The 144179-nt window shown below is 39.9% G+C and overlaps 1 protein-coding gene across 5 annotated transcripts; it reads left to right on the plus strand.

Annotated features, from left to right (window-relative positions):
* Positions 1-12883: 12883 nt before the first annotated feature.
* IGF1 (insulin-like growth factor 1 (somatomedin C)) lies at positions 12884-84578 on the plus strand. 5 transcript variants are annotated; one of them, XM_005880712.2, is made up of 5 exons: positions 12918-13267; positions 17578-17734; positions 64352-64533; positions 65903-65954; positions 78310-84578. In XM_005880712.2, the coding sequence occupies exons 1-5, from the start codon at positions 13205-13207 to the stop codon at positions 78333-78335; spliced, it is 480 nt and encodes a 159-aa protein (XP_005880774.1). In that variant the 5' UTR covers positions 12918-13204; the 3' UTR covers positions 78336-84578. The 5 variants fall into 5 exon arrangements, with proteins under 5 accessions (XP_005880772.1, XP_005880774.1, XP_005880775.1 ...); XM_005880710.2 differs by lacking the exon at positions 78310-84578 and having other exon boundaries at positions 12884-13267; positions 65903-66314; XM_005880713.2 differs by lacking the exon at positions 65903-65954 and having other exon boundaries at positions 12928-13267.
* The last annotated feature ends 59601 nt before the right edge of the window (positions 84579-144179 follow it).

Genomic DNA, 144179 nt, shown 5'->3' on the forward strand with positions numbered 1-144179 from the left:
TAGAAACCGTCTTGGCAATTTACCAGTTGAGCTTTGTCTACTTCACTTGCTGATTTAGCATGATTTTTCTCAAATCAGTATCTATATATCTAACATAATTTTAGTATGGTTCTATGTGATAGATTAAATTATTCCTTGCCAATAGACCAAAATTATTATAGTTATAATTCAACTACATAAGTAGCAGTACCTTATTTGCCAATGATTTGTGTCCCAAAGAATCTACTCCAAGAAATCAGAGTTGCGCAAAGAAATTGAGGCCTGGGGATATTAACACACTTGCTAGACTATTGGCTATGAAGTCACACTACAGTACACCAGTCCTTACTTTTATCCCCCCCCCTTTTTTAATTTTTAAGAGGTCCTTTTTTTCCCCCTGTTGGAATCAGACATTTAGAAATCCTTAGCAGTGATTTCCCCTGCTCCCCATAAAAATAATATTTTTTAAAATTAAAACAAAACAATGCTTATAACAAAAAGAAGAAGTGAGGTAGCAGCTCCATGGTGAAGTAGAATGAAGATGGAAGGAGGGCCAGCTTACTTATGTGCTAATGAGACTGATGCAGGAGAGCTAACTGAGAATACAGGAGAAAGGAAAAGAATTTCTGGAGCGAGATCCTTGAAAAGGCAAGGGGGGATGCAATTGGCCTCAACTAGATTGATCTCAACTAGGAGCACAAACCTTTATGTCTACTAATATGAAAGAAAAACATATATGTGGTGACAAAAACATAGTAGGAAGGTGAGTGCTGTAGGAGGAGCTTGCAGAGAGTCTCTTATGGCTGCTACTATCTCTTTGATGAAATAGGAAGTAAGGTCTTCAACTAAGAATGGAGATGGTGGTATAGATGGTAGAGAACTTGAGAGAGAAGAGAAAATATGAAACAGCCATCGATGAGAAAAGGCGAATGAATAGACAAGGGAAATAAAGTATGATTGCCAGGCAAGGTCAAGGGCCCATTCTTCCCTCTCTGGCCACCACAGCAATAAACACATAACAATAATCAAACAATTTAGAAACGGATCATGTGCTCAATTTTGTACTTGACAGTTATAGCTTCTCTCTATTTTTGTGTGTTTACTGTCTCTTAAACAAGATAGCAAGCTCCTCAAGGTCGCAAATCATGTATTGTATTTCTTTGTGTCCCTACAGTGCCTACCAAAGGAACTGGGAAGACAGCAGAGTTTCATGAATACTCACTACATTCAATTAGAACCATGATTCTCTAGAATCAGAAACTGACCTGGTATGGCAGAGCTCACAAGCTTGACACAGAAAGAGGATGTGGGTCAGGGTGGTTGATTTAGAGCTTCCTGGACTTTTTAGCTTGAAGATTTTGGCTTGGGAGTCATGGTTAGAAGGGAACAAACTAAGATACAAATATCTATACTGGAGAGTGGTCTGTTCTGTGCAGACTTTAGACTATAGAGGTCACTTTAGAAGACTTAGTTGTGCTCATTATAATGTCTCCAGGCAGGCGTGATGAAACCTTATCTGGCCCATGGCAAGTAGAGTAAAATTTTTATCTGTAGCATTTAGATGAGTTAACTGGGATTTATTCTTAATCCATTTGCTTGCTCATTTTTCAAGAACATTTGGATATTTGTTTCCCACCTCTATGTTTTCAATTTATAGAAACTTCAATTTCAAATGAGAACATTTGATTCAGCTTTTAGTACTAAGCTTCCTTTGCCAGCTAAGAGGTTGGAGGCAACTTGAGATTTTAGTGTTTTATTATTGTTTCTTTAAACCATGATGACTATAACAGGTCATTTTTACAAGTTCAATTTTTTAAGAACTACTTCTAGATTCTTATATTTCTAATCTTATTTCAACTTTAAAGTATCTACCATCCTTCAAGTCTAGCCTACTCTCTACCTACATTAAACATTTTTTTTTACTTTGGGCCCATGTTGTTTAGTTAAAGTCCATAGTTGGTGTCCACAGCACATTTTCTCTTTGTGTTTCTAGGCCTCTTTTCAAAGTGGGTCAGTGCCACAATCAAGTCATCCCAATGCTGGGTATAAGAATACACGTAGAAAAATATAGGTTGTATTTCCAGTTCTTAGCATGTTGTCTATGACTATTAGCATGTTCAATGACTATTTTATGGATTAAGGAATCAATAAATACATGAATATATGTCTACATATGCACATAAGTGTGTGCACACAAGGGGAGAAGGCACAAACAAGGCAATAGGAGAGATCACAAGGAAAAGTCATCTCTTCTAGCTGGTGCATTGAGAGGGGCTCAGAAGAGATGGCAGAAGGTTTGAGGAATTGGAAAATGTGCTGAAATTTTCTGCCAAAAGGGCTGGGATTGAGGTGGTGAAGATACATTAGCAAAAGCTAAAGGTATAAACAGGGCAAAGCATGTCGGTAGTCCAATTTGAACAGAGAGACAGTTGAATTTATGTAAGATGAGGTACATTTCTTTGCAAAGATCAGTTCAGGCTGAATTGTAAAGGGCCCAGGATTGATTGATTCCATAATAACATCAACAAAGTTGGTGTGATTCAATACAGTACCCTCCAGGATAAAGAACATTGTGAAGCAGTTATCTACAGTCTAAATGTCTAAGTACTTTTAAAAAGTCTAATACCTTCCAGTGAGAAGACTCATTAGAGGTTGCTTTGAACTAAGTCCTTTTGGAGGATATTTTAAAATATAAGCAACACACAAGTAAAAGCATTTTTTCTGATTGTGGAGAACATTGAACCGTCTGATTTTCCAAAGGTCAGTTACTCAGTGATACAGTTGATCTGATCTACATCTGCATTTACTTTTCATGCCCATAGACCTTTCCAGTGAAGGCTTAGTTTGACAGTACAAATGAGGCTGAACTGGGAGAGACCTCAGTTCAAGGTCCTAAAAGATTGCCTTTGCTTGTTCTTTCTTTCCTTTTGCTCTTTCTTTCTTCCCCATGTGTTGTTTTTTTACATTGTTTTGTTTTGCACACATACACTTACTTCATTGGAAACATGGGATTTAGCATTATAATTCCAAACATATCGGATTTCCAGTGTGTCTGTCTCAAGGACTAAAATCAGACTTCCTGGGCAAGGAGAAAGCCTCCCCTCTGCTCCCAGTGTGTGATTGGTACATAATGAACATCTGGAATGTATACTCGGCTTCTTTACATGGTGACTGATAGACCCAATCCCGTTGCATTCTTCCAAGACTATAAAAACGTGTTAACACGGTTACATCACACATTTTAGCTGGTTAGCATAAGGCATGATTTTGCCACATGATATTTATTTAAGAAAGTAAATAACAGTCCCATTCAAAGTGATGCTGTACCTCAGGGCACCCATGTCAGTCCAGCCCTGGCATTTCCTGCCCATTTTCTGGACTTAACCTAATTGCTTGACACTGAGCTGTGTAAACTTATTTTCCAGGCAGCATAGTTCAATCCTCCCAAGAGAAGAATGTTTTCTCTAGTTTGGGATGACCCCAGCTTCATTGTGGATGGTTGCACTGCCCCAGTGGATGAGATGCACCTTCCAGTCATGTGTTTCAGAAGTGGCTTTCCAGTCACAAAGGATATTTCTCTTATGTCGAATCAGACAGCCCTGAGTTTGGTGTACTTGGGACATGGTTGCCACTGAAATTTTTCAATGGGCTCAATGAAAATTCTGTGGAACTGTTTTATTTATAAACTGCAGAAATGCAAATTTATCCCCACCAGTGCTAAATGCTAACAGTTGCTACTGCCTGGTTATTCCTGACTACACATAGCATCTGTTCTTGGTTCCTCTCTCCCACTGAAAAGATCTCATTCCCCAGGAGCTTTGGGTTTTATCTTTTGTCTGTTTCATGTTTGGGTCCGAGGAGTTGGTTGGGTTTGGATCACAAGAGTCCTTTGCCCCACTGAGGCTGTCCACAGAGGCAACACATGGCAAATTGTCTGTGGTTTGATGACACTTGCTTTATCTGCAAAAGCCACAAAAATGAGTGGGTTGGAAAAGTCCAGATGTTGGAAGGCATGACCTAGATAGCCTCCTGGGAAAAACAGATGCCCTCACTCAGCAGCCCCAGCCTCTCTCCAAACTTTGCAAATGCTACAATTGCCTCTGGAGGTCTCTTGCTTTCCAAAGCGATGGAGTCAGTTTAACAACCTTGGCACCTGGCAGAGCCACTAGCCAGTCCAGGATGTGGGATTGCTACCTTGATGGGAACCCAACTGGGAAGGAGCCTGCCAGTTGGATTGGCAGTGCTCTAGCCCCAGCAAGATCCAAATCTTAAGTCACCATTTTCCTTGTGAAGAATCAGGGATGTAAAGCCAGAGAGCAGTTGATTAAAGGGAATGAGTTCAGCTAGTATTCTTTAGCCAGGGAAAGAGGGGAAAGAAAGGGGGGTAAAAAAGAACACAAAGACTAACTGGGAACAAAAGCCAGAATACTAGCCACTGAGCCCATAATCTGGTCAAACCGTCCTACCTTGAATTTCAGAAAGTTCAGCAAGCCTTTAGGAACTGTCACTAATCCATCATGAGCCATTTGGAAATGGCCAGATAAGAAAAACAATAGCTTTCTGAGAAGCCATAAGTATCCTGTTGACAGGGATTTCCTAAGTTATCCATCTCACAACAACTTATAGATGCTTTCTTAACCTTAGGAAGTATAGATGCCAGAGATTGAGTTTGCCCCAGCCTCTAGGACTCCAAGAAGTAGAGCATAAATTGTCATTAAGTGGGACATGTTTAGGCCCTTATGTCTCATCAGAACAAAATTTGTTCAAATCAGAGTGGGATTCTGTAGATCGATGTTTGGCAGTGTACCTTGCTCTACTTCAGAGACCCACATCTAAACCTCCAGGAAGACTACACCCCAGGGAACCTGACCTCTGATCTTACTGTAACTAGATGAGTCCAAGTGGCTTCCTGTTTGAGGCAGGCTTTGCCTGAGCTTCTGGCTGGGACTCTTGTACCTCCAGCTTCTGGAGAGTAATTATCTATTGCTACAGCTTTGGTGGTTTGTTTTGTTTTATTAGAGGCAACCTAGTACAGTGAAAAATCTGTAGGCACTTGTTTTCTTCTCTATGTATTCTGAGAGTATCTCGGGCTGGAAGTGGTAGGGATGAGGACCAGTAAGCATAATCTTTCACTGCTAGTTTCCCCTAAGATGCTCCAACATGGCTATAACCAGACTATATCCTAAGAGTTCATCTCTGAACTTTTCAGACAGCCTATTTTGGAAATGACTATTACAATTATTCTAAACTCATATTTAGAATTAATTACTCCTTGATTGAGCACCAATTAAAGTACAGCATCATACTGTGCAGCGGGGGGGGGGGGGCAGCTTATACCACAAAATAATGAAAGAGAGCATCCATCTACTAAGAATGTGTAAATCTTGGAGTGTTGTGTATCAAGACCAACCTGAATTTAAATCCTGGCTCTGTCATTTACTACCTGTGGAACATTAGACAAATCATTTAACTTTTTTTTAGCTCAATTTTCTCTTCGTTCATTTTGCAAATATTTTTGAGAATCTGGTATATTCTAAGAACTGAATGGGGCGTTTTGAAATGAAAGTGGAAGAAGAATATTTCATTGAGGCAGGTGAGAATTAAGCAAGATAATGAAAATAATATGAAATAAAAGATTAAATATAATTGATACTCAACAATGCTATTGGTTATTATCATTATTAATTAACAAATATTAATTGAAAACCTATTAGAAATGAAGCACTATGCTGGACTAAGGAAATACTGAACAATAACAAGTTATGAAGAAGCCAGTATGAGCATCAGAAAGAGAGGAGGCCTCTGAGGAAGGGGATGTTTTGAATGGCAAGAGAAACTAAGCACAGATGTTTATGTGTATGATTGTGTGAATGTGTTTGAGTCATATGAGTGTGAGTGTGTGTGTGTGTTATGCACACTTATTCCCCTTGGTGGTAGGAAAATATAAAACACTTGATTTTCTTGTCATCAATGAGCAGCTTCTTGTAAATTATTAATGGTATAATCAAGGCAAGTGCCCTGTGACTTTTTTTGGCAAAGATTCGAGAATAGTAAGTGCAAGAGCCAAAAGTTTAAGAAAAATGTATGGAAGGAAAAATTTGGGAATGTAACCTATTAACTTGAGTTTTCTTTTCTGTAACTGGGTAAAAACTATTATTATTGTACAGTTTTAGTGAGGGAAGACCAGTGAGTGCCCTTTATTAGAACCACTGGTGTGATGGTTAATTATATGTGTCAACCTGGTCAGGCCATACTACCCAAATATTTGATCAAACATTCTAGATGTTTCTGTGAGAGTATTTTTTAGAAAAAAATTAACATTTAAGTCAGTAGACCTTGAGTAAAGCAGATTACTCTCCGGATGGGCTTCATCCAATCAGTTGAAGGCTTTAATAGAAAAAGACTGGCCTCCCCAGAAGAAAAGGAAGTTTTGTCAGCAGATGATTGTTGGACTCAAATTGTAACTTTTCCCTGAGTCTTCAGCCTGCCCTTCAGATTTTGAACTTGCCAAGTCTCCATAATCACATAAGTCAATTCCTTAAAATAAATGGATAAATGATCGATCTGATAGATAGATAATAGATGATGATAGATAGATAGACAGACATACAGATAGATGATAGATAGAGTATTGACCCAGTTGGTTCTGTTTCTCTGGAGAACCCTGACTAATCCAACTGGGTTTAAATACTTGTTTTGAGCCTTGAAAGAAGCTGAGGCCTTCACCCTAGTGTGAAAAGGAGCAAAGTGTGTTGTAGGCCCATCTGAATGCCTGCAACGTATGCATGGCACACCTTTAGTCCATGCTCAAGGGTCTGTGCTGGGTGGAGGATGAGGTACAGTCTCCATGGGTGTATGCTTACCAGATGGATCATTAACAAAGGCTTCCCTAGATTCTGTATCTTCTCTTCAACTGATTACTCAAACTTCTGTTTATGCAGGGAACCCTACCAAGAAGTCTGAAATGTTCCCAACAGCTACTTTTAAGTAAAGAATTGAAACTGCCTGGTCAGCATGGCTCAGTGGTTGAGTGTTGACCTATGAACTGGGAGGTCACAGTTCGATTCCCAGTCAGGGCACATGCCTGGGTTGTGGGCTGGATCTCCAGTGTGGGACATGCAGGAGACAGCTGATCAATGATTCTCTTTCATCATTGAAGTTTCTCTCTCTCTCTCCCTTTCTCTCTGAGATCAATAAAAATAAAAACATCATCCAGATGTTCAGCTTGATTGAAGCTGACAATGGGTAAATCCAGTACTTGCTGTTTACCCATTTAAAAAAAAAAGAATTGAAGCTCGAGTTTCTGTGCCCCACTTTCAAAGAGCACAGGGAAAGCTCCCTAAGTGACCCACATGAAGAGTAAAGTGTCTAATGAACCAGGTTTTCTAGGAAGTTCAGAGTTCCCCAGAAACAAGAGCTTTTTGCCTCAACCCTCACAGTGGAAAAATCCTTATCAAGAGTTATCATTTTTTCCCATTAAAACCTACTTACCAAGGCATAAAGACTATAATTAAATCTTTCAAAAATGGAACCTCTGGCAAGAGAACTGGGTGATCAATCTACACCGCAGTTCTTCTTACCCAGGACTGCTCAGATTGACCTAGGTTATAATGTGACTGAGTCTCTTGTTGCATATTTACCTTGAGGCACTATGCCATTCCCAGAGTTAATCGCAGATTTAGTTACATACGAAGCTTTGTACACAGGGAATCATGAGGGAGTTAAGACTGGCTTCCAGCCTTGCAGCTATGTAAACTCTACTGATGGGAAGAGGAGGATAAAGGGCTTCCACAGTGCAGGGGTCTGAGGAGCGTGAATACAGCCTCAGCTCCCAGATCACCCCAACACTGAGCACCTTCTTATTCCTAAATAACTTTGTCCATGCTGTTCCCTCTGCCTGGAATAGCCTTTACTATTCTTGTCTATCTTGGAAGTGAGCTCATGCCTCTAGACTTAACTCAAATGTTATTCACTCTACCAAGCCTTTTTCAACATCTCCCAACTCTGAAAGGTTGGTATGGAAAATGTGTGAGCCTACAGGGTCTCTGAATTATCAAGAAATACAATTAATTTGTTTATGTGGTGGCATTTTTTTATGTCCAGGGTCTTTGTTCCCTGATTTTTCACTGTGGTATTTTGTCCCCTAATGCATGACATGTTATGCTGCAGTAATCCCAAACACCAGACATTCAAACACCTATTGTACACATTTCATCGTAACTGTCTGCCACTTGTAATATTATTTATTTACTTTAAAGTATTTTTCTTAAATTTTTAAGAATTGAATACATATATTTTCAAAACTTTAAAGTGTCTATTTCAAAACAGCATCACTTGCCCTAAGTAAAATGTATTCTTAAAACAAAAAACAGTACTGTTAAAATCTGCATAAAACTACTGTCTGTTAAGCCTTTGGGCTTAAGGTGTCTTTGGTTGGTTGGCTAATTGGTTTGCTGTTGTTCAAAAAGGAAGATAAGCAAGTGTTAGGCACGGAACCTAGGCTACTACCAAACTGAGAATTCCTTCTTGGTAAATTCAGGATAGAAAGATCATTAAAAATGGAACCACTTCCACACATATGTGGTTCTTAGATGGCGTGTCTTTGACTATTAAAGTTTTAGCGCACATGTTGAATACTGATGTGGTAGAACATGCTGAACAGACAGGGAGACTGGATTTAGGATCCATCCGTGAGCACCTACATTTGTTTCATTTTAAATAAGTCCCTTTTCTGTCTACCCTTGCTGCCCACTCCCTCACTTTTCTTATTTTTCTTTGTTCCTTTTTAGGAATTGGTCGTTTCACGCTCAGAGAGTTTCTTCTTTATGTTAAACATTTTACCTTTATCATCATCAATTTTCCAGACTCTCGTTCAATCAACACAGTATTTTGAGCCCATACCAGGAGTTAAACGTGGGGAATCCTGCTGTGAAGAATACATCTGTGTCCTCACAAAGTTGATGATCTTTCTTTCTCCCCTTCGCACTTTTCCCCTCTTTAAAACATAGATTATTTTATTTTAAAAGGATTCATAAAACTAAAGATCAGTGCAATTTAAAATATATTTTAATCCAGAGCTTTTCAAAACGCCCACTCTCTCCAAAAGGCCATGTCAATGGTTAAGATTAGGGTGGCAGTTTCCCCTCAGCCCACTAGAGGGCGTACACCTTTTTTTTTTTTTTTTTTTTTATTCCAAAAGAAAGCGTTTGGTGGGTACAGCCCTTAAAGTTCGGAGGTGATGTGTCCTTTCCTCATTTTCTATTCAACTTGGGACAATTGTGGTGAATCCTCTGATTCTCTCACTCCACCAAGCCATCCTCGCCCCATGCAGTGACTCCTCGTCTGCCTTTACGAAGAATTCTTTTGCTGCCCCCAAACCACAGCAGTTTTGCTTCTGACTGCTTTCAGCATTTGTCCTTTTGACATTTTAGAAGAAATAAGATCCAAGTTTGATGTTGAAAAGAACACACTGATTTCTTTAGTGAGAGTATTTCTTCTCCCTGTTACGGTTTTCCCTAGCTGTGGGGGTAATGCTCCTGTAAGGGTTTAAAGCGACTCCTTTGAGCTACATAAGATCTTTCTGAGCAATAACAGAGCCCCTTCTGAGCAGATCTTTGGAGCTGAGATTAGTCCCCTTGTTCGGCAGCATGTTATATTTTTGAGATCTGGCCTTTTCCTCTGAGTTTTACATTCTGAATTGACAAGCTCTTGATCTCAAACTTTGGAGAATACACTCCCAGACCAACCCTCCCCACAAACCATGATCCAGGACACATGTCCAATAGTTTCCCCAAGTTCTTTGCCTGGTGGGTGGCCCTAGAACCTTAGACCTCACCCTTTATTTGGTTCCAAAGTCCTCCTACCTCCAAATATCCATTCTGAGCTTTTCTTGGGAGTCAGCAAAAACATTAATAAAATAAATTGTAAATATGCCCTATTGCACATGGGTATGAAATTACCTTTTGGATCAGCTCCTCTGCAGTTGGCATGGGGAAGGCTGGCAACATGGCTCGAGCAGTAAGAGTGGGGACTGGGCCTTGCTCACCCCTTTTCTGTGACTCTCACTCAGCCTGTGCTTTAAGGAGATGAACAACTTTATATTTTTAAAGGAAGGCATCAGAAATCTTCTGAGGCAGCAGCTTACTGCAAATATGCTACTCAAGGAGTAGGCTTTAGGGTAGAGCATATATACCCACTAGGCATTATACACCCAAAAGGTGAAACTGTGAATCTGAATTTTCAGGAGTGTATGTTCTCATGATGAGCACATTTGTGCAGTTAGCTATTTTGTTGGCACACAATTCCCATAGCTGCCAGGTTGTCCCAGGCAGGAGACTACACAGTCCTTCAGTCATTTTAGAATGAGCCCATATGTTCTCTCCAGTAAGACTCCATGACCTGAACTTGTCCTGGAGATTAGATTTACTACCACCTCAGACTCTCTAGTAATAGGTGCATTCATTTGCTCAGTCCTTAAAAAGTAATCATGTGGCATATTTATTGCCCTTTCATTTTCATGTTGACTCTGGAATTAGCAGAGAATATGGCCATTTCTCTAGGAAATTACTGCCCTGTTCTTTGGTTGGCTCATCCTACCCAGACATATAGACCATTCCCCACATTGAAATATGCAATAATCACTTCAGGAAATTGCTTTCCCTATTGGAAACTGGGAGCTCACATTGGAGTGTTTCCACAGCACAGCTGATGATAATTACGACTCACTGAAATTTCAGTTTTCTTTGTGACATAAAAACTGGGACATAAATTAAAACTCAATTATCCTTTAAGGGTAATTGGGGTTATGAAACCAAGACACTGTGAGTCAGTATGTTGATATCACAGGAGCGCAGAGTCTGATGGAATGGCATGTGTCCTGTCTCCTGAAGCAGCCTTTCACAGGCCATGGTTGCCCAGGGCACACCAGAGGGTATACCAGACCGGGTTCCAGCTTTGGAAAGATGCAGTGAGCCCCTAGGACATCCTGGGACAATTAAAATAAGCTAAAGTTGCAATGGGAAAGTCCTGGCCTTCACCTGGTGATGGAGCAAGGCGTTCAGAGACAAGACTCCAGCCAGTACCTGACACTGTGCAGGTGGAATGGCAGTTCTTTCTACCTGGAAGATAGGTGCAGCTCTTTGGTTATACGATTTCATCATCAGAGTCTATGAGAGGAGGACAGACTTTGTTTTTCCCAAAGGGGGTGATCTGCAAAAGCTGCAGAAAAAAAAGAGACTTTGGGTACATCAAGTCATAAATTAAATGCATGAAGAGGATATCATTAAAGGAAGCCTTGAATTTTTCTTAAAGTACAGGAATTGCCCACGCACCTGGCCATCTCTTGATGATGCTTATTTGTATTCTCTTCTGGTCAAATCGTATCCACTAAAACTTCCCAACCTTGTACCCAAAGCCTCTCATGATCCATCCTTCTCCCCATTCTGGATTTTCAACCGGGTTTCACTTCCCTGTCTTTCCAGAGAATCTGTTCCTCCCCCACCATGTGCACTGTTCATATTTTTAAAAGAGAAGATACCCACCACATGACAGTGATGATTTCCTCTTTGTCCCTGCCACTCAGCTGAGAGCCCTATGGTGCCATGACCATGGTGCATGTAGTTGGGCACATAGTAGGCACTCACTATATGAGGCTGACTTTGTGCACCATTCAGATGGCATTAAATTCTAATAATTTCACTGAACCCCCTTCTGAAACCAGCCAGGTTTGCCATTGAAGGCAATGACGCCTGCAATCAACTTTCTATCCACAGGACAACATAAAGTTCCAGACTACGGCTTCCAGCAGACCTCTGTTTTCAGTGGACGCATCAGTATCATCGTGGCCCCTGACAGTCATGAGAGGGGAATGCAGGGTCCAGGTTATTCCCACCGTCCCTGGGCAGCCATGCCTGGCTAGACATGCAGGGAAACTGGTATGTCTTATCTGGACTTTTGCAACCTTGTTACATAATCCACTTTCTTATCTACAACCTCACAAAACCAAAGAGAAATCAGTACAAACTATATTGACGAGCAATCAGAACTTGATTCTCAATGGCAAAGGCAAGGGTTCATTATAAATAGCAAAACAGCTGGCTTGGGCCATGTTGCCAGCCACTCATCCAGTGGAGGGATCTGAATGACATCATAACCCTTGAGAGGGCATTGCTAGCCAGCTGGTGTTATTTAGAACACACAAACACTGGAGAAAGAAAACACACACACACACACACACACACACGCACACACACACATACACACAGAGAGACACACACACACACAGTTGCAAGTTATGCAGAAAAATATGAACAATGGGAAAATAGCTTGTCCTTTCCCCTGACGGGGGTGGGAGGGAGGGTGATAGGCAGCCTAGTAGAAGAAGGAAGAAAAAAAGATTTTATTTTTTCAGTTGGCTTTACAGCTCAGCAAAGTCTTTGCCCTGTCTCAGGCAAAAAGCATGAACCGGTGTCTTCCTAAAGGGAGCCAATTGCGACGCTGCCTGCCCCTTTTCTAGGTTCTGGGAAATGAGATCATTTTTCTGGCTTGGCAAGTAGGACAAGGGGTCACCCCAGTGCTGTCTTCCAACCGAGTCTACCTTAGTCACTTCAGGGTTAAAATCGTAGGTTTGCTTGGGGTGTCTTTGCTTCACTCTTTTATTTTGCATTTGCTAGAATGTGAAATTGCTTGCCCACCCGCCACATACCCTCCTTTAATACTGATAAGGTGTATTAACAGATGTGTGTCTTCATGCCCAGGAGAAAGTTAATCAGAGAACAGATCCTCACCTCCTATAGTAGCATCAATATTTTTAATATCTGCTCACCCTGTCACTAACACACCTTTTAAGAGAAAAAAAAATGCTTCTGTGCTCTAGTTTTAAAATGCAAAGGTATGATGTTATTTGTCATCATGCCCAAAAAAGTCCTTACGCGATAACTTTGCCAGAAGAGGGAGAGAGAGAGAAGGCAAATGTTCCCCCAGCTGTTTCCTGTCTACAGTGTCTGTGTTTTGTAGATAAATGTGAGGATTTTCTCTAAATCCCTCTTCTGTTTGCTAAACCTCACTGTCACTGCTAAATTCAGAGCAGATAGAGCCTGCGCAATGGAATAAAGTCCTCAAAATTGAAATGTGACATTGCTCTCAACATCTCCCATCTCTCTGGATTTCTTCTTGCCTCATTATTCCTGCTAACCAATTCATTTCCAGACTTTGCACTTCACAAGCAATGGGAAAAGTCAGCAGTCTTCCAACCCAATTATTTAAGTGCTGCTTTTGTGATTCCTTGAAGGTAAATATTTCTTACTCTTTGAAATCATTGGGGGATTTGCTTTTATTTGTGTACTGCTTGCTTCTTCCTAGAAATGTTATTCACTTTAGAATTTTCATTGTTTCGGAACTGGGAGTTATTTATAAATTGCTGAATGTGCAATTCTGTGGGATTTGAAAAGATAGCTCCGGGAGATAGATGCCTTTACACAGAGATATGTATGAGTAGAAACGATTGCAAGGTACTTATGCTAAATCCTCCATTTCACCGGGGTTCAGTGGTGTCTTTAGAGAAGAGTCCTTTAAATCCTGTCTATGGTTAAGGGCTATCAAGAGTGGATATGAACTTGGGAGTTTTTTTTTTTTTTTGCGTGCAGATGTTTAATTTTAAGAAATTGTTCTTACGTATGTATGTGAGTGTGTGTGTGTGTGTGTGTGTGTGTGTGTGTGTGTGTAACTTGTCAGGATTTTTATTATAAGGCATGCCACATACTGAGAATTACATTTTAGATGATATTAAATCTTTTAAATATGATCTTTGGAGCTAAGGTCCCGGAACTCTCTGCACTTCTGCCCAGAAAGTCCAAGTTAGAGAGGAGTTTAATTTGCTCTTGAAAAAGAACTTGACAACTCTTGCTGAACTTGCATATTCATATAATTTAAACAAATGCATACTGTATATGAGAAGCAGAAACTTTCTAGTAACTGTTTGTCCAAGTTTTCTGGTTTAAAGAGGACTTTCTTGGGCGAAGTTTGGGCTTGGGGGGTTGTGTTGTAAAACTCGGACTTTACACTAGGTGCTGCAAAGTCTCTTTAGGTCAATTTGGGTGCCACCGTCCGTGCCGCGACTTCTCGTTTCCAATCACTGGCCCCAGTTCAAATTTCCATTCTCAGCAAAATTATATCCTTCAAGGCATGTGTTTTTCCAATTTGCAAGCACTTTTAAGCTGCTGTCACTGGTTCCCGATGAAATTGCCTGAGGTCTCAATTCATAAAATGTCCCAGCTCCTGGGTACTGCATTCATTTGCTGCTTTCAAATACTCCACTGCCGGGACTTTTCTGAGTAAGTGGCTTAGGAGTTAAGGATCCATCCTTGTCCGGGCACCTGATTCTGCTGCCCTTGAGATGCCAAGACACAGGCTGGCTACTTTGCTTTTAAAAGAAATCAAGTCAACATACATATATGCTATGTGGTCTGACAGGTGGGGGATTTGTCTCCCTACAAGAGGCCCTTGAGTGTTATGTCTGCCTTAATTACAAGTTTGGAAAACTGTCTCCAAATGAACTTTCCATGCTGTGTATGCTGAACTTTTCAAAAGCAGAGCTAGCAATAAGGTGTTCCTTTTTCCTGCATTTGGGGCAGGACGTGGTTTGAGGGAGGTGAGTTGTCTTTCAGATGTCATTCAGGGAGTAAAGATGTCCTGTCTGGAGGCAGAACTCACAAGGTGATGGATTGTACTCTGAGTCTCAAGACATTTTCCAAGTGTTTGAGTCAGAGGGGAGATGGTAAGGGAGAGGGCTGGAGCCTGGGTCACTGTCTGGGGTACAATGGAAATTGGTATCTTGATTGAAGGGAAAAGATTGACTCAAATCCAAGCTGTATAATTTGTTCATTGTTTGAATGGACAAAAGGCAGTTTACCCAGACTCATAGCATACCTGCTTGGGTGTCCAAATGTAACTAGATGCTTTCACAAACCCCACCCACAAAGCAGCACATGTTTTTAAGTCCTCAGTTTTCTATTCACATCAGCCTCATAATACTCAACCTGACCTGCTGTAAAAGATCTGGAACAAACAAAAATGGTTACACCTACAGTGAGTATTTTCTTATGACTATTGCCCTCAAATTCTGCTAGGCATTTTCATTGTAGCCCAGACATCTGGAATCAATTGATATTCCATTGATTTAAGATAAAAAGAAAAGTCTTTTAAATTTTGGATTTGTGGGGGATTTTTGAGAAAGAGTGTTCTGATATTTTTTCTTCTTCTTTTTTCTCTTCTCTTTCTGGTTCGTCCTTTCTTTCTATCATATTTTTCCTTTCTCTCTCTTCATTTCTTTTGTGTTTGGCAAAACAAAAGGCCAAGGGAATGATGAACATATGGGGCCACTTGTTTCAAACTTTTAACTCCTAAACAAGTTCATTATTGTTTTCTGTTTGGGGGCACATAATGTGATAAATTCTTTGGTTCTTTGTGGGTGTACTGAACTGTTTTGTGAACTAAAGGAACATGCATTAAAGGTTCTATCTTGTCCTAGAACTGTAAGTGCTGACATTTATCTGACAATATAATTAAGCAAAAGAGAAAAAGCTGTAAAAAAAAATCTTAAATTCTTAAATGCTAGAGATTTATATGTATTGCTGGGCTTAAATGTGTTATACCAGAAATAACTATTTAAAATATAGTTTTGACATCTACTGATGTTATCAGTTCACTAAGGCTGTAAGTTGAGTACCTTTTCCCCTGGATTACATGACAACTGAAGAACTCAAAGGCATCTATAATTGCAAGTGCTTGACTTTGAGCATTACTATGGAGAAATAAGGTTGATAGCATAAGGATACATCCTAGAACTGACCCATTGCCAGAGTGTGGGTATATTCTGTAAGATCAATTACAAGTAGCTTTATTGAAAGGGCAATGAAGTACAGTTGAGTTGGTTTTGTTGAGGTTTCCACTGGAAATATTGAAGGGGAAAAGCCCCACTAATTATTTTATAACTGAGGAAAATGAGGATTGGTTGATGATTTGTTTCTAGCAGTCTCAGTGGTTTGGGCTTCATGTGTGTGGAGGGTTTCCATAAGACTCCAGTAGAGTCCTATTGAGAAAATGGAAGAAATGTTCAATTGTGCTTTTACCTCCTCTTCTATTTTATGCCCATTACTTATGATGATTTGCAAATAGAAGGTGTTTTTTGTAGTCAACTGTTTAACAAGAGTCCAAGGTTCTCCCCACCCCCAATTTCTGAGCTGAAGGTCTGGCTACCAACATGGAAATCTTAATTAAAAGGATGGGACACACTTTGCCACTGATGTAGAAGCATTAAGTGGAGAGTGCATGGAGAGCAAGGAGCATGGCAGAAAATCAATGACTTGAGTCTGTTGCTCCAAAAGTGATGGGGTTGAATGGACCTGCCACTACTAGGAGGTTCCAAAGAGGCTCTTTTTATCCTAATAGCTTCCAGTCTAACTCCATGACCTTTAATAGGGTCCTTCACTTAACCTATTCTGATGACTCTTCCAATGCTGTTGAAAGTAGATGCATCTAAGAACAGGGAAGCTGCTCGCTTTGGGAGCCTTCCTGGAAGAAACCACAGCTTTGTGCCACAAGTAGCAATATGGAAACACTTAATGATCACCTTAGCCTTGTTTCTTCTACTGAGAGTGAGGATGGAGCTGTGAGCCACAGGAATTCTGCCTCTGGCAGGGCTGCCACTTGGCTGTCTGTCACTGCGAAGTGAAGCCAACCAGGGGTCCCTCAGTATATTTTGCTATAAAATTTATTCAGTGTCACATAAGTCCCTCCAAGAGGTGAAGTCAGAATTCCTGGGACTTAAAAAAAAAGCTTTTGTAGGTTTTGAGCCTGGTGCCCTGTTCATGGAAAGCATTCTCTACACACGTGTTGATGTGATATTGAGCTTGACACAAAGGGCTTTAGAATGCAGAAAGAGTAGGGTCTACTTAGCAAGAGCCAATTTCATTCCTAAATCCTCATATTTTTTCTTGTTTCTGTTTTTTATATTCCCACTTGTGGTTGTGTTAACTTCCGTAGGTAAGATATCCCCCAGGTAAGAAATCTCTCTCTCTCTCTTTCTCTCTCTCTCTCAAAAAAAAAAAACACAACAAACTCTATAATGATATATAGTATTTTTATAAGCCACAGTAAGTTCTTTTTAATCAGTAGCTAGGGAAGGATGTCTGGTTAATTTAATATTCTGGTCAATAATGAATGCATATGCTATCTGTGGATGGCCTGTCTTTAGAGAATGTAAATTAATAAAACATATTTGGCACCAAATCTGGACTGAGCACAATTTAACTTTTGATAATTTAAAAGGTTTAGAAACCCATAAAGAAGGGGTCCATGGAGGACTTCTCCAAGGTTTCCTAGTAGCAAGGGGATTACACACAGGTCATTTGGTGTCCAGATGTGCTCAGCTCAGGCCACCCCGCGGTTTCTCGTGCACGCTGTTGCCCTTCTGTGCAGGGTGGTTCTGATTCATGACAGTGATGGAATGTGTGTGGGGGGCTCAGTGCACCCGTGACCCACCCCGAATCCTCTTGCAAGGACCCAGGAGGAAACATGACCCTCCTTCTGTTTCCTCGGCAGGTAAAGGTACACATCATGTCGTCCTCCCATCTCTTCTACCTGGCCCTGTGCTTGCTCACCTTCACCAGCTCCGTCACAGCTGGACCGGAGACACTCTGCGGGGCTGAGCTGGTGGACGCTCTTCAGTTCGTGTGTGGAGACAGGGGCTTTTATTTCAGTAAGTAGCCCTCCCTCTTACAGCTCTGTGGATTTACAACCACAGAGAGTGTGTGAAGAACTGAATGACTGCCCGTGGCTGGCAGCCACCCTCAGCCTGCGATTCCTCATCTTAAAGTAAGCCTAGTGTTTCAGTGGGGCTGTGGCAGGTTTTGTAGATTTCAGATGGAATTTTCCTCCTTAGCAGTTTGTCTTTTAACTATTTCCTGATGGGCACTCAGGCAACTCTTATGCTTTTCCCTCACCATTCCCATTCCCTTCAGTGAAGGGAGGGGACAGAATGACCCTCTGGGATTGAGGTTTTTGTTCTCTAAACCTTTGTGTGCACATATAAGCATATGGAAACATGTAGATCTATTTGAAGTGCCAAGTAATTTGGAGTAAAATAATAAGGTGGACTTGGAAAAAAAATTAAGAGGGCACATCCCATGTCTCCATGCTACATGAAATCACCAGGAACAGACAGAAGTTGAACTTCCCTGAAAGGGATGTTTGCAAATACACAGGCTCTTATCAATGCAAACAGAAATGCCAGGTTCATTTGCCCTCTACACAAATTGACCTTGAGTTTTTGTTTATTGCCTTCCTTTGGCACAGCCTTTTTCTGAGGCTCTCCAGTGATATCACCATCTGGAAAGGGGTTTCTGACAAGTGTGGGGTTACTTATTCCACACGGAGGTCTCAGGTGATTAAAAAGTCGACAGTCAATAAAAAGTAGACGGCCAAGTCAACGCTTGCAAATAATAAGCACAAACAAAAGTCGGTGCTGCCTGAGGGAACTCATCACTTAAAGAATCTATGCCAGAAGCTTGTACATTACAGTACAGTGAAATCTAATGCCAGATGTTCATTCTGTATAATTTTTTTTTGGAATTTTGGAGAGTTCCAGAAAACTGACGCTCAGGTCCTCGGTGAGCATGAATCATTCTTAGAGCTTCATATCGCTCAAGTGTAGACAGCTTACCTCAGTCACCCACTAAGTTTTGAATAGCTCCCGGGTTGACTCACACATTTCAAGTCTTTCTCATCTTCTTCCCAGGGAAGGTTGTGGATATGGGGAAGGGGCATAGGAGGGGCGCTGGGACAGGGGTCCACGTATAGGTTTCTGGGGTGGGTGGGTGGAGGGATGGGAAGGAAGAGGCTGAAAGGAGGACTGATGATCTGTACACATTGTGGATTTGGCAACAAATAGAATTTAAACAACTAGTGACAGAGAATGAGATGTGCTTTCTACTATTTGAATGGGCAAAAGCCCACTCTGTTTCCAGCCAATACTTTAATTGAGCTAATTCATCTATTTCTCTGGCAATAACGTGATTCTATCCAGCTCTTGGTTGCAGTGCAGATGAATGAGTTCACCAGGTGGGTTCTTATCAAGCAGCAGACTTGTTTTACAAAAGGCAAATGTGTCCCATCAACTTCCCTCAGCAAAGGGTTGTCATTAATCTTTACGGTGCTGCTACTGGTCCACATTAAAAATGAATAAGTAGTCCTCACTTATTATGCCCAAGAGGATTTCTCTTGCCTTGATAATCCATTTGTGTAGTTTCCTTTGATCCAGTTCACCAGGTGATTACCAAGCCCACAAGTGTTTTCTGTTATGTGCCAGGGTGAAGTGTCCTGATCAACGTGATATGCTCCAGGATTTCCATGCACAGTGCATGGAAACTGGATCCTCCAATGACGATGATGGTAAAATGAGAATGGAAAGAATGATTTCATCCCAAGTAACCCCATGGTACATATATATGTTCACACTGACACTTAAGAGTATTGGACAGCTATGATGGAAACCAACTTCAAGGCACTGAAAGGATTCTTTTATTATTACTACAATAATCCAATTTAAGCAAATGCTTTGAAATTGAAAAGGGCACATTATTCTATGGCAACTCTTGATGTTTAGAGTATGACTTTGAAAAGGAAGGTGTTTTATAAATTGTGTATTATTATCGTCGGCGTTGTCATTGAGAGTCTATGTTTCATAAGTTCTGTTTTATACAATTCTGTGGCTTATTTAAATCCTTTCCCTGATGTCGACCCTCATGCACAAAAGTATTCTTATTAACTTTCTACTCAACTGGATAATCCTGTTTGCCCAAGAGAAGTTAGCCCATTTAAATCCTTTAACTCAAAACATTGATGGAACATCTGCTCTGTGTAAGACCCTATACCAGTCATCAATGAGACCTAGAAACAAATGCGAGAGATTGACTTTGCCTTCAAAGAATTCACAGTCTAGTCACTAGTTGGGAGGTTAAAAAATGCACATAAGTATTATCAAGTGTCATAAGAGAAAAATAACAATGGGAGATTAGATTAGAATCATTTATACTTTTCCTGAATATGTTGTCCCATTTTTGAAATCACCTAACCAGGATTTACCCTCTCAATGGGCTCCTTGATGTGAAATGCTATATTTATTTACCATTAAATCCCACTACCTCACTCAATGCCTGACTACTATAGTAGTGGCTCATATTTGTTGAACTGACAGGATTGAATTGAGTTGAATTGAATCCAGTTGAATAAAATGGAATTACTTGTTTGAGATCTTAGTCTTCAACACCATCAAGAATTAGGTTTATCAAGTTCTTTGGACAATTCTCACCTCACATTTATGCAGCTATTTGATAAAACTGTTACTTTTTTAAAAAATGAATACAATATATACTAACAAACTTATGGCTGCATCCTAGTTATCCCCCAAGCTACAATGATGGTCTATTTTGTGTCTGAGCCAATTATTCTTACAGGCATTAACTGTTGTCAACAAATTTTACTTAGTTTCCTGTTTGTCCCCTGAGATTTACTGTGTGTGAAGAAGTCAGCTCTAAGCATTTACAGTCTTTGAAATCTTATTAGAACAAAGCAGTCTTTTCCACCTCCATCCCCTGTAAATTGACTCTTACTATTTTTTTACCCTTATTTTCAAAGTTTTATTGTGGCTGCACCTTGTACCTTAAGCTGCTTGAAGACCCATTTTGAAAGTATAAATTTTTTTTAGTAGTGGAAGGCAGTTTTTTATCTTAGTTTGAAATTCAAACATCTGAAAGAAAACTGCCTCCATATCTATCTTTTTTGTTGGGCCAGAATGTTTAACAAGGAAAGATTTTTTAAAAAACCTTATTAGATACACAACTGAATAAAATTTTCTGTCATGCTAATTTTGTATAGATTGACCCAGTGTTGTGAATGAGCTCATATTTCTCTACAAGCCCCAGTCCCACTAGAGCACTGTGGAAAACAACTATCTAGATTATCTTTTTTGTAAGCATCTTCCCAGCTAAATGAAACACTTCCTCTATAATTAATGCAGCTTCCCCAGACATTTTCTGAAATGAAAGTTCCAATGAAGAGCTAATTACTGATTCTTCCCTATGCATCAGAGTAAGAGAGTGTATCAGCCAGTCTTGTGTGCTCATAGTCCTATGAGAAAAATGGTGGCTTAATAGAGGTGGCACATTGAAAAACAACTAGCTGTTATCTTACCAGATTGATGGAGCTTTCACAGAGAGTGGTTTGTTATAACCTCATTTTGTGTGGAACTGCAAGAGGAAAAGAGCTTCCAGTGAAAGAGGAAACATTAAGTTTACTATAGACATAATTTTTGAGAGCCATTAACCATTTTAACATGTTCTTCAAGGGCTTGTGGAATTTCTCTCCTTGGAGAGAATTAAAAAATATTGATGGACAACCAACCATCTTGGATGGTTTCAATTAACAGCAGCTAAAAGAAAGTGAGTTTCTGGGGTCCTTTTTAGTTTTAGTAGTCTATAAACAATCCCTTAAATAAATTATATATGCTTTACCTCGGCAGTCTGGAAAAAAACAGAGAAGTAAATCAATTAGAAAAGAAAGTTGGTTACCCTTTCAGATCTTCCAGATTTATAGCTTTTATAAAACGTACTTCCAATGCATAGTTATTAAGAACAGATCTGAATAAACAAATGGCATTCTTTGTGTGTTAAAACATACTGTTTATATAGAGTCCACATGAAACTTTGCCATGAATTTCATTGTTATTGATTGAAACAACCTTCCTCCATCTAGGTTATTATTATTAACTCAAGTTTCTTTCATTTGAAATATTGTGCTCAGAAAACTGCTCCCAGACCTGTCACTCATTAGTTGTAAGACTTTGGCAAACACTTAAACTTCTTGGGTTGAAATGTCCTTGTCTATAAAACAAGGAGATTTTGTTAAAGTAAATGACCTCTTCCAACTTTAACAGACTCATAGTCTAGGTTGTAATTAACAAAGATTTGGCACTACTGAAGAAAGGTGGACCTTGGGTTTAAGTAGTGACCAAAGAATCTTTCATTTCCTTTATCTTCTTTAGATTCTGTCTGTTCCCTAAGAGAAGATTATGCCCACTTAAAGAAAGAAGAACCACATTCTTTTTTGTTTGTTTAAGTTGGTTTTCAACCCCTCAGAGAATATACACAGCTCATCTGGTCAAAGGAGCACATACCTCATGAAAGTAGATTGCCATTTTCCTTTGCTGGGAAAGACCAACAGACAGGTCTCATCTACATTTTTCTCACTCTCTTGGACATGATGGGGACAAGTGAGGTCAGATTTTAGCTGCCCTTTATTAAATTAGAAGGAGAAAATAAGAATCTGTAGCCTTCTAAACCTTGACCAAAAGTTTTCCCCTAGCCTATTGATGCTGCCTTCCAATTAAAGCAGAGATGGTACAATTTGGGTCATTCAAAGATATAGTCACCCAATTTACTTAGCATTGCTTGAGTAGGGCTGGATTTATGCTGCACCTTGGCATTTTTTGGCTTGGTACCTCGCAGACCACCAGCCATGCATTTGTATGGCAGCTGGTCAAAGTTAATCCAGTCATTGGCTATAAAAAAACTCTTCTCTTTGAAACTGATTGGCATATGTAGGGTTTGATCTTAATGCCCTGACCTCATCATTAGTGCTACTAAGCTAATAAGCCACAGATATTCTTAAGGAAAAACAATGTTTTTTATATTGACCCTAAGTAGTTTCTACTACTCTTTAAATATGTCTAGTGACATATTTAAGGACCAAGGAACCACTATGAAAGTGATGGTTTCTATGCAAAATTAGAAAATAATTTCCATTTTTATGACATTTCAATGCTCTCAAGACCATCTCATCCCTGATGGAAAATTGTAAGAAGCAAAAGAGTGAAGGGTCCAACACCAAGAATATGGTCTCTATTGCCAAGAATCCAGGGTTTGAATACCACCTCTGTAGCTTACTTGGGGATGACCCTGAACAAATTACTTAACCTCTTTGTTCCTCAACTTCCTCATCTGTAACATGGGACCTGTTTCATGGAACTGATGTAAGGGTTTAAAAAGTTAATACATTAGAACATATTAACTTAGAATTTTTCCTGGCACATGGTAAGCACCATACACATGATACTTATTTGTTCTGTTCTGGGATTAGTTGCAGAGTCTGTTGCAAAGGTTGAGGTATCTGAACAGCCAATTTATTATGCACTCATTTTCTCTCCTTAGGCGCAGCTTATATAATCTGCTATTAGCAGAAACAGTTATATAGTAGGGTCACTAACAAGAAAAATGTCTTATGCTTGACTAGTATAGTTACTTTTTCAAAATTCAGTAGTATCAGCTCTTTCAACTTATCTATACCTCAGTCTTGGAAGGCAAGCATTGTTGCTTCATTGGACAAATGTGAAATGCGAGACACTGAGATTTTGTCATTTACCTCACTGGATGGATCCAGAACCAAAGCTAAGGTCTCTTGTCTCCAAAAAGCATGTTCATCTGGCCATTCATAATGTATAGAGGCCCAAAGTGTTGGAGCAAAGGGAGACACTTCCAAAATCCCAGTCCTCTTTTGAGAAATAAGGAACAAGAATCCCTGGGTGACTAGTTGACTTTGAACACTTCTTTGAAAGGAGGCATGAGGGAGATACCCATGTAATTTCACCTTCTATAAAATTTTAGGAAATAACATAATTTCCTCAAGGTGCACAAGAAAAGTCTTCTTTGATGAAAGGCTGCTGCTGTTCAAGAGCCTTCCCAGACTGGATTCTTGGACTCCACTCAGACTGAACACTATAGTTCACCTATAGGTACCAGATTATGCAATATGATCTGGGGGAGTCCCTCCTCAGGCCAACTTCAAGTTTTCCTCTTCCTCTTCCAGCAAACCTCAACTTTCAATTTTTTGCAATTATTAGTTCTTTCGGTTCTTCTCAAATACCTACTGGAGAAGAGCTAATTATTTGGACCAAGGACCTTTCTCAGGGTGCCATGAGAGAGGGGGTAAGGGAGAGGTGGTCACAAGGCACTATCATCTTGATAGTGTTCCAGGCAGAAAGAGACTTCCCCAACTTAACCATGAAATGAGTAGTGGGAGCAGCCAAGTTGGATACCTGTGCAGGTATCACGCAACCAGTTGTTTGGGGACCATGGATATTGGAATGTCTTGTATCTTCAGTGGCTGGTAGGTTAGACATTTTGGATCCAAAAGAGAGTTTGGGTGTTCTTCGAATTCTCTGGGTCTTTGTAGACCTTGTCCAGACATCATACAACATGCCAGCATTCCTCGAGGCCTCGGTGAAGAGCCGATCTCATCCCTCTAGCAGCCTTCTTTCTGATTTCACAGCCCATACAAAGAATCAGACACACTAAAAACAGGCACAAGATCTCCCAAGGAGATTTCTCATTGTTCTCAACAACAATGGACTACAAGGCCTTTGTTCTTTTATGCAGCCAGGCACCTTTAACAACCAGGGTGGCAAAAAATCGGTTTGCACTGAGCTGCTGCCCTGGCAAAGTTCCATCCTACACCTCTGGGTGAGACATCAGCAGGCTCTGACATCATAAAGCATTACTTTTTGTTGCCTGGAAAGTTCAAATCCTCAGGCCTTATTAGCTGTTAGATGAAGGCGATGACAACCCAGCATTTTGTTTGTCTTTATCTATATGCGAGATCATGTTTAAAACATAGCAAAGAGCTGTTATTTGACATGCAATTCCTTAACTGCAGTAAGCTGTATGCCTATTTAATGCATTGTTTAGTCTCACATTGGCTAAAGCTACTTAAAGAAGCACTTGGCAAGCTCTGGCTTTTCATTCTTGGCATAGCTGCCCCTCTTACTTTTTCACTGAACCCTGAATACCGAGAAAAACCCTTCACTTACTTTGCATCTGGCATATTGCTTTATGTAATTGGCCAGAACTTTTGCACATGGCCCTCTGCATTTGTCCTAGGGTAATTGATGGCTTTGCAATATTTGATCAGCAGCCGCATGGACACGAAGAGAAATTGTGCAATCAGAGGAAGCCACACAGTCTTTTAAATGAAAACATTTTACGTTAAACATTCAGCCATTCTGCAGGGATAAGAGTTTATATGCCCCCCAAAAAAGTGCATGGTGAAGACCCTGGAAGACACCCAAGAACCTGATCATTAAGTATCCATCTCTGTACTATCTCCCTCATAAAACTACCTCATTGCTCAAAGGAAGTAACCTGGAAAACTGCTACAAGCCCTTGAAACATAATCTAGTCAAACACCAAGAATGAAACAGAGAGAAGTGACAGATCCAAGGTCGCACTGCTAACTAGTGGCAGAGGCAGAAGGAGATATTGTCAATTCTGTTTTCTGATTCCAATGCAGTGTTCTGCCTTTAGTAGCAATGAAGCCTGCCTATGTCAAAGTCACCTGATATGGTAAAATGATCAGGAGGGTCCGCCAATCAAGCTCATCCAAATGAATGTAGGTCTTGGTGGCTCTCTCATTCCAATAAACTCACCTGAGACTTCAGTTAACACTTTTGTTCTGTGCTGTAGAAATTCGTACAAACTGAAGTGACTCCCTACCTGTTACCTATACTGTGCTCAAAGCCCTCAGATGTGCTTCAGGCCTTCCAAGTCCACTTCAGGTCATAACTTGGAGTGTTATTATATCTTATACTACTCTGACTCTGGTCACTCTCTCCAATGTCAACTTGGGTAAAACTGCTTTGGAATGACTTAGCAAAGCTGTGCTCCCGGAAAATCTGAAACAATCTGACCAGTTGTTGGATCAGCTTTTTTTTTTTTTCTGGAGATTTCTCTGACAGCCCCAAGCCAAAAAAAAAAATTTACACCTGATTTTCTTTTTTTTTTTGCAGTCTTCCAAGCAAATACTCTATGAATCTCTTCGGACTTTCTTCTTTCATCTGTGGTCTTTATGAGGCAGTAGAGAGGCTGTCGGAGGGGTCTTTTGAAACTTTGCAAATGTGTTAGTCACAGAGTCCGATCTGTGAATATTGCTGGGAAGATGGTACCACCTCTGTGCCATTTACCCTGATGAAATGGGTCTTTCATCAGAGGGAAGTGATTAAGAAAGTCTGCCCTGAGCCAATCCACACGCAGCCAATTCCTGATTATCTTTGAAACTGGGGAAAGGAGCACAGAGAGTTAGAACTCTCGATTTAAAAGATTTGGGGACACTACCAATTTCAGCCCCCTCGCTTCTCTCAAGAGGGAGTGATTAAGAAAGTCTGCCCTGAGCCAACAATCCACACGCAGCCAATTCCTGATTATCTTTGAAACTGGGGAAAGGAGCACAGAGAGTTAGAACTCTCGATTTAAAAGATTTGGGGACACTACCAATTTCAGCCCCCTCGCTTCTCCTTCCTCCCGGTCCCCAGCCTCAGCTTCAGCCTCTTTGTGAGACCAAATAGCAGGCTTTTAAATCCTACTTCATTTTGCAACTCCCCCACTTGCCTCTCTCAGCACTGCCGTTGACAACACAGTTTCTCAATCTCAATACTATTGACATTTGAAGGCAGATCATTTCTGTTGGGGGAGGGAGGCTGTCCTGTGCTTTTTGGAAATTTAGCACCATACTTGGCTTCTACCCTCTAGATGCCAGTAGTCCCCTCCTCCCAGTAGAGACAATAAAAAAAAAGCCTTCAGACATTGCCACATGTACCTGGGTTTGGAGGGAGGGAAAATCACCCCTCACTGAGAACTACTGGACTAGAGAGGTCTCTGGAAGAGAAGTGACTAGGGATATGGAAAGCCATGAGTGAAACAAGCAACACAAATGAATGATCTATCACTGGTTCATCTGGAGTTTGTGGGCACTGCCCAGAGTAAGCAATGAGAAGAGTGATTGTAGTTTTGAAAGCTTTTCTCTGAAAAAATAAAAATCTCTTCCTATAAGCTAAATAAAAGGTGTTTACAGGCCCTTCCTTTCGCCTTATGGCCATGAAACTCATTTATGTTGGTAACAGGAGTAAAGGGAGACAGAAATGGTACAGAGCAGAGCTGTGTGCTTAGAACTTTGCGACCATCTGGAACAAATTAAAGAGAAGCTGGTTATCTTTGTGACCTCAGCGTTTGTGGCCATTCTCTTCTTGGTCATATAATAAATCAACTCTCAATTCCTCACAAGTGAAGAAGCCTGGTTGAGAGACAGTGGCCACAATTTTTCTCCTTCGTTCTTGTGTTTTTCCTATCTCAGTATCGCCACAGTCATTTTATTGCCCATAAGCAGTCCCAACAGAAAGCAGAAAGAGAAGATCAAAGTATTAATTTGGAAATCATAAGTTCTATGTTTGGGCCTCACCCAGCTTCCCTACTTAACAGCTTTATGACCTTGGGGCAGTCACTTAATATCCTTGGGCCTTATATTCCTCGTTACTAAAATGGGTGTAAAAACATTGCACCTCGGGCTGAACTATAGAAGAGCTTTGGAAACTGAAAGGGCCATCCATATGTGTCACTATTGATGGACTGAATCAAATAGTTTGCCCTGTCCCTCTAATCACCATCCATAAATTAATTCGGTGGTTTGGCTTCAACCATTAATGACATTGACCCATTAGCTCAATGGTTCTGCAATAATTGCAATCTAGAAAAGTTAATTTGGCAGTGTATCTTCTCAACTTTATTAATGAAAAAGAAAAGCATGTTGGTATTCTCCTATTCATGTATCTCTTTGCATTTAGATGACCCAAGCATTAATTAGCGGATCTTCAGAATGCTCACTCAGTATTACTGCTTATGTCCTCATTGGAAGGAGAAAAAGAGATGGGGCCTATCACTTTACCACACTGAGTGAGCTTGCTTAAAAAGTTTGTCTCCGTGAGGTGGTTAGGTAGTCACTGAAGCATCATACAAATAGGCAAAAGATTTCTATTCTCCCAAGTAAGCTCTTGGTGATTTCTGCTTAACCTCAAAAAGCAGTGTTCAGCAGAAGAAATGTACTCACTAATCAGAAAAGTATCTTTGCACTCTCAGGTTGCCCATCTAAACTGCTTCCTTATCACAGCCTGACTTAGGGGAATTGAATTTTTTTGTTTAAGCATGGTTTTGATGAAATCAATATTGTGAGTTTTATCAGCATGTGGATCAATGACTATTTGACTCTATCCCTGAGGCTTCGCATCTAATGGTTCCCAGAGACACAACATCTGGCACAGCTAAGACACTTCTGAACCACACAATCAAATACCAGTTACTGCTGGTGGGAATTTTCATCCTTTCTATTTTGAGCTCTTTCATAAAAAGAAAGTAAGTTTTAAAAATTGTTTCTGACCTCCCTAGCATCCAGTGGTGAGCACTGAATAAAATTCCTTGACTTGATGTTGGAAAAGTTATTCCAAAAGCTATTTTCATCTACCAGAATATACCCCATGACTTTCCATTTGCTACTGCCACCACTGTGGATCTGATACTGAAGGTATAGATTTTAAGTCTATTTGATTTGAGTGTCAGCTCTTGAAACCCATTCATGGTTGCCCCAATGAAACTTCTAGATCAACAATAAGCTAATTCTAGTCAACAGGGAGTTTTTAAGGGCTACCATAGGAGGCCTCACAAATGGGTTCCACCAATGAAAATGGTTATGAAAACAGAACCTCCACTCAATTCCTTTATCTTATTTCATCTGGGGCATTCATACTAAAAGAAATAGGGGTAGTCAAGGGAAGGTACTCAACAAATGGTACTACATCCCTGGCAAATAAGCCCCAAGGCAGGTATAACAGATAGAGCACCAGCCCTCAGAGAACACTATGAGAATTGCTCTATTTGCCAAAGCATAATTGAATTGGAGAGCTAGAAAGAACCATATAGAGCAATCTGGTCCAGTGGTCTCACTTCCCAGATGAAGAAAGCAACATCCAGAAAAAAACATGATGTGCATGAGGTCACAAAGCATGCTGCTGGAAAAGCCAGGGCCACAATTCAGTCACCTCATTCTCAGTGGGACTGAATGCACAGTGGGACACTTTAAACTTAACCTTGAAACTCACATGAAGGTAGTACTAGCAACCACAGTCCATAAACACAGAGTGAACTGCTATATCGTAGTCTCTGGTGTAATCCATCAGGGTAGACTTTGAAAGCTCAAGCTCTTAACCATTCCTAAAAGCCTTTTTTCCAATTTCTACCAATTGAATAACATCATCAAGTCCAAATCTGATCAACCTGACTATAGGACTATGGATTTTCATAGACCTTAGTAGTTTGATGTATTGGAAGCTTTAAAAAAAACTAATGAGCTAATTATTTTTAGAGGTAATTTTAATTTGAAGTAATATTAGCTGGTTGACATGTTTATGCATTTTGTATTGTGTGTTAAGTCAAATGCTGCACAAAACAAAAGAAACTGTTGATGCATTATTTCTGTCTCCACATATTCCTGACTTGCTAGTCTTCCATTAAGGTCTTCCATGAAGAAGCTTAAATTTTCCTACGTATTTTGAGTTTTATGTTTCTTTCCATTAAAGTTTCCAGCAGTTCATAGACATATTTAGTTTGGCAGAAGGTAGTGGTGACTCATAGAAAGAAGAAATTTGAAAGCAAAGCTACTGAAAATGGATCTAATTTCTTTTTTGGGTAATTTGGGAGCAAGAGATTGATAATTTGTCTAATTTTTCCTGGTTTCATCAGCTACCATACTGCCAAATATTTGTTCCATATGGATGCTTTGTTATTCCTGAAACATATAACACATTTCAGCTGCAACTATATATAATATGGTCAAAGGGTAAGACTAGTGTTGGCTCATTTTCTCATTGTTTTTGGCTGGACACCCTCAATCAATGCATATTGAGTGAAAATACAGGATCATATTGAAACCATTTTCAGCACGTTCCTTCCTATGGATCCAGTTCTTTCATTGTGAGTTTGTCAAGCACAGCAAATGTTCCCCGTTACAGGGATGGTTATGTTTTTGGCATAGTCTTGACTGCTAGCTAATTGCATTAATCTTATAACTCCATTCTCAGCTTGATGTAGTGATGTTTTTAGCTCTCCATAGATATTTGAGGAGCCCGGGTCTGGGGAATCACAGGAAACAACAGATACCTGTTGATTGGTGACTCCACCCATTAAGAGAGAGAACACAAAATAGTCAGGGTTGAACTTTCACTGAAGATTTGGAAAATGTTGCTGGGGCCACACGTGCTTGTGGTCATTCACAGTATACATGCTGACTCAACTGCATCAAGTCCCAATTCTCTCAAGTTGGTGGAGCCTGTCCTCAGAAGAAATATAGAATTGCTCCAAGGATAACCCCGTGGCCTGACCTACTGTGAACCTAAAATTGGAACTCCTAATTGCTGTGGCTGCAATTTCCAAACCCATCACTGGGGCCAGAAACTGTGATCCAGTCTTAAGATCTTGCCAGTTTCTTTTTCAATCGTTACTTTTTTTTATTTTTTAAGAATAGCCAAGCAATAGTCCTTAAAATTATTTTTCTAATTGTACCAAGTGGACAAATGTGTGTTTTATTCATGTCAAATTGTTTCCCTTGTCAAGTTCAGCCAGGTTCTAATATTATTTCTTATGGCTCTGAGTTGGTTAGTTTCATTAGCGTTGCTATTGGGATTTAAAAGAAATGGTTTTAAGCTAAGCGAAGGAGGTGTCTGTCACCTATTGGAAGGTGAAGGTTAAATTTGAAACTGTTTTTCAAAGAGACAGCTGACTCCCTAGGTGACAGCTTGCACTAGACCTGTTCTGGAACTCAGCACACTCCCCAGCCTGAGCCTGTTAATGAAGGTCAAGTTACCTAAAGGACATGGCTTCAGAAAGACATTCTCCCACAGCAGGACAGGTAAGAGGAACAGAGGTCTAGTTGTGATTTCTATTCCTTAAATGACATTTTAAAAAAAGGGGGGGAGGACTTTGAACTTGGGAATTAAGGAATCCTGAGTTTACTCAGTGCTTTACTACTACATAAACTTGATAAATTTGGTGATTGGTCCCATAGGTCTCAAAACCTGTGTCCATTGGAACAATTATATTAAGGTAAAGTAAGACATTCCACTTGTTTTTATAATTTTCCAGGGGGAAAGTAATACATCACAGGTATAGTTTTTACTTTTTTCCACATATGTTTTCTTAAACTTAAGTACATGCCACTTCTTGATGGTATTCAACTCTAGGATAAGGTGATGTTGGACTTAGCTTGCAATTGCATATTTAATTTGTTTGAATTTAATCCACAGCATTTTAATACAACAATATCCCTGACTCCTTAGCACTCTACCCATTGAAAGAATGTTGACAAGATAAGACCGTTTTTAGAACTAACGTTTACTGTTGTTGCATAGAAATCTCTAAAATCCTTTAAGAAATACAACTGGATATGTAGCTTATGGTATGTTTCTTTATTAGCGTTCTTTCATTACCTTTGCTCAGTGCTTTAGTACCATGTATGAAAGTAAAATTATAGCACTAACCAATTTAATTATAGCATCACTGGCTGGGTACCTGCTCTGTGCTAAGCAATGCAAGGGAGGATGAAGCCACGTCTTCACAGAGGTTTCATGACAGCATGTGGAAACCCATTAAACATCAATCATACAGCCCCAAGCTTGGGTCAGACAGGAATACTTCTCCCCTATGACATTCTAGTCCATGCCATTCACTGAGTACCTCCAGTGAAAAGAATAAGTAAAGCATAACCCTATCCTCTTGGTGTTAATACTCCAGAACAGATGTCACAAAATGAGGTCAGGCCCTACTCCCAACCCACCTGAATCTAGCCTACAAACATGTTCTGTTTGGTCCACTCAGTATATTTTTTAATTTTTGGAATTATAAAAAATCAAGAGATTTTGAATAAAAACAATATTAACAGCTTCTCTTTAAAAATTGGGTGACCTAGCATTGCTGGCGAGTGGCAGGATATGTGCTCCTCAAGCTCACCACAGTGAGCTTTATTCATCTATATACCCATCAGGTCTAAGCATAGATTAACTCATGCTACCCCTGCCCCAGATATGCGTGATCTCGCTGGATATTAACCATAGACCTTTCTCTTTTATTCAGTTCAACCCTCATGTATTGCTTTTGTATATCATGCAGGCAGTAGACTAGCCACTACTGTTTCATATGAACAAGACGCAAAACTTATCTTTAAGGAATTTCATAGCTCTCCTCAAACATAACAAGTGTACAGCTCAGATAGAATTTCAAAGACAATCAAGTCCTCACAGGGAGTGAAGAACCCAACTCTGGAAAACCAAATATTCAATAATTTAGAGATGATCCAAAAGCTTATTTCTTCAAGAGCAAGTGGAGTTTTTGGCCAATGACCTTGTAAAGCAGGAAAGGTCAGGTTCCCAGCCAATGCAATTGGACAAGTTACACAATCACTCGGGGTGGTTAAGACACTAGAGACCATCAGACCCCACTTTTCAAACACAGCAAGTTGTAGCACTGTAGTTTGTCTTGCACCAAGATACAGAACAGCTGTAACAAGTTCACTAGAAGATTACACGTGTCCCTTCCATTCCCATCATAATTAGGTCCTCCTCATTACTCACTAAAACTATTTTGCAACAGCCTCCTCAATGATTGCTCTGTGTCCAATACTGCTTGACACCGGCCATCCCTCCCAAGAGATTAATCTTTCTAAAGCACAGTTCTAATCACTTATCCCTTTTCTAAACAATTTCCAGTGGCCATCCACAGCTAAGTAAATTGAATCCAAATTCCCAAATTTGATGTTAAGGCATTTTATATAAGTCTTCTATCTAACTTTCCAATTGTATTTCTTCATGTTTCCCTTTAGCAAAATTCACCAACTGGCAGTCTGTAAGTCGTATCCAATCTTCAGAAGTATTTTGTTTGGCAAATATAGTGTTTTTCTAAAACTTTGAATTACCTACCAATATTTACTAAAGTATTCTCCCCTCTAGATTGACACATGCTTTCTGCTTTACTGAAATCTCCACCACTCTCTATTAACTTACTCTGGCCCACTTGACTCCTTTATATGATTTGCTTGGTTCTGATAGGCATTTGAGTTTACAAATGCCCCTTACATATTCCAACAGCCAGCCTAGATGACTTACTACTACATGTTTTATTTTCCTGAACTTTCCTTCTGTACTTCTTTCAAATGTCACCTTCTCTGTAAAATCTCCTACTAGGTGTCAACTTTCTTTCCTCTGAGTAGCAATTTCACAACACTTATCACCTATTCTATATTGATTTTTGTGAGTGTTCATTCTCTATATCATCTGGTTGACTCTAAGCTCCTCAAAGATGAGGACTGCTTTATTCATCTCTGTACTATCCCACAAATTCCCCGTACACAGTACGGTCAGTGTGTACATGGAATTAATTGTTATCCATTTTCTCGGGCTGTCCAGGCCTAGATTAGTTCTGTGTATCCACAAGAAGGCAAGAACTCATTTGAAATGCAGACATGGCTGAGTCAGAAGGCCCCTGTGGACTTTTAGGCATTTCAAGTAGGGAGTGAGAAATGCCCTTTCTCAAGGAAACTACTGAGGGAATTTAGGTAAACAGAACATGATCCTTTTCCTTGGAAGCTGGCTGTGATCTTCCGATTAATTTACTATTGCATGTCTCACGAGGAACATCGGCAAACCCTTCCATATATCAACAAGTGTCAGAATAACAGGAGTCAGTTCATTCCTGGGGGCCCTGCTGAAATAGTGAGCTGAACCAGGTGGAGCTCCAGTGCCCTGGAAAGAGTGAAACAGAAAGAGCTCTGCACACTGCTTTCAAAAGTGTCCATTTCTAAAGGTACCAAATGCTCAGAAAAGAGTTCTCACTCCTGTGTGCCCTGGAAGAAGCACTGCCAACAACTTACAAGGCTATTGAGTTAAAACTCAGTGGTTCCAGAATTGGATGCAACTAAATGGATTTCGATAAAAACGACCAGTTGTTAAATATGGGCTAAAATGAATAAAGTCACTCTTCTAAAATGTAATTAAATTTGGGAGCATTTTATGAACTACTGTGTATCCAGGATATGAAGTGAGGAGACCTGAACACCCTAAGGAGACTTAGCTTTTTGGGTTATAATCTGGGTGCCTTTGAGCAAATTTCTTGCTTGTAAAATGGGCACAATCAGCCCTGCCCTGCACCCTTCATAGGTGTTAGCTATTCTATTCCCTTGGGGTTTCCCGGCTGGAAGGCGCTTAAACAGAACCTGCCAGGGAAGGTCTTAGAGATAAAAAGGATCCCATTGAGTATCAGGTGAGATAATACCTATGGAGTCATCACCAAATTCTCAGGGAATCAAGATCAGCTACAGGTTTCTAGAGATAACTTGAGGTTGTTCTAATTGAAGGGCACTAGGGCAGGGTACATTCTGAAGTTGCAAGTAGGTTAGCCAAGATGGTATTCATGCATCTTCCTGCAGATTCCTAGTAGGACTTTGATTCCTTTTGGGGTCAGGTATGTTTCCTGTGGAAGCAAAATTAGGAGTCGCTGTACATTGGGCAGTGCTTCCCTAGTCAACCATCCTCAAGGAGGGATAAGAGGTTAATTAAATACATCTCTCGGGCAACAGAAATGATCAAGGCTGTCCCTGAAATACAGTTGCTTCAAAAAGTAGGCGTTTGTTTCAGGGAAAATCTCCCACAGAGAAACATGGAACACCAAAGAGAACTAAAAATAGGACTATCATTTATGTCAATTATAAATAGATTTGTTCCCTCTTGATTAGATTAATGCTAGCTGAAAGTCTGTAGTTGAACAGAAATGAGAGAAAAACTCCTGACAAAATATTATTACCTGTTAACAGTTAGAATTGACACCTTTTCCTCCCTGAGGTGTTTTCTCTGATTTTCCCTAAATGAAGATATTTGAGTTTAGAATTCAGTTTTTAGTCTTTGACGTACATTTGTTCATACTTCATCAGTTCCTCAGGATTGCTCCTTACCTTCTTCTTTTTTTAAAAAAATATATTTTTTTTATTGATTTCAGAAAGGAAGGGAGAGACAGAGAGAGATAGAAACATCAATGATGAGAGAGAATCATTGATTGGCTGCTTCCTGCATGCCACCTACTAGGGATCAAGCCCACAACCCAGGCACGTGCCCTTGACCGGAATCAAACCAGGACCTTTCAGTCCACAGGCTGATGCTCTATCCACTGAGCCAAAGCAGCCAGGGCTACTCCTTACTTTCTAGATTAGAAAATACACACACACCTTTCTTTATATGGAAAAATTGACTGTCAGTGTTAAGAATTCAAAAGGGGCAAAACTTTCTCCTCAGATGCTCCCAAGATGGTCACCATATGCTATTACAAAAGTCCTTTTCTATATTTTAAATTAAACTTATGGCTGAGTAGTATTCCATTGTATGTATCTACCTTCTTTATCCAATCATCTAGGGAAGGACACTTTGGTTGTTTCCATGTATTAAAAAAGGGGGGGAGAGATATCAAGGTAAAAAAAAAAAGTTCTTTTCATGAAGGAGATTCTTTACCAAATTACCATGTAATTGTGGATTCTTAGCAAACACCTATTAGCAGTGAGCATAATGATGGACAGGAAAGATTAAGTAGAGGAAGGGCCACATCCCAGAGCTGCTGCTACTGAGCACTTGTCAGATATGCAGCCATTTTCCTTTCATTCTGGAGGGAACATTACCTTGAGGGATCCCAGTTCTTCAGGTCTGATAAGCCAAATCCTTGTTCTTGTGTGCATGACTCAAGTCTTCCCAGGGCCAGGAAGAGAAATGTCAGCTCCCCATCCAAGCTGTCTAGGTCTATCCTGGGAGGAGGATTTAGGGATGAAGCAGCAGGGTGCTCCCATCCTTTACGATGGAATGCACTGGAATGTATGTCTCCCACCTGTGGGAATGAGAGACAAAAAACCTTACCGGAGTCTCCCTACCTTGCCTCATGGATGCTCTTGATTTCAGGCACCACGGACTCGGCATTAAGAAAGAGGCTGGGGAAGGAGTGATTGGGAAGAAGGGACAGATACAATAAGCAGGGGCCCTACTGGGAAATTATTCCCCCATGTTAAATGCCCTATTTTGGTCTCACTATGGGCTATTTAAAAGGAGCTTAGCTTGCCCTTGCAGGTGTAGCTCAGTGGTAGAGCATCAGCCCACATATGGAAGGATTGAGGGTTCGATTTCCAGTCAAGGGAATGTACCTGGGTTGCAGGTTCATTCCTGGCCCCTGGTCTGGGCATGTGTGGGAGGCAGACAGTTGATGTGTCTCTCTCACAATGATCTTTCTTTCTTTCTTCCTTTCTTTCTTTCTTTCTTTCTTTCTTTCTTTCTTTCTTTCTTTCTTTCTTTCTTTCTTCCTTCCTTCCTTCCTTCCTTCCTTCCTTCCTTCCTTCCTTCCTTTCTCTCTCTCTCTCTCTCTCTCTCTCTCTCTCTCTCTCTCTCTCTCTCTCCCTTCCTCCCTTTCTTCTACTCTCTAAAAATCAATGGCAAGAATATCCTTGAGTGAGGGTTAACACCAACAAAAAAAGTTTAAAATGAGCTTATCTGTCAACTGGAAAGTCACTGCCTGACCCAAAATTCGGGGAAATTTCTGGAAAAATATCAAATTAATCAGGGATTTGGAAAGCCTAGGTCCCAACACATAAAGAAATATATTGAACCGTTTTAAAGATATAAAATTCTTAGAACTGTTGGCCAGGTTTCTGTGCATGACCTCTCTCTTCCAAATGGCATTGCTCAACATCCAGCTCCCATCCGAAGGCTGACCTCATGCTGTTGTGCAACTCAGCCATCGAATGTCACTTTGCCACAGCACTGGCTGTGCATTCGACTACCAAGAAGCTGAGCAGCTTTAGGTTTTGAGTCAGAAGTTCTGAGCAGGATCATTCCAGTGAAACCTGAGCCCTTGGTACTTCTAAAAAAGTCAAGATACATTTGGATCTTGCAAATCGAGAATGTCAGAGCCAATATTTCCTCCTTTAATTAAAACTCAGGAATGACACTGTGGGTCCTCCCTTCCTTTTCTGCCCTTCCCCCACGTTCCCAGCTCAGATTCTCCAGGTTTGAGAGCTGAGTGGGAAAGAAGTCTGTTTAGTCCCAAACTTTTCTGCCAAGTACTGCATCAATGGTGGACCCTGACACAGTGAGATGTGGAAACATGAGCCTGAGATCCCCAATTTGTTCCCAGACTGATAGGTAAACACAGACTAGGAAAGGCTTCTTCCCACTCATCCTCCAGTTCCCAATCAAATATTTGAGGTTCTAGCCAACAGCCCAACTCTACATCCAATGTTGGCTACTGACTCGGTTGACCCCTTGGTGGGAAATCTTCCATCCACATTGGATCACTCCTCTGGCTCAATCTATAAAACGATTTTCAAAACAGCCTGTCCCAGAATATTCTTGGGACCTTCATGAAGAGGTCTGAGTCCTGGCATATCACAAAGATGGCAATGGCCATTAGATCTGGTTAAGTGAAACACTAGCACACACAGTCAGCCAGCTTTATCTTGCTCCTTCTGTGTTGCTGTCATATTTCAGTGAAATCTAGAAATAACAGAAGGATGACTCTTCTCTGCCCCCACCCCGGGTGCATGCACTCCCCTCCAGGGAGAAGGAAGGGAAACTGTGACATTCCTCAGACCTCATGAATCACCCCAGAGGTTGGTAGTAGCCTTGGTTAATGGCAAGGTTCAGAAAGGCAGCTTCCAAAAATTTGCCATGATGCCTATTAAGTGTAATAAGGTTATTCACATTTGTTGGGAAGTCATCTGGTGTTTAAGGTAAGCTTTGAATAGATAGGATTTTGATAGATGGAGAGATTTTGGGTAGTGAAAAAAATGGAAAAGCACATGGGCAACAGAGAATAGGACACGTGGACATGTGCATGAGCCAGCCAGCCAGGTGTTTGGGTGCAATGCTAGTGACAGTAATACAAGATAAACCCAGAGACAGAGGTTAGAACAACGTTTGCATTAAAGTATAATAATAGCAGGCACTTTCTGAGCTCTTATTACAGGCATGGTATGTATTAACTCTTAATCCTCATGACAAACCTTTAAAGTGGGTGCAATCATTATCCTCACTTTATAAGTGAAGCCACACAGAAGTACATAATATGCATAAAGGCACATAGCTTCTAAGTGAGACAAACAAGAGTTTTAACTCAAGCTGCTGAGTCCAGTGCCCATGCTCCCTGACCACCTATTCAGCACATTGCCCATAGCAAGCCTTTATTTTGCCATCCCCTCTTCTCTAGCTGTGGAAATACTGGGTAATATCTAAGACCAAGCTATATATTCCTTCTTTAATGAGATTTCATCCATCTCCATCAGTAAGAATTTATCTTTCCCTAATACAGACTTTTCTTTATTTGTACCTATAGCAGTGTTTCCAATCTTGTATTAGACTTAAGTATGTGCTCATTTGCAAACTTCTTCAGTCCATAATGGACATCACATTCCCTTTTACATCCTCAGATATTGGAACTGTACTTTGCATGTAGTAAGTGTTCAATTAGCATTGCCTCAATTGTATTGAATAACAGAATCCACTGGTTGAAGCCTGAGGAAATATCCCCTAAACCCACCACACCCCTTTAAGACCCTCTTTCCTAAATTAAAACAAACAAAAAAAAACCCTAAGAAATCTTGAGCCTCACGGGGAATTCTCCCACTCTCTAAAACCTGCAACCCATAAAAAAGTTTATAAAAGCCCAGTGTAGATAATCCCAGGCCATAGACCAAGAACACCATTTCAGGTTTAGCCCTGCTTGCCTGCAAAAGAATGCTAATGGTAACAGTGCTTCTAAAGGCAAAGACATAGCCACACAGGGGTGAAGTACAGCACCAGGCATAGTGGGGTTCCAGGGTTTCTAAAAAGGCTTCCTTTATTCTGATAAAGTTCTCAGCTTCTCAACCCTCAAATACCACCTTCCTGTGGGAGACACAGAAACACTCAGTTTAATTAAAGCCTTTCTCTTTCACATTGAAGTCACAAGTTTTCACAGGGTGCAACGTGTTGCTAACCCAGCAGTTTCCAGACTAGGCTGCTCAGCAAGGCAGGTGCTGTTCTCTCTTTAGGGCCCATGTCCTCAAGTTGCTTTGCTGTTTAAATATCTCTTAGAAAATCTCTAAGAAAGATATGCTTTTAGAAAATCTGCTCTGGTGGATTCCAGCCCAAGCTCTCTCTATTTTACCCAACTCCTTTTGGCCTGGAAGATTCTTTTGTCCCATAGGTGAGGTTAGCCAGTAGGAAGAGAATGCCTTATCTTTTTTTAAGTATACTTTTAATGTTTGACATTACTTATCTCCAAGCTCAGAAAGTCAATAACAACAATAAGCACAGGACTATACCTTGCAGAAGGATGTCAAATACTTGTAATATCTGAAGTGGCCTACAATTATCTAATCAGCAAGACCAGTAATTAGACAGATTGACCATTATAGAACCACAAAGTTGAATTCTAAAATGTGATGAGTGAATGCACAGCTATTTACTGAGCATTTATTACATGACAGGCTCTGTACCTTGTGCTGGCAATATTGAGTTGACCCAGACTGACAGGGCTCCTGCCTGAGGTGCTTAGATTTAGCCAGAAAGGTACAGATGGCTAAGAGAGAACAAGGAATGGTAAGACCTCGTGCCCTGGATCATCTGGGAGAACTAAACAGTACATCCCCCAAGCTTTCTTTCCTATTCAACTATTGGTATATCTTTCTCTTCTATCTCCCATCTTCTTTTATCTTCTTCTTATTTTCCTCTAAAGCATGCATTGTTGCACAGCACTGATATAGCCGCTGGTTTTAGATTCTTTGTGGCAAGGAAGCCTCACTGTTAGGTTCATTTGGGGCTCTTGGTCTTTCCTCTTCTATCACAATCAACCAAGGGAGGCAACTTAAATTGTGTGACATGTTGGTTTCCATCTGAAGTCAGACTTATTGTACCTCTCTGTTTTCCTATACATATTGAGACTTCCCAGGTACATTGGAGTCTCTTGTCCTGGGTAAGGCCCACAATTCCTGAGGTGTTAAGGAAAGGAAACCATTCAATGTCCATTGGCCTATATCTTGATTCCTTGATCTCAAGGTGCTGGCTTCCTGAAAATGTATTACCCACTCTGTGTAAAAAAACAAAACAGAGAATGGTAGACTACATTAGATAGTTCTCAAATTACTTGTTCGATACATTCTCAAGTGTTCTTTGGAACAGAGAGCAATTGTTCTCTAATCCTTGAAGATGAAGACCATAAGGAAATCACAGATATTTATACAACTCCATCAATTAACTCAATTTCTATCAAGGAGTCAATTGGTATACCTAAAAGAGTTCTGGAAATGTACAAGTTACATTAGGTATGGGAACAGAACTATTGATCTAGTTCCAGAGACAGTGACTCAGTTGATATGACATTAGAATGTATATTTTGACATTTGCCAAAATCCTTTTCCTTGCTCTCTTCTGAAACTATCAAACTAACCTTCTATGAGAAGATAATCTGCAGCCTCTTTCAAGGCTGAACTTCTGTGATTCTCTATTCTTAGATCCCAAATCCTGCAAATAACAGAAGTTTAGGAGAAATGACCCAAGACCCTTCTTCTGAAAATCTACCCAAGGAAATTACTAGAATCTTATTGGAATTGGAAAGAATTAATCAAAGCTATATGCATAGATAGAAGAATAGAATATTGACAAACAGCATGTAGAGCTTGAAAAAAAAAACAAAATAAAAAATAGCAGAAAACTTGTTTGAGTACACCAAATGAGTTTGAAAGGGGAAAAAAAGCAACTGTGTCCTTTATCTACATTTGCCAACATAGAGTAATAACCATAATCTCCAAATTAGATGGTGCATAGCCTTGGCCTCCAAACCCGGGGTGAAAGAAATTGAGAAATCCAGAAAAGCAGTGTTTTATCAGGTCTAATTTAGTCCTAGAGCTATCAGGAGTCCATTTGCCTCCAAGTGGAGCATTGCCTGGTGGCTGTGTTTCCATTCATGGCAGAAAACTGCTAGGGCCATCAGAGCAGGAGAGAGTTCACAAAGAAAGTCAGAAAGCAGTGCCAAAAGGCAAATACAGTTCCTGTCACAGCCAAAATAGTTCACTTAGCTCTTTGTGTTACTCCCTTATTCTTTGTAATGGAGCAATTTCTATGCAAGTTGTGTAAAAATAAGATTTTTAGCTTTGAGCAGTAAATGAGTGAACTGGGCAAGAAAAGCATAAAATTTAGTAAGAAAAAGAAAGAGTGATAAAGGGACAATATAAAAGCCCTGGAAAAGAGTGCTTCTCCTTTAAAGAATCTACCATGTAAAAATCCACACCTGAAAGTCAGATCTACTCTGGATGGATTTTCTCAGTTCAGAAGAGTCCATCACTTTACTAAAATACTTTTAAGTATTCATCAGGGGACTTCACATTCGACATGGTTGAGCACTTCCTTTTGGACACTCTCTTTGTCTCATCTTCATGGTAGAGATGAAAAGGAGAATCCATGAGGTAGGAGGATATTGGAGGTCTCTGTGCCTACCCATGTTTGTGCTTCATTTCTGCCAAGTGGTTATAATATGACAAGATTTAGGAAGTCCAGAGGGTAAGAGTTTCTGTCAAGAATAAAGGTAGAACTATGGAATTACAGAGTTGGAAAAGACCTTCAAACTCACAAAATCTCTCTACTGAGAAGTAATGCCTAATCAAAGGCCTATGCTAAAATCCCCCCAGTGGTAGAACAACTCTACTGCCTCCCCTGTCCTGCAAACAGAAAACCATAGCAATGGTGTTGGAGCAATCCATGAAATGGTCACCTCATTACTGAGTGGAGAAAGCCCCTCAGTGACTCAGCAGGGTTCCTTCTCTGAACCTTCACTGTAGCTTGTACCTGCTAAGGCACTTAAACTCATTCTGCTTTGTATGATGGTTATTCATAGGTTATCTCACACCCCTGCTGAGTGATAAACCCCTTGAAAGCCAGGGCTTTGCCTATCCAACAATTTTAACATCCTCCACAACACTTACGATAGTGCCTTAAATAGGTCAGGTAACCAATAGTGTGTTTGTTTTGCTTTTTAAAATAACTTGTTTTAAAATTTATTTGCATTTAATTCTGCAGGAAGAATAGAATAAAAATGACTTTGTTATCATAGATTTAAATGTCCTTAGGTTTAATCCATAGAAAGTATGCCTGACAATAGTAGATAGTCAATAAGATTGTTGAGTGAATTTATAAGTGAATAAATCAGTGAATGGCTGGTCAGAGAGGGTGCTCCCCTTTTCCCCTATAAAGCTGAGGCAGTGTTGAGAGAATTTTGTATTCATATGACCCCAACTCTCCTGTTTCAGTCTAGTACTGCTGATTCAAAGGTATCATCATCACCATTAATTCAATACTGATGTAACCTGAACTTTTGCTCTGTGTAATCACAGATCTGGGTGAATTTCCTAGAAAAGAATAGCCCATGAACTGAACTGTTAAGTAGACAAAATGTAAATTGGGCCTCTTCCATATTGTTAAGAGCAAGGATGGCCTTAACTCTGCTCTGCCCCTTCCATTTTGGCCCCTATGCCCTGTAGCAGCACCTACAGAGACCAGACACAGAATTATAGACACCTCAAACTTGCCTATTTTGTGCCTCCTCCTACCCCATTCATTCACCTTGGGTGATCTGTCTGTTACCTTCCTTCCTAGTAGTTCTGTATAAATATATCTTAACCCAATGGAACAAAACTGTAATGGGGACATTTGAGGTACTAGTAGCCAGCCAGTAATGTTCAATTAACTTTGTTCATTCAGTAAGTGGTTATAATTAAGATATTTTGCAAGTAACAGAGTTCCAGGATTATTTTGGCTTAACCAATATGGAAGTTTATTATTTCATGTAGAAGTCTCAAGATACATAGTTTAGGGTGGCTGAACTATCTGGTGAACAGAAACTTTGTTCCACAAAATCCTCAGGGATCCTCAGGGTTCCTTCTAGCTTTCTACTTTACTATCCTAACATCATGGCCATCATCTATATGGCCCAAGATAGCTGGTGGAGCATCTTAGCACGAACATTACAGCCAGCAGGAAGATAGAAAACAAGCAAAGAATGCATTACAATTGTATTTAAGGGAGAATTCCAGAAGTTATCATATGGCACCTTCACTTATATTCTATTAGCTAGAATTTGAGTAAATGGCCACATGTAGCTGCAAGGGATGCTAGGAAATAAAGTCAACTGAAAATTAGTGTTTCCATTATTATGGAAAGAGAAAGAATGGATTCGGGGCAATGAGTAGGAATCCCTGCCAGAAGGACCATGCCAGAACTCTTTAAGTCATATTACCTAGGAGCTCACCTATGCACTACAAAATCAAAGGTTGATACAGTGTCAGCCAGATCCTGATGCCAATTCTAGCAGCATCACTTGATGAGATGCATGATCCCTAAACTATTTCCCATGCTATTAAAATCTGGAATAAAACCTCCCCCTTAGGTTCCTGGAAGATGATGTAAGATGACCAGTAATGCTTAGCATAGTGCTTGGTGCATGGATGTTCAGACAACATTTATTGTTATTATTATCATTCTGCCTGCATAGAAGCCTGGCTCTGCTCCAGGCTTTAGACAAACTTGGGCATAAAAACATGAACAATGCTCCTGGTGGCTGTGTTTCTTGAGCAATTTTATACCCTATCCATTAGCCAGATGTGTTAGCATAATGAGTAGCTGCTCAAGAGAATGGCTTTATCCTTAGTTGCCCTTTCCTTTCTGTCTTTTTTGGATGGTGTTGAACAAGACAAAAGCAACTAATAAACTTCTCATCACTGTAAGAAATGACAAATAATATCAGCAAAGCTCAAAGAAGAACCTAAAACAATGGAGGGGGGCATAGTGGGCTTTTTAGAATGCAAGTAGCATTCATTTTCACGTCGTTGTTTATCAGGCCAAGCATACTAATATGGAAAGTCACTCTGGAAAAGGGTAAAGAAAAATATACCTCTTTGGTATTGTCTGTTATGTCATATCAGTAAATAAGTTAAGAGATGTACTGGGCTTTATTTTTTATTGTCTCATACTAAATTTCTCTGAGAAGATGCTTTAAGATACACTAAATTCAGTCCATTGGTTTTTGTCTAGGCAGTAATTTTCTTCTCAAATTGAGAAGCACTGAAGTAGAATGACTTAGTGCTTGGACACAGTTGAGTTTGAAACTTGGCTTGGCCACTTAATAGGTGGGTGATCTTGAGAGAAATTAATAAACTTTTATAAGACTTAGTATTTTCAAATTTAAGATTAGAATAATAATGATACCCATCTCATAGGATTGTTGTAAGAATTGAATGAGATAGTGTATGTATAAACCAAATGTCCCCAGGTTTTCCAATCTCCTTGCATCACATAAAATGGCTTTTGAACCCTTTTAATATTCCTTGGGAAGACCATGCCTTTCCCCAAAGCTCTGAAAATCTGGAGCACCACAATTCTCCCAGTCCGTTCACTCCACAATTTGCTTGCCAACTATTTCCCACTCCTAGTTTATTACTCTTAATCCATGAACCTGACATCCTCTATCACCTGTTCCCTTCCCAATAGCCACTCTAAAAGATGAATCAAGGGTAGGAGGCAGGAGAGTCATGAGTACCTGGGATTTTGCAGGAGCAGTAGGAGACCGGAGAAGTCTTAAAGGGACTGAGCATCATCCAGTTACATCACAAATGATCTGCACAAGAACTCATGCCTTTAGCCCAGCAACTGAGTTTCTAGTCATCATTATTTTTGTAGCCAAAATTTTGAATCACAGAATCATAACATATTGCAGTTGGAATAAGCCTTAAATAATGTTCCTGGTTCAAAAGGCTCACTTACATGTGGGGAAATTGACCTGCTCAAAAGTATGGGTGACCCAACCTTGCTCACTCAGATTGAATAATGCTGCCAGGTATCCCATAACCTATTAATAGAATTTCTATTCTTCTTTGCTCATTTTTTCACCTGCTGTTCAGCTAATGAAGATATGTTTTTAGATATTCTACCTGCATTAAAAGTGTTTCTTCCAACTGGAGTACAAACATGGGTAGTGAGGACATAGTGTAAAAGGCCTGGATTTCAGTCCTAGGTGGAAAGAACTGGCTGCATGACCTGGAAAGACTCGTTCAATCCTTCAAGATCTCAGGTTCCTCATTTAGCAGCAGGGGGATCGGTCTGAATGAGCTCTGAAGTGCCTCGTAGCTCAGATGTTCCTTGCTTCTTGGCGGTGTCAATGTTCTCCAACTGGATCCACATCTTCTGATCCCACACAAGATGGAGAGGAGACCATCCCAGTATTTGGAGAAGCCCATCAGGACAAAAGTTGGCCTCTCTCTGTGGGGGCTGGAGAAGGGAAGCAGCTGAAGCAACACTATCCATTTCCTTCCCATTCAGAAGAGAACAATCCAGCTCCTCCCAGGGGACGCCATCAGGATTTTGACAGTGTGGGGTCTGTCTTATGATGGGAATGGAGGATTATTGTAGAATGGGGGTGCTTAGCACAGAATCAAAGATGGAAGGAAAGCCAAGAGGCCCGTAGGTCCAGTCCCCTGCCTCTAACTAAGCCTTCCAAGGCAGATGGTTGTCATCCTACATTTAAAAATCTCCAGGGCAGCTTCCCACCGTGCCCTGGGGTCTGCACGTTTCCCCCTAATAATCAAGAAATTCTTCCTGATGTTTTAGTGGAAACACATTCAAAGTAGCAGGAGTCTGTTTACCCTTGTCGAGTCCTGGAGATGAGGTGGAATACTCTGTAATAATAGCCCTGATTATACCTGGCAGTGGTGATTAAGTCATCTCCTAGCCTTTTCTTGTGAGGGATAAATCTTAATTTTCCATCCAGTTAGTCTTTTTTTTACTCCTATATGGATCCTTTCCAGCTTCCCAAATGAGTCTTAAAATAGGAGGGTGAAATCTGAGTTCCCACTCTAATTAAAACCTCAGTGATGCCAAGACTTGTGGAAGGATTACTCTAGGCTTTCATTTCATAATTCCCAACATTCACCTGCCTCATGTTACAATTTTGTTGTAGTACTTTCTTGCTCACTCAGGGCCCACAGCTATTTAGCTATAGTGCTTCTCTCTGTCAGTTGGAGCCCATTTTTGTCCATTTTAAACATCCTCCTCTTTTTAATGACCTCCCCATATCTAAATTGTACAAGGTCATTTTAAATTCTAATCCTACCTCCTAATGTTTGAAGATCTTTTTCTGCATTAGTGCAATCTGAAAAACATTCTAGTCTGTTATTTCAGTTATTGAGGAAGAAACCTCAACGTATATCAGTCCTAGAAGGGCCTGAATATCATTCATTTCTTCCAAGACCCAAAGCACAGTTGGAACATGAAAAGCAATGCAGACCCCCCTCTCCATTCATTTATTCAACAAACATCTTTTCCAGCACAAATGATATAGACACTGGGGCTATGAACAAATCAGTTTCTCTACCCATTCAGTGTAATGTGCACACTATGTATGCAAAATGTCTTCAGTAAGCACTTACTCTCTGCAGAGCTGTGGTGGGTGTTGGATGTAGAGCAGTGAGGAGGACATCCTTTCATGGATCTCACATTCCAAAAGGGGTGGAGGAGGAGAGAGACAAAGTACAAGTCAACCAATAAATAAACATGATAAATAAACAATGTCAAATCCTGATACATGTTTTAAAGAAATAATGGAATGATAGACCTCAGGGTGGTGGAGGAGAAGCAGGAGACAGGAGAGACCTCTCCAAAGAGGGGGCTCTAAAGACCTTACAGCTTAGCAGGCAGAGTTCCGTTTTTCTGAACCAATCCCTTTTAGCAAACCAACTTTCCTCTTGTCTCTCCTCTCAGACTTAACTTTTGCTGGGATGCTAATGGGTGATAATGTGCTGCTTCTTAAATTATTTACATTTCTGAAGGACTCTATCAATTCTTTAATCAAAAGATGTGATAAACAAGAGGAATTTCAGGAATACAGTTCCTTTAGTTCCCCAGAAAGTTAAGACATTCCTGGAAAACAGGGATCCAAGGCCATTAATTGGGGAGAGTGGACTCACTGGCATCAAATAGATTTCTTCACTTAAATAGGCTGGTGAACTTTAAGACTTGCCAGCATGATAAGGTTTGCAGCTGATTCCTAAGCTTTTCAGATGGAACCTCTTAAAGAACATGCTTGGTGAATGCCAGGCTGCAGAGATACCTTGGGTGCTTTGAAGTCTTTTGATGTTGGACTTGGCATTTGGAATATGATTCTAATCACAGCAGCCAGTGTGCAGCCAGCCTGGGTGCTTCTGAAAGGGACAGACTAGCTTCTCTGGGAGTCTGGACCTGTATTTCACTAGTTTCCTCAAATCATGGACCCTTTTGAGAATCTTTTATTTTTTTCAATTAAATTTATTGGGGTGACAGTGGTTAGTAAGATGACATAGGTTTCACATATACAATTAATTTTATAAGCCATCTCTGTATTGCATTGTATGCCCAGCACCCAAAGTCAAATCTTCCGTCACCATATATTTAACCCCCCTTTACCCTTTACTACCCCCCTAAACCTATCCCCTCTGGTAAGCATCATACAGTTGTCTGTGTCTATGAGTTTTTGTTTACTTGTTTGTCTTGTTTGTTCACTTGTTTCTTTCAGTTTTATATCCCACGGATGAGTGAAATCATATGGGTCTTTTTTATTGAATTTATTGGAGTGACATTGATTAATATAATTATACAGGTTAACTTTTTCTGACTCATTTTGTTTAGCATGATGTTCTCAAGATCCATCCATGTTGTCAGAAATGGCAGTATTTCCTCTTGAGAATCTTTTGAGTGTCCAAATTTCCTCTTTCCAGGAAAATCCACAAACATATATAACTGCACATGGTGCAGAAGGTTCACGGGCCTCCTAACCAAACTCATCCATGGACTGGAGGGCTCCTAAGGACCTGCTGGTGCTAAAGTCTAAGAAGTTTTTGCGCTCAGATCACGTTAACCTTTTGGTCCACATTTCTTATTAGCCTATGGGTATCTTGGGACCAGACGAAGTGTTCTACCTCCCCCCAAGCTTCCCGGAGCCTTGGTAGAGTGCCCAGTACACAAGGGGGGCTGATAAGTGTCCCTGTGCCTGTTGCCACCTCATGGTGATTGCTGCCTGAGAAATAGCCAGGGAGGGTGGGGAGACCCTTCAACACAGAAGTACCCGCCAACACTGGGGATGCCCACTTGGCTTCCCAATTAGCAAATGAGGTCATTGTCCCTCTGCTCTTTTCCAGAAATAGGTCTGTGAAGAAGGCGTGTGCTGAAATGACCTAGCAAAGCAACTGGAAGGAAGTGACTAGAAAGGGAATCATTAAAAACCCAACTCCTTCTTTCAAGGGAAATGGAAACAGGGACCTAGAGGAAAGTTATAACTGCCAAGCCAGCAGTGGCCCTGCTTCCCTCCCCTTGCTCCCAATGTGGATTTCCTGCCTGCGGGGCACCATTTGATTTCAAGCCATGGGAGCCTCACACAGTCTCAGGAGAAGGGCTCAGAAAAGAAACAGAGCAGCCTTTGCCCTCTTCCTGCCACTCCTGTATGGAAGCAGTTGGCTTCATTAACTCTGCTTCCTCTGCAGCATTGATTCTGCCACATGCTGGGGAAATTTTGGTGATTGTGTGTAGCCTGGGTGACAAATTAAGATTTTTTTTTCTTTTTGCAAAATTGAATGTCCTTGGTTTATGTAACCACCTCGGTTCTATAGGCAATCGTCAGTGCTGTATTTCCCTTCTGTCTCCTTTGCCATGAGTTTTGAATGGTTCGTGAAAGGATGTTTTGATGATGTGTTCCTGAGGGTGTGCCAAAAACCCACTCCACCTGTTCCACTCCACCTGGGAGGTTACATAAAAGGTGAAAGCAAGAAAAGGTAGATTTGGGTTCTCAAAGAGTCTGTCTTCTGAACTAAGTTTGACAATTGTGTACACTGGCTCAAATACCCACCTGACAATTTTGAAAGCCTAAAAATAAAGTGAACCTGGTACTTAGTAAAGGCAGCTTTCAGTATCATAGGACATCCCTGTGTTCCTAGCTCTGCATTTGGCCAGAGAATTTGCTAAAGCTTTGACTCCCTTCCCTGTGACCTAGCTTGTTGTCTTCAGGTGCTAGCTGGCAGTCAGGATGACACAGACTTGTGCCAGTAAAAAATGCAGGAAAGGGAAAAAGGTCAACATGTGTTTTTCATTTCAGTTTAGTTTCTTTGGAGAGTTCTGACTTTTATTTTCCTTCTTGCAGTAAAACTGTTTCTGCTACTAGACGAACATATGGATACCTTTATCAGGCAATTATCAAAGGAGATATGAAGCCTTTCTGGAGATTTTTTTAAGTGTAAGAGGTCTTTCCCAGGACTGCAGTCCTCATTGGCCTGTTCCTCCTCCATAGTACTCTGCTACTTAATCATACATTATACACACATGTTGGAAGTCCACATCCCAGAGGCATCGGGGTCATCTGGGAACTTGTGAAAATGCAGATTCTCAGGCACCGCTCACACCCATTGATACAGATACTCCGAGGGTGGGGCCCAGTGATGATGTTTTAACCAGCCCTGTAGAGGGTACTGAGGCAGGCTCATGAGAAGCACTGGCTACTTCAAGAGCCCCCAAAGATCAATGAATCTGAAATTCGTCCTTTCTTGGGGGTCAGGAGGCAAGTATGTGGGTGGAGAAATTTTACCATTTGGAATCAAAGGAACTTCCAGATTTGTAAGTCACTTAAACTCTGTTTTCCCATCTATAAAATGGAAATAAATCCATCTACCTCCTAAATGGGTTGTTGAAATGACTGAAGGGCAGAATATATATGAAAGTAACTTGTGAACTGCCGGGCACTCTCGAAGTTAGCTCTGGGGAGGTGGGGGGAGAAGCGCTTTGTCCTCATCTGTATTCTGAACCCTGAGTTCAGGCACCTAATGGCTATTCACTCACTGACTCTTTGCTGAGTAACTATAACTAATATTTGGTAAGTGTTTACTCATGCATTCATCACAAGTACTCTGTGAGGTGGGTTTGCATTCCCTTTTCAGATGAGAACTCTTAGGTTAAGTAACTTACCCACAGCCACATAATTAGAAATGGTGGAGCCAGCGTCTATCTAACCTCAGGCAAATGCTCCAGAGCCTGCGCTCTAACCACTTCATCACACAGCCTCATGATTAACTATTAAGGGTCTGAGTGCTTGCTCTGTGGCCCTAGTGGTTCTCGGCTCTTATGTGCCTTAACACAGCACAACCCGGTAGATATATGATAGTATTATCATCCCCGTTTAATGAGAAAGGAAACAGACACAGAGACTGGCTGATGTTGGTGTTTTTCTTTCCACTGTAAACATTTCTTTACATTGTGTTTCTCTGTGTACTGTTTGTGTTCTTGACTTTTCAATCCACTAACCAGTGAGCATTTATGAAGTGCCTGCTAAGTAGCCAGTGCTGTGCTTCTAGACACAGAAATATGAGACACAGTTTCTACCCGAAGATGCTTCAAATCAAATTGAGCAATTGGGCCAGTCATCATGAAACAGAAAATAAAGGCTAATAGATAGTTTAGAGCCAGTTTATGATGCACAAAGAAATCATTTTACACCTCCAGAGAAGTGAGTGGGAATGAGGTCCTCAGACAAGAATTCCCACGGGGACCTAAAGGCAACTTCTCTTGATAAACTCAGACTTAATTGCTCTGGGCAGTTGTCATTGACTTCAGCAACCCTGCACTATGGTTTCCTTTATGGTTATCACAGACATCAGGGTATAAAGGGGACAATGACATGTTATCTCAATTTTTGTCTGTTTTGTTCATTTCAGATCCTCAGTATTAAGAGCCGTTTCTAGAACATTGTAGGTGCTCAATAAACAGTGGGGATTGCATGACTTCTCAGCAGGAGAGAAATATGGCTGAAGGAGGACAGATATAGTGGGGCCAATTTTGAGTTGGGTGCAGAGGCAGATTGTCAGGGTATTACTTTTTGAAAGAAGGTTGAGACACAGCAAATTGGGCAGAAGCCTGGTGATCCAGAGAGGGTTCAGTAGGTGCATAGATGCAGAGTGATTGATATTTTAATAGATTTCCCACTCCCTACATGGGGTGTGGTGCTGTCTTGGCTCCTTGGGCTCCCCCTCTTCCCACTCTAGAGAAGAAAACCCACAAGTACTTGGTGATTTTGAAATTTGGGAATCAGGGTCTCTTGTCATCAATTTCATTTCCCTTGGTTTTTCTTCTACTTGGCAAACCTTTGGATGCCAAGCCCAAGTTCTGGTTACACCCATGTTTCTTTCAGAGGAAACTGCACTAGTAATTGAAAACAGAGATTGGTTCTTTTATTCTCATTCATGGGATGCAGGTGAGATTCCTGTTTGTGTTCCACCTTGGCTGTCTCTTTTCTAGTCCTGGAGGAAAATCTGGATATAATTCTCGGCTTCGGGCCTTTGGTCTTCCCTTCTGGTCCTTCTGCAAAACTGTGAGCTTTCATCAAAAATATTAAATGTATTTACCTTCAGGAAAAGAAATAGGATTGTCTGGTAATATCCTTTGACTCAGTAACTCTACTCCTGGGATTTAATTCTTACAAATGATCTCAAAGAGGCAGAAAGTTATGTGCACAGAGACAATGCCATGTCAGTTAAAATCCTGATAAAACTGGACATAGCCTAAATGTCTAATAATGGGAAAGTGGTTAAAGAAATAAATGATGGCAGATCTACTCAATAAGATATTCTGTAGCTTTAAAATTGTAATTATGAAGATTATGTAGCAATATGAAAAATGCTTGCAATATACTGTTAAGTGAAAGAAACAATACTACATTAAATTTAGGCTAGGACTATAGCTATGTCAAAATGTGTGCATCTGGATGAGAACAAAAAAATTAGAAAAATGAAGATAATCTGATTTGTTGGGATGCCAAGATTATGGGTCAAGTGTCTACATTTCAATTTCTGATAAAGTTTTTATAACTTAGTGCAATTCAAGAAGATCAGAAACAAGCTGTTCTGGCTGCATGATGGAGCCACTTGTCCCTTCTGAAACTGCAAAGAGTCACAGTGTACTGGGTGAAAAGTGAGCATCCAATACCCAGTGTTGCCCTCAATGGCAGGATTACACAGACTTCTCTCTCTGGCAAAAAGCCATGCATGACATTCTTTCTGGCACTTTCTGGAGCATTTAGAAGAAAACTCTTGTCTACTGCACATGCTCAAACCCTGGGCTTTGTGGGCTGACTCAGATGACCTCACTCTTATCTTCAGGGATGTTAGCATTATGTACCTCTGAGAATCCCAGTAACAGTGTCAACTTCAGACTTTTCCTTACCTTGGAAGTTCCCCACTTTCAAGATGTCCCCAACTTAAGATGAACTGGCTCTGCAACTTACTAGATATATGGTTTGGGTTAAGTTATTAACCTTGCTAAACCTCAGTTTCCTCCTATGTAAGATGACTATAATAATAATGCCTACTCCATGTAGTTGTTGTAGGATGGAAAGGAGATAAGATATGAAAAGTAATATTTGCTATAATAGCTTAATAGAAAGTACTCAACAAAGGGAAGCTATTGGTAGTATATTATTGCAAGGCCCCCTGTTGTTCTAAATGTCAAATAAATAAGTTTAAATATAAAATGGACAGAAGAATGAAATGTCCCATTTCAATCTCAGAAGAAACTTGTGTTTAATGGAAAAGTTTCCAATCTCATTTGATTTTATCTTTGGGTCTTTCTGGCACTCTCTGGAGCACCTAGGATAAAACTCTGTCTTATAGTTTTATAGTTTCTTCTCTTTCATTAGCTCATCAGTATCCTCTAGATTTGTGTCTTCTCAAGTGTTCTTACTGCAAGGAGTGTCACCCTACTAAGTTAAAGTCCTGTTAGGGAGCTTAATTATGCTCAAACCAGGTAGTAAAGTCTGTATAGAAACTCTGATATTTGAAGAAATACATAATTTCAGATAGAAAGCTAGGAGAAAGAGACATTCTTGGCGAGGCCACAGATGACCAACCCAGACAGGGGGGAGAAGGCTGGGAAGGCAAAAGCCACAGACAAGGACAAGAGGAGAATTTTTGGCTGAAAGGAGAGTATTGAGACATCAACAGCCTGAAAAGATAAGTTCAGGGTGATTTATGGCCTGTTGAGTACCAGAAAAAAAAAAATGTGGCGAAAGAAGGCACAGATGTTCTGAAAAAATTTGAGGAATTTATGATAGTTCATAGTCTGACTATAGGAAATGCCTGCCGAGGGCAGATATCAGGGGATGGTGGGAGTACTGGTTGGATGAGAAGATACTAGAAGGCTAAGACTTCACAAGTGACCTTTACCAAAGTCTCATCTTGAACCAGAAGCAAAGGAAGAAGAAGAGGAGGAGGACTAGAAGTTGCTTAAAAAGAAAAAAATTCAATAAGTTAGCAAATCTTAGAAGTAGATTAAAATGTTGCTAAGCCAATGGTCCCCTTTTTCTAATTATTCTTTCCTTTACAAGTCATTGCCAATTATTCCAATGCACAGTTCAGGAATGAGGATGTGTGTAGCTCTCTCTACACTCTCTTATCATAACCTACTATACAGTCAAAATCTTCACTTCTCTCTGCCCATCCCTATTATATGGGAGCTGCTACAAGACCTTGACCGGTCATTTTTTCTCATCAACTTAGCAGTTTATATATGCAGTTTTTATACAAATTTGCATCTAATTGACATCATGGTAATTATGGAGACCATACCCATCTGAAGGCCCATGGATTTGATATTCTCCTTTCTCACAGGTGTGAGAGGCTTAGACTGGGGTTACAAGGAAGCAGGCACAGAAGGTCCTCGACTTACTATGGCTCAACTTAATGATTTCTCAAATTTATGATGGTAAACTGTACTTTGAATTATGAATTTTGGTCTTTTCCTGGGTTAGTGATATGCAGTAAGATTCTCTCTCATGATGCTGGACAGCAGAGCCAGCCACAGCTCCTAGCTAGCCACATAACTACAAGGGTAAACAATTGATACTCTTCAGTGTAGTATTAGATGCACTTTTGACTTAAGATATTTTCAACTTATGATCGATTTATAGAAATGTAACCCCATCATAAGTCAAGGAGCATCTGTACTTACTGGGAGTCTGAGAAGAGAGGAGGCTGCCCTGATAAAAGACTGTCCATTAGAAGAGAGCACTTCGCCCCTGAACTTGGGCCTTCACTTCCAGCTGGTTAGGACAGAGCTAATTATGCCTATATATTAGCATAAGCAGTCCCTCCATACAGACTTCCCAACACAGATCTGAGCCAAAGAGAACAGACAGGAGGCAAGTATTAAGGGAAATAAGATGTCCCACAAGTAGTATTCCTGGCCCAAAGGATCCTCTCAGCTCTATGACACATTAGGCCTTGCATTGCTTGTTCCTAATGAAGTTAACTCATTCTACAACCATGCATAGGTTTTGTGATAAATTGAAAATGACTGCTGGGGCAACTGTCCCCAGTTCTCAGAAAGGAAATTCACAGAAGTGAGTGATTGGCTAGAAGGCCAAGTGACCATTGCCTCAGAGTGGGGCTGCAGAGCAATGTGATCATTCACAGCGTGATTGAATAGTAAGAAAAAATTAGTTTGATTTTTTCAGCCAATATCACAAACTAAAAATATTTTTCTTTGTTGAATTTAGTAAAATAAATAAGAGAATCAGAGAATTTTATTGATTGATAAGAATATTTGCTGAAAAGCACTTAGTGAGGTTTGGAGATGTAAGCACTATATTGGTCCCAGATGAAATAGAGAACAGGATTTAACTTGGAGACAAGCTCCAACTTAACCAAAGCCTCTCTTTCTTCTTATTCATAGTCACCTCTTTAGTTCAGAAAAATAATACTTTTGGGGGTGGAGTGCAGGAGGGTAGCTAAAAGCTAACAGGCTCCGTGATTGCCAGGTTACTAAGAAGCCTCTTAAACAGACTTTGAGTTTCCTCTCATGTCCAAAGCACTTAAAGTCTCTTGGTCATGTTTAAGCAATAAAATATTAAGGGAAAAGTTATATCCTGAAATAATATAGTCTCTTTCTAAGTAAACCATTCAGCCTTAGTCTGCATACTTGCTTGATATTTTGATGAATAATACTAAAACTTGCTTGAGAACTCCTTGTACAGATTTTAAAATTTTGATAACCTTACCATTAGTTTATTTTACAAAAAAGGGGTAGCATTTGAAAAGCCATGTTTATAATGGTCATCTTCTAATTTTGTCCTCTGGGCAGGAGTTGGGTACTGATGGCAGAGATGATTACCTGCCTGGAAGCCCATTCACTTCATTGGAGATGAGATAACATGTAGTCATAGCTGGGATTTTCAAGAGAAAATATGCATCTGTCCCCCTGGGAGGAACTGAATGTTGCACAGAAGATTCATATACCATTGACAGGCACCAAGGAAAGCAGTGAAATAAAATGTTGGCCTCACTGAGCTCTAGGAAGTTCAACATTCTGGTCAACAATATTAATGCCCCTCCTAGAGTTTGTCACTTACTCATCTTTGAAGGTGCAGCTTTGGAAAGTGTGATGGTCAAAGGCCAGGCCCAGGGATTTCCAGAGTCTTCTCACACTCATTCTCATTTCCAAACACCCATGCAAGTGAGGGCCATCGCTTTTCCTTATTCCTCAAAGCCTTTAGGACCCTGATTTTCAAAATGTAGTTTGATTCTTTCTACTGTTTTAAGAGCTTCCTCCAATGAGAAGCTTCTTCTCCTCCTCCTAATTGCACGTGTATCCTGTCTTGAGCGGGTTTGTGCAATCCCCATAGATGGTCTTATCCCTTCCCCTTACTCCAGCTCACCTCCCATATTGGACATTTTCCCCCCACCAAATTCAACACTGATCCTCGATTTCTTTAAATTCAGCCCATGAATCTTGTTTCTATCTAAAATTAAACCCGACAAAGAGGAAACTCCTGGTTCTCTCATGGAACCTCTGTTCTCTATGTATCACCCTCATTTTAGGGAGAAACACTGAGATCTCGTATATACCTTATTGATTAAAAAGTGGGTAGCATAGCCCAACTGGTGTTGCTCAGTAGTTGATCATCAACCCATGAACCAAGAGGTCCCAGGTTCAATTTCTGGTTAGGGCACATGCCCAGATTTCAGGCTCAAACCCTGGTGGAGGGCATGCAGGAGGCAGCCAATCGACGTGTCTCTCTCATCGATGTTTCTATCTCTCTATCCCTCTCACTTCCTCTCTCTCTAAAATCAATAAAATATATTTAGTGGTATAATATAAAATAAAATATATAAAGTGGTATAAGTGGTATAATACATACATATATATAGTAGCATAACCATCCAGATAATCCTTGGAGTCGGATTGTTGGAAGAAGTGCTTGATCTTATTATCTAGTTCTAGTACTTTGGCTGTCTACGTGAGAAGACTGCATCTCAGAGAGTTAGGGTGACTTGTGAGTTCACATGAAGGATCTGGGGCAAGAATCCATTGTTGCTATCAATATACCATACTGCCTTCTTTTCATTCTCTCTCTGCATATTGCTCTGTTCTAGGTCCTCTAGAAACACTCCCCATGCCGACACACCGGCATGAAAGGGACATCACACACAACCCAGCTGGCACTGAAGTGCACCGCACGCAGTTATTTATATCATGCAATGCCTTACCCACCCTTTCTTCCCTCCCTCTGCCTTCTCTCAAAGTGTCCCTGACTCGGGCTGTTCTGCTCTGCCATAGTGCCAAGGACTGTTTCTGCCACTGTGGAAGCTGCCTTCCTACAGCTTCCCCCCACCCCCACCCCGACACAGACCCGGATGCCTCTCCTCAGGGGCCTCCACCTCCTGAATCTCTCCCTTCAGACACACCAGACTGCCCTGGCAGACGTTACCCCCTAACCTGCCATCCTGATCTTGTCACACCCACCCCTGGGAAAATCTCCAGATGTGCCCTAAGCAAAACACAGAGGCCCAAGTGAGGAGACTGACAGGGAACAGGGCCCCAGAGAACACAGGGCAGGTGCCAAGTTGCAAAGAAAAGAGAAATGATAGACTTTAGAGTGAAACTAAAAATAAAGAGAATGTGGTTTAATACCCCTTTGGCTGATTCATCTTTCTGTGGTACCAGAAAGAGGGGTGTTCCCCTCTATTCATGAGGGCCTTCTGTTTTGCCTACAAGGCATCTCTTCCCACATCTGAAAGAGTAAACTAACAATAACAGTGTAAGTAGAGCAGATAATGCTGGTGGCTTGGCTACAATATCCAGGTTGGAGCCAGACTCATCTTACAATTTCCGTCACAGTCTGAAAAAAAAAATGAGATAACCAAGGTCCACGTATGTGATTCCTCAACATCCTTTCTTATTCTTTCTCTTATGATATCTTTTTAACCCATTCTGGCGTGGGTCCAAGATGGAGTAGTGATTACGAGGGCCTGGTGACATTGTATACTTGGGAGCTGCTTATCCCCAAAGCATGGTTGGCAGGAGACAGAGCCTTAGTCCTTAGTCATTCCAGGGAGGAAACTAAACTCGAGTTCCTAGTCTACCATGAGCTGCCTAGTCACATAGCATGAGCTTTTGCCCAAGAGTTTATCTGTGAATAAAAAGAATGGTCAATGGTTACCAACAGCAGGAGACTGGAAGATACAGATGAAGGAAAGAAAAGAAAGAGGTGTGGCATGAAATGGAGAGAGGGCAGAGAAACACATAAGCTGGTTGAAAGTGATTGGGAAATCCCTCTGACCATGCATTTTGTCCATCCCATGGGTCATAGCATTTTTTTAAATAAACAAATGGATGCTAATCCTGGAAACCCAATTATTTTAGACAGTGGATTATTGGAAGAAATAAAAGGTAACAATAGGTCAAGAGAAGCCCATGTGACTTTGCTTTGTTTGCCTTGATTGGAGGATCCATTCCAATAAAGTGTCTATTTCAGATTAAACTATTCAGGGCAGTCTAAAGGGGGTGGGCAAAAGTTTTCCAGTTGTGAGTACATGAAACACAGAGATCATTCATTCTTGCATTATTAATTATTGATTATTCTATTATTTATTTTGTATTACAACTGCAAAACCACTTTTGCTCATCCCTATATATAACATAAAGCTTGGATATCCTTTCAAAAGAAGTTATTCATTCATTTCCATGGAGAACAGAACTCCTCTACCTAGAAAGGCCATCTTTTTCAACCAAATTTTGGAAAGGGTGTATTTTTTGGAATAAGAGAGGAAAAAGATACCTGCCCAGCTAGCTGTGTTAGCCAACTCAACTCCATAATAATAATAATAGCTACATTTATTTAGAGTTACTATATACCAGACATTGTGAAAAATAATTCAAATACATTCTCATATAATCTTCACAATAGCTTTGGGAGTTACTTTTATTATGTCTATTTTACATAAAAGGACCTGTGTTTTAGAAGATTTGGTGCCTTGTCCAAGGTGAACAGTGAACATGTGGCAGAATCCAAGTCTGTCTGACTCCCAAACCTGTGCTTTTAGTCACTCCACATATTGCCTCCTGCACTGGTATGACAGATGTCACAGGGAGGTCATACTCAAATCTTATAATATGTTCTAAATAATTGAAGACATATAACCAGAAAGTGGTAGCTAGCATATAGACCAGACCCAACTGAAACAATTCGAACATAACAATGATCTCTTGACACTTGATTATCTTTTACCTTCGATGTGGATAAACCAAACCATTCCCTTAGGAAAATATTTCTGCCCAGCAAAGTATTTCTCTTGCCAAAGTGTAATTTTTTGTTGGCTATGTCTATCTCCTCTAAGCTCTGGAAACAGACCTAAGCTAGTAAATTGTGCTGACTTGGCAAAACAATCATCCCCCAGGGCTTTATATCAGACTAAAGTAATATATACTGTTGCTTCCTACTCTGTCGGCCCATTTCTCCAAAGAGTCCTAAAACAGTCATGTTTCTCCTCTGAATCTCTAGTTCTATTGTTCCTAGGCCTTGTGCTGAAGCACCTGGCCTTGGAGACAGAGGCAGACTGAATAGCACTCTTTTCACACCTGCCCTTGGAGTTGGAGCTTCCAAAAGAAAGGAGGATTTGAAGAAAAGGGCAATGTCCTGGAGCTCTGCTTCGTTCCTTTTAGACCCAAAGATATACAAACATTGATTGATTGGGCAACAGGAAGACTTTGGTCTTTTGGGTTATGAGGATTTAGTAACTGCGAAACAGCTGCTGGGGGTGGTGGCAGATTGAACAGGGTCGTGATTCCTAGAAAAGATGTCCTTGTCCAGTTGAGTAGTGGGACCCGCAAACACTGGCAATTAAAAATTAACAAGGGCCAAAGTGAAATCGATGCCTACATTTGATAGATTTTCGAGAAAAGCTTATGGCATGCAGTTCATAGAAGAGAGAACATTTTCTGTGCTCACTTTTACAGATGCCAAAGGTCAGTCTTACTTGGAAAAATCTTTCTGCAGAAAAGCAGAAATGTACAGAGTTCTCTAGCACCGTATAAGGCAGGCATTAAGTATATACTTTAGAAAAACTTCTCCAAAACCAATTCTGATTTTACAGTGTTTGGCAATAGCTTTGATACTAATGGTAAGTCACCTGATTCTTGATATACATTTGAATATGTGTGTATACATACCCATGTTAATCTAAGTGCATAATGATGCAGCTAGTTATGGTAGCAAAAGCTTCTTTTCTTATCCTTACTAAGCACATGTTTTAACTCAAGTGTGATTTCCATAAAATTTTTAAAAGGTAAAGTATTGATTTATCAAAGGGCTTTAAGTAAAATGTAAATCCTATTTATTCAGAAAATAATAACCATTTAAGGTAGTATTACATTTTGGGTCTGGATAATAGTCATATCACAATTTTATTTCTATTAGGAATTCATGAAAGGAGTCCTGTTTTCCATAGAAAGCCACAAAATGTGTAAGAAATATTGAGAAGTGAGTCTTATTTTACCAGAAATGAAAATAGCAATTGAAATGCTAAGATGGAGACAATTTTAAAATTACTCACATTTTACCCAACTTTCCTACTACTATCCCATGCAAAATTATGTCTACTGAGCACATTTTTATTAGATAAGGTAGTCCATGGAGCAATGCTGAGCTAGAAACTAACAATACACAGTTATTCCAAGTTGTCATCATGTCTGGAAGTTATGGATAAATAGTTGGTGCAGGACACCTAACTTTCTGCCTTCTAAAGATTTTAACAGTAATATTTGGTTATGTAATCAAGCTCTGTTAATCAAAGTTAAATGCAAATTAGTTTTTTATAAAAATCCCATTGTGTTTTCTGTAAGAAACATAACTGTGAATTTTTTAGAAATAGCCCTTGAAATCCAACCTGAATTGTCTTACTTCTTTTTTCCTGCTTTCAAAATATGATCAAATTTAGAACCTCCTTTTGTTAGCAATTTCTAGAGAATAGTTTTATTCCTCAGAACCCAAAGATTAAGTATATATCTTCAGAACTGCATATTTACCTATTTGGAAAATGTTTCCATTTCCCTTATATAAATACTGATTCTTCAATTAGTGGCAAAATTAAAATAATTGAAGCGTTCTCAATAAACAAGTGGGGAAGTTTCTAACTGCCTTCCCAGAAACCTGGAAGAAATGCAACCACATGTAGAACCAGTAGAGGTAGCACCATTTTTACCAGTGATGAATGACTAGAGCTCTCTGCTCAAGAAGTGATGACCCCCAGGAACTGTCAGCATTACACCTTCTCTTTCAGGGATGGAGGGAAGTGAGGAGCTTGCAACCCAGACAAAATGTGAGACTCAGCTAATTGGTGTGGTTTTGATGATGCCACAATTCTGCCCCAAATCCTTGTAACTAGCAAGTTTGCCCTGAAGATTATTGAATTACTCCACTGATCATGCATTATTTAAAGGGAAATGCTATTATTATAGAAGCCATCTGTTTAACCATTGGAATTCTGTCTGTTGGCCAACTTTCAAGATACAGTAGTGCACTGTGACTACACAAGCGATAAGACAAGTCAAGGCCTACATTAAATGGCCAACTTTTATAAGTGCCTGTTCACTCTAATGACCAAGTGAGTGTATAGATACTTCATGATGCCAGTAGGACAGAACTCTGAGACTGTACCTAACTAAAAAAGGAATTATCCAAGTCACCTGTCTTTTGTTTTAGCATCAAGTGCAGGAGTGGGGAACCTTTTTTTCTGCCAAGGGCAGAAATATATGATGATATTTATAACATCATATGTGGGCCTTACAAAATTATCAACTTAAAAATGAGCCTACTATATTTGGTCAAGCATTAAATTTATTCACACCTAATGCCATGGCAGGGCTAGACCAAATGATTTTGAGGGCCTCATATGGCCCCCAGGCTAGACCTTCCCCACCCCTGAAGTAAAGAAAAATGTTTTGAGCATCTTGGGGAAGCTCAAATGATAAATGGAAAATAAATTTTCATCTTCTGAGTTAGAAAGTATTCTAACCTCTTTCCTGAAGACAACATAAATGGCTTCCAACCATATTGAACATTTGGCCCGGATGGGTTTTCTTCTGCATTTCTTTACTTGTTACAGATTCTTTGGAATAGAAAGAACCATAGCACCATGTACTGTGTTCAAAACAGGAATATTATCCTTGCATCTCTCACAGGTGTTCATACCACCTTTACTTAACTACTTCCAGCAATGGGAAATTCATTACTTTTAAAAGAAGTTTGTCCCATTTTTAAAACTTTTGAGTCCAAATTGTTAGAAAAATTTTCTCTTATATTAAGCCAATATTTGTTTCCCGTTCACCTACCAAGGTCTGATTCCACCCACTGGAGCAGAATTGCATAGTGCCTAATGGGAAGTTTTTAAAGGAAAGAATAAAACAATTCACTCTATCACATTTAAAAATTAGTCATAATGACCAGAGCTGCAATTTAGAGGTCATTAAAAATCCCTTTTTTTCCCCAAACTTGATACTGGAGCAAATTATGTTACTGCCTTTCTAGTAAGCCACACTGTATTGGGTTTCTAGTGTTAGCCCATAGCAATAAGTATCTTTATTTTGTTTCTGGAAAAAGAAGTAACGTGAGGCATTTGAAGATAAAGGGCAAAACTTGGACCCTCAACTGTGGCCTCTCAGTTGGCAAGAAATTATTTTTTATTAAATATCTTGATATAGAACCAGAAACCAAGCCTATAGGACACTTCAAAGGACTAATTAAACTTTAAAAGGCAATAGATAAATACTGTTATATTCATATATCGCCCAATGAAGTACAATCAGTCCATTGTAGACACTATGAATAGACAAAGAAAAACATCTTTCTAGGATTGTGGTAGGATAACTGATAGCTGCATTTATAGCCAAATCCAAGTCTTTATACCACTATTTCAACATTTTTAAAAATATGGACATAAGGTACTTTCTTTACAAAACATTTTTTAAAGAGTCCTAAATTTCTCTTTCCCTAAATTCTTGATCTGTGGACTAAAAGAGCACAGCTATTTTATAGACTGAGTCTTCTATACCAGCTGATCTTCCATGGCAAGTGGAAACCCTGCTGAGGCACCAGTGGGGGCCAGCTGCCTGGTTCCCCCAAACCCCTCAATCACAAGGAGCCCATAGGGTTTGCCTTCAGCTAAAGCAGCAAATCCCACCCAGAGAGACCACAAACTGAACCCTCACTGAGCTACTACCCTCTGCTGCCCTAAGAATGATAATACACCTGCCTTCTGTGAAGAAGCATCCCCAGGCTCCTGTGCTAAACACCGGGAAAACGATTTGTGTTCTCAGAGGATGCCACCAACAGTTGGCACTTTGGGCCACAAGGCTGCCAGACTAAGCTGGTGGTGGGCCATTACCCTGGGAGTTCAAAATATACATTGCGGATTCTGACTTTCAAAACTCCATCCTAAAGAACAGTGTCATTATTATGCAAATGTAGACTTTTTAAATGTAAAATATAGTGCTGTCTCCTGTGTCAGGAGTTAAGATCGGATATATGTCAGATTGATTAATTGGATTCTTCTAGATCAATGGTTTACACATTTTCCACCATGAAATCTGAATGTCAGTGGAGAAAACCAGCCCTCCCTCCCCACTCCCCCTCCTACCTCCCAAGGGAGTTAAGGGACAGGAGAGAAAGCTGAGACAGGGCCCCCCTGCCCTTGCCTGAGTCAGGGCACTCTTACTTCTGTCTGTTTTATATATTGGTGTATAAGCAAGATTCGTTTTAACAAGAGTTCTGCTACGACAAAAAGCTTACAAAGGATCCAGGTATATTTTAAGGTCCATGTAAGCTTGTTTTGCCCTTTCTTTTCATTCTAGAGCCAGGAAAAGTGTATTCAAATCAAAACAAAATGAAACCAGACCAAAACCTACTTGCCAAGTAAAGAGGTCTAATTGATTTGCAAATATCAAGAGAAATTTGACTCATCGTGTTCCCTATGGGCAATCCAGGTCACAGGAAAGGTGGACGTTTAGTTCATTCTGTCTTGGTCTAATAGTTATTCTATAAGAAGACAGAATTGATTGTTCTGGTCTCTCTGGGGTGATAGGAGAGAGAGCCCTATCACATCGGTATTGTCATCAGTTCCAAGTTCCAAGGTTTCTAGATGCAGTCAACAGTAACACTGCTTCTTCACAAACCATGTAAGTTCCTGGGAAGGGGTGCTCAGAGAAAGCAACCCAATATTTATTTAGAACCTACTATGTGTCTAGTGGTACTCTAAGTACTTTCCATATATTATCTCATGTAATCCTCAAACAACCCTCACAAGAAAGATATCATTAACCCCACTTTACAAATGAGTAAACTGAGGCTCAGGAAGCTTCAATGACTTGTCCAGAGTTGTGCAACAGGTCTTCCAGGCTATGTGAGGCACTTGGGCTTGGCAGAGAGAAGATCTGGGTTAAACTCTTGGTTCTACCATTTACTGAAGAATGACCTATAGCAAGTCCTTCCCAAGCCAGAGTTTCAGCCTCCACACCAGGAAAGTAGGAGTCTTTCCTAGATTTAAAATCTCACTGATGTTCATACAGTGGAAGCAACTAAGCAAAAGAGCAAATATTTGAGCCATCCTGCATATAAAAACGATGCAAATTTTCTAAAAAGGTAAAGGAAACTGAATGCATGGTCCTCTTTTATTAATAACCCTAGCAGCCTCTCAAGCCAATATATAAAGAAAGGGTAGGATTGGGCCATACAGTTTTTTGGCTGAAGGTTGCTGAGAACATCAGGAGAACTAACACAAAGTATGTTGTCAATGAGTGTAAACGAGTGTGATACAGGTTCCTGGAGACATACTAGAATCCAGAAGGATCTATAGGAACAGGAATTGTTGGAGAAGCTTCAAAGAGAGGTTCACATACAAATGTGTGGGATGACTAGGCATGGGGAGAGGAGAGTCTTCAGAGTCTAGGTGGAACCATGAATTTGGAATATTCCACTCTAAAGCCAGGCCACTCTGCATTTCATTTGTACAGACAAGCCCACAGGGTATGGCTCCAACAGTCGGAGGGCAATTCAGACAGGCATTGTGGACGAGTGCTGCTTCCGAAGCTGTGATCTGAGGAGACTGGAGATGTACTGCGCCCCGCTCAAGCCTGCCAAGTCAGCCCGCTCTGTCCGTGCCCAGCGCCACACTGACGTCCCCAAGGCTCAGAAGGTAAGCCAGCTGGAGTGGGATCCCACCATCCTCAAGAGATCTGTGTCTTATATGTGTGGGTGGGCCAAACAGTAATTTAGTCCCCAAGGTCTCCTGTCTTAGAGGTCAAAATAGCTCCATTCTCACGCTAGATGTCCATCCCTTTGGTCACTCCGCATTGCAAATTCTCTTTTGCACTGCTCTGGACAATCAGATAACCAGAAGGTGGTGAAGAATGGTAATAGCTACCTCATCAGGTCGCTCGGAGAATTAACTTACTGCACATACAGTGCTTTCCATGTGTCTGCACAACACAGCTGTTGGGCAAGTGTTAACATCTGTCATAATTGTAATTAAGAACAAAACCTGGAAACTTTCAGGTCCTGGTATTCTGCAAAGGTGTAAAAAAACACAACTCTAAAATGGGAACTATTTGAAATTCACATCCAGTGGCAAACATAGTTAAAGAAAAAGATTAAAAATAGAAATTTCTGTTTGGCTCAAAGAATACCTAGAAATTTCTAATGACCAAAATTTGCAGGTGTCTTTTTTAAAAGCTAGAATTTAAACAAACCTTAGAGGTACTATCTCTGCCATCAAGAGCATGTAAGTCATCTGATGCACGTTTGTCACCTGATAAACTTTTGTTGAATGAATGAATGAGTGAATGAGTAAACAAGTGAATATAAGTGATTAACATTTTAGTCATGAGGTAGAAAGAATGAGAACTAAAGAGAAGGTGAAGAATGAAGAAGAAAGAGAGGAAGGTTGAGTAAGGAAAGTGTTTCCATGGGGATTCTGTTGACAAAAGGAAAAATCAAACAAAACAAAAAAATACCACCTGTGGTTTTAATCTTTGGAGCCAAGACTAGCATAGTGCAGAATGCCCAAGACGAGAAACCAAGATGTTTACAATGACACCTTTGCTGCTTCCTGGTCGTAAACTGCAGCCGAGACTGGAGGAGGACCATGGGGGTTGAGCAAAGATGTGACTCCAGGGAGCTACCTTGAGGGGTGGAAAGAGACGGGGCACAACCTGGTGTCCAGAGAACATAGCAGCCAATGATCAGGGAGCAAGCACCACAGAAGTTACTTTTAGGTGAATGAGACTGGAAAGTTGTGCTGGGGATGGTGAAAGCAGGTTAATTCTCATTCTTCCCAGGTGACCCAGTTCCTCTCAATTTCTAGGTGGTTAGAGGGTGGGGGTCCAAGATGAGCCCCAAAGTTCTGGAATGTTGGGTCTGGTGACTGAGGTGTAGACCTGTCCAACACCAGTGCTGTCTCCCGCATCCCATGGTGCCCAGGCATTCTGGGCTAACTCTAAGGCTGTCTTCCGGGACACCAAGGGGACCACCTGTTCTCAATGCCATTATTTTTGTGATGTTTACAGTATCAGCCCCCAACTACCAACAAGAAAAAGAAGTCTCAGAGGAGAAGGAAAGGTGGGCCAAAGAAACACCCAGGAGGGAAACAGAAGGAGGGGACGGAAGCAAGTCAGCAGATGAAAGGAAAGAAGAAAGAGCAGAGGAGGGAGACTGGAGCTAGAAACTGAACACAGAAGCAAAAAAGAAAATGGAGGAGAAGAGCAGAGAGGGTCAAAGACGATGAGAGAGAAGCAGACAGCGATACAGAAAAGTGGGCAATGCTAGAGGAAATGAAGAACAGTAGCCTAGTGGAGCTAGCTAATACCCGTGATGGAAGGATTGAAGGAGTCTGTTATAGAATGTGGCTATTAAACATGGAGAAAATGGAAATGAAGCACGTAATCCCCAAGAAAGCCCAAAGAAAGGCAGTGGCAAGAATGAAAAAAGAACAAATATTATAAAAGAGTCAAATTTCCTGCTCCCAAAAAACAATTAAATAAAAAAATTAAGATTACAAAATCAAGGCTTTTGTATGCATTTAAAAATCGCTCATGTCAATATATGTCCAGAGTTAAATATTAGCCCCAAATTCTCCACAAGACTGAATTGTGTCATAGAAATTCCCAGATTTCCTTTCCTGCAATGAACTTGGAGGCTGCATGTCTTGGTTTGGGCCAAAGGGCATCCAATATTTGCCTAAAGGCCTGTGAGGCCTGTGAGGTAACCTATGAGAGAAGGTCATTGAAACTTTTTTTTTTCACTTTGGAATCAGACATAAAAGATGTATTAGTTTGATAGGGATGCCATAACAAATACCACAGACTAGGTAGCTTAAACAGCAGAAAGTTATTTTCATATACTTCTGGAGCCTAGAAGTCTAAGATCAAGATGTTGGCTGGGTTGGTTCCTTCTGAGAAATATTAGAGAAGAATCTGTTCCAGGACTTTCTCCATGGCTTGTAATTGCCCTTCTTCTCCCTGTGTCTTCACATCATCTTCCTTCTATGCATATCTTTGTGCCCAAATTTATCCCTCTTATAGGACAATGGTCATATTGGAATAGGACCCACCATAATGACCTCATTTTAATTTAATTACCTGTATGTTGACTCCCCATCTCCAAATACAGTCACATTTTGAGGTACTGGAGGTTGGGATTTCAACATGTAAATTTTGGGGTAAGTGACACAATCCAGCCCATAACAGGAGACTTCTGATATATGACTACTGCCTTCTGATTGCTAGAATACTCTCTGTTGCTCTGTTTCTCTCTCTTACTTTCTCTCCCAAACACACACATAGAATCCTAGATTTTTAGATCTGAAATCTTAGGCATTTCAGCTCCATGGAAATTCTAGGACCATGTTATGAGCTGCAAAAGGCCTCAGAAATCATTTGGTTCAATCACTTCATTTTAAAGATAAGAATACTGAGATCCAGAAATGGGTAAAGATGTGCTTGGGTTCTAAGATGCCCTCCTTCTGGCCAGCAGAGAATAGCACATAATCAATATGGACTAATAAGAATTCCAAAAGAAAAAGATGGGGTAGAAGTCTCCTACTAATTTCATATTTTCCCACCAGAAGGAAGGGAGTAAATGAGAGCAGGGTTGATGGATTTCCCTGAGGGAAAAGAAAAGCTCTGTAGAATCATAGAATGTAGGTCTTAGAGATCTTCTCCTCCACTTTCCTTGATTTAAACAGTATGGTTAGGGTCTTCACAGATAATAAAGCAAAAAGTCTCAATATCATCCAAATTGTTGATTATAAGAGTTGAGAGAAGTAAGTGTACAGCCAAGCAAATGATGACCCTTGGGAAAAGAAGATGACTAAACCAAGAACCAAGAAGCAAAGCATTTCATCAAGCACCCTACTTTGATGATGTCATGGTATAAAGAACCCTCCTTTCTGCCTGGTCCTTCCATGCCTTCTACTTCAGGGCCATTCTTCCTTCATGGTTCACTGAAAATCTAGGCTATATAATATATGAATATGCCCAAGGCTCAATCTAGGAGAAAACGATCCAATCAGAAGCATAGCAAAGCCACAGATGGAAGACAAGCCACTGCTGTGGTGGTTGCAAAGTGGATCCTGGGTTATTAGATCAATGAAAGCCAACTAGTACCTGAGCCCATATGGCCAGCCACTTTATCCAGGAGATGCCGAGTACTCTTGCTAAGACATCATGCTCTAGGACCAGCCTCAGACACAGGCCTACTGTGACTACCATCTGAGAGTAGCCAGCAAACACAGATGGCTCTTCAAGGGACCACAGTGAGCAGAAGAATTAACAGTTAATGTCCTATGAAAAGGTTCCTTAGAGAATTGTCTGTTCCTTCTTTCATTGATGAGTGAATAAATGTCAACTATAAATCAAGACTTTGGATAAAGTATAATTACACCCAATGATGAACTTCATCCAAAAAGAAGACAAGGACATCAAAAGAAAAAAAAAGCAATAGAACTTTCTAGCTAAAGAATGTTTAAATCCTAGATTATGGATTAAAACCCACTTCTTTTTGTAATGGGTTTTTATCAACTCTAAAGCAATTATCTTGAATGGCTAGATGTGACTTCAGAATAATATGAACTAAGTAAATAGGAAGAATCTACTATTGTCTTTCCATCTCCCCCTTTCTAGAATCAATACTAAGCACCTAGCGATACATGGTATATAATGTTGGGTAGATAGAAGGATGGATGGATGAATGAATGATGGGTGGATTGGATGGATGGATGGATGGATGGATGGATGAACAGAAAAATGGGTGTTCTAGGTAGATGAATAGAGGTAGAAAGGCAGCTATAAAAATACATAGCACTGCTGAGATGACATGATTCCTCTCATCCTTGCACAGAGGGTGAGGCAAGTTCAGAGTAAAGAAAGAAAGAACAAAGGAGTTGTGCTTACATAAGTGTTGCAGGTTTACAATTCTCTAGCCTCAACTGAAATCATTCAAGGACCTATTGCCAAAAGTACAATTGCCAAAGGTGGCATCTGCCACCTTTAAAATCAAATGTACTTTATAGCAAATGTTATGTAACTATTAGTCCCCTCAATACTTTCTTGAAGTAGGCAGAGTAGTAGCCATCATTTAAAATTCTATTTCAACTGCTTCTCTTAGGGAAAATTGATGATTATGTAAAACTTATGGGGTATGTAAAGATTCAGGATCCTAAAATAAAATTGCTGAAAAAAAATTTTTTATTGAGCACCTACAATGTGCAAACCTCTGTACTAGGCATGAAGGAGAATTATAAAGATTGTAGAAGCAGTAAAACATAGTGAGTTAAGAGTAGAGAATGTGGAATCAGACTGCCTAACTTCAAATGCTGATTAGCTTACTAGTGGTATGACCTTGGGCAAATGATGTAACTTATTTGTGCTTCAGTTTCCTTATCTGTCAGTCGGAATCTACTTGATTGAATTTATCTAGTTGAATTTATCTAATTGAATCTACAGTTGTGAGTATTTGAGATTGTGTGTGTGTGTGTGTGTGTGTGTGTGTGGATTTGAGATTGTGTGTGTGTGTGTACACAAATATATATGATAGTGAACAAGTTGGTGCCTGGTACGTAGTAAGCACTATTAAAGTTTTGTTAATATTATTTTACTTCATTCTAAAAAATAGAGCCATCTGAAAAAGAAATAGATCTCCTCAAGTGGAAGTAGGTCTCATATTCCCCAGACTTCAAGCTTAAGCTGCCAACACTCTTCAGTGACATGGCAGTTGGTTTCAAGCACATGGTGGGAAAAGAGAACTGAGTGACCTAAGACCCCTTCCAACCAAAGAACCCAGTTCTACAAATAATTACAACTTAAAAAGAATCCCGGCCATCCCATGTGAGAATCGCTTAACTTTTATTTTTAGGTCATAGAATGAACTTTCAGAAAACCACCATTTTTCTCAACCAGTTAAAATCAAATGCAATATGTGTTTTCATTTCATGGTGACTGAGGAAAATTTAATTGTAGCATGAACTCCAACTCTTACTAGTTTTAAGTCAAATTGCCAAAATAAATAGAAATGTGGGATATTTTCGGGCTCACACCACTTCCGGGACATTTCAGTTTCTAGGGTTGCCGATTCAGTGCCTTTCACAAGTATTTGATCTTCTCTCAAACATCTCTTGAAAACAAACAAAACCTCATACAGCTTCTAATGTGAGTGCTGTTAGGATGTAAGGGTGGAGAGGGAGGCAGAGAAATGAGCTCCAGAGAGCCTTTCCCCTTCTCTCCCCCAATCTCCTGACCACCTCCCTCCCACCAACCACCAACAGGAAACAGTGTTTTCCTAAGTAATACATTTTGCAGTTTCTCAAGTTCATTAGCATACATGGGGTAGATGAGATTTATTCTCTTTACTTGTCTATAAGAAAGAAATAAGACTTTTTGCAATATTTAATAGATAATAGGGAGCTGACTTCTTTTTTAATTTTCATTGAATTTATTGGGGTGACATTGGTTAATAAGATTATATGGGTTTCAGGGGTACAATTCTATAATACATCATCTGTATGTTGTGTTGTGTGTTCACCACCCAAGTCAATTTTCTTCCATCACCATTTATTTCTCCTTTACCCTCTTCTACCTCCCTTACCCCCCTTTCCCTCTGGTAATCCCCATGCTGTTGTCTGTGTCAATGGGAGTTGACTTCTAATCTAAGGGCAAAGTTAATAGTCTGAAGTTCAAGTGGAAGGCTTTGGTAGAAATTGTTTTTAGATGAAGCAGGATGTTCTTTATGAAGTTTTGAATATTCACTATAGAATTCCTCAGCTTGTATGCTCACCAGCTACTGATTCCTTTGAAAATCAGTGACAATATTTATTGACCTGTAAAATCAGAAATGCACATGGATTGTGCATACACATGGATTGTTCTTGCGCCATTTTCTGTCTTGGAAAAGCACTGGCTGGCAGCAGGTGTGTTTACTTTTATATGCTGAAGGCTCCCGTCAACCTCAAACAGATGCAAATCACTTCCACTTGTCAGAGTGCTATTTTGTTCATCCTCAGAGTTCAGGGGAGCCTTCCAAACTTCCAAAATGTCTCCCAATTCAGTGAGGAGGAAAATTTAGAACACACTATTTTTTCTGTGTTCTTGTTTTTTCTTGAATTTTTGGGGGTGATATTGGTTAATAAAATTAGATAGGTTTCAGGTGTTCAAGTCTATAATACATCATCTGTATATTGTATTGTATGTTCACCACCCCAAGTCAAATCTCTTTCCATCACTATTTATCCCTTCTATCCCCTATTCTACCTCCCCCGACTCCCTTTGCCCCCTGGTAATCACCATGTTGTTGTCTGTGTCTATGAGTTTCATTTGTTTTGGGCTTAATCCCTTCACCTTTTCCACCCAGCTCCACAACTGCCCTCCCCTCTGACAGCTGTCAGTCTGTAAAACACAGTTATGAATGTGCTGCCCAGATTTGTCACACACACCCAGCATGAGTGGAAGAGGGCAACACCCTTTCCTGCTAATCCTGTGAGCTCATTGTTATTGCATTGAAATGACAGCAAAGGTAACAAACTCAGGGCTTCCCCTCTCCCCAACACGTTGTAATAGAAGTTGCTGTATACGCTAATTTAAATATTCTAGTATAAGTTGTACGTCAGATAAAATAATGGCATTTTGGAGGCTTATTAGAAAAAAGTAATCAAATTCAGTTTTTAGGTAAAAATGTGCTGAATCTTTAGCACGTATCAGTGAAGTTGTTAGAATGTGGTGTTTCTCTTTTTAAAATTACACAACATTTGAACCTTTCAGCAATTCCAAATTCAACTCCCTCTGGGAAAGATAGTGTGCTTCAACTTTTTTTAAAATTTAAAAATGTAACACAAACACAAACACAAACAGCTAACTAAACAAGCTGCCCATAAAAATCAACAGTCTAGCAGCCCTGGACCCCAAAGTATTTTACAACATCCTTCAAGACTATTAAAGGCAACAGAAATACCTCTTGCCAGTGAGGGAAAATGCCCCTTGGCATTTCTTTTCATTTTTTCCAGGCTTTTAAACCATTTTGTTAGTGATTTCTTACATCATAGGCAGGCATATTTGAAATAGAGTTAGCCAGTATCCTTTGAAGAGTAAGAAAGTGGCTAGGTTGGGATATTGTGGGCTAATTATGGGACAAATACGAGTTCCCTATTTCCTGGGGATTCATAGGGATGTACCAGTTCCTAGAAAAAAATAGCTACGCACCTGATATCCCAGCACTCAAGGGGTTGATAGATAACCAGTAGGTAGCTACTCTTTCTCTCCAGCCAGAGAAAGGGCAGCACCCTAGCAAGGGATGTATTTTTTTATTTTTTTACAGAGAAGAAGGGAGAGGGATAGAGAGTTAGAAACATCGATGAGAGAGAAACATCGATCAGCTGCCTCCTGCACACTCCCTACTGGTATGTGCCCGCAACCAAGGTACATGCCCTTGACCGGAATCGAACCTGGGACCCTTGAGTCCGCAGGCTGATGCTCTATCCACTGAGCCAAACCAGTTAGGGTGCAAGGGATGTACTTTAACAACAGAAACTACCAAAAAAAGAGAAAAAATAAGGCAATATCCATAACAATAGCTGGTATTTATTAGGCATATGCCCTGTGCTAAGGCTATAGCAAACCACCTTATTTAAGTTTCACCATTAAGCCTGTAGGATAAACACTATAATTATCCCCATTGTACAGATTAGAAAACTTGGGCTGAGTAAGGTTAAATGTCTTGCCAAGGTCTTGCTCTAACAAGTGGCCAGACCAGAATCCAAAGTCAAGATGGACTTCAGTGTGTTCACTATGCACTGCGCTCTCTCTCCTGCATCTCTGTTGGTATTTTCCTTAGCACAGGAGGGGACTGTGCGCTTTTTATCCTTGTACAGAGCACAGCAGGAAGTAGACAGCCTTGCTGTTGACTTGAATGAAGTCTATTCCACCAATTGTTAAGTCAATTTGACAAGCATTTCCTTGTTTGTCACTTTGCTCAAAGCGCCATGCAGGGGTAGATACCAAGGTGAAGGACCCATGCGATGGCCCTCGAGGAGCTTACTTTTTAGTGGGGAAGCAAACACAAACATAATTTACTCTGTAGCAAATCAATGACCTAACAAAGGTAGATCCAGAGTGGACTCTTGATAGCACAAAAGCCAGAGCAGACTGACGTTCCTAACAAGTTCATAGAATGGATCTAAACCAAGGGCCTTCAAATAATAGGCTCTCTTGCATACAACTATAGATAGTTCTCTATGCCAGGTAAATGTGTGAGGGAGATCACATGCCATCATAATAACATTATGAGGTGGTTACTCCTACTCTGCACTTTCATTTTACAGAAGAGAAAACTGAGAAAGAGAAAACAGTGATTGTCAATCAATGGTCACACAGCTCCTATGTGGGACCTGGGATCCAAGCCATGTGTGTAAGCCTATGTCCTCTAAGAAAAAAGAGATGAGATTGGGTTAAATGAGCAAGGGTGTTATTAGGGGAAATGTTCGTGTGAAAGGACATAGGAGAGAATCGGGGAAACCTAAGCAAGCCATCAGAAGAAGGTAATGCAAGTCTGATCCCAAGTGAAGGAGAGAGAGGGAGTAGGTTAGGTGGAAGCATCCTAGATGGCCATATAGTCTAAGGAAAATCCTTGAGCCAAAGCTGGCCAATAAAGGAATGGGTCCGCCTTGATATAGCTACCACATTCAGTCCTGGGGGTTGGGGAAGGGACCTGCCCTGGGGGCCAATCCACTATGACTGGAGGAGAGGATCATATTAGAAAAAAATGGCCACCATAACCACAATAGGAGATATGATGCAGTGGTTTCCAGGGAAAAACAAGAGACTGGGCTGACCAACACTGCATCCAGTCTTCATACTTCTCACTTTTTGTTAAAGAGGCAGCCACTCCATCAGGAACCTGAATCTCTCAAAATGTGCACCTTGACCTCTGGTTGTAAAAGTCACATTCCAAAGTGCTAAGTAAGTCATATGACACTCATTTTGCTTGGCTCCCAGAGAGGAAAGGCTGACCTAACTCTCCTGAATTTGAACTTGTGATTCCCCGTAGTAAAGAGATACCAGACTTGATCCTGAGACATCTAACTTGTCCTCCACAATTTCATGTGTCTCCAGGTCAAGCCAGCAAACTAGCTCAAGCACATCCTTCTTAACAAGTGAAGAGCTGAGGTCTGGCTCATCTTTTCAATCATCCACTCCTCATTTTGTTATTGTTGTTCCTATTTTTTTCCCTTCTTAGAAGAAGGTCAATGCTGAGTGAGGACCTTAAACTATATAACAGACAAATATTCCATGCTGGACAGAATTTTCCCAACACTCTTACAGTGTGTGAGGCTTTTCTTAGACTTTATGTCACACAATGCTCAATTTGTTTGGAAAGGGTAGAGGTGGAAACATAGTCTATTGAAAATATCACTGCTTCCTCCCTGAAATTTAAAAGAGCCTATTAATTATCCTTCATTTAGATTCTCTCTCTCTCAGGCAAAAGTCTCATAAAGATAGGCATGGAGAAAAGAAGGGTTTATAATGCCCATGGGGTTAGCTTTTGCTCACAGAATACTGTGCTACTGTTCTCTATCAATAACCATACAAATGGGGTTCAGTTCACACTTGTAGTTGGAAGGACACCCTTCCCTAAACCAGCATCTACACCATCTGGGATCCTGGGTAGCTCATGACTTGATCAAAGACAGTTATCTGAGAGAGATTTGGGCCTTGAGGCACCAGATATTGTTTGACCTCTGGGGGAGGCAGTATGGCAGAGCAGCTAACTGGTGAACTCCAGAATCAGAAGGAACTGGTACAAATTCCAGCAACAGGCACATCTTCACTGCAAGAAATCACTTTTAGTAGAAGCTTTGTATTCCTTAAAGGTAAAATGGGCAAGACACTAGTACCCACTTCCAAAAGAACTAGAAGAAATAAATAAGAGAACATATTCAATTAGCATATGTAATACAGTGTCTAAAATGTTATATGGGTTAAGTGATAGAATTGTTATTCTTTTGTTAAAAGAATAAACTGTTTTATTATTAGTCCTGGGTCTATCCGTTTGTTCCTATGTAACCTCAAATTCTATATGAGACTGTTGTAGATGAAATCATCTCAGGAGGTATTGTGAGATTATTGTATAAACTGTAAAGTGTCTGCAAATGTTAACCAAGATCATTATTATTTCCATTGTTACTAGCTCTCAGTGACCTTCTTACTCAAAAAGTTTATGCATAGCTTTCATTTGAAGTGCTAGGAGCTAGGATTGGAGCAGAGAGATAATGGGAGAATGTGAATGAGCCCTTCAATGCATTTTCCAGCTTCATAAATATCTGTGTATGGTCCACAACGTGTAATAATGTATATCGCAAATTAAGCCCTTCCCCAATGAGCAGGTCAACCTTTTCCTGAGAGGAATAAATTTCCTCAACCAACCCTTGTGAGCTAGAGAACCAACATTTTTTTGAAAAATAAGCTTACCTTCCCTAGTGTCAATAGGAAACAGTATTTACTTACTACTGTTTTCCTTTCAAAAATCTGTCTAGTTGCATACTAGAAACAGCTTCGGCTGGTTTGTTTGTCTTGGACAAGCTGTTGAAGTGAAAAGTTTTTGCTTGGCTAAATGTGGGACAGTTTCATAACCCTTCAAGAAGTGCACTGAAGGTAGGTGCCAGTTCTGAAGGCTGCCTCAGACAGGCCTCCACTTGCTGCCCATTGTCAAGGGTGGCCAGCGGAATTAAATTAGGAAAATGAACAAAGCAACAGATGCAACTGAGACCAAGTCCCTGAGTGCTTTTGTTTTGTCCCTGTCATTGTCTACAACAAAGAAGTCCCATGGGAGAGCCTGGGAAGAGAGCCAAATGCAAACCAGACGACATCCCAGCTGGTTTTGAATGGCCTCCATCGAACATGTGCGTGCATGGGAACCATGCTCCTTGGAGCAGGGTAGGCTTCTCTCAAGTGAGTTTCTGCCTATGGCTTTGCTGTGATGCTGACGCAAACCCAGAAGAAATAGGAAGGATCCCTCTGTACAGACTTTACACCTCAGCTTTGAGACAAAAGGAAAAGAATTTCCCTGTGGGGAAAAGGACAACATCTATGTGGTTGGCCCATCTAACCTCAGTTCCTTTTGCTCCAGTCCTCATGAATTTGTGACACACAGAAGATACCTGAATTTCTCCTTCTGCAAATCTGGGATTTAATTTGGCTCAAGAGGAAGATTAAAGATTAATCATCGCATGTGGCCTTCTTTTAATTTCTTATTATTTCATTCTTGAGTATTCTCCTAGTTTGGGTGTTTCCCACAGTCTTAAAATATTTTTGTCTAAGTTGGTAGAAAAAAAAGGTAAAACTCAAATTAGCATATTTTTAGACCTGTCAGTTAATTTGGTCAGTAGTTTGATAGAAAAGTAGTATTCTTAATAATAGTTATTTGGAGTTTAGAAAGCCACATAGCTCATCAGCTGAGAACTGAACAAAAATGCAATGAGGAGTTTAGGATGACAGTGATCCTATACTGTGGCGTCATATGTCTTTCTGCCATTTTTTCTGAAGAACTCCTTTAAGAAGGCAAAATGAGATGTAAGATCAGAAATACAAATTTACTGGTAGTTCAACAGTAGATGCTTTTATTCAGCAAGAAATACATGTTAAGTGGACTGGATAAAAGGTCAATGATATTTGGGAGAAAAGTGCCAGGATTTTAAACAGATGGCATTTCACACTGCCCTATACGAATGCCCAATTTTGTTCTACAAGCTTTTTTGTCCAGTGGCCCCTGAGCTAGATAATTTAACAAACATTTTTTACACAATGATGCCATCCTCCTTCTATTCAGTCCCTACAGGATATTGACCATCAACTTACAAAGTGCTAACTGGCTTTTATGAAAGAGTTGGTGCTAACTCTAATGTTAGGTAGAGCTGAAAAGCATGTGAAAGAACAATTACTAAATCCCTATGGGCCTTAGCTCAGGGTTTGGTAGTTGATTCTGCTCCAGCATCTCATCCTCTCCAGGTATCAGGTCTGGGTGAATACAAATGTCCCTTACAGTGATCTCTAAGCTCCTAACAATGATTGGGTGAGCAGTCACTACCTTAGCCAGAAGGAAGAATTTGGAGATTCCAGCCACTATGGAAAGAACTCTTGTTTTTGGTCCTGATGGAAACATGTTCTAAAAAAAATTTTTTTTAAACCCTATTCTATGCTAATAATTATCCATTATATTCTCCTATAAGGGCTTCCTGGTTAGAGATGAAATAACCCTATTCTATGCTAATAATTATCCATTATATATATTCTCCTATAAGGGCTTCCTGGTTAGAGATGAAACCAAGAGAAGAAGCATCTTATGTTTATGCATGCAAAGGCCACTTCCTCCTAGATTTCATTTCACATCTTATTTGTCTAAGTAAACTTTGCTATTTAAATATATCCAAGGATAAAATAATAACTATAGGAAAAGTATAAAAACCTGATTCTGCACATTATCAGAGAGTCCATTATACTCACTCATTCATTTAATTCATCCTTCAGTTATGTAGTGAGCACCTGCAAAATCCTGAGTACTGCTCTAAACATGGGCCTGTAACAGTGAACAGACAAGTCCCTGCTATCATAAGGCTTCTTCTCTAAGCAAAACTTGCAGGAAAGCATTGCTTATTGATGAGTGAATGGTAGCACCAAAGTTAGGAACCCTGGAATTTTAGTCTAGGAATGGCTACATCCTAGTAAAGATGAAATAATGATAATAAGAGTAAGATAAAATAATAATAATACTTATATAGTGCTTGCCATGCGCCAGACCTATTATAAGTGCTTTTATGTACTAATTCTTTAATCCTTAACCCTACATGGTAAAAACTATTGTTATCCCAGTTTATGGATGAAATTGAGACACAAGAAATTTTCACTTGAAGAAGCTCACAGGGCTAGAAAATGGAAGAGCTAGGATTTAAGCCAAGCTCAGTATGTCTGTGATTTTACAGAGTCAAAAACAATTACAAATTTCCCCACTCTTCTAATTCTAAATCTCTCTTTCTTCAAAGAGAAAGAATGAAAAAGAAATACCTTTTCACAAAAATCAAAACAGAACTTAAATGCAATAAGACAATAAAAAATAACAAAAGACGCTACAGGCCAGGAGACTGAACTTTTCAGGATCTCCTTTCAATCAATGAATGTGTGGTAGCAGCAGATGAATAGAAACACAGTTTTGTGTGGTTATAAAGCAATCTGTGGTCCCCATGCCAAAAGGGGCACACTAAAAAATTAAAGCCTATTTACTTAAATACGTCTTTCTTGGAACAATCTGGCCCAAGCTCTCTCTTAGACTGACTGGTGAGTCTTAAGCCATAAAAGGTTGAGACCCAGCATTAGAAGTAGATGGGTAGGATATATAAAACGTCACCAAGTTAATGTCGCTTTTCCTCCCTTGCTTTTAGGAAGTACATTTGAAGAACGCAAGTAGAGGGAATGCGGGAAATAAGAGCTACCGAATGTAGGAAGACCTTCCTGGGGAGTGAAGAATGACATCCCATCGGCAGGATCCTTTGCTCTGCATGAATTACCAGTTAAACACCAGAAGACCCACCAAAATATGAGTTTGATAACATTTCAAAAGATGGGCATTCCCCCCAATGAAATACACAAGTAAACATTTCAAACATTGTCTTTAGGAGTGATTGTTAAAAGCTTTGCACCTTGCAAAAAAGGTCCTGGAGTTGGTAGATTGCTGTTGATCCTTTATTACTAATGTTCTATAGAGAAAAAATATATGGATGTATGTATGTATGTATCTATCTATATATATATATCTTAGTCCTTGCCTCTCAAGAGCCACAAATGCATGGGTGTTGTCTAGATCCAGTTGCACTAAATTTGTCTCTGAATCTTGGCTGCTGGAGCCATTCATTCAGCAGTCTTGTCTAAGTGGTTTATTAATTTTTTTTATTTGCACTTCTTTCTATGCAACACAGGCTGTTTGTTTTACAGTGTCTGATTACCTTGTTTGTCTATCGCTGCCCACCCTCCTTCATCCCCGTTATATTTGCCCAAATGTGGCCTCCTCCATAGCAGCAGCAAGCAGTCAAGTAGCACACCAATATTTAACCCACCAGATTCTATCTGTGGCACTGGTACAAAATATAAATCAGATGCATTTGCTGTAGACACAAAGCTTTATTTTTCCACATCTTGCTAAAAAGAAAATGCAAATAGTTGCAACTTTGAGGCCAAATGTTCTTAGGTGTATGTGTTAAGTCTAGAAAGTCTCAAACTCTCAACAGTTCCTTCAAATGATGAGTTAGTGTGCGACCTAATTAGTAACTTCTCTTTGATTTTTTTCCATATAGAGCACTATGTAAATTTCACATATCAACATTACAGGATATATCAAACAGTATGTAAAACTCTCTTTTTTTAGTACAATGGTGCTATTTTTGTAGTTTGTGATATGAAAGAGTCTGGCCAAAATGGTAAAAGGTGAAAGCAAAACAAAACAAAAAAAAAAGGATGCCTGGAGCCAAAGACACAGAGGGGAAGGGTCCTAAAACTCCAGTACCCCCGATTACGCCTTCCAAGAGAAATTGAAAACACAAAGTCCAGCGATGCAAATTTGTTTAGCAAGTCCTGAGAGGAGTGGAAAAAGCAGAAGGTTAGGAATTTAATAGTCCTGGTTTCTTCTCACTGATGAAACAAACATCTGCCGACTCGGCCACGGACTCACCACTTTGTGACCTTGGGCAAGTCACTTCACCTCTGTGTGCCTCAGTTTCCTCATCTGCAAAATGGGGCAATATGCCATCTACCTACCTCACAGGGGTGGTATGAGGATTAAAAAGATAAAGCTCCAGATTATTATCCTAAATTGCTACGAGGGTGGAAGGTCAGAGCCCTTGAGTCATTGGGATGCAAGGAATTCTATAAACAGCTCATTCAGAGCATAGCTAGAAAACTGATTAGCCAAATGCTCCTGACATGACAATTTTTGTCAACGAAGCCATCTAATTAAGTATCCAACTAGCTAGTTGTTAAAAGTTAGCAATCAGATTGATCTCTTTTAAAACACTTTTCAAAATAAGTTAGAAACATTTGATTAACAACTTGATTTTAAATTCTGCATCTGGGTTCATAAATACAAAGTGAAAAGAGGGAAATAAAAAGAAAATAAAGAGAAAAACAAAAAGATTTCTACCAGCAAAAGGGTGATTACTCAATTTGTTAGCACTCACTGATTTCTAGGCAGTTTCTAGAAATCCAGTAATACTTCTTTTAATATTATGATACTCCATTCATTTTGAACAACAGTTATTCCATCTTTAGGCAACCTACAAAAGATGGCCCAAGATTTCAACTATTGAAATAATATCTTATAAAAAGTCACAGTTACTTTCTTTAATCAATTTTGCTCTTATTCTTGGCTATATATATTATTATTTTGTTGTTGCTGTTGTTAAAATACCCTTGATTAGAGTTGCTAGTTTATAGGCCAAAATTTTCTTCAGAGCTAGAAATTTTCCCTCATGTCTTAGAAGAATGGCCCCTATGAATGTGTCTTATCCATTCAACTAAAAATTGGTATGAAGAAAATCCAAAGTTGAGGGCAGGCCCATGGTTGAGGGCAGGCCTAAAAAATGTTTCCGGTCTCCATACCAAAATTTTCTTATTAGAACAATGAATCATCCACCATTTGGATCTTTTATCGGCCTTAGAACTTTTTGGTGAGAAGCAACCAGGTTTATTATTTCATGCACATTGTACCCTTCTTATTCTTGGAAAGTATATATGGAAAACAAACATTACATGTTTAGTTTTCATCCCACTGGTACACCTCAAGATTCAGAGGCCAGAAATAAAAAAATTAAATTAAATTGAAAAAGACTTCCTGGATCTCAGAATGTATGCAAAAAGAAGGCCTATTTACTGGATGCCCTGGCTCAGCCAACAAGTATTTTAACCCTCAGTGCACAGTGTTATTTGAGTTGAGCATCTCTGGTGTACTGAGTGGTGTTCTAACCACTATGGACAGATGTGAAAGGAACTACAAGTCATTTTTGTCCTTCATCTGTTCCCACACATATGGGTTCTGCAGAGTGAGATGCTGTACTCCTCTTCCCAAGGTGGCACTTCTAATTTTATTTCTTGTTCCTAGAATGCACCTTTTAAAATCACTGACTCCCAGAGACATTTTACATGTATTCTTCTGCCGACCTAGCTGGATAGGGTAATTCTAAGAGTGTCTATGACTTACTTAATTCACTTAGCAATTCTATTCACAGCCCAGATGCCCCAATGAGGAAAGCTTAAATAGACAAAAAGACATAATCTTTCTTAACTTTTTCCAACACATGTCCTCTCCAACTACATCATAAATCAACAAATTAAAAAGTAACTAATTATTATACTAACCCAGTATCTTATTTGCAAATGAATTAAAACTAGAAGACAATTTGATGTAAACTGCAAAAGTCCCTTGGTCCCCATACACTCCAGCAGAATGTCCCAGGATTGACAGAGAGGGAGCACCTAACATTTCACAACTCAAAACTTCATAAGCTTTGCTTTAAATTTTAAAATGAGGAAATTTCAGGATGTTTATGAAAGAGCCGTACATACTGGTAGGAATTAGCTTTCAACGTATAGGCTTATTTCTGATTTAAATGACAATACAGAATACCTAAGTCAAATTTCTACTCCAGCTTCCCCACATAGTATAATAGCACTATTTGAACATTTTAAGATGAGGAGGCTCCCCTGAAAAAGCTAATGAATCTTTCCATCAGAATCCACTCTTCTAGACCTAAAAAAACTCTCCCACTCTCTCTCTCTCTCTCTCTCTCTCTCTCTCTCTCTCTCTCTCCCAGAGAGTCCAATGGAATACTTAAAAAATAATAATAATAATAACTTCCTGGAAAAAGAAGAAAAAGCCTGGCCACCTTGAGAATCCTTCCCCTCCTGGGAATGTCAATGTTTGTGTAGATGGAACCATCTCATGCACTGTGGCTCCAGGGTTTCCGTTACTACTTCATGCACTAGGGGGATTAAATTGGAGGATGTAGCACAATTTTGCTTTCCCATTTATTGTTTGGCCAACTATGCCAACGTGGTGCTATTGTTTCTTTAAGAAAGTACTTGACTTAAAAAAAGGAAAAAAAAGAAAAAAGAAAGCATGGACATATTTTTTTAAAGTGTAAAAACAATAATTCTATAGCTAGGTGGCTTCATAAAACAGCACTAGGTCTAGTCACCACCACCTTTCAACTTCTTATCACTCACAAGTAGCAGACTGTTCACCAAATTGTGAGTGTGGTGGTGTGGGGCAGAAGATGGAAAATTTTTCGAATCACAAGGCTCCACTCTTTTGTTGGCTCTCAGCAAAATTAGCACTATGTTACCCAATCTGAACACCTGGATCAAGAGCATGGAATATAAATGGGGCAAAAAAATACTTTATAGAAAAATGGCAGAACTAAAAAGATGGTTAAGTTACTTATTGATTTTTTTTTTTTGGTGTGTGCTGTCTGCTCTAAAACAGATATTCAGCAAGTAGAGAAAAATACGGAGAGAAAAAATGCAAAAATTCACCTTCTGAAAATAGCATCTGCCCCATTTCCCTTGAGTAAATTTTTAGCATTGGCTGGTTTATAGAAAATATTCTCCCTTCATCTAAACATCTCAGAGAGCAATAGCTCCCATGAAAAGCAATCACTAATCTCACTGGGAAGTGTTGGAAAGTATTTCTTTATGAGCTGGGGGTTATCTATTGATAAGGAAAGAGAAGAATTTAGGAGAAATCATTGAAAGAAATGGCTAACAATCTGTGAAGACTTTTTTTTAACTTTATATAGTCTTTTTAAATATCTTAATGTTCAAAAATGACTTGGTTCTTTCTTCTTCTTTTATATTGGAATAGGGGTGATAAGTTAAACCCAAATAGACTTTAAAACTATAGGCTAGATAGAATATACGTTTGACTTGTCAAAACTCTAATCAGACTATCTAAAATGTTTTTGCTATTTTTAACCTTAAAAGATTGTACTAATATTCGAGACAGATCCTGTTAGCGCTCTTCTTTGGAAAGAGCATTTCCACTCAAATCACCTGGGCTTTCCCAGCAATGTTTTCAAAAGATAAATCTGACTTATGCATCATTGTGGCATCATTGATTTTAAAATTTTAATTTTTTAAAATAGAAGAATTGTGATTCTTTATGCCCCTCTCCTGCAATGATCAAAAAGTCCAGAAACTGAGGAGGCAAAAACAAGAAGAAAATTTTGTTGGTTCTTTGTTGTTGGTTTGTTTGTTTTCAATGCTAGTGTTTAATCCTATAATACATATTTGCTTATCAATATTTTAATATTCTAAAAGACTTTCCTGTTAGGTATTAGAAACTGATGCATAGATATCTCTTTTTTTGTATGATTTCTATTTTTTTTTAAAAGGAGATGAGAAGACTGTCTGAAGCTTTGAGTGCGTATGGTACAAGATAAAGTATCAATTTAAATAACTAAGTCCTATCTGGAACAATATTTTGCTTTAGGAAACCTCTTCCTAGATAAGATAGAGGCCCAGGGAATTTTTGAAACTGTCTTTATTCCTCCCAGTCCTTATTCATTTAGTATCTGTCTCAAAAATATAGAGAGGGCCTAGAATTAAAGGGACCTCTTTAAAAACATAAGTTTTACATCTTGCCTCTTAATTTCTGATTACACCTTGACCTTCAACATGGTCCCTCTTTTTCCCCGTTCTTCAGCTGTCATTGATAAGGTCTTTTGAGGGGGAGAAAAAAAGACATTTTTTTAATTTAAAAAACGAAAACACAAAAGCCCAAATACCACTGCCCAGTTGAAATATGAGTTAACATGGAGGACACAGAGTTCCTCCTACTTAACCCACAGAATCACCTTCAAAATGATCTTTCAAAAAGATCCTTAGAATCTGCCCTCTTTTTTTATTTGCCCAGGCCAACAGTACCTGAAAAATAAATATCACTCATTTTCTTTTGCCCAAAATACACTGATGTAAAAGTAGGAAAATTGAAAACAGAACTCCAAAATCCCTTCCAAGCCCCCCACTGGCCCTACTCACTCACCCTCACTCACTGATGGCCAAGCCACTTCCACTAATCCCTTAATCTGAATTCTTTTGGATATTTATCTTGTACCTGCTGCTATACACACTGCAGGAGGGACTCTGAAACCTCAAGCATCTCCTCACATCTCTCATCTGTGTCTGTGTATCATTAACATGTCTATTCAAAACTTTCAACAACTTTCAAACATCATGCAGCTCAGATTCAGTTTACATAAGGGCCCCAAATACCATGTCAGATCTCTTTTTGCTAAGAGGGTTAATAAACTCTGAGAAATGGGATTACATCATGTGTTTTGCTTCATATGTTTTTATCACACTTACAGGCCAAGTGTGATAAATAAACTTACAGACACTGAATTAATTTTTCCGGCTACTCTGAAAGCAGAAAATGGGGTTCATTGACTTGGTCATTCATTACATCTGTCTTTGTGCACAAGCATATTTTTTATTAAGTGAACTCTGATTGTATTTGAAATTATTATTCATTTATGGCAGAGGAATATCAATCCTAATGACTTCTAAAAATGTAACTAACTGAATCATTATCTTACATTTACTGTTTAATAAGCATATTTTGAAAATGTATGGCTAGAGCGTCATAATAAAGTGATATATCTTTCTTTAGTAATCACATTAAAATTGATTCTGTTTGATTAATTGGTTCTTTCTGGACAATGTTGGTGTAACGTGTCATTCCTGAAGAATTCTATTGTTATCTAGCATTTTAACAATACCAATTGTTAAAATACCAATTAATACATTCTTGTTCAATTTGGTTTCACACACTACAGGCAGATTTATAGCCAATTGCACCTTTGAGTGATAAGCTATTTTTGAACATGACATCATTAAGATAAGTAAGCATTTCTGCTCAATAACCATGCATCTACCTGGGTTTTCAATCTTACCCTACCCATCCATCACCCTGTTCACATTGTGTATATGACATCCAATGGTAAACCAACCTCAGATACCGCAGTGAGAAAGGATATGTCTTGGGCCATCATACAGCCCAGAAATAAACCATTTCCACAGAAAGCTATAAGCTAATCATAAAGAATCTTGCCAAAAGCTCTGACAACTACCCACCCATGGTTTTCTTGACAGCTTATCAAAGGCAGTGTGGTCTCAAGGGACGTGGCTGAATCAGGGCTCCCAGAGACAAAACTGTGGACTCACGGAGTGAGGTTCATGACACCCACATTCCTACATCCCTGCCCTTCAATAAGGCCTCAGGCATCCCACTCCAGGGTTCCCAATGGGTACAGTGCTAGTTCTAAATAGCATTTTGGAAAGGTGCGGGGACATTTGGGGTTGTCACTCACAGGGATGAGGAGGGCACTCTTGGGATTCTAGACATTTCATGTAGATGACAAACCTACTTATAATCACCTAAGCCTAAAATATATTTCCAATTTATTTATTAACTCAAAGTATTTTTGCATGATTTTAATGTAAGCTGGATCTCCCAGAAATGGAACGCCCATGTTAAATCAAAGGGAGGGTGGTGCTTTATTTCATTTGGAACTTTACCAAGTGCCGTCCACTGTCTTAGAAGAAACATCATGGATGCCACTCTCCACTTGTGTTGGTCTTCTGGCAGCTGGCACAGCCAGGATTCACCACATCGGTGGAAACATCTGGCCACTTCATTTCACTCTCAAATACAGTTATGCCTGAGCATATCTGTCTTGTAATGCATGTTACTTTATTATAAATAGTTTTTTATTTAGTTCTCCCTGATATTACAACACGGGCATCATTTTGATTTTTGTTAGAATTATATAGGTCAACATTACCTATGAATTTCACTTTGGGACATTAAAAGCTATATCGTAAAATAATTGTTATAAAAAAAGAGAACTTTGGGTCTGCCACTGGGCTATACATACACACCAACTATGATCCTCTCTGGGTCATAATGGCAGGCAGATGGCAGAGCTTTTGCCCTCTCTACACTTATCTGAAAGTGTAAAGTTGAGCTAAAAGCTGGTGTTTTTCTCACCTTGTTTATGAATAGAGAATAAACCTCTGTGGGATCCAATAAAGGATAATGGTTATGGTGAATACAGCATCTGGTTTCTAAATGTTCTTTCCTTCACCCTGTGATGGGACGAGAGGATTTTTGAAAAGAATAAAGCAATCGCTAAAAACAAAAACAGATGTAAATTGGCTTGGAGACAATTGCAGCAGTACATTAGCAGTAAAATTCGACCTTGGATTTCAAGGGAGGTAGGAAATGGGGCCTGGAAGAGGTTTCTCTTTTGAATGGTTACTACCAGGAAAGCAGGAGATGGAGTAACTGTCCTATACTTTCCTAAAGCTACTTGGTTTCTTCAACTCAGAGGCTCCTGCTTAGCCTCCAACCTCCTCCAGACGGAACAGTGGGGTGAATCTCTCTCCAAATGGAAAGGGGGCGCGGAGGGAGACAGTCACAGTCTCTATTCATGTCGACATCTCTATATGAGTGCTCTGTCTGACTCCAACATTTCACCTCGCAAACATGGAGCTCCCCTTCCCAACCCCAAATCTCTCAAACATGAGAGAGGGAGAGAGGAAGTGATAGTTCCTCTAGAGAGAAGGGAGAGAACAGTGACGGGATTGATACCCAGGATGGTGGTGTCCCCCTACATGGCCCAGAGCTTCTAATTCAGCCACCCTCATAGAACCTAAGTACCCAAAGATAGAGTTACCCAAAGACCAAATTTCTCTCCGTATTTCTTCTGACTCTCTCTGCTTTAAAAGTCATTTGGAGTCCTGGCCAATGTTGCTTCGTAATTAGAGTATGACCCCGTGCTCTGAAGGGTCTCCGGGTTCTAGTCCGGTCAAGGGCACATACCTGGGTTGCAGGTTCCCCACCCTGTTGGGGCAGGTGTGGGAGGTAACCAATTAATGTGGGTCTCTCACATTGATGTTTCTCTCTCCTTTCTCCCCCCACCTTTTCCTTCCACTCTCTCTAAAATCAATGGGAAAAAATATCCTCTACTGAGAATTAACAAAAATAAATAAATAAATATCGTTTGGAAATGGAAATATTCCCATCCCACCACATAGCCTAATAAATTCTCTTATACTGTTAATATTGAAAAGTCTCTTTTGGTATCTAGACCCCACTGCCATAGTAAAAGACACAATGAAATAATTTCATCCATATTTATGCTAGAATGTACCAGTTGTTTATCTATTTGCTCTCTTATCTATATCCAAACATTTCCCTCATTGCTCTGTTTTATAAAGGACTCATTGCTCTGTTTCATAAAGGACTACATTATGCAGCCCCTAAGTTCTCTACCTCCTGGGTAGGTGTGGCTAATAGGAGGCACTAATGAAGACGAGGGCAGGTGGAAGGAAGAAGCTAGGGTATTTCCACCCTGTTCTCTCTCTGCCCCAAGCAGCATCTTTGGCAATAACTGCAATTCCTCCTTCCATGATCCCTGCCCCCCCTCATCAGCATCCTGTCCCCCATCCATCCAGAAGGTTTTTCTCAGAGCACCACCTCCTCTCTGCGTCTCTCTATGCCCTAGGGATGGTAGTGACTTCCTCGTGTTGTTCATCGCTGGGTTGGCTCCCTTCTCTTGTCTACTCATCCCTTCTATCACCTGTATTAAATAACCTGTTTAAAACACCTAGAATGATCTCTGCTCCCTGCCTGAACCCTAACTAATAGCCACAGGAATGACATAATGGTAAGTAGCATGAGTACTGGAGTCAAGAGGATGTGGCTCTGACACTTCCGGCTGGGTTCTCTGAACAAATCAATCAACCTCCGTGAGGCTCCCCTTTTGTAAAATGACACTAATAACATCATCCACCTCATATTGGTATTTGAAGATTAAACATTATCATGCAATAGTTCCTAAATTCTACATTTCTCAAAATAGTGAAATTTCCAAAAAATAAAAAGTAGAAATTGCAAGAAATTGGCATGAGGTGGCAAAATCTTTATTTGGCTAAAGTGGGGATGTTTTTAAAAAACAAGTCATCACCATTACGTCATTGCAAGGGAATTCATTTAATAACATGGCTGTGTCTCAGAATAAAAGGCAGTTTCTTAAATGTAATAAGTTAACTTTCTGAAAATTGATCACATTGGCCGAATCTATTCTTTTCACCTTTTTAGTTTCTCTATGACTAGCTGAAAATCCAGTCCAGCTCCATTCTGCTCATCAGCTCTTATTCAATGTGATTCCTGACACTTGTATGATCATTTATTAACACTACTTCTATGGTTACTATTAGGAAAGTGAGCATTAACTAAGGATCTAAGATATGCCACCATAGCATTTCTTCCCCTGGCTTTGTCACACCCTGATCTATATACACTCTGATTCACGGCCTCCACTTTTCTGACACTGACCAAGAGACCATCTTTTCCCCTAACTTGACCCCGATTTAGCAAAAACAGGTAGAAAGTACTGTTTGAACCTAAAAATCCTTGCACCACAAAGGTAAATGTAAAATTTCAAATTTTTACTGTGTCACTATGATCCTTTTTCCTCCCCCTCCCACCCCAGCCCAGTCCAGCAGGCAGAGCTACAAATTTTCTATATAATAATTTTTAACTACATATATGATAGTTTCAGGCTGTATCCCCTATAATACCAAAATAATTACTGTTGTCAATATAACCAATTTGAGGAAACAATGCAAATAAGTCACTTGTTTGTCATTATGCACAACCTAAACCACCAGTATTTTTCAACCAGTTTTACTGAATTTATCAGCATATAAGTTTAGTTATTCTACCTTTTACTTTTAGTCATATTTGTTCCACACCATATTCTTCCCAGTCATCACCATTGTGTTTAACAAGCTATTAAATAATATTTTATGGTCTTCAACCTTTAAATTTTCCATAATGTCAAATAGTAGAAATATCCCTGATGTGGCAAGTACCAAGTTCCTGGAAAAAAAGTAAACCTATTTTATTTTTTTCTAAAATATATTTTTATTGATTTCAGAGAGGAACACAGAGAGAGAGAGAGAAACATCAATGATGAGAAAGAATCATTGATTGGCAAGCCCGCAATCCAGGCATGTGCCCTGACCAGGAATCAAACCGTAACCTCCTGGTTCATACGTCAATGTTCAACCACTGAGCCAGACCAGCTAGGCTGAACCTATTTTCAAATCTTTCTTGAGCTGATTTATTTTGAATCTTTCTATATGTATATAACATTCTTCCAAATCCTCTTTGGGGTCCCTCCTGCAGGACCAGGGTGTATAGTCAACTGGAGAAGCAATTTGAAAAGTTCTAAGATTGATTTTTGAAAATACAGTATTCCCAGATACAAGACTTCAGATGCTATCCCAGAAAATGCTGCTAACTTTGTACTTGTGTGGAAGATGGCTTCTAAGGGTTTGGCCATGGGCTGTTTTATGGACACTGTTATTCTTTTAAACACAACACAGTCTACTCTGTATCCTTGTATGACCATTTTGCAAGAACTCTGAGTCTAGACTTATATTTCCCAATAAAGTATGCTGCAAGTTACAGCAGCCTGATAAGGAAAATATATCAGCAAAAGGCTTGCTGCGAGAATCTTTTGGGCACATTCATGCTCTCCAAAGTTTATTTGTACAATATTAGTAAGTCAATTCTCAAAGTCAAATTGATACTATTCCAACACTTACCAGCAGACAGTTGCATTGAGAACTACTCACTCCTGGGTCACCATATTCCTTTTCACCTGAAAAGCAAATAAATGTGGGAAAACAGATGGTGAGTGGCCAGGCACATGATGGTTCCATTTGCATTTGGTCAGGATACTATCTCTGAAAATGTGACCTCTGCCCTATGAACTGCGAGAGGAAGGTAGACAGAGCTCCTTGAAGAAGCAACTCAGACAAACACTTCTTCCAATAGTTCTAATGGATTGCACATAACTACTCACACTTTTTCACCAGACCCCCTAGGGACCAACACAACATTTTTTATAGACAAGCAGACAAGATTAAGGGTGAAGTCTGTGAACCACAGAACACAAGTTTCTTCTCCCTGAAACTAACTCACCCTTCTGGGGATCAAACCCATGACCTTGGGCTCATTAGTACTCAACTCCAAACATGCCTCAAACAAATACAGGTTTGAAACCAGAAGAGCTTCAAACTACACATAAGAATGACCCATTTCTCTCTCAGCCCCTACCCCTGAAAGGAATTTACCATTTGAACTTTCAGTCTATGGCACCATACTTGTCAACTAAGTTCAGAACTTTGGAGTTGTCCTTAGCAAAACATTTGGCCACCCAGTGCATATTTATTTCAAAACAAAGTCTTTTGAGGCCTCTATTCAAACATCTTTCATATCTCTCTTCCTACCTACCCCCCAGGTATCGCTATAGTTCAAACCTCATCACCTTCTGGGGAATTGCATGAATGACTTCCCAGCTTTCCCCTCTCCACTCCATTCTGTATATCCTTCTTAAAATTCTGCTTAGCAAACCTTCTCAGAAACTGCAGTGGCTACTCAGTGGCTATTGTTCTAATCTGACATCTTACATTTTTCCAATATCTATTACAACTAAACTACTCATGTGCATCCCTACCTTTGCATAGCCCCTTCTTTTCAAATATCCAAAGGCTAGCCACCATTTAAGACATAACCCAAATCAACTTCTCTTTCCAGGGTACTTCAAACACTATGGGTCTTTCTCACTTTTCAACTCCTGGATCCCACATTTGCAACACCTTTCATTAGGAATTTAATTCTCTACTAGTCTGTCATTAGTTAATCTTTCATCTATGGAACCCTTGCCTATCAATCATATTGTAAATTCTCTGAAAGGAGGGATTTGGCTTTTACCCCACAGGAATTTATTCAGACCTAATGTGTGAGAAATACTATGCTGGGAATACAGTAAAAAACAAAACAGACTTACATTATAGTATGAAGAAAACAGACAATAAACAAATAGATGAACAAGGTGCTTGCAAGTAGTAGAGAAAACAGGAGGGCCACGTAAGAAAGCATGAATTGAATCACTACTATTCATTCACCTCTTTTCTGGGGCCAGGCAATCTAATGGGGAACTCACACCTTTGCAAAATGAATTATTACTCTGATCTGTCTTGGGTTCCCTTCACCTCTAGCATTATCTCTCTTACAAATTTCATCCTATCATCCAGTTGCTTCTTCCATGCAGATGATGCCAGACTGATATCTCTCTTCTGAAATTTAGTGATTATAATTCACCACCTGCCAATCACCTCCACCTAGAATTACACTGTCCAATACAGCAGCCAATGGACACTCTAAATATGGCTGTTCCAAATTTGGCTGTGCTGTAGGTGAAAAATACATACTGGCTTTCAAAGGCTTAGCAGGAAAGGAAACATAACATAATTAATACATGTTGAAATAATAATATTTTGGCATTAAGTAAAATATATTAAAATTAATTTCACAATTTACAATAGCTAGGATTTGGAAACAGCCTAATTGTCCATCAGCACATGAGTGGATTAAACAACTGTGGTACATCTACACAATGGAATACTATGCTGCTGTAAAAAAGAAAGAACTCCTACCATTCCCAACAGCATGGATGGACCTGGAGAGCATTATGCTAAGCGAAATAAACTAGTCAGAGAAAGACAAATATCACATGATCTCACTCATATGTGGGATATAATGAACAGCATAAACTGATGAACAAAAACAGATCCAGAGATAGAGAAACATCAATCAGGCCATCAAACCTCAGCAGGAAGGTAGGGGAGGGTGGGGGTAAGGGGGAGAGATCAACCAAAGGACTTATATGCATGCATATAGGCCTAACCAATGGACACAGACAACAGTGGGGTGAGGGCATGAGTGGGGAGGTAGGGGAGTAATGTGGGGATAAGGACACATATGTAATAACTTAATCAATAAAAATTTTTTTAAAAAGAATTTAAAAAATTTAATTTTGCCAAGTGTTGTGCAGTTTCCTCTGTAGGTTCATATCTATTTCCTTCCTTTTATTCTCACATCACTGTTCTTGACATCTCTCAAAGGACAGTTTAGTACAGCGGTCGCCAACCTTTCGGACCTCAGGGATCACCGGTGGCAACCTGTGTCCCCATTCCAGTCTAACCTATGTGCTGCTGCTATATCAGTCTTCCTAACCATTACACTGATACCAGAATCAAAGAATGGTATGATCAAAGGGACACTAGGAATCCTTACAAATAATGAATAGATAAGATCTGTTGAAGGAGTACTGCCTTTTGCCACAGACCTCACATGCATAATCTATATGTATAAAAGCCTAAGCGACCAAATGACTGAACAACCATTCGCTATGATAATGAATAGATAAAGGAGTACTGCCTTTTGCCACAGACCTCATATGCATAATCTATATGTATAAAAGCCTAAGCGACCAAATGACTGAACAACCATTCGCTATGACATGCACTGACCACCAAAGGGCAGACGCTCAATGCAGGAGCTGCCCCCTGGTGGTCAGTGCGCTCCCACAGCAGGAGCGCTGCTCAGCTGACCTACAGGCGCCAGACGCAGAGCTCATGGCTGGTCGCAGCCGGGACACCGCAGCGGAGTGGCAGCGAGCCTACAGAGTGGCCCCTGGTGGTCAGTGCACTCCCACAGCAGGAGCGCTGCTCAGCTGACCTACTGGTGCCAGACACAGAGTGTATGGCTGGTTGCAGCAGCCAGGACACCGCAGCGGAGTGGCAGCGAGCCTACAGAGTGGTGGTGGTGGCAGGCACAGCAGGGCCGGGATGAGCAGGAGTGGCAGGGGGCATTGGACTGCTGGGTTCCAACCGATCCCTGCAGGCTACGCCGAGGGACCCCACTGGTGCACAAATCCGTGTACCGGGCCTCTAGTCACATATAATCATCCCAACACTTTATGAGGGAGATAGTATTACACCCATTTTTCAGATGGGGATACCAAGGTCTAGGGAGACTAACATGCACCAAGGCACAACTCTAGTGGTGAGCCCAGGTCTATCTGACCTCTGAGGCCTGGCTCTTAATTTTTATGCTACATTATCAATGTAAATGGGGAAAGTCTGCTCCTCAAAACTTGCCATTCTCTTTAAATCAGTAAAAGTTACCACTATTCACTCAATGGCTCACATAAAACACCTGAGTTCTTGATGTCTCCCTTTCTTTCACACTCCAAATTGAATTAATCAGTAACCCCCATCAATTCTCTATTACAAATTGTATCCCAAGTCCAACTTCCCACTATCTTCGGACATACATCCCCATCATAAGTTCACTTGAAATTCTGATTTGGTCCCTTACTACTGTAGTGGATTGAATTGTGCCTGCCCCTCAAAGAGATAGTTCAGTTCCTAACCCCCCACAATTCCAATGACAATGACCAAATTTGGAAATGGTCATCGCAGATGTGATGAGGTAAGGACCTACAGTGAAATCATCCTGAATCTAGGGTGGGCCCTATATCCAATGAGTGGTATCTTTATAGGACAAAAGGGAGGGAGATTTGGACACAGAAACACAGACACAAATGAGAGCAGGCCACTTGCAGACAGATGGAGGCAGGGATTAAAGATATGCTGCCACAAACCAAAGAACTCCAAGAGCCCCCGGAGGGAGTGTGCCCTGTCAGCAACTTGACTTTGGATTTCTGGCCTCCAGTACTGAGAGAGAATGAAACTTCTGTTGTTTTAAGCCACTTAATTTGTAGTAATTTGCTATGGCATCCCTAATCCATTAACAAACTGCCCTTTCCGCTTTCATAGTCTATTCTTAACATAGCAACCAGTTGTCCATTCAACTGAAAATCAGATCAAGGCACTCCCTACTCACAATCCTCCCTCTACAATATCTCATCAGGGGACCTCATGCCACGCCCCCCACCCAACAGGGAATATTCAAAGCCCTGCCCATGGCCTTCCAAGCAGGATGTGAACTTGTTCGAGCTGCTCTCAGATCTTCTCCTCGTAAGTCCACTCACTCTGCTCCAGCCCCTCTGGCCTTTTCCTGTTTCTCAAAGGCAAACGTATACTCCTACCTCATAACCACTGCACTTCCAGTTTTCTGTCTGGAAGGCTCTTCTCCCAGTTATTCCCATGAATTTTCCTCAATTCATACAGGTTTCTTCTGAGAAGGAAGATAGGCCATCCCTGGCCACCCTAAAAACCTGAAATAGCCTACTTTTACCCTGCCCCATAGCACTTGTTGCTGTGCTCATGGATTGGTTTGTCAGTTGACCTCACAGATGCATCCCCAGCACTTACAACAGATTCTAATGCATAATAGGCCCTCAATAAAGACTCACAGAATGCATGAAAAACGAATTTAGTCAGGGCCTGAGAAAAATTTGATAGGATTGTGTGATGGGCCAAGAATTATACGTCAGGGTAATAAAAATATAAACAATAGTAGCAGCAAACATTTCTTGAGGGATTTCTGTGTGCCAGGCATTGCATGAAGAGCTTTACATATTTTATCTCAATTAATTCTCAAAATGACTCTATTAGGTATCAAAACAATATAACCGGGGCTACTTTAAAACAGGGTCAGAGCTGCCATCCCTAAGAAACTGCATTACAAATCTTATGCCTCAACCCTTTGGAATGTTAAAGCAGGGCAAAATAACCTTTGGACTGGGCCTAAAGCAACACTGTGTGCCAAAGAACTGTTTGCAAGGGGAACAAGAAAGCAGATATTATGACTACCCAACTGATGACTACCAGACTAATGACTACCAGACTGAAAGTTTAAAACATTGTTTAGAATTAGTGTCAATGTTAGCTATATGCACCTATAGAAATGTCTTTCTTCTAATGATGTTATTGCTCCCCTACTCTTTCTCATAAATACCCCATGCTTTTGGCTTCTAATTGGAACACTATTTGGGTTTCTGCCTGAATCAGTGCTTCCAGAATAGCTACTGTTTTTATCTCAAATAAATACTTTTTGTCTCTCACTTTGTCCTTTTATTTTTAGATTAACATAGGTACTCATGATTATCTATTGAGCAAACAGTTTAGAAAGATTAAGTAGCTTTAATATACATAATAGAAAAAAAGTTTGTAGAATCCTATATAATAAAGAGGGAATATGATAATTGACCATCACTCCACCACAAAGATGGCAGCGCCCACAGCCACAAGATGGTGGCGTCCATGGAGGGGGTTCATAACACAAGATGGCTGCACCCACAGCAGAGGCCGAGTTCCCATAACAAGCCTTAACGAGCAATCAGCAGAGACCTGAGGCTGTGCACCTCCCCGCCCCCATGGGGCTTGACAGGGTACCTCAGGCCGTGCCCCCCAACCCAGCAAGGCTTGACGGGGGACCTCAAGGCATGCCCCCCCACCTGGAGGGGCTTGACGGGGGATCTCAGGCTATGCTCCCCGCCCGGCGGGGCTTGACAGGGGACCTCAGGTCGCATCCCCCACCCAGCGGGGCTTGATGGGGGACCTGAGGCTGTGCCCCCATCCTGGGGCCGGGCTGGGGGACCTGATACTGTGCCCCCTGCCTGGCGGGGCTTGACGGGGGACCTCAAAGCATGCCCCCCACCTGGCAGGGCTTGATGGGGGATCTCAGGCCATGACCCCCACCTTGGCACCAGGACAGGGGACCTGAGGCCATGCCCCCTGCCCAGCAGGGCTTTATGGGGGACCTCAGGTGTGTCTCCCGCCCCAGTGCTGGGTCGGGGGACCTCAGGCTGCTCCCCCTGCCCCGGCACCAGGCCAGGGGACCTCAGGCCATGCCCCCCTGCTCGGCGGGGCTTGACGGGGGACCTAAGGTTGTGCCCCCCTCCTGGTGGGGCCTGATGGGGAACCTGAGGCTGCACCTCCCTCCTGGTGGGGCTTGATGGGGGACCTGAGGCTGCACCCCCGCCAGGCGGGGCTTGACAAGGGTGGGACCGGCTGGGTCTGGATCTAGCCCAGTGCGGGGGGGCCAGCTGGGTCTGGGTCTCGCATGATTTTGAGGTGCACGTGGGTGGGCGGGGACTTGACTCTGGGTCCTGTGGTGTGCTCCAGACTCTGACAGGAGGAAGATTTTCATATACATTTTACTAATTTTCTTTCATCTCTGACACTTCTATTATAAAGGGCAAATAGCAATATTAAAATGTTTTCTCTCATTAATCCCCTTTTAATGTGCACGAATTGTGTACACCGGGCCACTAGTCTATACATAATTCTTATAAACCAATATAAAAATACAAATAACCCAGTAGAAAAGAAGGCAAAGATATAAACAGAGAACTAGTGAAAATGAACAAGCAAAATGACTGATAGTCATATGCAAAATGTGCTCACTCTCATTTATAATCAGAAAAATAATAAAAATTAAGCCACAATGAACATCCATTGGAGGTTGAATATATATATACTAGAGACCCAGTGCATGAAATTCATGCATGGGGAGGGGGTCCCTCAGCCCAGCCTGCACCCTTTCCAAGAAGGGACTCCTCAGGGAACGTCTGACTGCCAGGTGTCTGATCGGGCCTAAACCAGCAGTCAGACATCCATATCATAATCCAGGACTGCTGACTCCTAAGTGCTCACCTGCCTGCCTGCCTGATCACCCCTAACCACTCTGCCTGCCTGCCTAATGCCCCTAACTGCCCTCCCCTGCTGGCCTGATTGCCCCTAACTGCCTCTGCCTGCCTGCCTGATCACCCCTAACCACCTCTGCCTTGGCCCCCACCCACCATGGCTTATCTGGAAGGACGTCCAGATGGATGTCTGGAAGATGTCCGGTCTAATTAGCATATTACCCATTTATTGGTATAGATATATACATACATATACATATATGGTGATGCCAATATTACCATTTGTCTCTGTGGCTCTAGGTTGAATGTGTTAAAGAGAAAGATCAAGGTCTTTGTTAAATACAACATTAAGTTTTACTTTCTTTCAACCTTCAGCAAATTCCTTATAGTCAATCAAAATTGTACATTCTATCTGGCATTTATTTTTATTTTTTTGAGATCAAAGAGTTATTTGGGGACTATTGTTTGGTGTTGCTTCATTAAAACTGTTCTGGAAGCTTCCCTATTACTTAAATGAGTAGCATTCATTTTGTGAACTGAGAAATAATACATATGTATAAAAAGTTTCTCTTTGACTCTTCTCTCTCCTTCATTCCTGTAGCCACCTGTAGCCATATGTAAGGTGTATTTTGGTCTTACCAGAGATTGGAAAGAAGCATGCCCATGCCCCCACCTAACAGAGAAACAAATCTGAAGAAGTGAAATAGAACTTCCATTTCTGAACCAATAAATTATCTTCAGAGACAACTGCTTGAGTCTAAAGTACAAACGGCCATTTGTGTGTAAGAATAGATGTTTGTAGAATTGATAAATGCATAGATGACAGTTGAGCCCAAGGAGGGGTGAGGAGATGCTGCAATAGGTAGTAGTCTATGAAACTGGACAAGAACTTCGCACCTCCTGGGGTGAAGAGCTGCCAGGGAGAAGAAACGCCCCAAGCCAAGGAAAAGTTGTAGAAGAGGGAAACTTAAAGAAGAATATGGAAGCTTGGAAGGAGCCACATCTGAAATAAAATGTCATTTACTCTTTCCTGATCACAACTCACTTTAATGAGGGAATTTGGCAGGGAAGGACCCCTGGTTGGAATATAGATATTCTCTCAACCAAAGAAGCCAGAGGAGATTACGCAGCCGAATAAACTGTGCCGGCCTTCCCTAATTTACCAGCTGTTTCCTTTCTGCTGAGTGGAAATAGAGAAATTAAACCTTCTAAACTCAATATGAAAATAATCCCTTCAGACTCTAGAGAGCATGATCAGGTTCTTACAAGAGACGCTATTCAGTGGTGACTGAGGAAGGCATCTCCAGAATACAAATTTGAGGGCCCAGACATGGGATGCTCATCAGCCGTTCTAATGGCATTCGCAGGGCTATTTTTATGCTTAATCAAATGAGTCTCAGACAGCTTTTGAATATGGAAAGGGTGATATGCAAATGTTTGTGCCAATTTCTGGTTATGCACTTTGCTTAAAAATTGACTTGGACTAGCTGAAATTTTGGCCAAAGGGTTTTCTTGGTGAGAACACAGTAAAATATGTGGGTGTCTTATCCAAGCCAAGCAGGGGAAGGTGTCACTTCACTTTGCCTCTGGGGGTTGTAAAAGGTCAGCTAGGTGACAAAGTGACAAATTCTCATTACACGATTTAACAAGATTTTATAGATTACGTGTTGAAGTAGGCAATTTCCATTACCATTTCCTGGATGGGGAACACATTGAAATCTTCTATGAAAAGGATAATAAATGGCCCAAAACATAAAAACTGAAGCATGTTCCCTTCATTTGCAAGTGCTTTATAAATACAAAAGTGTAATCAACATAATTTATAACTAAGAGGGACACAAGAAAGCATCTAACTCGAAATGCTTGTTTCACAAGTGAGGAGAAGCTGTCAGACTTAGTTCATAATTAGACACCTAAGGTTTGACTGGATTTATGATATACCAGTGCCAACTTAATACTGCTGAGAACCCTGCTTAGGTTTTTCCATATGTGTGTGGAAACAAGACCAGGGCACCCCAAATTACAACCCAGGAATGGATATTTTTCTCAAAGTCCTTGTCTTTGTATGTTCCTCAAAATATTCTGGTTTCTAGGAAATACCTAGTGGAATAAAGCAAAAAGGGGAAGGGAGACCCCAGATAAAACCTTACTAAAACTACTAATTCGTCTGAAGAGAAAAAAAATCATTTTTTCCTTGGCTAAAGTAATTTGGTTTGGCTTTCCACATGACCCAAATTCACCAGATAATTACCAGTTCTCTGTTTCTTTTCGTGCCGTTTTGGTCTGGCCTTTGAATCCTGAGTATACCCACAGTCCAAGGGATTAACTGAAAATTTCCCCTGACATTATTAAAGCCATATACCATGAATTTCATGGCCTGCTTGCTGCAGGACCCTGCATTGCCAGGACAAGAGATTGCCCTGGGCCCCCACATCAGATAAAGGGGTTAATAGAAGGGACTAGTTGGGGTTACAAACTGAATGAAGGCAGAGATGTATCTGTCTTATATGTCATTTTGTCCTCAGCACCTTACACAGTGCCTGGCAGGCATATAGAAGGGGCTCAATAAATACTAATATTCCTTCAAAGCATATACAAATGAATGAATAGAAAAATTAAATTAATTATGCCAGAAAGTTGAGGTAGTAAAAATTTTACTTCTCTCTTAGTTGTTATTTAAAAAAAAAAACTGGCCCCAACGGGTTTGGCTCAGTGGATAGAGTATCGGCCTGCGGACTCAAGGGTCCTAGGTTCGATTCCGGTCAAGGGCATGTACCTTGGTTGCAGGCACATCTCCAGTAGGGAGTGTGCAGGAGGCAGCTGATCGATGTTTCTCTCTCATCGATGTTTCTAACTCTCTGGACAGGTGGGTGGGAAGAGATCAACAAAAGAACTTGTATGCATAACCCATGGACACAGACAATAGGGCGGTGAAGGCCTGGGGTGGGCGGTGGGGGCGGGCTAGAAGAGGTCAATGGGGGATAAACGGGGACATATGTAATAATTTCAACATTAGTTTGAAAAATAAAAATTAATAAAAATAAACCATAGTCCAATCTACAAAAAAAAAAAAACCTGTCAATTTGTCAACTCTGTAACACACACACACATCTGCCATGGTATGTCTGAACATGGACAGTAAGAACAATTATAACAATTGTTGAATTCCACTATGTAGTAGGCATTGTTCTAAGTCCTTCATGCATATTAATTCATTTAGTTACTGCAAACCTATGTGGCAGATACTGTGACTGTGCCACCTGGCAGACATGAAAGCAAGAGTTTCATAAACGTCCTCCAAGTTTCCCAGCTAATAAGGGGAGAGAAGCAGGATATAAGACAGTCAGCCTGGCTCCAGAGACCACACGCTCAATCACCATGCTCTATTAACTCCTAAAATTGAAATTAAACCAAGTAATGAAGACAGCTGTTGCACAAGCAGTAAGAATGCTAGGGGCTTTCTTTCCACGTCTCCATTCACCTTCTGAGGACTGTGTCTGTGTTTCATGGCATTTATTAGTGTCCCTGGTTATTAAAGAAGTGAAATATCAACATAAATAGCTCATATGGAACTTAGCAAAATCTTGGGACATTGCCGGTATCCCTTCTGGACAGAATCCATGGGTGACATGAAGGCAGCTGCTTACAGAAGGTCCTCAATGGAAAAGTCTGAGAGAAACAGCCAACACAGCCCTCTCCTACATGGCAATACATAGTGTTCAGGGCATAATGTCCCTCTGTGCTCACCAGCCCCCTCCATGGGTCTCCTCAGGTCTGTCCTGCTCATCCCAACCCTCAGCCCACCACTCGTCTCCCTCTTGTAATCAGGTGAGTCCACCTGTGAGCCCATGAAGGGGGCACTGTAATCTGGTTCTTCCCCTATTCTCTTTGTCACCTAATTTTATGTCATTGATTCTACAGCCAGCTTTTTAAAGAACCTTCCCCCCTTAGATTATCAAGGGCTCTTTCCTCTCACACCAAAACCTGGCTGTTACAAACCAGAAGCTTCACATTCGAATCCATGCTTCCATGGTGGGCTGCAACAACCTATGCCATTAGTTTCTGCCCTTTTGCTTTCTGTTCTAATACCCCTCACACTCCTCAAAGCAATACAAATGCCTCTGGCCGAACAGGGAAGCAATGCTGGAACAAAAAGAGAAAGTAGATTTAAGAAATGAAAACCAAAATCCTCCTTTCATGTCTGTCAACTACAGGCTGCTCAGTTTAAGAAATCACTGAAGTTTAATAATTCGCTTCATTGAAGTGTTTTTGTTCCATTTTGTTTTATTTTGTTTTGCCGTCTCTCTATACATTCAGAAGCAGTTTGTGGACATAGTCCCCTTTGCTCTAGACTGGAAAGAGCTGTGGGCCTTAGATTTTGTCCTAAGTCTACCATTAACCAGTTAACTGCCACATGTCCAAAACAGAAACCATCCCCACACGCCACGATAATTTGAATTTAAGTGTGTCTACAAATGCTTATGGTGTACAAAGGGTTAACTTACTGAAAAACTTGGGCAGGCTACTCCCCTGCCCTGGGTGATGTGTCCCAGTTGCACAGTGTATGGAACAATCATTTTGGCCACTGTTCATGAGGCAGTGACTGGGGGCCAGGCCTCCCCGGGAAGGTGTGCATGCATTGCCTCTCTTGACTTCCCAAGAACCGAGAGCAAGGTAAGTACTTCTATCTGCACTTTACAGATAAGGCAGCTGAGGCTTGTCGTCCAGGAACAGATGATAAATCCAGGATTCAAATCCAGGTTTTGTGGACTCTGAAAACCTTTGCCACTCTATAACTATAGAATTTAGATTAGGGGTGTGTGTGTATGTATGTGTGTCTGAAACACATCAATGCACAATCCTGGAAAAGGAATAGTCAATAGTCAGTCACCCTAGTAAAGGAACAGAGCCATAGGGACATCCTTGCCCAAGAAGACACGAGAAGCAAATGTGAGAGAAAAGGACATTCCCTTTGGTTGACCGATCTGGGTTGATTACGTCGTTGGGATGATTTCTCACTCTGCAAAGGCTAGACTAGAATTGCAACATCTTTAAAAAGGATGCAGAAGAGACCACAAGCATTCTGGCAAAACCCTGGTTAGGAGTGGCCTCTCCTGCTGACTATTTCTGCTGAAATGATAAGGATCCCAGGCAGGCTCTCCGGGCAGGAAACTCCAGGGACTTGGGAGGGAGCCTCATTGGGAAATGAACAATGAACCATATGTAGACTCCTGCATCCCTGACACAGCAAAACACACTCTTCACTCAGGATGACAAAATTGTTTTCCCACTGTGCGCGTGGGAGAGAGATGACGCATTCTGTGACAGTAACTGCGAACAGGTGGGGGAAAAACAAGGGTCGCTTCCAATAGGTCTGTTAAAACTTTCCCTTTTCAAAGTCTGAGGAAATAAAAATGTGGCTGCCCAAGTGAAAATGTATCTGTTGCTGTGCGTTCAGTGTACACCTTGCATATCCACTCAGAAGTCTCAATTAAAATCGCAGCTGTGATTTGTGCATTGGATTCAGACATTCGCCCACAGCAGTGGCAAAGGAACAGAGGAATGTAACCTTGTGGGTTGTTACACCTGCAACTGGGATGAATGGTGGTTGATGTCAGATGCACTCATACTGTATCTGAAATAATAATAACGCCTTTTGCTTGCAGAGAGTTATACAGTTTAGGAAATCCTTTTATTTGGTGCCGTTCACACATTTGCTAAAATTAAATATGGTGCCTCCCTCACAAAAATAATACAAACGATACTTATTTAAAAGTCAGCTTAGGCAACATGTAGATGACTAAATGTTTCTGAGCATCTAAATATGTTTGTTACACGGTCATAGCACCCAAGATTTCCCATTTGACAATTTTTCCCCATCAGAACAACAGTAACACACACACACACACACACACACACACACACACACACAGCATATTTCCTGTTTTTAGTTGGATTGTCTAACATTTGTTTGCTTTTTGATTTATAGGAGTCCCTTGTACATTCTTGATATGAGTTCTTTGTCAGGTATATGATTGTGACTATCTTCCATTTGCTTATTGAGTCTGTGATTCATATACTATTTGCCAAACTTTGGAATTAGACAAATTGCTAGTGATCCTCTTGCCCAGCCTTTTCATTCACAAATGAGGAAAATAGGCCAGGTAACTAAGGACCACATAGTTTCTTAGTGGTAACATTAATATTAGAACCCAAGTCTTCTGACTTTTTCTCCTGGACTGTAGCTAATATTCTCTACTGGTGAATTTTTAACTTGTGGCAGTCACACAATATAATATGGTCATACCATTCATATTTAGCAATAAAAAATAAAAACAACCTACTGACCTGTGAAACAACATAAATAAAGCTCAGACATAATGTTGAGTGAAAAAGTCAGACATAATAGAATATATACTGTGTTATTCCATTCATACAAAGTTCAAAACTAGGCAAAACCAGCCTACGGTGATGGAAAGTAGACCTCTATTCCTTAGGGGAGGGTAGTGGCTAAAAGAGGACATGAGGGAGCTCTCTCCAAATCTTGGGAGATAGTTGCATGGATGGAGACTAAGTAAAGATTTATCAAGCTGTACATCTAAGATTTGTGCATTTTACTGTATGTAAGTTATAGATATATCAGTAGAAACCAAAGAATAAAACCAAAGCAAAGACTTAACTATTTCTCATTAACTGGACAGATATTGAGCAAAAGAGAATAACACTGGCCTTCAAATTATTTTTAATCTGAATTATTCTTGTTGGCTGACTTTTACTATTACACAAACCACAAAGTTGCCAAGTCTCTACTTCTTTGAATAATCTGGCTCTGCCTTGAACAAGCTGTGGGTTGAGCTAATTGACCTTCAAAGTCACATTTGGGTCCCAATTTTTGAGATTTTTTAAAAAGCGATGCCAAAATATATATAATCTCCGAGTGGGAAGGAACACCAGAAGTGGTCTGGTTCTCATCTGTTATTTTGTAGGAGGAAAGAGTGAACTTGGAGAATGGAAATGACTTCTCCAAGGCTGTCTCAGTAGTCATTGAGTGCAGCTCTGTAGACTTCATCTCAACTCAGTTCAACAAATAACCCTTGAGTGCCTGCTGTGTGCCAGGCACTGAGTCAGAAACTAGGTTGGGTCCCCAGGTTCCATAAAAACACAGCAAAGGCACCATTTTGTTGCTTTTTGATGGAGCAATGAGCTCATTTCCTACATCCTAGTGTGAGAGGACCAGAAGACAAAGCCAGAAGACTTAGAAAGGAAACAAGACAAAGGCCAAAGTACCAAAGTAATACAGCCACATTATGTCCTTTCCTGCACTCAACCACTGAATCATCAAAGTCTTTCCTTGTCCCAGGGGAGTGGTTCTGGGACTCTAGATCATGATCATGGCAAGCCATAATTCTAGAATCTACTACATGAAAATTCTGATCACATGGCCTAAAATTATGTGAACCTGAAATTCCCTATTTATGAAGTTCTACTTCCTTTCTGGTGAAACTTGTATTTCTAAGCAAAGTACTTTTCTTCTCCAGTAGATTTAGCAAACATGAGGAACTAATTAATGTAGCCTTCTTACAAAGTGGTTGTAGGAATGAAGCATGATGAATGTAAAATTTACCATGCAAAGCACGAAAAAAAAATTCAATACAGTGGCAACAGCATAGACGCAGGCTCAGAGAGAAAGTCAGAAGACATGGGTCTGTCCTAATTCTACTACTGACAAGGTGTGATTTTATCCTTTCTGGGCAGTCACTTCTCTCTGAATCTCTATTTCTTCACTTACAAAATGGTTGGACCAAAGAATTGCCCACACCTTTCTCAGCTCTAAGATTAAACAAAGGCTGTGACTCAGGGTCATCAAATAACTTGAGTCTGGTGGGCTTTGCTGGTTGTTCCTGGAAACACTATGGATGGAAAGGATGCAGGTTGTTAACGAAGAGGAGAAAGAATGCAGAAGATAGAAGAGGTAAAGAGGAGAAAAATCTAGAAGAGGGAGAGACTTGAAAGAGGACTGCATGACCAGCTGCTAGACAGGGCCTACAGGTGGCTCCTGCACTGGACTTCTGACTTCCTTTCCTTTCGTTCTATGCCCATAAAATATCTGGTTCTATCTTGATCAAATTAACCCACAATGGTCCCAGGATCTGGGGTGGTGACCAGTTGTTTTCCTGTACTTTCACCCTCACTTTCTACCTTCCTCTCTTCTATGCTATCTTGGTCCATCCCAAAAGTTCTCCTCTGTGCTCCAAAGGCATTGTGATCTACACAACACATTTCCTTCTATTCATGAATCTCAGGGACTTGGTTGAAGTTTATATCTCTAACCTCTAGGCTTAATAGAGACTCTGTAAATGTGTAACCCACCCCCTCCTCACCACTACCACCAATCTCCCTGCAGTCTTGCCTCCTTGAAACTTGGCATGGCTCAGAATCCATCTGAGGTACAGATGGGGATTTTTCAACAGAGGAAACAGGGTAGGTGCCCAATGAATCTCTGAGAATGTAACAGGAATACTCAGTGCCCAGTTACCAGGAAGAACAGTTATCCCAAGGGCATAGCTGAGCCACTTAATGCAGATAAGCTTCCAGGGAGCATCACTTCCCCAACACAAAGAGTGTACAGATCACATGGGGTCTTGTTTCCTAACCACCATCTATTGAGACCTAAATAGAAATGGTTGCACCATTTCTTAGGAGCCACCTCCCCATTTTGTCTCCATCACCTATAAAATCAAAACCAAACTCCCCAACTTGGCATGGAAAATCTTTCATAAACTTCCTACAACTCCATCATAATTTGTAGTGATTCTCCATGTGCCTGTTTTACCCTATTGAATTGGATGCTATAGTTCTGTGATTCTCAACTTGGTTCTCCACATTAGAGTCAGCAGGGGAGCTTTAAAAATCCTGATGCCGAGGTCACACCCCAGACTCAATAAATGAGAATCTCTAAAGGTGAGACTGAGGCATCAATATTTTGAAAATCCCCACTGGTGCTCCAAAGTAGAGAACCACTGTTTTAACTGGTTTAAAAATCATCTAGGGGACTTGTTAAGAATAAAAAGTGATGAGGCCCCAACCCTGAGATTCTAAATCAATAATTGTGAGTGGGGACTTGGAAATTTGCATATTTAGTGGGGGCTCCCTGAGAAATTATGGTGAAGATGTCCTGAGGACACTTGAAAAAAACATTGCTCTTGGTCCACCAGGGTACTCAGTCCAAGTTGCCTGAGCACGGCAAGCACTCTCACTCTCCTTGGCTTTGATTCGGCTTAGCTCTCTGCCTGGAATGCCCTCCCCCAACCTCTGAGAGAACTTTCGGTCACCTTCCAAATGTAAACTCTTCTCTGTGACTTTTCCTGACCTTCCCAGCAGGAATTAATCACTCTCCCGTCTGATTTTCCATAGCACTTTGTACATGCTTCTGCTAAAGCATTCATCACACCGTATTATGGCTGTTTCTTTAAGTGTCTGTCACACCCTTTAAACTATGAGTATTTTCCTATTTTCATCTTGCCAGCACCTAGCACAGTGCCTGGGACATAACTCAAGTCAGTAAATGTTTATTGAATTAAATGAAGTTGTTTGTGGAGTTGGTCATCATATTCGATATCCATCTATCCCTGTGTGGAAAGACTACAGACGCTGGGATAGGGCACAGGAAAGATCTAGCATGCCAGAAGGAGGGTTGGCCTTAAAGCGGCAGGATGGGAGAACTGCCAGACTCAGCACCAGGGCTAGGGCACGACTCCTCCAACTCAGAGGGCATGCAAAACAGATTTGTTTCCTAACACCAGCAGGGAAAGTACATAGGATAGTAATTAAAAGTTAGGAGTAGATATTTAATTATGAGAATAACTGAAGCACTAATTATTTAAATTAAAATAACACAACTCTGGAGCCAAAGCCAAGACCTACATAAAAATCTTCATGAGACATACTGAAATCTGAAAGTTTAACAAGAGCCAGAAGTGATCCTTATGATCAGTGAGGTTTATGAAACACCTGGCTAAGCAACTTCAGGAAATGCTGAGAATGGGTAGAGAGAGTTTTTAATGGAAAAGAAAGCCACCATCCCCAGGCACTTAATGTCCTTATCTGGTGCCACTAAGTTCTGATGGGGAGTGAGGAAAATGTAGTTTGGGGAACAGGGGCCAAGGGTCATCCCTGAGTCGCAGGAGGCCAGGTCTGACTCTCGGAGAACCTTAATAGTGAGCTGCACCAGCTGAGAAGCAGTTCTCGCTATCTGTCCTACCTCCATGAAGCCCAGAGCTCAGTAAGGCTAAGTCCAAGGTGAGCAAGATTGTGGAGAGAGGAACCAGAGATTGAGAAAGGCTGTGGAAATGAACCAGGCACTGACAGAGTGGGTGGAAAAATAAATCAGAATGCAAGCAAAGGTCAGCCCTGTCTCTCCAAAACTAAAACAATGCCATGTTGTGATTCAGGTCATGTTTCAAACTCTGAGAAAGGAGGGGAGCGTGGGGGTGTGAGTACCAGAGTTAGCCAAACTGCAGTTTCAGGGCACAGTCTTTCAGACTGCCCTCACTTCTAACAGTAACTTCTGACAGCAAGTTTGGGAGATTCCTCAAACCACTATAGGTCTGATCATTCACTAGAAAGATTCAGAGAACTCATTGAACGCTAGTAAATACATGGTCATGATTTGTTACAGCAAGAGATTAGAACCAACAAAAGGAAAATCCCCATAGGACAGAGTTTAGGAGGTTCTCAATGCAAAGCTTCTGTTGTCCTGGGACACATCAGTCTCCCAGCACCAACGTGTGACAATATGAACAGAGTATTGCCAACTTGGGAAACTCGGCTTCGGCATTCAGAGTTTTTACTGGGGCTTCATTATGTAGGTATGATTGATTGTTAAACTCAATGAGTGTATCCCACTCATTGTTTCTCACCAAGGAACTTATATTTTAGGGTATTCAGAGGGCAAGATCATATTGATCTCCTAACTACTGCAGTCCCTTCTGGTGAATATTTAAATGGAACTCATATTGAGGACCCATTTTGAGAGCTCATCAGATTATAGTATTCCTGGGTACACCTAAATGTGTGGTTTTGTGGATCAGAAAAATGCTTTGCATGGTTCTAGTTTCTATATCTATTATTTAGTTATAAATAATACTTAATTCTGATACTTAGTTGAATCAGAAACACTCTTTTGATGATTTACCAAAAATATCACATTGAGTAGCTCAAAAAAATCTCTAGGAAAGTGAGCGACCCAGGTTTAGTTGCTACACATTCAGGGTTCATGTTCAAAATCATGCTACTGAACCTGGTTGGTGAAAACAACACTGCCAGCACCTCTAGCACTAGATGACCACACCCCATCTCTGGACATCACTGGCAGCCCTGCTGCCATTGCTGTCCTGTAATTCAGATGTAGCTGCTGACCACTTGAATAGATCTGTGTTGTGTGGGCCTTGATGCTCTGCATCCCTAGCTCATTTTTGTGTGTCTGTTTGTTTTATTTAAAGGCTTGTCTCCAACAGCAAAGTCTAGAAGAATAACATAGAGTTTAGAATAAGCAAAAGAAAAGGGAAAAAAATAGATGCTTAAACTAAGAGCAGTTTTTCAACTCCAAAAAAATTAGCTTAACCAGTGAGTGGGAAGGAAAAGGACAATCTCAGGAAGCTTGATTAGTGTTTATAGAAAGTAGATCACTAAGAAATGGTAAGTACCTTGTCTCTTTTTGGGTCTAAAGCCCAAAAAGTAAGTAAAACTTGGGTTATGTTCAGGGAAATGTAAGAACTAGCTGAAGGAACCATTGCTTAGTTTCCCAGTGTCAGAACTTGTAGACAACAAACCTTGCCCGAGGGATTTAGGTCCAACATGAAGGTGAAATAGCACTGACTGAGGGGCTGTAGCAGTGAGAGTCTAGTCAGCAAAAAACAAGACACCACTTGACGCATTTCCAACAGAAACAATTTAATATAAAGAATTGCTTACACAGGTGATGAAAGAGCTAAATAAAAAGCTAAATAAAGGATGGTGAGGCAACTCAGATAGTAGCAGGAGCAGAAAGCTGCCACCAGTTCTAGAGCTGAAGGGACATAGGGAGGATGCGGTGCGACCAGAGCCAGAAATGGAAACTATTGGGTGAGAGATCTAAGGCAGAGACTAAAACTGGGAATACAGGATAGGACTGACCACCAGGAGCTGAAATTGCATAAACAGGCAAACAAACAAGAGCAGCCAGTACTAGAAGCCTCATTTGAAGCAAAAAAGGAGGAGAAATACTCTGGCTCATCCAGCCCTCTAGTCTTCTACCAGCACATTCCATTGGCCAAACCTATTTGACAAGGGAATCTGGGAAATGTAGTTCTCTGCAACACAAATGGCATGAGCTCTTCAAGGAGTCCACCAGTAGGTAAGGTAGCCAACACAATGCAAACTGCTGAGCTCAGCCCTCTGAATCAGAGCAGCTTTCAGCATCCATACTGCAGGCCTGGGGAGGTCATGGCCAGGCTGGAGGTACTCAGTCTCTCCCAGGCCTAAAGGCTTGAAAGATGATTCACCATTACAGTCACATGTGTGTGATGCCTAGTGATTATTTTATAATTTGTGATTATAACAATAATGCAATGTTGATGCAACTCTGAGGTGACCACATTGAGTTCTGAGATAAAGTGGTTGAGCATCAGGGAAGCACCTAAATGTGTTTCCTGTCAGGATTTGTAGGTCCCTAAGAAGCCACACTTAGTAAATGCCTCTATTTTATATCATCTCTAGTCTTTGCTGAGACATATTTTTTTCTTTAAGATAACTCTGTAAAATGTAATTCACATAAGACATATGTATATGGTGTCCATTTTCATCAATGCTCAGACCCGGTCCTCTGTTGGATTTATAAAGGGTTAGTGCCTTAAATCTTTAGGCATCCTGCAAGAAGAGGTCTACAGCTGGGAATAAAAGCAGCAGTCAGAAGTTTCTTGGTCATGCCTGTTTGCCTAGCTCAGGGAAAGCCTGTCTCTTTGGAGCGGTCTCTGAGATACTCAAACAAAGCTGGCTTGCTTATGTCTGGAGTAAGATCCCCCAAGATTATTGAGGCAAAGAATACATATGTACTAGATACCTGGCATTCTGAGAAAAGATGGGAAACATTTCTTAGAAGACTTCTTCTTGCCAGATCCAGCATTGACACTTTTCAAATGTACCACATCATCAGTTCATATAACTCCCCTATTCTTTAGTGGGGGTACTCCATTTTATTAACAAGGGGACTGAAGCTCAGATAAGTAAGGTATTTTCCTAAGGACATATAACTAATGAGTGGAGAACCAATGTTTGGGATAATATCATCCAAGGCCATCATGCCAGAAAACATTTGAGAATCCCCTCTGAAGGAAAGAGGCAAGTCAAGAGATTCTTGGGGTCTGGTTACCCAAACTGAGGGAATCAAAGTTCCTTAAAATCTAATCAGATCTGATTCAATTGGGATTTATAAAGATTCTAAAGGAAAAAAAATATATGGGAATTTATGGCACTGAATTGACAGAGGATTTTGGAGCCTTGTCTAGTAGTGGCTTTTGTCCAAACTCTATTATTACTTTGGATTTTCAGTGTAAATGAGTACTAATGAGTAGATAAGACCGGGACTATGTTAAGGAAACTTCCCCAAGAGATTATGGAGGAGTTTGATGGTGTTTTAAGATCTTTAAGGGACACTGAAGTGTGGCGAGGAGAAAAATGTGCTGTTAGATACATATGGACCAAAACATTTCATATTCACATATTTACCGGAGTATTTCTGATTGCTATGCACACTTGCTAGTGTTCTCTCTAGGAAAGAATGTCTTGTCTCCTGAAAAAAAGTTGTCATCATTGGCTAAAAATGTTTTGTTAAAATATAAAAGTGCAATCTCAAGCATTTTATTGACGTGGTTGGGATCAAAAACTATTGCTTTGAAATGCAGATGTAGACTGTGAAGCTGTGAACAGGATTGTGCAAGGGAAATAGTATTGTCCAGGCTGGTGGGAAAGGCCAGGACCTGTGTCAGATGGGAGCAGGTAGCCTAAACAGTAGAAACGTTACAGTGAATTACACAACACCATCACTGGAATGCCACCTAGCTCCTATGATAGATTAACCAATCAGAATTCCCTATTACTCACCTGACTGAGGGTTGGGGGAAAGAAAAGAGGAACTGCCCCATCTGCACTTGCTTTCCAGGGTATTTCTCCTGCCCCTTCTCTCCACCCCCACTTACATGGGACTCAGTGTCTGGATCCTCTCCCTCACACCGTATCCGTTGGGCACCAGCTCTGGACAAGACACTTTACCACCTGTGAGGGAATTTCCATCTCAGCTCCTAGAGTTGAAGTCAAATGCCATACTGCCGGCAAGCTCAGTTCAAGTTCAATGCTACCCACTCTGCCCATTCATTTATTTGATAAAAGACTGCTTTTAAACTGATATAAGTCATTCCTGGATGGCCTGACACTGTAGGCCCCATTATTAGTAAACTGGCCTTCCTGCCAGGCCTTCCTGGCTGTCTGCTGGCTCAGGGAACTTGGGTTCTCTCTCCTTTTAGACAGTTTGTCTCATTTCTACCTTCCAGACTCAAGGTAAGCTATTGTCAATGAGAAGGGTTAGAGCAGGGATAAAGAGAGGAGGGAAGGAGGTAAAGACCTTGCCCTTTGGGTCCCCAGAGAAGGCAGGTTCTTTCCTGTTATCTATCTTCTCCCTCCAGCCCATCACCTAGATTCCTTTAGAGCAGCGGTTCTCAACCTGTGGGTCGCGACCCCTTTGGGGGTTGAATGACCCTTTCACAAGGGTCGCCTAAGACCATCGGAAAACACATATATAATTACATATTGTTTTTGTGATTAATCACTATGATTTAATTATGTTCAATTTGTAACAATGAAATTCGGGGTCACCACAACATGAGGAACTGTATTTAACGGTCGCCGCATTAGGAAGGTTGAGAACCACTGCTTTAGAGGATGTCCTTTTTCCCTGACTGAACTAACCAAATCGGGATTCTCTGGCTTTGATCCTGAGGGCTTTGTCTGCAACCCTGCCCTTTTTCAGTATCCTCTCTGTGCTTGTCCCTCTTCCTGCCTCTGTTTTTCTACCATCCACCACTTGCAGGTTCACTTTTCCTGCCCTCTATTTTTTCCAGCTCCCTGATCTCCCTGGGTATTGTCCCAGGAACTCAACCACCCTCCCCTTTCATCATCAACCCTGGTGTCACCTGCTCACATCTGAAACAGGTCCTAGCCTTTTCCACAAGCCTGGAGAACACCATTTTCCTTGTACAATCCTGTTCACAGCTTCACAATCCATATCTACATTTCAAACAATAGTCATTGATGTTGAGCATCTTGTCATGTAGTTATTGGCTACTCACATATTTTTGTGTGTGACATATATATCATATCATTTTCCTATTTTATTCACTTCCTACATATCACTACAAATTTGTCCAATTAAACAAATAAAGTACATTTATTGTCTCCGTTAAAGAAAAACAAAAAACAATTGTCATTGATCCTGACCACATCGACCATCGGAAAACACATATATAATTACATATTGTTTTTGTGATTAATCACTATGATTTAATTATGTTCAATTTGTAACAATGAAATTCGGGGTCACCACAACATGAGGAACTGTATTTAACGGTCGCCGCATTAGGAAGGTTGAGAACCACTGCTTTAGAGGATGTCCTTTTTCCCTGACTGAACTAACCAAATCGGGATTCTCTGGCTTTGATCCTGAGGGCTTTGTCTGCAACCCTGCCCTTTTTCAGTATCCTCTCTGTGCTTGTCCCTCTTCCTGCCTCTGTTTTTCTACCATCCACCACTTGCAGGTTCACTTTTCCTGCCCTCTATTTTTTCCAGCTCCCTGATCTCCCTGGGTATTGTCCCAGGAACTCAACCACCCTCCCCTTTCATCATCAACCCTGGTGTCACCTGCTCACATCTGAAACAGGTCCTAGCCTTTTCCACAAGCCTGGAGAACACCATTTTCCTTGTACAATCCTGTTCACAGCTTCACAATCCATATCTACATTTCAAACAATAGTCATTGATGTTGAGCATCTTGTCATGTAGTTATTGGCTACTCACATATTTTTGTGTGTGACATATATATCATATCATTTTCCTATTTTATTCACTTCCTACATATCACTACAAATTTGTCCAATTAAACAAATAAAGTACATTTATTGTCTCCGTTAAAGAAAAACAAAAAACAATTGTCATTGATCCTGACCACATCAATAAAATGCTTAAGACTGCACTTTTATATTTTAACAACATTTTTAGCCAATGATGATAACTTTTTCAGGAGACAAGGCATTCTTTCCTAGAGAGAACACTGGCAAATATGCACAGTGAATCAGAAATACTCTTGCAAGTATGTGCATATGAAATATTTTGGTCCATATGCATCTAATAACAAAATTTTCTCCTCTCCACACTCTAATGTCCCTAGAAGATCTGAAAACAATGACCATCAAACTCCTCCATAATCTCTTGGGGAAATTTCTTATTTACCATATACATGGGCAAGTCTACTAAAAGGAACTTTTATGTAGTCCAGTGACAAAAGCCAAAAAAGAAAAATGTATTTCAGAGTAAGAAAAAAGCATGCAATGACAAAGAAAAATAGAATTCTGGAACAACCTCAAGGAATGATCGAGTAGGACAAGCAGGAGAACATTGAGGCAGAATAAATTGGGTTTTTTTGTGGATGGATTTCTTGCTAAGCCAGAGACACGCTGGTAGTATCAGTTTCCACATGCACCACACAACTCAAACCACAATTAAAGCTGCCCTGAGGGAAGTTAAGGACCAGAAAGCAAGATATTTTATGGACGCGTAGAGTTTTAGTGCTAGAAGGGACATTAAAGATCAGTTATCCAGACAATTAAACTATAAAATGATAGGCTCCATAAAGTCAGTCTCCAGTGGAACTGGATAATAGAATGATAGCTAGCATTTATTGTTTAATTACTGCTGTGGAAAGAACACAACATGAGATGTACCTTCTTAACAAATGTTTGAGTGCAACACATATTCTTGTTGACTAGGTACAGTGCTATACGGCAGATTTTTAATGCTTACCCATCTTGCTTGACCGAAATGTTATGGCTGTTGATTATTAATTTCCCTCTGCCTCCCCTACCCCACCCAAGACCTTATAACATGATATCCTCCATGCTAAGTAGTTTGTATACATTATCTCACCACACAATAGCCCTGTGAGGTAGGTGCGATTATCCTCATTTTTGAAATTGAAGCTCAGATTAATCAACTCATTCAAGTTTTTACAGATAGAAAGCAGGAGGGCTGGTCCTTGAACAGAAGCTTCCTGACTGCACAGACCTCTTAGCCTCCATGCTATCATCACAAGGCTCTTGTCAATGCAAATTTCTGGGTAAACCATTCAGATGATGAAAGCAGATACATTTAGGAAGGACTTTGGGGGTTTTTACTTTCTGGATGGATGGTGCCTACATTGGTTAGAATAATCTAGGTCAGCCCTGGGCAAACTATGGCCCGCCGGCCGGATCCGGCCCGTTCGGCTGTTCTATCCGGCCTGCGGAGCCGAAAGAGCGGAGGGTTCTCTTGCTCTCCCCTCCACTCCTTCACCAGCAGCAGTGTTAACATGGCAACGTTGGGAAACACGGCCGCAGCTCCTTCTTCTTCTGATATAAATCTGCCCATTCAGTAGAAGGAACAACCTCTTAATCTTCCAGAGGCTCCTTGTAATGCCCGCGGACGCATCATCTCCCGACATCACCCTGGGAATGCGTAGACACGTTATCGTGGTGATGTAGGGAGACACGCCCCTGGAGAGCACAGTATCAGAGCCTTTCTGAGGTAAGATTAAGAGCTCTACTCAAACACAATTTTCTCCTGTTCCCACATTCTGTACATCACAATGACTTGTTAATAAAACAACAAAGACTTTCAGCTTTTAGGGCTTGTATCCACTGCAGTTTTTTTTCCCACTGCGGACGCGCGCAGCAGGGAAAAAGACACACAGAGGACATGTCACACTAGCCATGCTGCGGCTGCATTTTTTTGCTGATACGGATGCGGTATCAGTAACGCTACCGTGGCCTAAGGAAATGAAGAACATTAGAATGTAAGCTCCATTAAGACAGGATTATTTGTGTTTTGTTCACTGCTACAGTCCCAATGCCCCCAACATTATAGTAGGCACACAATAAATATTTGCTGCACGAATTGGAGATGTCAAAGGTTAAAGTAAGACAAAAGGCCAAAAACATTAATTAATAAAGAATGCCCCTCCTTAAGACAGAATCTACAGGGAAGTGTACTTAGAATCTTCTGTTCCAAATTGGCCTATGGTAGTAATCTATAACATATAAATATCTACAGTAACTCTAAGAAATAACTCTAAGACTTAAGAATGACTATATTAGATACAATTTATCTAGTAAATTTTAAATAAGTAGCTAGTAAATAAATAGGTAAAAATGAAAAGAAAATAACAGCAAAAAGACATCATCCTGCCTTGTACATCCAGATTGTACCACTGTTTTTTCATAGGTGCATCTCACTGGTTTACTTTACTTTTTTAAATCCTGGTAAAATATACCTAGCATAAAATTTTCCCTATTAACCATTTTTAAGCGTATAGTTCAGCAGCATCAAATACATTCACACTGCTGTGCAACCATGAACACTGTCCATTCTCCAGAATGTTTCATCATCTCAAACTCAAATTCCATACCTATTAAACAATAATGTCCCCATTGTTCCCTTCCCCCTGGCCCTAGGTCAGCCGTGGGCAAACTACGGCCCGCGGGCCGGATCCGGCCTGGTTGGAATGAATAAAACTAAAAAAAAAAAAACCGTACCCTTTTTTTTAATGATGTTTACTTTGAATTTATATTAGTTCACACAAACACTCCATCCATGCTTTTGTTCCGGCCCTCCGGTCCAGTTTAAGAACCCATTGTGGCCCTCGAGTCAAAAAGTTTGCCCACCCCTGATCTAGGTTGTGCCACAGTCACAAACAATCCCCAAATCTCAATGTCTTATAACAACAAAAGTTTATTTCTCACTTGTGTGATATTGGGTCAATAGTGAGTTAGGCTTCACATTATCCTCAGTCAAGACCAGGCTGGCAGAGCCTTCCACTCTGGGATGTTACTGAACACTATGGCTGGGAGGTGGGAAGAAGGTGACTGGGACACTGACCTTAAGAGCTTCCACCTGAAGGTGATACTCATCAATTCTGCTCATATTTCGTTGGCCAAAGCAAGTTACATGGCCACACCTAATTTCAAGAATGTGGACTTAACTATGAGGATTGAAGGCTAATATGTGACCTGGCATGAAAGCATTGCCAAAAGGGGAAGCTTGGAAAGACTGATAGATAGTCCCAATGACTATACACAATACAACCACATGAAATCTATATCCCAACTAACAAACAGAAAGCTTGAGACTTTATGACCTGAGATAATACTTCCAGAAATTTCTAGCATATTGCCTGGCACACAGTAAGCACTCAATAATTGTTAGCCTCCTGAAACATATCAAACTCCAATGAATCTTTCTTCAAGAGACATCTTTCTCAATATCTGCCAAAGACTATTGAAGGCTAGCAACACTTCTGGCTCTCGTGCTGATTACCAGACACACAGCATACTGAGAGGTTAAAAGACAAACATGAATAACCTGGAGAGATGGTGTCCCAAAGTTCTTGCCCAGGGAGAAAATGTTGAAGAAAAGTCAGTTCTCTGAACCACAGTTATTTCCTCATGATCTAAACCTCTCAGGCCATAGCGCTTTCTAATGAACCATAAGAGTTCTCAAACATTTCTGACATGGTCTGATCGATCATCATCACCACCCTCTTTGACCTGCAATTCCACCTCAGTGCAGAATACTGGAGGGAAAGGCAAGTGGAGGACAACAGAAGCATTGTTGTTTTCTTGTGGAGGAAAGAAAACACACCAAAAGAACAAAATTACAATTGGCACAATGGAATTTTCCTGTTAATTGCTGGAAAGATAGTTATGATGTCCAGAGGCAAAATTTAAAAAAACAACAACAACAAATCCACATGAAAGTGATCCATGCTTATCAGAATTGTAGATCTTAAGGGAAACCCATGATATGAGAGCTATTCTCTTTGAGAATTTAGAAAACAAACAAGGGCAATGCCAACTGCATAACGCTGCGCATCCCTTTTCTGATTAAAGCCGGGATCAAAGGAATTCCAATCTACTAGGGAAAAATAAATGAATGGATTTTTTTTTCTACTGGTCTCATCTATGATACAGACACTTTGATGATGGAAGCTCTCCCCTACTTTACTCTACTTAACCCTAGATACGTATTCCTCCAACTGAAACCTTGCTTCTTCATTTTGCAATATGAAGAAGTGCTTGCCGGGGGAGCTTTGTAGCCGGATACCCTTGAATACACTTCCTGATGAAGTGGGAGATGTGCCAGCTGCCACTACAGATGCAGAAAGAACTGGGAACAAGTGAAGCTGATTGTAATAATATGTTGCACAAGGCTGAAGGAGCTTTGGTGGTGGACAGCCCTAGTTCATGGGTAGGCACCTTCCAGCTAAACAGAGGCCATGGCAAAATTTGGCCCATTGTTCTAGCAAAATGATGATTGTTTGCTAATATGTTGTATGGAAAGGGAGGGCTGCAGAATATCTGTTATAAAAGAAAAAGAAATAGTAACATCAGTGGGAAATTGAATGTTGCTTGTTCCTAGGGATTATGATTGGCAATGTAAGTAAATTGTATAGGCTATGATTTCAGTGACACAGAGAAGTCTCTCAGCCAAGAAATGTATAATTTTACTACTTGTGAATGCTTTCATCTCTGTCATTACAGATGCATTTCTTTTATCTAAGTCTAGTTTTTAGAATAAAAATTCAGGCCGTAGTGAATCAGCATCAAATCATTTACACCATTCTATGAATTAATGTATTAGCATCCTAACCCAGAGAGCTGTCAACACCTCTTAGTAGCATAATGGGGCAAAAGAAAAATAACAGAGTGTTCCATGCCTGAAGGGGATTTTATAACACAGAGACAGATTAGTCTAAACTTAAAAATCAGAGGTTGAGAGTTAGGTTTCTGAAATTATGATAGGGAGAAGAAAACAGATGGAGATGGCAAAAGTAAAGTTAAATGTTATTCCTTAATTCGAATGTTTTTGTTTGTTTCAATAAATTAATGAATTGAACCATTTGTGAAAATGATGTTTTGGAAAGCTAAGATACACTAAACTTTTAGACCAAAGATGACATCCTGAAAACTAGCATTGTCTTATTATTTTTATTGCTTTTACTGCCTAGAAAACCACCTGTCACATGGAAGATCATTTTTTGGTCACAAACAAATAAATGAATGAATGAATAAAACTAAAGCTTAAAATCCAAGTAAACAGCATTTTCTTCAAAGTTATCACATGGGATATTGTGTTCTTATTCCAGTCATCTCCTTATTGCTTAAAATGTATTCAGACACTGTTCTGAGAATGGCCAAAGCAAGGGACAAAGTCACTTTTAACTCATCCATAGTGTCAAGTTATCTCCCTCTGGTGAAGTATTTGGTTCTTTTTATTTTTCTTCTTTTCTTTCTTTTTCTTTTTTGTTGTTTTTTGTTTGTTTGTTTGTTTGTTTGTTTGTTACAGGTTCAATAACAGATGAATTTTCAAGCCAGTTCTAGTTTTTAGTCAAAAATGAGATGTAATTTTATTAAAAAGTTGGGCTGACTTCCTTGTGTGGCACAGAAAATCTAAATAAAAGAGAATCCCAGCCGTGTTGGTGTAGCTCAGTGGTTGAGCGTCGACCTATGAACCAGGAGGCCACAGTTCGATTCCATGTCAGGGCACATGTCCAGGTTGTGGGCTCAACCCGCAGTGGGAAGCGTGCAGGAGGCAGTCCATCAGTGATTCTCTCTCAGAACTGGTGCTTCTATCGCTCTCTCCCTCTCTGAAATCAATAAAAATACACTTTAAAAAATTTTAAATAGAGTCCCAGTCAGTCCAAGAAGTTCTAAACAAGGGCAGCTTTGTCGGGCCCATTGGCTAGACCCCTCAAGTGGCTCCTTTAAAAGATAAGACTTATTTGAATATCTAAATTTTGGTCTGTTTGCTATTAAATAAACAAATGAACAAAAAATTGTATGAAAGTCACACTCTACATTACCTTCTATTATTCATTACTCTGGCCAGCTCTGAGAAGGTGCAGAAAGTGACCAATGCTGGCACCGATTGGCTGTCCTTCTTTGCTCTCTCTCCCTTTTAAGTTTGGAGCCTGTTGGAAAAGAAGCCTTACATGAATTCAAAGCCTTGTCTTATCAAATCCCCATAATTATCTTAACTATGCGGCATAATCTGTGCGCAGCCAGTGATTAAGCTGTGCCACAATTAAAACGATATCGTGGAACTAATTACAAAGAGCTAGACAGACTGTGCTATCTCTCTGCTTGGTGTCTGAACGCTACACAGAAGAATGTAATTCTGCTCTGCAGACACCCTTAACGTCTTCCAACGTATTTTTATATCCCTGGCTGTCTGAGGGGTGAGTCAGGTCAGGGAAGGACGGGTGATGACAAAGAGTGGGGAAGAATCCTGAATGAAGTTCGGGCTTTTAGAAAAGCCTTTCATCATGAGAGCGGAAAATAATTAAAACTGATTCTCAGGAAAATATTTTTCCTCTTTATAAAAACTGTCTAATCAGAAAGCCAGATAGTTTGGCTGGACTACAGGCGCTATCTAGAAGACAGAGAGACCTGGCTGATATTTCCCCCATTTAGACCAAAGCTACAATTATTTTCCTAGTCAGAGCAGATGAGGGAAAGAAGAATCCAAGGGCTCATGTTAAAGTCATCATTTCACATGCTTATTCACACAAGGCCAATGGCATGCGTAAAATACTTTAATGCATGTATCTGTTTGTGAACAATAGATTTCTGTGTTGTTTTCATTGATATTATCTTTATTTCCAACTAATGGAAGCCCATAAGTATGTGGGCTAAATGGCAAAACAAAGATATCTGACTTACGAAAATTTGCCCCAGGTCACTAAAAAATGGCTACAAAAGATTTTGAACTGAATTTTTTTACCCCAATCCAAGGCTACTCTGAGAAAACTGTACCACTGGAATCAGGATGATGGGAGAATAAGCCTTGGTAGAAGGTAAGTGTCAGGGTTTGTTTGCCTTAGATTAGCGGTCCTGGACCAGTAGCAGCTGCATTGCTTGGGAACTTGCTAGAACTGCAAATTCTGGAATCCTAACCCGAACCTACTGATCACTCTGGAGGTGGGGCCCAGCAGTCTGTGTTCTCATTGGGCCCTCTGGTGATTCTGATGCCTGCGCAATCTTGAGAGCCACTGCCTTCTCCTTGTTGCTGTTGTTGAATTCTATTTCCCCAGCTTTATTGAGATATAATTGACATAGAACATTGTGTACGTTGAAGGTGTGCAGCATAATCATTCTCCATCACTTTTGCTAGAGAATTACAGGATATAAACATGTCATTCCCTCCATTCCACCAGGCTTCCATTCATCCTCTAACCCTAACCTATCCATATGCTAGACCTGTGACCAGTAATACAAATAAACTGCCAGCTAAACTCCCTGTACACCTGAGGAGTGTGGGCAGACCCACCTACAAAACCAAATTAGAGAAGGAGAGCTAGAATTTTATGTCTCTTTTCTTGGTAGAGCTATGCTATTAGGAAAAAATAATAATTTAAGCCCAGCTGGCTTGGCTCAGTGGTTGAGCACTGAACCTATGTACCAAGAGGTCACCAGTTCAATTCCCGGTCAGGGCACATGCCTGGGTTGTGGGCACTATCACCTGTGGGGTTGTGCAGGAGGCAGCCAATCAATGATTCTCTCCTCATTGATGTTTCTATCTCTCCCACTCCCTTCCTTCCTGAAATCAATAAAAATATGTATTTTAAAAAAATAATAGTAATAATAATTTAAGATAACATTATACATCGGATCCTAGAACTAAAGAGCAATAGATTGTAAATGCTTTGATTTCTTCAGTGGCTGACACTAATGTACTGGCTATATTGGCAATCTATACATATTTGTTCAAATGAATAAAGTAATATTTTTTAACAGGCTTTAGTTATAGTACCTATGGGAGGCAGTCATCTTAAGTTCTGTTTTCTCCCCACTGTCCTCCAGGGCACTGTCTCATCTAGCCATGTATATCATCCTGAAAATAGGGAGAAATGGCCTTTTACCAGGATCCCTGAATTAAAAGTCAGACGTTATTGGAAAGCATGAATGTCAGTCATTCAGACTTCTGTTCATTCAATAAATGTTAACAGCGCATCTCTCAGGTGGCAGGCCCTGGGCTAGAAACTAGACAAGCACACTCCCATCTGACAGCCTCCTACCCTTGGGAGCACACAGTTAAGTAGAAGGCAACACCTGTGAATACTTAAGCACAGAAGTGCTTAAGTTGCTATGCTAGTTGCTATGATGGAAGTGAGCACAGGATATGATATGAGACAAAAGGGTCCAATTCTACTGCTCAGAGTGTGGCAAGGTGTCTGGAAGCCTTGTGCCTGTATATACTTCTAAGCCAACAACTCAAATGTGGGGATTAAAATCTTGTTCAGTGATCTGAGAGTGGTAATGACCAGTATTTGTCAGTTTAGAATTGGCCAGGGACATAAGCATTTGAAAAAAAAAATAATAAAACCTTCCCTTGAGTCATCTGAATGTTCCCACTATAAACTACTTTTGCTGAGCTGGGCACCAAATCCGTATGGCTGTCCATTTGTGCCTCCTTGACAACTGAAGTCAAGGCTTAACGCTTGGCAAAAATCATTTGAGCAGCATGCCACCCACTCCCCTCTCCGCTGCCACAGTGATTTTAACTTTGTGCAAATCTACCCTAAGCAACTAGGGGCTATAACTAGGGTAATTGATTTCCTTAAAAAGCAAAGGGAATGTAGTCGCCAAAAGAGTTTCTAGGAGCATATGCCTGGAATTTGGGATTTTTGATTTGTGTTTCTACAAACCCTGGGCAAGCTGCCCTACTAAAATTATCATTAGGTTGGATTTATGACCAAGTAATGATACATTTCTCTCATTAAAGACAGAACTCCCCTATCTGTCTGGACTGGAGCATGACCTGCCTGGGAAAACACGCAATCGCCCGCCCCTCACTGCTCTTTTGTGGGCCTTGGGAGTAGAGGTAAGATGCCAAAGCGGTTAAGGTCAGCTTTGTGATTTGTGTCCCAGGAGAACAGAAAATATCAGCTTGAGGATTTGCTAAAGGAACAACAAAATAGTTGATAACCAGCACACTGGCATGATTCTGTGGTTGGAATGCCTTTGAAACCGTTCCCAAATGGCACAGGGATTAGGAAGATTCTTGAACAGAGAATAAGTCATGTGACCTGAATGGACTCTGCCATTGTCCTGGGTGTCGCTGTGAAGGACACTTAACCTCGGTGACCTCCTCGTCTGTCAAGTGGGTAGAATAATAGCTGCAACCCAAATGGAGCCCACAAAACACCAAGGACACCCTCCAAAATGGTCAGTTATTTGGGGGGCTTCCTCAGCTTTTCTATTGAAAAAAAGAGTCACAAAAACAGATAAAATTAAAACCTTATTTCAATCCTCAATCCCAAATTATGGGATACCGACAGCTAATGTTCTTGGCTTGAATTTTCCAATGCTTCCTCACTTTCAGATTTTTGCTTACAGAAGTTAATAATGATCATGGTAATAGTTAATATTCATTGGGTGTTTGGAACCTTGGGCTAGGCACTGGACTAAGCCCTTTACCTGCATTTTATGTCCTCACCCCATGGACAGGGAGGGAGATTTTTAGATCCATTTTGCATATGAGAACCCTGCGGTTTGTGGAAGCCAATCCAGGGATAATGCTAGGACTTAAACCCAGTTGGGCTGTTTCTAAAGTCCATGTTCTTAAGCACTAATGAGCTCTAACAGAGGAAATAACAAATGATAAAGGAACGCCTACCTATTCTTAAAATTCTAAATCAAAATTTTCATATATTAGATGCAAATTTTAATATTAGGAGGCTTAATAATTGATTGCTTGGTAAAGGCCTTGTATGCATATATGTGGACACAGACAATAGGGTGCTGAAGGCATGGGGCAAGGGCGGGGGGGAGGGACGGGCTGGAGGGGGATAATGGGGGAAAAAGAGGGACATAGGTAATACTTTCAACAATAAAGAATTATTTTAAAAAACAAAATAATTGGTTGCTTAGAAATATCCCTTTTAAATTATTGTCACCATACAGAAAACTATTCAATAGGCATTCTGTTCTGATCTACAATGAGCTGTATCCTTCTCTTCTGGACTTAAAACATTTAAAGTGGAAGCATTTCAAAATAAACTCTACCTTAACTCTATTCAGCTCTCAGATTCCATTCTTTTGCAATTCTTATGTTCTTTATAGCCTCCAATCAGATTATAATATAAATTCTTGTATATTTTCAAGTATTTCATTATATAGTTTTCAAACTTTATTCCCTTTAAGAACTTATAATTTATTCCAACCATTTCTGAAAGATATTATTATAAACTTTTTGGTGATTCAAGGTCCTCTGGAGAATTCATGCTTCTAAGGCCTTCTGGAGCTATACAAAATAAATCTAGACTTCTGTGCATTGTAGTTTTTGGATCTGTATTTTGTTTCTCTCTCTTCTCACCATTGTACACTCTTACTCTACATGCTGTCATCAGGGCCTTGCTGCTTATAATCTATCTTGCTTTATAAATAACTAGAGGCCCGGTGCACGGACTCGTGCACATTGAAGGTGGCCAGCGGGGAGGGACTGGACGAGACGGGCCGGACATGCCCTGGAGCCAACCTCCTGCAGTCCCTCCCCTGCCGGCTGCACCTGGGGTGGCACTGGTGCTCAAAGGGTGTCTAAAGAGTGAGCGGGGTCCCTCCAGCAGGTGGGGTCCCTTGGCCTGGCCTGTGGAGATTGGGCCAAAACCGGCAGTCCAACATCCGCCGAGGGGTCCCGGAGTGTGAGAGGGCACTCTACAAAGTTGCTGTTGCTTGGTAGCTCCTGCGTTGAGTGTCTGCCTCCTTGTGGTTAGTGTGCGTTATACCTACTGGCCAGTCGGCCAGTCGGCCAGTCGCTTAGCCTTTTATATATAGAGATTGTCTGGATAAAGCCCTGAGGGAATAGTTATGTTTTTACAGTGAAGTCAACTGCATGGCCTTTGTGACATGTATTTTCATATTATCATTCAGTTTACCAGGGCCAGCTGCCAGCAGCTGGGGAAGATGGGCCCTGATCACAGGCCAGGCATAGGGACCCTACCCATGCACGAATTTTGTGTGCTGGGCATCTAGTAGCTATATAAATAGCATGCATGGGTGTTTTAGCTTAAACTGTTTGCAGCCCAGACATAATACAGTGAGAACCATGAGAATATGGGCCTTCTCTAAACTGGAGACTGTTTTTAAAAGTTTTTTGGGGGCCGAGAATTTAAGTTTCAACATTACTTACCACAGTACTTACTTATACCAGAATGCTTTATAAGGAAAGACATTCAATAAATGCTGACTAAAGAAAATCATACAAAAAAGGCATTTATAGCTTCTGCTTATCTCTTATTGTATTATCAAGTATCAAGGCATTCAAAGAATCTGACAATTGTGTAGGGCCTTGGTATATATAGATTAACAATATCACTAAATGCCTACTATATATATCTGGGGCACTGTATCAGGACAAGTCATTCTCTGCAGAGAGTTTTTAGGTTGATTGTACTGTCGAGTGATTAAAAAATGTGATGTTACCATTCCTATTTGTAAAGTATGAAAACAAATTAGATGCCAAGACCACACATGCCAGCAGAGAATGGTCGTAATTATAATACTGAGGTTGTGGTCAAGGTGAATACATAGTCACTTCACTCTCTTATCAGAGAGCAAGGGCTTAGAGAGAAACTGGCAAAAGTGTCCAGTTAATTGTTAACTGTAGTCATTGTGTGGCATCTTGGTGTAATGGCTTTAAAATATGGCCCCCAAAGTCCTGACACTCCTTCCTTTTAGAGGTGGGAGATCTGTGTCCCTTCCCCTTGGATGCTCATGGATTATGATTGTTTGACCAATAGAACATGGCAAAAGTATTGTTGTGCCAGTGTCTTAAAATATTAGTTTGAAAGCTAGTACTGGATATGGCAAGTGTTACAATAATACTTGAATAAAAATTATTCAGGACTCTGCCCCTCCCCAGGGCTGGTTGTTAAACATTGCTGCAACTGCTTACCCCTGTGGTATGAATTAAAGTTCATTTATAACATACTACTTATATTGGAGTATATGAAGTAACATATATAGTAACTTACCAATAACATAATAAGCCAATATTAGTTGCTTAAATTAATTATTGCATACAGTCCCTATATTTAAATAAATGCCTACTGGTATGTGAGGGTGTGTGTGTGTGTGTCTGTCTGTGTGTATGTTTTGAGTGAGTGAGGAGTTGTTTTTCCAATCTTACCAGTTCATTATATTTCGTGAAGTTTTCAGTGACATCATATTGAATAGATTATAAAAACTAAGTAGAATAGCAATTGATCAGCAGGGCTAAATTAGATGATAATAGAAGCATTTTTATAAGATTATCTACTCATACTTAAGACTGATTAAAATAGAATGACAGATATTAATTCAATTTTAATTTTATTTTTATTGAAAATTCTGATCTCCTAATGTGAGGCACAGCCCATAATTTTATGTGAAATATGATGGGAAAGACCAGAGTTCAAGTCTCAATTTCAGCATATATGAGCGACATGTCATTCAGACAAGTCATTTCTGAGCTTCAGTTTCCTCATCTATAAAATGGGGGTGATAAAAATGAGATCATCCATGTGAAAGCATTTAAAACTTGTACAAAGCTACAAAACATTGGTGGTTATTACTAAAGTGCCTCACAAAGAACTAGTTGATAAGTTAAACTTGGGGCAGAAATGCACTATTCTTTCCTTAATGAGAAATAAAATATAAAGCAAATAAATATTGATTCCTCTCTGAAATCAATAAAAATATATTTAAAAACAACAATAAAAATGAACAAACAAACAAAAGAAAAACAGACTCACAGAAATAGTGACCAAAGGGATGGATGCCAGAGGGAGAGAGTGGGGGTCTGGATGAAAAGTAAAGGTGAATATAGTCAACAACATTGTGATAAGTTTGCATGGTGACAGATGATCACTCGAATTAGTGGGGTGATCACATTGTAAGGTATAAAAATGTCAAATCACAAGCCACTGTTCTCAAAACTGCCTGGTACTGGCACAAGAACAGATATATAGACCAATGGAACAGAACAGAGAACCCAGAAATTGACCCAAGCCATTATGTTCAATTAATATTTGACAAAGGAGGCAAGAGCATACAATGGAATCAAGACAGTTTCTTCAATAAACGGTGTTGGGAAAATTGGACGGATACATGCAAAAAATTGAAACTAGGCCACGAACTTACACCATACACAAAAATAAACTCAAAATGGATAAAGGACTTAAACATAAGACAGGAAACCATAAAAATCTTAGAAGAATCCATAGACAGCAAAATATCAGACATATGTCATAGCATGATCTTTATTGATATAGCTCCTAGGACAATGGAAACTAAGGAGAAAATAAACAAATGAGACTACATCAAAATAAAAAGCTTCTGCACAGCAAAAGAAACCATCAACAAAACAACAAAAAAGCCCATTACATGGGAGAACATATTTGCCAATGTTATATCCGATAAGGGTCTAATATCGAAAATGTATAGGGAACTCATTCATCTCAACAAAAGGAAGATAAACAATCTAATAATAATAATAATAATAATAATAATAATAATATAATAATATGGACAAAGGATCTAAATAGACACTTTTCAAAAGTGGACATACAGAAGGCCAAGAGACATATGAAAACACGCTCAAAGTCACTAATAATTAAAACGACAATGAGGTACCATCTCACACCTGTCAGAATGGCTATCATCAACAAATCAATGACAAGTTCTGGCAAGGATGTAGAGAAAAAGGAACCCTCATGCACTGCTGGTGGGAATGCAGACTGGTGCAACCACTGTGGAAAATAGTATGGAGTTTCCTCAAAAAATTAAAAATGGTACTCCCATTTGACCCAGTAATCTCACCTCTAGGAATATATCCCAAGAAATCAAAAACACCAATTAGAAGGGATATATGCACCTCTATGTTCATAGCAGCACAATTTACAATAGCTAAGATTTGGAAACAGCCTAAGTGTCCATCAGTAGATGAGTGGATTAAAAAACGGTGGTACATCTACATAATGAAATTCTATGCTGCTGTAAAAAAGAAGGAACTCTTACCATTCACAACAGCATGGATGGACTTGGAGAGCATTATGCTAAGCAAAATAATCCAGTTGGAGAAAGATAAATATTACTGACCTCACTCATTTGTGGAATATAATGAGCAACATAAACTGATGAACAAAAATAGATCCAGAGACAGAGAAGCATCAAACATTCCATCAAACCTCAGAGGGAAAGCAGGGAGGGGAGTAAGAGATCAACAAAAGGACTTGTATGCAATATATGAGCATAACGAATGGACATGGACACTAGGGGGGTGAGGGCATCTGCTGGGGGGTGGGAGTGACCCGAGAGAGGTCAATGGGGGGAAAAGGAGACATATGTAATACTTTAAACAATAAAGAAATTTTTTAAAAAAGAATATAGATATGTTGTATATTTCTCAAACAAAAAAAATGTCAAATCACTATATAGTACACCTGAAATTAATATAACTAATATTCCCTCTGGCACCCAGACCAAATATTGTATACCAATTATATTCAATTTTTTTTTAAATCAAGACTACTGAAATTAACTCTTCTAGGTTATCTGATTGCAAACAAAGCCTGATCACAAAACTCATCAGGCACCCCCACTTGGACATACTGATGGTCATTCTCTTCCTTGGGTGCCTATGGGATGCTCTGAGGCCGAATGCCTTCAGAACCACCTCAGGACACACAGTTCATTACCTGTCTGTCACCAGTCTAGTATTGTAGTGTTTCCCCTAGGTCAGTGGTTCTCAACCTTCCTAATGCCGAAACCCTTTAATACAGTTCCTCATGTTGTGGTGACCCCCAACCATAAAATTATTTTCGTTGCTACTTCATAACTGTAATTTTGCTACTGTTATGAATCATAATGTAAATATCTGACATGCAGGATGTATTTTCATTGTTACAAATTGAACATAATTAAAGCATAGTGATTAATCACAAAAACAATATGTAATTATATATGTGTTTTCCGATGGTCTTAGGCGACCCCTGTGAAAGGGTCGTTTGACCCCCAAAGGGGTCGCAACCCACAGGTTGAGAACCGCTGCCCTAGGTCTTCACATTTTCCTTCACTCTTACTTCTTTATTATTCCCCTTGCCCCGTCTGCCACACATACACATATTGAGAATAAGAAAAGACTCTGAAGTATCTGTGCTTAAATTAAATCTTCACTTCCACTCAACCTCTACCCCAGCACACCTAATAGGTGTTCGGATTATATATGTATTATCCCATTTACCCTCTTCAAAATATTCCCCTTTTAAAGATTAGAAAACCAACTGGACTTCAGAAAGTTTAGCAAGGAAAAAGATGGGAGAAAAAATAGATTATGCAAAAAAATTGGAAGAAAACCAGTTGAACATACATGGAATTGTATTCCCAGAATAAGAAGAGAGAGGACAGAAAAAATTTAAAGAGATAATGGTCAAAAATTTTCTAAAATTAATAAAAGGCAAAATAAAACAAAATGAAAAAGATTTTAAATCCCAGAAAACTCCAAGCAAGATAATTATACATTAAAAAACACAGCTATGAAAATTGTAGTTAAACCGCTGAAATATAAAGAGAAAAATCTTGTAGCAGAGACAGAGAAAGGAAACATTTCTTACAAAGGAAGATAAAAATTATAGCCAACTTTTTGTCAAACTACATAACCCTAGAGTTAATGGAACATCTATAAAGTAATAAAAGAAACAAAATAGTCAATTTAAAATTATATATTCAGAAAAAATATCTTTCTGATATTTTTGTTTGTGAAAATGAAGGTTTTTTTCAAACAAAAGTGGAGAGAATTCATTGCTTACAAAACTGACCTACAAGAAATAATAAAAGAAGTTCTTCAGGCAGAAGAAGTATGATATCAAATGGAAGTTTGAATCTATATGTGGTAATAAAGAGCACTGGAAATGGGAAAAAATGCAGTTAAATATAAAAGCTATGATAGTAATAACATATATATGGGGTTGATAATCTATGCAGAAAAATATAATAATAGCATAAAGATAAAAGAGAGGAAATATAAATATATTTGGTAAGGTTTCTACACTATATGCAAAATGATATATTTGGAAGTAAACTGTGAAAGTTAAAGAAGTTTCTTTTAAACCCCAGAGCAACCACTAATAATCCAATTATGAAAATAAATGAAATAATAAAATATTACTCTAAGTAGGCATTAAAGAGGAAAGAAGGAACCAAGAACTATTGAAAAAAGTAGAAAACATAGCAGATGGTATATTTATTTACTCCTACATCAATAATTATATTGAATACTAGAGGGCCAATGCACAAAATTCGTGCAAGAATAGGCGTTTCTTCCCCCAACTGCCAGCACTGCCTTCCCTCTGGCACCCAGGACCTGGGCTTCCCTTGCAGCCCCGGCTTCGTCCAGAAGGTCATCTGATCTAATTAGCATATTATGCTTTTATTATTATAGATAATTGAAATTAACACTTCAATTAAAAGATTGATATTGTCAGTTTGGATTAAAAAGTAAAACCCAACTACATGTTTTCTGCAATAAATTTGATTTAAATATAAAGGCATAGGTAAGTAAAAAATAAAATGACAGAAAAATTACACTACTAATAAAAGGAAGTTGGAGTGCCTATATTAATAGCAGATAAAGTAGATTTCAGAATAAGGTGTATTAACAGCAATAAAGATATTATGTTACAATAAAAGTGTCAATTCATCAAGAGGAAATAACAATGCTACTTGTATATGTACTTAGTAACAGCTTCAAAATACATAAAGTAAAAACTATGTAACTGAAAGGAGAAATAGAGAAATAACACAATTATAGTTGGAGATGTCAACACTTCTCTCTCAGTAATTGAAAGAACAAGTAGACAAAAATTAGTTGATGATAGCAAAGACCTGAATAACACCATAGGCTAAATTGACCTGAAAATTATAGAACATTCCGCCTAACAACAGCAGAATACATAATCTTCAAATACACATGAAACACAAGATAGACCATATTCTGGCCCATAGAACAACAAATTAAAATGATTAAATCAAAGAAAGTATGTTCTCTGAACACAATTAAAGAAAGAGATCTGAAAATCCCCAAATGTGGAAACTAAACAACACACATCTAAATAACCTACAAATCAAAAAGTGTGAAAAATAATGGGTTAGAAAATATTTTGAATGGAATACAAATACCACATATCAAAATTTGTGAAATAGAGTTGTGCTTATATGAACTCTCAGAGTTCAAAATAAGAAGAAAAAAACACCCACCCCACACAATTTAAAAATAGGCAAGGAAAACAATTTGGACCAACACTTCACTAAAGAAGAAATGTGAATGACACATAAGCACTTGAAAAAAAGTTTTAATATCATTAGTCATTAGGAAAATGAAAATCAAATCTACAATAAAATATAATATTATACCAATAAGTATGGATAAAATGTTTAAATAAAATAATTGGGGTGATGGAAATATTCTATGTCTTGATTAGAGTGGTGGGTACACAACTATTGATTTTCAAAATTCATAGAACTATACACCTATAATAGGTGAACTTTAGTGCATGTACCTCAATAAACTTTACTTAAAAAATAAATTTAAAAAACACATTGTGCTGATTAGAAAAGCTAGACACAAAAAACTATATTCCTCCACCAACCAATCCCACAGGGTCATGCTTTTCCCACTTCTTGTAGTCCCTGCCTTCTATTCATCCTACAAGACGTACTATGTATAGGGTCAGCTCTTCTACAGAGCCTTCTCTGACCTGTTCTTCCATCCATCAGCAGATTTGAATGCTTTCTCTTCTTTGCTACCACAGCTCACTACAGATTCCTTTATCATAATACTGGCCACATTGTTCTATGACTGTTCACAAACACTTCTCTCTACTGGACTTAAGTTCTCACAAGACTGTGTCCTGTTCATTTCTCTATCTCTAGCATCTAACATGTGCCTGGTACATAGTAGTTGCTCAATAAATTTATAATGAATGAGCTAGAGAGGGAGGTTAGAATCTTCTACAACAGTTCCAAGTATAAGCCAGGTACACTATATATTTAAGGCCACCATTAATCAATAAATCCATGCTTGTCAGAGTTAGATGCCACGAGGAGCTGTCTCTAACCCCACATGCATTTCCAACTTTCCAGTTTCCTTGGCTCATTCACACCCCTTACAATTAGCTTGTCCAGCATAGGACCACAGAAACCCAAGTTTACAGAGTTTAAGTCCCAGAATCTACTCTACACACATGGATATGGCCGTATCCCCTAGCCCAGGCAGATTTACAGCAAATCAATGAGAGGCATTCTTTTTTCCAATTACTCCAAACTGGAAACATAAACAAAGGCAGTGAAATTGCATACTTGTGCCATTTGTCCTCTATCGACCTTTTTCCATCAACTAACTTTAGAATCTTAAGGTTTCAAGATAGATCTTGAAAATTAAACACCCCTACGAGGATGCCATTCAAAAGACTTTTCCAAGATTATCCTCTGGGACACTTGTATGTATGTGCTTTCAGCTTCCACTGAAACCTAAGTCAATCTGCTGTTTTCTACTCCATATGGTCTGGCAAGTAACTCCTTCCTTTTCCAGAGCAGGGAGTTAACCCCACAGCAGAAACAATGAGTCACAAGGGCAAGAACCCAGCAATGTAGATGACCCATCACAACCACTCAAGCCGGTATAAACATTCTAACATAGTGTGGGGACTAGACATACATAGTACAGTGTTGCTTCTTCCCAGACCTGACTCATCTTCCTCAAATGCCATAGCAGTCAGTTTAAAACTGAATTCCTCGTCGCAATGGCATGTATTTTGCCTATTGTTTACCATGAAGTTTATGTCAAGGAAAATGTTGCTATAAGAAAGTATGCTTTGTTTATCTACAATGACTCCCTTTTTAGCTTATTATGCTCTAGTCTAGCCATCCTGTTGTATTTCGTGATGAACTATTTAAAGGTCTTGAATATGATGCTGGTCTCCTTTCACAAAGAGCTGGCTTGTGCCAAGAAAATTCTCCTAAACCAGAAGATAACTAGAAACTGGTCTAGAGAAATACAATAACAGTTACATTAAATGATCTGTAAGCAGGAATTGGGGGAGGGAGGTTCTTTATAGTATGACAGCACTGTATTGACAAATGACCAAAGACTGTTTCAGGCATTGCTAACTTCCTATGCCTGTATCCAATTTTCTTTGGGATCTCTCCACTCTACTAAGATGCCTCACAAACACCTTACACTCAGCATAGCCAAGGTTGAACATGCCATCTTTCCCCACAACTAGTTACTTCATATGTAGTTTCCTTATCAGTTTTTTTATTATACTATATTTTCTTTAAAAAAACCTAACTTAAGCCAAAGACAACTTATTAGTGCCCATATATATTGAAGAAAAAAAAAAAGTCAAGATGTAGAATGACTTCAGGCCGAGCTGGATTTAGGACTTCAAAGGTGTCACTAGGATCTGCTACTCTGTCTCTAGGCCTTGCCTTCCTTTGTGTGGGCTCCATTCTCAGATAGGCATTCCCTCAGCAAATTCAAGGTAGCTGCCTCAGCTCCACCAATTCACATCCACATCTTTTTCAATAGCTCCTACAAAAGCTCTGGGATTTGCATTGAATGTACTAGCAGAGTTGCTGTCAGCAACCGTGAAATATGGCTGGGAGGATGGGATACACCAACTGGCCTTGCCGGCCCTCCCGGAACTGCAGTGGAGTCAATTGCATCCAGGAACTCATGGATTGAGACTGAGGAGGAGGCTGCTCCTGGTGAAAATTGGAACATAATTACCCAGAATTTATGCTGAGTGACAACAACAACCATGGTCCATCCATTACAAAGAGTGTTTCCTGTCCTATGAATGGCACCGTTCACATGCTCACCTTGAGGTCCTCTTTTTGCGCTCCATATCCAGCACCGTACTATTACCACATTGTCCTGATTCTTTCCCCACAAGCGTCTCTCAGATCTCTCAAGTTATCTTTATTTTCAGTTACCATGCTTGCTATGTACCAACTTTTTAAAATTCTTTACATGTGTTAATTCACTTAATCCACAAACATTTCATGCAACTCTTTGTTTACAGGTGAGAACTAAGACACAGGTTTAAGTGAACTGCCAGAGGCCATAGAGCTAAAGGTTACTGAACAAGATTTAAACATAGGCAGTGTGGCTGCAGATACAAGCTTTTCAGTGTTATGCTATATTCTTAAGCGTGTCTGGTATTTTCATCGTAAGCATGTTTGTCATAAACATCTTTGCCGCAAGGATTTTTGCAGCAAGCATTTTCACCACAAACATCTTCACCACACAACTAATTGGGCATAAGGCAATTTTGCCATGAAAGATGAAATAACAAAACATAAAAGATAGGTATTAAAAAGGACATGATAAAACAAAAATTAACAACATAAATTAAAAAGATCTTATTGCAAAAAATGAAAATACATTGTCTTTGAAGTCTTTCACTCATAGTATTAAACTTTATTATTATTATTATTTCTTATTGATTTGTCTTCTCTTTTTTTTGGCATCACACTTTTTCTTTTTCAATACAGTTTCTTCCTTCACTAAAAGAGGTATTGGTTTCCAACTAAAAAACTGATAATTAATGCTCTGGAAGACTGTTGTGAATTATTAGCCACCATAGCTCAGTAAACTTTTGGTTTTCATGGGTGGGCGGGATGATTATGCTCACAGAAGGATTTGTAAACTGATATGTTATCATTTTCTAGGTAGTATGCAATCTAGCCTTATATGTCTTTTGCAATCTGGCTTTATGTGTAATTGTGACCATCCAGTATTTTAATACAACCACATCTACTCATCATGGTATAGGCCATTATGAGGGCTAAAACTTATATAAAATACAAATGGGAATACTGAGAGAACTTCATCAATGGAGAATGAAAACGAACTGACAAATTACATGAAGTCTGCCAAATGTAAACCAAGCTGTCAACCAGCTATTTTATTTTTTATGGTGACATTGTCTTAGGGCCAATTAGTTGTGTGGTGAAAATGCTTGCGGCAAACATGTTTACAGCAAAAATGCTTACAGTGCAAATACATAGAACCATTCATAAGGGTATGCAAGCATGCAAAAATGCTATCCCAGATATTTTGAGAAACACAAAAATGAGATGGGGCGTGGAATAAGAAAGCACACAAATGCATAAAATCCCCGATGTCATATTATATAATACCAGGCTTTCTCGCTTTTAAAACACACAAACGGTAACAAAATCTTTCTGTTTGGAGAGATGGTATTGGTTCACAGAGAATTATTTCAGTACAAAAATTCCTGGGTTCAAATGTGTTTGTGACTCAATTACACAGTGGCAGTTGATATTTATGTTAAAAATGAAAAACAAAACTAACATGTTATTTTGGGCACTAAACCGTGTTTAAAACTGCTGCATTTATGTTTTTGAAATATTTCTCTACAACTACTAACCTTTCCAACAAGACCAGCTCTTTGACATTTCTTAAGAATTTCCATGCAAGGCTTATGTTTTTCTGCTTAAAAAAAAAAAAAGCAACAAAATATCATGACTGGAAGAGATTAAAAATGGTGGCAGAGTAGGAGGATGCTGCACAGACATGCTCCCAGGAACAAGCTGGAATTACAACTTAAATATGGAAAGGCTTCCTGAATAATCAATGGAAAACTCACAGGAGAGAACCCTGATACCCCAGGACCAAAGGTGGAGACCACATGGAGACTGGTAGGAGGGGCCGAGGCCCAAAAGGGCTGGCCAGGCACCCACAGGCAGCAACTGAAGTCCTGGAGAGATATCTCAGCTGTGGGAGGGTGCCACTGAGAACTCTGGGATCTAATCCCGAAGCTGGGCTCCCCAGAAGAGAGCACCAAACTGAGGAGGGTACCCACATACCACCTAGCTATGAAAGGTAGTGGGATGCTGGCTGCTAGGGAGTGGCAGCTGAAAGTTCAGGCACCCTTTTAAAGGGCCAACACACAAAAATTCCCTGTGGATCCACCCACCTTGTGCTCTGGCAGAGGGAGGGTGAAGCAGACTGGAGCTGTGAGAGCAGAACCCAGGACCAGGGACTCAGGGAATAGAGCTCAGAAGACAGACACCCCAAGTTTCCTGGGCTGAGTCGTTCCCTCACACAGCGGAGGACACCTTTCCCACATAGACATCTGCCTTGCCTGGGGGGAAGACAGTTGGCACACCCTATTAGAAAACACCTTGCCCTGAGGCCACTTAACACATTGCACACCAGTAGTTTTATTGCTAGGTTTACCCAGTGGCCAGATAAGTTTCTATTGAATGAGTACAAAAAACGTTTTACAAACTATTATACTTTTAAGAGATCTAGGCTTGTAAGAACATGTAATAAATAACTTCAAAATGCAATGGGTATTTAATTTTAAGGCATGTCTTTAACATTTATGTAAAACACTGTGTAATATGAAAACACGAGAGTGCTTGTGATCTGCCCACAATGTGTTAAGAGATTAAAAGTAACAATTAGCCTCCAGGCAGAAGCAACTGCCCCACCCTGTTGAAAAAAACTCTCACCACACCTGAGGGTGACTGCCTGGGGGCAATCAAGTCAGAATCCTATTAGTCTGTACCAGTGGTTCTCAACCTTCTGGCCCTTTAAATACAGCTCCTCATGTTGTGACCCAACTATAAAATTATTTTTGTTGCTACTTCATAACTGTAATGTTGCTACTGTTATGAATCATAATGTAAATATCTGATATGCAGGATGGTCTTAGGTGACCCCTGTGAAAGGGTCGTTTGACCGCCAAAGGGGTCGTGACCCACAAGGTGAGAACCACTGCTGTAGACAGAGGCCGTCTCTGGAGGATTTGAGTCTTTGCCTGATCCAATTAGTCAGAAACAGCCTTTAACACTGTCCTGCACTAGAGATTGAGAGGTATAGAGGACCTACCTAAAGCATAGTCACAAACCCAAACAGACAACCAAAATGAGGAAACAAAGAAACAACCCCCAAATGAAAGAACTATCGAATTCTCCAGAAGAAGAGATAAATAAAGCAGAGATAAGAAATTTATCTGAAACAGAGTTCAGAGTAATGATGTTAAAAATGCTCAACAGTATGAAAAAAAAGATATAGTAACTATGAAAAAAGAACAGTCTGAGATAAAGAATAACATAACACAAATAAAGAACACATCGGAAGGAATACACAGCAGATTAAGGGAAGCTGAGGATCAAATCAGTGAATTAGGAGACAGAGTTGAAAATATCACTCAATTAGAGAATCAAAAAGAAAAAGCAATTAAAAAACAGAAGACAGCTTAAGGGAGCTGTGGGACAATGTGAAACGTAACAATATTAGAATAGTAGGTGTGCCAGAAGAGGCAGAAAGGAAGAAAGGAATAGAGAAGGTATTTGAAGAAATAATGGCAGAAAATTTCCCTAACCTGGTGAAGGAAAAAGTCATACAAGTTCAAGAGGCACACAGAACCCCAGACAAGAAGAACCCAAACAGACCCACGCCCAGACACATCATAATTAAAATGCCAAAAATTAAAGACAAAGATTCTTAGGGCAGCAAGAGAAAAGAAAACTGTTACCTACAAAGGAGTTCCTATAAGGCTGACACTTGATTCCTCATCAGAAACTCTACAGGTCAGAAGGGAATTGCATGAAGTACTCAAGGTAATGGAAAGCAAGGATCTGAGACCAAGATTATTATATCCAGCAAGGCTATCATTCAAAATAGACGGTCAAATAAAGAGCTTCCCAGACAAAAAAAAGGCTAAAGAAGTTCATCACCACCAAGCCAGCATTACAAGAAATGCTAAAGGAATTGCTGTAAGAGATTGCTGAGAAGAAGAAACAGAGAGAAACCAAGCCATACAGAATTAAAATGGCTATAAATAAGTACCTCTCAATAATAACCCTAAATGTAAATGGATTAAATGCTCCAATCAATTTTAATGTGTAGAAATGTAAAATCTGCAACATATCTAATTCTTTGTGAATATGTGATTGATCCCAAATAGTTAAAGAGTATTATTTTCTAAACCAAAACTGTAAATTTTCAGTAAAAATTAAATTTTTTCCTAGGGAAAGAGAAAACAAAATGTTCAAGAATATCAACACATAATTTTAAATGTTACTGTCCATGAGTGTCAAACAGATAATTTCTTATCAACTTTGTTAGCTGAAGAGAAAATAATTTTGAGTAGTTACTGTAAAAGGTCAGATGGAAAACAAATTTCCTCTGTGTTGATAGGTTACCACAATGCTATGCTTGCTGACTCTCTATAAAGAGGGCAACTCAGAGAACGCTTGACCTGATTAGCTCATTAGCAGCCCATTGGGAAGTATTTATTGGGAAAAAATGGGGAACCAATTTGCATCATTATTTTTATTGAATTAATTGGGGTGACATCTGTTAATTAAATGATACAGGTTTCAAGTATATAATTCTATAACACATCATCTGCATGCTGCATCATGGGCTCATAGCCCAAAGACAAGTCTCTTTCTGCTACCATTTGTCCCACCTTTGCTTTCTTCCACTCCCTCCTATTCCTTTCCCTCCAACCAGACTGTTGTCCTTATCTATGTGCTTTGGGTTTTTTCTTCTTTTTCACCCAGCCTCCAAGTTCCCACCCCTCTGACAGCTGTCAATCTGTTCTAGGTATCTATGATTCTATTTCTATTTTGTTTACAAATACAAAAATTCTGCAAACAAAAAAAGTTATAGTTATAGTGTTAATAATAGACATAAAATAATTTTCATGAAGGATGTATGCCAGGAAGTATTCCAATAAAATTAACAAAAAATCATAGATTCTGTAAGTATGCAAAGAATCATAACTTGAAGTGGAAACAAAAGTGAAGTGGAAAATTAAAGAAAAACTATAATGAAGTAAATAACATCATATAAATATCATATACATTACTAGAAGTAGAAATTAAAATTGCAGGAAACAAAGTTGCAGGAAAACAATCACTTATGAGGTGGGTAAGCTAGAGAATGCTTCTAAAATATAAAAGAAAAGGACCCAAAAGATGAAAATGATAGATATGAAAGACTGAGTTTCTAAAGAAATAATTGAAAAAAAAATAGAACAGAGGTGATAAATAGATATAATAAAATGAATTTTTTATTTAGCTGGGGGAGGGGAAGAACTCAAATGAGTAGATCAAAAGGACTTACTGTGTACCAAAAAATAATTAACTTTTAAAAGCTGCCACCTCAAAGCAGCCTAGTGATATTTTTAAATTACTAGGAAAAGCAAAGAATTCTATAAGCATTCAGATAAATTTAAAGAGTTCCTTCAACTTCCAGAAATGGCAGGTTAGGTTATTCATACCAACTCTAATTGCTAAAATTATTTTCTTAAGAGCACCAAAGAACTCAAAAGATAGTGAGGATGAGATGCCAAGACAAACTTTAGGAGAAAGTAAATAGCTAGAAAAGTGAAAAGCCACAAAACTGCCCTTTCCCTGAGGACATCTGCTGATCCAGATAAGAGTGAGTTGCACTTTAGATGATGTCAAGAGACATGGAGTATATACCTCAAAGTCCAGGTCCCACCTGAACTGAGGAACCAAACAGGAAATAAGCACCTTAAACTGAAACGCTGAAGTAAGTAAATGCACCTTCTTAACCACAACCTACATGCAGCGAACTTGAGGAGGATGGGATTTCATGCTGAGCAAAGGAGAAGGGGAAAAGTAGAATGAAAAAACCCATCTCTATAAAATGGTAACCACAAATGAGCTCTCGCATAGATTTTCAGCCCTAACTCACATCAGTGGGGGTGGTCCAGGAAACCTCAAGCTGTAAATTTATTTTAAAGTGGTTCTGGACTGTTTATGCCTCTGGGGCTCTGACAAGAACAAATGCAAATCCTAACTAGAGGAGAAAACTTCACCCTCAGCCCTAGGGAAGCCCCACAAATAACTTTTCAAGGGCAATTGATAACACATAGTCAAAAATAACCAAGCCACAGGAGAACATGAGCCCATGAGTGAGAACAGAAACACAAATAGCCAGCAGAAAATGTCCAATATTGGGATAATCAGACACCTTATATATCTGAAAAGAAGTGAAAACTATAAAATGTAACCTGCAAGATACAAGAAAATATGATATTTAAATTTTAAAACTCAATTAAATATGTTTAGCAACAGACTGAACAAAGCAAATGAGAGAATTACTGAACTGGAAAACAGACCATAATGTCACTGAAAACAGCATACAGAGAAAAGAAAATATGAAAGACAATTAGAGACAAAAGAAGATAAAGAAGGATTAAGAGTAATTTGATTAAAGGACAGAAAAGATGTGTAACAAAGACAAAACTTGAAGAGACAAATGACTGATAATTCTCCAGAGTTGAAGAAGGATATAATCCACATATTGAAAAAACACTGCAATAATCAATAGGCATGGGTAAAGTTATTGCAACTCAAATAATGCAAAAAGGATTAATATTTGGGAAAAAAAAACATTTTAACAATACTATAAGAAATTGAAAATTGGGATTGAAACGGAGCCCAAAATAAAAATAGGCAAAGGATATGAATAGGCAATTCACAGAAGAAACTTGAATGGCCAAAAGATAGTAACTCAGTGGTAATCAGCAAAATGCAAATTAATGTTAGCGATAATTTTTAAAATTTGAAAAAATCAAGGCTTGAGAAGATTGTGTGGAAATCAGTATTTTTATACAATGCTGAAGGGAACATGAATTAATACTGCCACTAGGAGAATAATTTGACAGGATTTATTAAAACTCAAAATGTACATACCCTATAACTCCCAAATTCCAATTCTAGGACCCTTCTAAGAATAAAAATAATCATTGCTGCACAAGGACACATGCATATTAATTGTAATGTTATTCACAATCATGAAAAATTGAAAGAAAACTACAATAAAGGAATGTGATTGTGCATGCATATATCTGATGGGATACTATGCAACAGTTGAAAGAAACTAGCAAGATATAAATTTTTCAATGTGAATAGTTCTGAAAAGTGTATTGTTGAATTAAGAAGTAAATAAATCTTTGAAAGCACCAAATTTATTAATTGTTTCAGGTTGGGGTTTTGGAGATAAGGAAACAGGTAAAGGAGTGGAGACAACAGGATCTTAGCTCATCTGTTGTACTCATTGTTTTCAAAAGTGAATGTACTCATATTTTATTGTGTAATTAAAAATTAAATTTTAAAAGGTTCAGAAGGATCAAAATTAGTAAACATGACAACAAAGTGATTTTTTGCAACAGAGTTTTCATCTATTGCTAAGTTTAAATTCAAACTGCCTTTTTCTGCAACGTTATATAGCTTAAGTTCATTATTGCTATCAGTTAAAATACATTATCCTGTGACAAAGGTCTTTGACTCAGTATTGGTAAAAATAACAGTTGTAACAATAGCAATGTGTTTCAATGCTATTTAAAGAGAAGGTTTGAGTTGTTAATGTAAGTGTTCTTAAAAATGCAAAGTATTGGGCAAGCTATTACCCTTTGTTTTAGCTAAAGGAGTTTAGAGAAATATTCATATATTTATATATCAGTTACCATAAACTTTAAGTGAAACCTATACTTAACCTGCATCATGTTATTTTAAAGTTGAATTTCTGCCTAAGTCTACAGAATAAGACAGTTTGCCTACAATATTCAAAGGTTTGTTTTAATAATTTCAAGGACTGTTGACTTATAAAATGTTGAAAACATAAATTCTTGTTATAGGAAACTACACGTTTTAGAATGTCAGTCCTAGAGAATTGCCTTTGTTCACATAAAACTGTAAACCATGCTTGTTATACAGTTTGCATTTGCTAAGTTTGCAACAGTTAAACACTCCCTCTGACCTCCTCTCCACTCCAGTCTTCTTACAGTTAACTCAACCAGACTGGATGCCTTTCTTTGGAGGATGAAAAAGTAAACTGGAGACTTTCTTTCTTGCAGAACTTATTTTTGCAAGTAAATTAAACAAGCAATTCAAACAGATTATTCTGAAGGTATGAAGCAGAATTTTATTCTATGGCACGTGATTCACCAGGAACTTAATCATAGACATGGCAATTAGCATCTTGCTTTTTCCCTTACAACAATAAATGCCCCTACTGAGAAAGATTTAAACATAAAAATAAAATCAGAAAAAAGTTACTAAAGGAAAGCATGTAGTTTAGGGAGAAAATCTCTTGAGTGTCGAAGGTCTGACTAAAACCACAAAAAGAAAAAAAAAATGGATGAATTCAGCTATCTATATATACTAGTAAAAACCCAGCGACCGTTACGGCAGAAAGACCAGAACAACCGGTCACTATGATGCACATTGACACCAGGGGGCAGATGCTCAACGCAGGAGCTGCCCCAGGTGGTCAGTGTGCTCCCACAGCGGGAGCGCTGCTCAGCCAGAAGCCAGGCTCACAGCTGGTAAGTGCAGCAGCGGTGACGGAAGCCCCTCCTGCCTCCATGGCAGCGCTAAAGAGTGGCAAACCAAGCGGTAAGGAGCAAGTAGGCGGGCAATAAGGAGCGATGAGTCAAGCGGTTAAGGAGCAAGCAGGCAGACAGTTAGGAGCGAGCACGCAGGCAGTTAGCAGCGAGGGGTCCTGGATTGCGAGAGAGTGCAGGCCGGGCTGAGAAATCCACCACTGTGCATGAATTTTGTGCATTGGGCCTCTAGTGTATGAATAAAAAGTATAAATTGTCTAAATGAATAAAGTCAAAGCACAAACAATAAACTAGAAGAAAATATTCACCATTAGATTACAAAGGGCTAATTTCAGAGAATGTATAAAGAACATGTAAAAATCAATACAAAAATGAGCAAAGATCATGAACAGGTAACTCAGAAAGGAGTACAGAAGAAAAAACAAATTGATTTTAAAATGAAAGAAAAACTACAATGAAATACTAATTTTTTTTGTAGATGATAAAAAATGTTTAAGTTTGACAAATACCAGAATAAATACTCATATATTGAGGTGTGAATTTCACCAAGCATAAGCCCCATGGAAACACTGGGCAATGTCTGTTAAAATCTTAATGCACGTCACTGTCATTCCTATGTTCTACTTCTAGAATTATAATTCAGATTTCAAATAATGTGCAAAGAGGTACACACATAAAAACAATTCATTGTAATATTTATATCATTTACTGGTGGAAAGGATCTCAGAACCAACTCTCTTCTTGATGGCAGAGATTCTAAGAGAAAAAGAGCACAGGTTAGCAGTTGAATATTGAAAGTTATCCCACCCCCCAAACAATGGGAGACATTTAAAGTAGAATGGGAATTTGAACCTAAGTAGTCTAACTCCAAGGCACATACTTTTCATACTATGCATTTTTTAGGTGACAATAGCCTATCAAAGCCTCATTGCTTTTAGTATTCTTATCAATCCACAAATTCATATGTGTCATCATCCTGCTTTCATGACAATTTCAGTTTCTGCTCCTTCTTTCCAAAGGGAGACCGCAAGACATAGTGGTTACATAAGTCTTGCTGGAGTCAAATACCTAAGTTCAAATTCTGGCCTTTCATAGTTATTAGCTACTAGAGGCCCAGCGCATGAAATTCGTGCATGGGTATAGTCCCTAGGCCTGGCCTGCGATCAGGGCATCTTCCCTGGCTGCCTGCAGCTGTCCCCCAACCCCTGTTCCCCGTTTGCCATCTGGTGATCAGAGCCTGCCGGCTGGGGGAAAGAGATCAAGAGATCAGCTGTTCCCGCCCACTTGCCAGCCCCGCGCCTCTCTCCCCTTCACCCCCCCACCGCCACAGGTCACCCTCTGTGTGTGCGGTGACCAGCAGGATGAGGACCTTGGCCTGGTGCTGCCCGTGTCCCCCTCCACCCACACCTGGTTCCCCATTTGCCATTGGGTGATGGGAGCCTGCTGGTGGGGAAAGGGACCAAGAGGTGGTCAGTGTGCCTCATAGTGACTGGTCAAGGTCGTTCTGGTCATTCCACCATTAGGGTCAATTTACATATTACCCTTGTATTATATAGGATGTGACCATGGGCAAGTTACTCAACATCTCTGTGGAGGAAAAGGGACCACCTGCTAACCTGACTAACTCAGGGAAGGCCTGTGTGGCAGCCTTGCATACTCAAGAGACCTAAAGTAACCACAAAGGATAGTCTGAAATTAAAACCTTTTAATTAAAAAGCAGTTTATAGTGGGTAGTCATGTCCTAGGCCAGTATCTTCCTTGACAAAGATCAACTCAGATCTTTACTGGGCCTATTGTCTTTTTGCATTTAAGATAACATACCTATGAACTGTCAGGGTAATTTGTAACTTCCCCTTTTCTGGATATGGCACAAGCAAATGTGCCTGTGCATCATAACTGAGACCACAAAGTTATTGTTAACATGTTAATTGTTGACTGTTAACTATCCTGTACCCACCTAAGTAAAATAAGTATGTGCCTATCATTTTACTTTTATCCAATCCCAGAGGTCCCCTGCTTCTCCCCTTTTGCTTTCTTCTTTCTCCCTAATCTATCACCATTGGATTTCATGTAGCCCAGTTACATGTCCTCCTTCGATTGTAATGTATAAAACAAGGTGAAAGACTGCCATTCTCCAGAGCATTATCCCAATATGTTGAGATTCTGCTCTCTGGCAATTATGGACAGTTTGGCTCAAATAAACTCACAAAAATTCTTTACAGGTTTGAATGTTTTTTTTGCATTATGTCTCGGTTTCCTAATTAGTCAAATGGAAAAATAACAACAGTACTTACCTCATAGGGTTGTTGTAAAGATCAGATAAGCTCCTAAGTGAGTGCCTACTTTATAGTAGGGGCTCGATGTTAGCCACTGTCGTTATTAGTAATAACAGTAGTGTTATTATGGATAATCAATTTTATTACAGTCTTCACATGTCTGTTCACACACAAAAACACTGGTTGTCCGTTGCCTCTGATGTAGTGTATTACAGAACATTTTTATCTCCAAATGAACTTGGAAAATACTATTTGGTAGAAAGAAATGACAGGGAGTTGGAGGTAAAAATGTCCTGAGTAGCTTTAGAAAACAGACATAGAAGATAGGATACAGAAGACATCCTCTAATTCACTTTTACTCCCTGGTCAATGAAAGCTCCCTATTTACAAGGTACATGACATAGCAGAAATGGGTAGAAATATCCTGCCATTTACCAGCTCAACACCACATTCCTCCTCAGAGTCCTTTCCACAATTCGATTATCAGAAATTCCTCCTGGTATAGGCCAGATCTTTAGCTGATATGGCCGGGATTTAGTGCTGCTATAATTTCATATCTCTTCTATTGTCTTCATTAATATTTTAAAGGGGAGTTGGGAAATGAGTCCCCCCTCCAAGTGAGGAGGATATATAGGGGAATAAAAGTTATAACCTGA

This window comes from Myotis brandtii, unplaced genomic scaffold (genome assembly GCF_000412655.1).
Source record: "Myotis brandtii unplaced genomic scaffold, ASM41265v1 scaffold65, whole genome shotgun sequence".
NCBI classification, from domain to species: Eukaryota; Metazoa; Chordata; class Mammalia; order Chiroptera; family Vespertilionidae; genus Myotis; species Myotis brandtii.

Bases quoted from the DNA above. Each gene is read 5' to 3' on its own strand.
- IGF1 (XM_005880710.2), top strand. From the start codon at position 13,205: ATGGGAAAAGTCAGCAGTCTTCCAACCCAATTATTTAAGTGCTGCTTT. The intron at 17,735-64,351 runs GTAAGTAGCCCT...TCATTTGTACAG, and splicing joins AGACAGGGGCTTTTATTTCA to ACAAGCCCACAGGGTATGGC. The intron at 64,534-65,902 runs GTAAGCCAGCTG...TGATGTTTACAG, and splicing joins ACGTCCCCAAGGCTCAGAAG to TATCAGCCCCCAACTACCAA.